A 131,018-nucleotide genomic window follows, 5' to 3' on the forward strand; every position below is an offset into this window, starting at 1 on the left:
CTACTACAATATATTTTGTTTAGAACAATTGTTTTAAAAAAAAAAGATAAATTACTTATAAGTAATGGAATATTTTTAGGAATAAGAAGTTTTAGAGCTTTTTATGAACCTTGATTTGTTTTAAGACTTCATCCACCACATTTTTTACCTACTCTGAGAACTGAATACGTTAGAAATTTAGAGAGTTAACATAAATTTAGTTTAAAATTTCAGTTATTGGATCTACTGACAACTCATTAGTTAGCTGAAGAGTGGGGTTTTTAGCTAAGTTTCACTCTAATAACATCTAGAGTAGTATGGTGGACATTTGCATTGTACACTCAACTAACATACTAGAAGCAATTTCAATTGTTGATGAAAAAAGTTAATCGAAAATAATTACTTGGATGCCAAAAGTTAACCTAACACTTTACATACAGTAGTGGGTTTAGAGCATGTGTAGCAACTTTTTAGACTAAATAATTGCTTTATACATACTATATAAGTTGCATTTATATATATTGTAAAACTTTTGAACAATCAATCGATTAACACATTCCAATTTATCTTTATCTTTATCTTTACTTTTTATTTATTTTCTCACATTTTAATTTCAATTACTGTCATTTCTTTTACAATTTCAGCTTACTTTTATTTACAGCCTTCTTTACCTTTATTTATAATTTTTAATCTTTACACTCTTTAGTTAAAACAATATTTGCTTTCAATTGCATTTAATCAAAAGTTTTTTTTAAAATATCTTAGAAACCCACCGTCAAAGTATATATTTTCTTATTTGACATAATTGTCTAATATCTTTGAAAAGAATCATTTATATTTAGACCTTAATTAATCTATATTAGCTAACACATCAAAATATAACTCTTTTTTACAAACTTATTTTAGTAGTTAACAATTTTTTGACCAAAAACAACTTGTAATATTTTATAACAAATAAAAGTAAAATATTTTTTTATTATTTTAGTCTCTTTCTGAAATACATTTTTTATTTTTATAATTATTTTTTCATATAAAGACTAAAATAAATTATATTATATATAAGGATTAAAATAATATATATATATATATGATAATGATTTTATATAAAAAATTAATGCCAGGAATTAGATAAAATAGTATAAATACTAAAATAGTATTTAAATTTTTTTACAATAATTGTATTATAAATTTTAAAATAAAAGAACAATGCTATAAATAAATTTTTAATTATGAATATAATAAATATTTTTCAAATGTGTGGTAACTAAAGAATTAGCTTAAATTATGAGTTAAACGAGTTTTGCCTCAGGACTTATCTGTATAGTGTAGAGAGAGTCCAATTATAAGGGCAATGTGAGTGGGTAAACAACTCTGAATTTTTGTTTTTTCTCTTACACTCACTCGCTATTCCTCAACGGCTACTTCTTCTATTACAACTGTAGAGGAGTAAGAAAAAAACACGACTCAGCATTTTATCCCTACCATACTATTTCTTTCCGTTTCCGACCGTTACCACTTTCTTACATCCAACGGTAAGATAGATTTTTTATGACCACGTGTACGTTCCAGATTTGAAGACAGCTGTGCAGCCGCGTGACAATCACTTGACCCTTTCAACATCAACGGCTAAGAAACCACTCGGCCCAGGCCCATTCCCTAACCACGTCTTCACGCGGTTACTCCTCTCCTCTAATCTTCTATAAATACCCTCTCACCCTCTCTCTTCTTCTCACAAGGCAGTAACAGAACAACATACTCTCTTTTCTGATCCTTGCTCACTCGCTTCGCTCTCTCTTTTCAAGAATGGCTCGCTCTACCATGGTTTTCATGCTAGTCGCTGCATTGCTATTCAGCTCCACCATGGCTCAGTCCCCGGCTTCATCACCCACTAAGTCGCCGGTTGCACCTTCACCGAGGAAGGCGTTGTCTCCATCATCCGAGTCACCGGCGGCTTCACCTCCATCTCCACCGTCGTCTCCTTCTGAGTCACCAGCTGCTACTCCAAACATCTCTCCCTCGTCCATCTCTGCTCCACCATCTGAAGCACCTGGACCAGCTGCAAACGCTGCCGTTTCGAACACAGTCACTGTCGCTGGATCTGCTGTGGTCATGCTTGTCGCCGCCGCTTTGCTCGTGTAGACACAAATTCTATGGAGTTTCTTTTATTTTTATGAATTGCTTGAGTCTGGAACTCTAGTACTTCAACGTTTTCCCTTTTAGTTACTATTTTGGTTGCTCTGGTGTTGAGGATTCGTTATTGATTGGATTATTTTGTATATTCTATTTATTTATTGCTATTCTTATGAATAATATGATACAGCTTTTATTCTTTTCTATATGATATTGAGTCGATTATTGATTCTTTGTTTATTTAAGTTAAATTGCTGAAAAACTTTGGACGATTCTGATAATTAGTTTTTCTGGAAATCTTTTCTATAAAATTAGTTTTTGGCTTTTTATCTAAATTTTTTTAAATTCTCAATTTTTACTAGAAGCTTAGCAAGCAAGTCAAATTGGATCGTCTCATACTTAAAAATAATAATTAAAATAATAAAACCCACCTAGAATTTCAAAAAATATCAAAATTTATCAATCTTTAATAACCTTAATTTTTATAATTTTACATTTTTTGCTAAATTTCTTTACTTTTATTATTCATAAATTATTTTATGTTCTAATTCTATTATGCCTCTAAAACTTTTCATAATTAGCAATACTGAGAATTTTAATTAATTAAAAAATTAGAAAACTAAAAGTAACTTAAATTAAGAGATGAAAAGATGCAATGTAGAATTTACATTAACTTTTCCTTTGTTTTCTTTTTCTCGTCTTTGGGACCCTCATTTAAACGAGACAAAATATGCTTCGGACAGGTTTTTTACTTTTTTCTGTGTGCGTAAATTTCGTTACACGGCAAAACATGGACAATGGTTCTTGACCCAAAAAAAGAAAAACATGCACAATGTTTGGTCGTGTCCGACTTCACAACATGTCTAAAAGTGAAAGGAAATCGCTATCTGTACAATAAATTTATATATTTTTTCAAAAAAATTAGAGAGAGAAAAAAAGTATCAAATAAGTTATGTAATATTAAAAAAAATATATCATTGTAAAATTCTGTTGTTTACATATTAAAACGCAAGTTTAACGAGCAGAGCAGGCACAAAAAAGTAGAACCATTTCCCGGTCAAAAGATTCCAACGTAACAACGGAGTGTCTTCTGCACTTCTGCTTCGCTGCTTGTCCATGGCTTTTGCGTACAGCTACTTAAGAATTAAGAAAACATATTATTCCAATATTAAAGAAAAATAAATTCAACTGACGTGAAAAATAAATTAGACATGGACTACTTTAAAAAAACTTCAGAGCTTTTTTCTACGATCAAATTGAATAATAAATGGTTATTGACTAAGAAAATATTTATTCTACACCATTAATAATATTGTTATAAAAATAAATAATTTTTTTTAGTTTGTAAAAAAACATTTAATGATAATATCTTTAACGTATTAATTAATTAAAATGTTGTAAAAAAGTAAAGTATTTAATACAAGGAAGCAAATTAAATGTACCATATAGATTTTTAGTATTGTGAAATTAATGCTTTATATAAATGTTTAGTAATTCATCCTGAATATTATATACGCAAGATATTAGGATCTTGAAATCTAAAAATAAATTTAAACATTTTTAAAAATAAAACAATTCATGCTGATGCTCCTCATATTTTAAAAAATTATTCATATATAATATATTCGGATAAATAATAACTATTCATGTAAAGTTTAGATATTATATGCACAAGTACAATAGTATTTAAATCTATATTTATTCTCATTAAATTTTATAAATATAAACTGGTGTACAAATTTAAACTTAATAAATGAATATTTATTTTATTTATTATAATTTAAAAAAAATACTCATTATATGTTGGATTTATTGTGACTCATAATGGAAAATATATAAATATGATTTCAGTATTATAATAAAATAGCATAGAATGAAGTAGAAAACAAAAGTGTAAAAGTGAAATTTGAGGCGAGATGGAGAAGATATATTGATGAAAATGAAAAATGAATAAAATAATTCTCAATCTTGGCATTGGTATCTTCCTTTTTGGGGATTTTCCAAAATCATGGTTATAAGAAACCAAAACAAGAATGGTAAAAAAGAGAAAGTTGCCCGTTGCGGCTTTGACACTCGGTTTGCTTCCTTAATTAAAAACACGGCTCAACATTCACACACCCCGTTACTATTAGCTGTACCGTAATTCACGCGTCAATCAACAATCCCTTTCTACCTACTCAAAAAGAAAGAAAATAAAATCATTTTTTATAATAACATAAATACTAATTACTATTTTATGACACTAAAAGCCCACAAATTTAAAACCAAATGATAAAAAGATATCATTTTCTTCCATTAATTATTATTATTATAATATAATTTGCAAATTTTTTGTTAATTTCTGGAGACGGAAAATTCATTCTGGTTCACTTTCCAGACGGTCATAGATGCCCGCGAATTTCACACTTTCCTATTTCTTGACCGTTACAATTTCATCAACGGTAGTCAACAGAGTCTTCCTAAAATCGTAGCTCCACGTGTCCGGCGTTGATTCAACCGAAAGCGCGTTTTCCTGGCCTCGTTCATCATTACTCCCACGCCATCGTTACAAATAATCAGAGCAATCTCCACCCTCTGATCCTCATCTCACGCACTCCCTCTTCCTCTCTCTCTCTCTCTCTATAAATTCTCTCTCTGTTTCGTCTTTCCTCTCACTCCCACACACACACTTTCACAATTTCAGTTTCACTGACTCTCACTATAGCTCATATCTCTCAACCTCTGAGAATGGCTCATTCTTCCACACTCGTTTTGATCTTCGTCGCCATGCTTGTCTTCTCCGCCGCCGCACAATCTCCGGCGTCGTCTCCTAAGCCCGCTGCTGCTGCGCCTAAATCAGCCACTCCCAACGCTTCGTCTCCTCCTTCGTCGAAAACTCCACCTGCCGCTGCTCCGTCCCCGGCCTCCGTCGTGAGCTCCCCGCCGTCTCCTACTCCAACGTCACCGTCTTCTCCGTCGCCTGCCGTCCCTCCATCCTCCATCTCTTCCCCTCCGGCCGAGGCTCCTGGACCATCCGAGAACGGCGCCGTCTCCAATGGATTTGCCATCGCCGGATCTTTCGTCGCCGGCCTCGTCGCCGCCGCTCTGACCGTCTGAAGCGCCGCATTTGGATTGTAGGTCTCTCTCTACATTTGGCGGACTATATATACATATATATCGTAAATTTAGAAAATTATTGTGTCCTCACTTTCGTTTGTCTTATTTAATTTTTTTGTTTGAATGTATGGAGCATTTTGAGTTTGTATAAGACGCTCGCTTCACATTGCTAGTAATTGTCACCCTGTATTTGTACTCGCAAATCGATATTTGCCGTTTGTTCGTTCAAAACTATTTCTCCTAATCTTTCGTTGTGTTGGGAGATTGCTCGTTTCTGGTCTTTGACTGAAGATTCCTTAGCTGTTGCTGAGCAAAATGAAAGTAAGGAAAAATAGAGAACGAAAATCTGAAATTTGAAATAGAAGAGGAAAATATTTCTGTGGAAACGAAAGAGACCAGAAAATCTTACTCCAAAATGGTAAAATGAATTAAACTTAGGTTAAGCTTGAGTAAACTTAATAAGGAAAAAAAGTATAAAAAATAATAAAATTTGTATTATAAATTGAAAATATTTTATTTTCTCATATAATGTTTAAAAAAAACCAAGCTGTTATGTTGTTGGTTAAAACTTTGAGCCCTTACTTTATTCTCGATTTTGTTGAGAAGTCCGGAACATGTATTAGGTATGACTTACAATTAACTTAACTGTATTTTTATTTTTATTTTTATTAATTAAATTATCTTAAAGTCTTTTATTTCAAATTTATAACTTAAATAATTAATAAGTTTTACTAAGAAATTAAAAAAACAGCCTCTTCAAATTTGATTTTATGTGTTATGCTTTCTAATTTTTTATTTGTAAATTTTTAAGTTATTTTATATCTCTTGAAAACTCGTTAAAGTTATTGATAATTTTATATCTTAAATTTCCAGAAAAAGGTATGCTTAAAATTTTCGATAAAACATTTGTTCATTTATCAATTTTTTTATTTTAAAAGTAAAAGAATGCTTTTTTTATAAAAGAAAGCAAAAAAAACAAATAAAAGATAGTAGAAGAATTTAAATAAAATATATTAAGCGAAAATAAACACCATTTAAATTAAAAAATTATATTTTAATTATTTAAATAAAGTTATAATGTCACTTAATTATAATTAAAATATATTCACTTAATTTAAGACTTTCACTAGTCTTTCTTTTGAGTCATAAGCATAATTTCAAATCCCATAAAACATATTAAGCGAAAATAAAACACCATTTAAATTAAAAAAATTATATTTTAATTATTTAAATAAAGTTATAATGTCACTTAATTATAATTAAAATATATTCACTTAATTTAAGACTTTCACTGGTCTTTCTTTTGAGCCATAAGCATAATTTCAAATTCTTTAAAGAAATGTAATAATAATAATAATAATATATTTCAAGAGTGATATAATGATTTTTGTTTAGGAGTTGTATTAATAAATTTTATTTTATTAATTTTTATAAAAAAAAATTAGTTTTTTTTTAAACTTAAATGTGTGATTGGTCTCTATAAATATAACATATTTTGTAATAAATTTTTAAAATATTTTTAAGATTTAATCAGAAGTTAAGATTTAGTCATCTTTATTAACTCCTAACTCAACATGACACGCTACATCATTTAATTTTTTAATATTTTATTTTTTTAAAATTAACATTTACAAATAAGCATCTCAATACATTTTAAATATTTAGAGAAAAATTCTTAGTCAATCTTTTCTTCTCTTTCATTATAAACATTCTTTCTCCTTTGTTATTTATAAATAGCTTCTTAAATTTTTAGGCATATTTTTTTTAGTAATCCAATACCTTTTATTAAATTAAGTTCTTCATTATTTAGTAAATTTAAATTCTTCATATTTCTTCGTTTCCGGTAATCCATAGCTTATAACTTAGAATTCTCTAATAATTTAATTTAAAACTTAAAAATACCAAAAGAAAAAGCAATCAATAAAAAGGTGTAAGGGTGAGAGAGAGTGTGGGATTGAGGTTAGAAGCTTGGAGAGTGAAAAATGTGTTACGATAGGGGTACATGTGTTGGGTGAGGTAACGGAAAAGGGAGGCATAAGGGTTACGGTGGGAGTAGGGAAAAGAGTAGGGTTGGGATAGCATGAAGGGGAAGGGGAGGAGAATGGGTTAGGGGTTAGGATTAAGGTAGTGAGAGAAGGAAAAAGGAAGGAGAAGAAATTTTTTTACAAATATTTAAAATATATTTAAAGACTTATTTATAAATATTAATTTTAAATAATAAAATATTAAATAATTAAATAATGTGACATGTCACATGAGAGTGCTGAGCGTCAATCAGCTTAATGTTTAACACACTAGAGTTGATGATAGAAATTAAATTTTAACTTCTTAATATTTCAGGAATTAAATTCTAACAAAAATTTATAAGAACTTGTCACAAAATGTACTACATTGATAGAGATTAATCACTTTAAGCCCCTTTCTTTTAATTATAATTGTTATTTTATATTTTGAATTAACTAAGTTTTTCTTAAATTTAATTCTAAGAAGTCTTGAAATTGTAATCTGGTTATAATAAGTTAAATCATAGATAAAAATTATTGAAATAAGTAAAAAATACATGGATTTTGAATCTAAATTTTAAATTTTAAATTTAGTATTAGGGCTTCTCATACTTAAAATCTTCAACATTAAACAACACAAAATTATATTGGGGTCAAATCATATCTTTTTTAGAAGTTAAATCATATCATTTTAAAGGTTAAATAATATTTTTTTAGACATTAAATCATACTTTTTTAAAACACCTAATCCTATCTTTTTAAATTTTCTACTTTATAAAAATGATCTTATGCTACTTGTACTTGAGATACGCTTAAAACTTGATCTTTCTATTTACACACTTAAATCTTAAGTCTTAATCTAAAAATATCTTTACCATTCATATCTAAGTAATCTTCTTTTTCTCTTTTTCCATTATAGAGTTTTGTTTTCGTTATAGTAAATTAATCATGAGGTTTTTCTTTCTTTATCATTTGTGATTATAGATGTCTTATGTTTAGTTACATTTGTTTTTATTTTATGAGTATGTATAACTAAAGTGAATTATTGCGTAACCCCTTCTAAACCTCAATTTAATTTTATGATATTGATGTTATTTGTTAATTATAAATTTTCTTTTGATGTTATTATTCTTAAATTAGTCATTCAATGGTAAACTTTAGTTAATCAATTGATAAATAATCATACCATTAATTAATTAATAGAACTAAGAGGTAATTTGAGTTTACGAGTTAAGAAGATTAATATATTGTTTATACTTCCAATCAATGAATTGAAACCAAGAGATTTCTGAAAAAGAATTTTGAAATGAAAGATCTTGGCAAAACCTCTTTGATATTAGATATTAAAATATTAAGAGATAATTCTCATGGTATTTTAAGGTTATCACAAGAAAACTATATCAATAAAGTTTTAGATAGATTTAACATAAAAGATAGTAAGTGAAGAAATGCCTCTATAAGACTATAACTAAAGGAGACAAATTAAGTCTCAAACAATGTTTGAAAAATTATCTTGAAAGAAATAAGATGCAAAAGATTTCCTATGCATTAATTGTGGAAAGTCTGATTTATGCTCAAGTTTGTACTTGTCCAGATATAACATTTATGGTGGATGTCTTTGATAGATACTTAAGTAATCCTTGGATGCAACATTGAAAGACAATAAAGCGTGTGATGCGCTATTTGAAGAGAACAAAAAAGTATATGTTCATCTATCAACACTCTATTAGTTTTGAGATCATTGTAATAATTATTCTGAATTTGTGTTTCTATTTTGAATTTATTTTATGTAATAATTATTTTGCAATTTTGAATTTATCTTTATAAAGATTAAGGTTTGGAATAGTTAGAAATAAGCATGATTAAGATCACATTATATGTCATTTCTATATCACTTATCTATATTTGATCTATGTCATTGAAGTTCATGTGACTGTACTGATCATTGTAATTTAATTACACTAAGATGTGATGAAAGTTGTAATGATTTCCTATTCTTGTATGAGATGGACTAGATTGTTCAAGAGAAGTCTAAAAGTAAAAAACATAGATCAAAAGGCTCTCTTTTACAACTCAAATATTTATGTTTGGCTTTTTTATTTATTTGAATTTTACACTAATTTACATGATAATTATGCACTTTAGTATAAAAAGGCCAAAAGTGAATTTTGAGCCTGAATTGATGGAAGATTAGTGCTTTGCAGCAATCAGCATGCCTAGATCAAGCCCATGTATAGTCTTGTCTTTGCCCTTGCATGACCGTTCTCATCTACTGCAAGCCCAATTAATAAAAAGCTTTTAGAGTTTTTAAACCCTATAAAAGAAAGACCTCAGATACTGGAATATCTAGTTTTGACATCTTGTCTTTTAATCTTTGATACACCTTTCATTTCGTCTCTCTTGGATATGATCTTTGGCATATTCTTGGTGAGACTTAGAGTTTTGAGCGACTGTACTTAAAGACCGAAAACTTATCTTATTCTAGTTTGCTTTTCTCTATAGCTTTGTTTATTATTGTTTTAGTTATTTGTTTTAGCATGAATAATTAAGTCCATAGCTAAGGCTATAGAAATTATTATTCATGAATTTATGAAATTTTGAAGTTTAAATCTATGTTTGATTTTCGTATGTGATTAGTATTTATCATATTGCGCATAATTGTATAATCTTAATTAATTATATTATCAGGTAACCGTACTTCAATTAGTTAATGGATTTATAGGATAAAACGAGATAAAGGATTAGGTAGACCAAACCAATCTTTCCCTTCCAATCAGTATTACATCAATAAGTTCATAGATGTTTTATACTTTCTTTAATTGATGTCTTATATGATTATTGGAGATGTTAATTTAGAAAAAAAATATTAATATTACATGATAAAAAAAAATTGGAAATAAGACGATTTGGTTAAGGAAGATCTATATAGAAAATATTCAAATTCTATTATGTTTATTTCATTAAGCTATTTGGATCCAGGTATTACCTAAACCTTTTTCTTCTTTTAATAATCTGACGTAATATAAATTTATTTATACAAAATTCTATAAGGATTAAAATAAATTCGTACAAATTCTTGCATAACCCATTTGAAACTTTAATTTGATTTCACCTGATATTTGTCCATTATAGTTATCATTTTGATGTTATTATTCTTAAATTGGTCACTCAAAGATAAGTCTTAATTAATTACTTAATGAATAATGATATTATTAATAAGTTAATGAAATTAAGAGATAATTTGAGTTTAGGAGTTAAGGTGTTATCTATACTTTCAATCAGATGAATGAGTTTAATAAATATGATGTTTCTTAATACTTTTTTTTTCTATGATAATTAGGATAACATATAAATGATTGAACACAATGAAATATAATTCAATTAGAAAATATATAAGTAATCACAAGAAGAAATTAAAGTTCCAAATTTTTATCCCTATCAATTCTAATTTTATTTTAATCCAAACATTTGTAACCTTTGAATTTTCTCAACATATAAAAAATAATAATAACAAGTGCTTACAATATAGTAAGAGTTTCAAACAATATTAAGAGAGTCTCAAATGCCACCTTTTACTACAATTGAAAGAGGTTCTGTAAGAGTAGTAAAAGGGAGAACCTACTACTATTATTAATTGAATGTTAAGCAAATTCAAAGATTGAGAATGTTTTGATTAAAAATAATAAAAAAATTTTAAAAATAAGAAATAGAGAATCACAAAACTATTTGATATAGATAAAAGTTTATAATTTTAGTTTTTTTATACGATTACTTATATGTTTCTTAATTTACTTCTATTCTATCATGTTAAAATAATTACTAATAATCAATAACTACTATAACTCAATATTCATCTAATAATGTCCGTCTTTTTATTAAAAAAATTAGACTTGTTAAACTTTTTTAAATAATTAAAAGTGTAGATGATAGATGGATTCTCGTAACTTGTAAACTTAAATTATCTCTTATTTCTATTAACATATTTGTACTATCATTAAGTAGTCCATCAACTAATTAATTAAAATTTATCCTTAAATGACTAGTTCAAAAATAATAATAATAATAATATAAAAGGTAATATAATGAACAAATAAATCAATATTTAAAATCAAATTAAAATTTAAAAAGAATTACATAACAAAAATTTATTCAACTCTCAAGTGACATTTAATTACACATGATAATAAAGATGAAAAAAATAATTAAATACAAAAAATTCATACTCATAAGTAATTAAAAAAAAATCGTGACTAATTTATTCTTACAAAAGCACTCTATGATAAAAAGTAAGAGAGAATGAGACGCAGAAAGAATGAACTAAAGTGAGAGAAAGCTTGTTTCTTGAGGTATGAAAACTTATTAGTTTTTTTATCCGTCAATTGATCAGAGCAAATTCGAATGCATCTCTTCGCTTGTAATTAATTTTGGTTGGCTAAGACTGGAGTGATGATGATGTGCAAATGTGTAGAAAACAAAGATATTGATCATTGGAGGAGTGGAAGTGAAACCACATAAGCCTTTTGGTAGCACTGAAAGAGCCATCCATCGACCCACGAAGGTGAAGGACAATATCTTAATGAGTCATTCTGTGATGTACATGTTAGCTAATTAACCTTTACCCCTTCATTCATTCAAAAGAACTCTTTTCAAAACACATACAATTACAAGATAAAAAAAGCCACAAATTTCACTAAGGCTAATAAAAAAAAGACTTTCATCGTTATTACCAAATTCTTTTATAGTGTAATATATTTTTTCCCATTTAAAATTTTATGTTAGACTTGTGAAATTATGTAAATATATATCATTAAATGTAAGTTCAAAACTTCTTTTACTGTTTGTATTAAAATTAAAATAGAAACAAAAGCCATAAGAGTTAATATTAGTTGATTGAACGGTCAAAAGATCAAAATGTAAATGTAAGGTTATTATAATATTATTCTTAAGTGACTCGTGTAATCAAATAGTATTTAACAAATATTATCTAACTGATTAACAAATATTCTCATATAAAAGGAAGAGTATCCAATTGATTTTAATAGAATCTAAAACATGTATAATTATAAAAATATATTTATAATTAATTAACTCTAAACAAATTATTTGGTTGGTAAATCAAATCATATAAATTCATAATTTTCTTAACACTTTTTATTAATAAAAACCTGTTGATTTTTTAAAATTTATGTAATACAGCTCAGTACATTAGACGGATTTCCACATTAGTTTATTATATCTGAATGCATTAGAATTAGAAATAGCTAGATCCACGCTTAAAACTATAAAAACCTAGCAGGTCGGAGTTAACTCAAGATCTGTTTTGATTATAATTCATTTGAAATAGGAATTCAAAATTGACCTTTGAACCACTCGTTCGAAATAATCCGATGAAGAAATAATAAGACTAAATTAACCTGGCAAACGAATGAGAGAAATAGTAGTTCTCCACACAGAAAATTTACATGCACAGAGAATAAAACGAAGGGAAATACTTGAACAAACAAAAAAAAGGAAATAAAAACAGTGAAAAATATAATTTTTATTTGGTATCACTTCCTTTCAGATTCTTTCTTCACAATTTTGTCAACTATGGGTGCGATGAAGGACTCCAAATCATCAAGGTCATTCTTGAATTCGTCAACCTGTGTTTCATTACCCTCGTCATTTTAAACAGAAGCAAAAATAAGATGTACGGTTTTAACAGTGGAAAATGATTTTTATACATTTAGAGTGTGAGACATCTTTTAGTATTTTTTAATTTTGAAAAATATGTTCAAGAAGTGTGAATATAAAAATGGATAATAAGTAAGAGAGAGAGAGAGAGAGAGAGATTTAATTATCTTATCATGTTTGATATTAATTTTTAAATATTTAAATAAAAGAACTTATGGCAATACTTTAATATGACAAAGAACTTAAAATGGACAAACTATTAAAAAATTTAAAGTATTAATAATTTTAAAATATTTATAATAATTTTAATGGTTGGACCAAGAAATAGACCCAAAAAATAATAGAAAGAAGGAAATTGAGAAAAATTTGACTTCACTGATACAGTACCTTGTGTATGAACTCTATTGTCAATTCAGCATCATGAGCAGCCTGTTTTGATAAACGTTCTACAACCAAAGCTGCTTTTTTTAGCTTACCATCCTCTGGAAGTTTCTCTGCTACCTCTTCTGATACCTTCTCTGCTATCATTGCCACCTTTTCTATTGCATTTGCCACTTTTTCAACCTCTTCAACCACCAATTCTGCTTCTGAATTTATTATACAACATCTCCCCCAGTCAACAATTTGTGTTATCAATTCTTAAGAGTAAAGGTGGAAAAGTTAAGCATTTCTTTAACATTCCATGTGTATATACCTTCTATTCTATGTTGCTTTTTGCAATCTTGTTTCAAGGAAGGTAAAAAGAGAGTAAGTGTAGAGCCCAAAACCCATCTTAGCCTGCACATTCATAAGGAAAATTTAACTTCTGCATGGTTGTAATTTCATTCATTAATTAGTATTCTCAGTTCCATTCTACTTTGGTTGAATATGGTTATTAAATCAATGGATCGACGAGTGATTGGAATTCAAACTCTTAACATAGCAGTTGTACGGGATAGTAAATAATACCAGTAAGGGAAGTCGAATCTTGGAGAAGCAAGAGCTGGTGGTAGAAACTTGACATTCTTTACACTACAAGTAGGAAGTTCAAAATTAAAATCGGTACGCGTTCGTAAACTTAAACATTGAAAATTGAAAATTTGAAGATTGAAAACAAAACAAGGTTGTGGGCAATTAGTTACCGATTTGCATCAGTGCTTGTGTTGCTGTTGGTGCTGAACAATCGTAGGCCAGGATTCATCATGTAAAAAATTTTTATGAGCTTCGGCTTAGCTGCAGACATAATTGGGCTGTTTCTTGGTACTGTTCCATAGGTTGATTGAAATCTACTGGAATGAACCACAGCAAGAACACTTGTGAATTTCCTAGTACTTACCCATGAGCCTGTTCTGGACATGCTGAATAATTTAATGATTGATACTTTTGTTTGTAGTTTGAAGTCACCAATTCAGGTGTAAAGGTGAAGTCCCTTGTGTAAGTTGTATTTACGGGTGTGATTGCCATCGAGTAGAGAAGTTAGGCATTATTTTGGATGTGAATTTGGTTACTCCAACCAACGATTTGCCTTAAAAGGGGAAGCGTACGCTACTTGTACGTTAAAGTTTAGGGCTTTCAAAGCAACACTCATGCGTGTTTCAGGAGAAGAACTGGGCTTAAACATTGTGTTATGGAAGAAAACTTCTTGTTTGCAAACATGATGAAAATTATGTAAATATGAATCAAATGTAAAAATTATAATTAGTTATATTAAAATAAACGTAAAGTTTATGGTCATTTAAATGTAAATCAAGATATGTATTGAGAGTATATTTATTAAAATAAACGTAAAAAATTATAGTAATTTAAATGTAAATCCACACGTGTACTTAGTGTATATATACATGTACTTTTGTAAATTTGAGTTGACAGGAATTTAACTTTTTAGAATTGATTTTTTTTAAAAATATTTTAAATTGATATTATTATTTTTTTGAAAAAAAGGTAGATTTGTAAAAAAATTAAATAAAAATTTCTAACTCAATACAAAAAATATAATTAGTCACGTTTAGTCAAACATAAATTTAGAAATAAAACTAATTATATATTATACAATTGCTAACATTAGTATGAATAATATAATTATGAATTTCAATTCACATTTATATTTTCAAACTTGAATTTAAGAGCTAAATGTCTATCCAAATATGCACTTAGTTCCTGTTTGTAGAGAATAAAATTGGAATTTCTCTCTTTTAAAAAACACTTGCTTAATAATTTTTCTACTTGGTTTATAAAGATAGGGCTAGGCTTGTATCAGTAAATAAGTCAAGAACTTGAAGAGCCTTTCAGGCCCAATAAATTATCCTATTTAAATAATAATAATAATAATAATAATAATAATAATTATTATTATTATTATTATTATTATTATTACTTTTTTTTATTATTATTATTATTATTAATGTAATATACTAATATTTTGATATTATATATTTATTTTATTTAAATAATTTAGTTTGCTAATGTATATATAAATTTAGACCCATTAACTTATTTTTATATAATTTTTAACTTATTTAAAGTCGGCCAAAAAATTATTTAAAAAATCGGAAGCTACTTTTTACACTTTTTTTCACATCTCATAAAAAATTATAATTTTCTTAAAATATCATTCGCAGTGATAAAACAAGTTTTTTGATTAATAATAATAATAATAATAATAATAATAATAATTTTAGAGTAGAAATTTATTTATGAAAATAGTTAATAATTCAGGAAATTAATTTTTGAAAGTAGGAAAAACTAATTTTAGAAAATAATTTTTGAAAGTATAAAATATTAATTTTGAAAACTTATTTCCAAAATACTTAATAATCTTGGAAATTAATTTTTGGAAATGAAAATTTCTAGAAGCATAAAATCTTGATTTTAGAAACTTATTTCAAAAAATAGTTAGTAATTCTAAAAATTAATTTTTGAAAGTGTGAAAACATAAATTTAGAAATTAGTTTAATTTTAAAAATTTATTTTCAGAAATGCAGTATTGTATTTTCAGAAACTTATTTTTTAAAAAAATTAAAAATATTTTCTGAAAGTATGAATGCCTAATTTTAAAAATAATTTCAAGAGTGTAGAATTATAATTCAAAAACTTATTTTCAAAAAAGTATTGGGGATCGACAATTCAATAAAAGCCAATGAAGACGTCATTTTTAACCGTATTAAGTTTTCTATAATAAATTCAATAAAATTTATATAACTAAAAAGTAACTATGCTTGGAATACAATTGAAGAAGAGAAAAATAATGAAACTTAGAACAATAAAAAGAAAAAAACGCAACCTAGTAAAAATGACAAGTGAAAATAAAATAAAAAATTATTTCATAATTTACAAAAAAATAGAAAAATGCATAATTTGTTTTATTTTAACAAAATATTTGATATTTTTTAAAAATTATAACAAAATTATGGTAATGTAAAAATGGGCAAAAAGGTAAAAAAGTAACCTAATTAATTTTATTTTAAAGTAAACTTTTCATCATTTTGAAATAGTAAAGTTAAGTCTTAAATTATCTATATAAAAAAAATAAGTCAAAGCTCAAATTCATGAGTTAAGTCATACTTAAGGTTTACAAAATTTACTTAAGCTAATTTTCATTCATACTCACAAGTTACAGTCCTTTTCTAGTTCACCAAATTATGATTTTAAATGTTTAAAAGAAAATTGAAACTCAACATATATTTTTTTTGTCATCGCTCCAAAATTGGTTAAATTGATTATCAGCAAAAATTTTAGATTTCTCTAATGTATTATTAAACATTTTAAGCTATGGCAATTTCATTACACATAAAGCCTACAATTTAAGTCATTTCAAAGCAATAACTCATTTATTCAACTAAGGTAGGTCTAAATTCAAAAGTTGATAATAGTAAACACATGGGCCAACATTCTTAGGACTTACACGTACACAACATTCCTACTCCAAATGAGATATCTATTACTTTAATGCTTCTTTCAGCCCATAAATCAAAAATTATATATCTTTATTTTTTATTTTAGAAAAATTGCCTCTTATGGACAAAAAAAAAATTATCCTCTTTAGATATTATTTTGGATAGTATGCCCAATTCTCACGTAAAAATGAAATGGAGAGTAATCTAACCCAATATCCAAGTCAACTTAAGAAAAGACAAGTATGCATGGATTCACGAGCTTGAAAAAAGCAAGCCTTTGTAAACAATGCCAATACTAAGATGCTATAGAAAAAAGTGTCAGTTATCTCAAAGTAAAACGTTAAATATGTCTCAAACGCTCATGTTGAAAGGCTACTTGGAAGCATCAACTTGATGTAAGCGACCAATTTTTAAGCATTCAACTTATTTATCCTCATTAAAGAACCATGAGAGCAAGTAGTTTATTAAAAACAAAAAGAATGTTCGTGACTTTTCAGAATAACACATTTTGGTTAAAGAATTAGAAATTCTCACCCTGGTCTGCATAAAAGGACCTTATATTGAAGCCATGCAATTAAAATGTGTTTTGTCCATATTCACACAAACATCTATAAATCTGTTCATAATATATCAAAACCATCAAAATTACAAGAGTTTTCTTTAAATAATATTATTTTTCCTTTTCTACATCTAATAAGTCTGTATTTTGGCATACTTTTATAACCTATATATTTCTGTGTAACTATTATTTTACTTAAGTTTTATACTAATTTATATATTAATTATGTAGATTAATATGAGAAAGCCACAATTAAATTTTTAGTGCATTTTAGGTACAAATTAGATGAAAAATAGGGCTTCATTACAGTTAGCACGCCTAGGCTACAATAGTTAGCACAGGAGTACTTAAACTACACAACGACCATGCTTATGGTCTTGCACGACCGTACTCACCTGCAGAAAGCCCAAATCTTAAGCAATTTTAGGGTTTTTAAATCCTATAAAAGTGACCTTAAGGGGCAGCAACCTAGACATCCTGTTTTTATCTCATCCTTGACACAACTTTTACACATCACTTTCACATCATCAATCTTGGTATTAGTAAGTTGATGACGACTTGGGAGCTTTGGAAGCACATTGAATCAAAAGCTCTCCTCATCTCTTCTCCATTGGATTTGTTCAGTGTTGTTTTGATTTCCTTTTATATGATGTCTAATTAAATCATTGCTAGGGCTATAATGGATTCTTTGCATGGCGCTATGAAATTTTTATGATTTATGATAATTTCGTGTTTCTATTCTTGATTGGTGTTACTCTATTGTGCTATATTTATATGTTAGAATTGACAACTCTTGAATATACCATAGAAAAATTATATTTTAGACGATAATACCACATATAGTTAATGAATCTATAAGGTAAAACAAGATAAAGGATTAGGTAGACCAAACTTAATTCTTCTCTTTCAATCATTATTAAATTAACAACTCAGACATTTTATGCTTTCTCTTCCTTTTATCTTGCATGATCATTAGAAGTGATAATTTAGAGAAAAGATTGTTAACATTATATGACCATTGGGTATTAATAGATTTATTATGAGTAATTGATAATCATAAGAAAATTGAAATTAGAATTAATCTAAAAGAGAACATAGAGAAGTGTAAAGATGAAATCATGCACCCTAAGTTCTTTTCTATTAGTTTATTGTTAGAGGCTAGGTTATTTAAATTTCTTGTTAATTAATTTTATATTCATATCCTTTAAGTTTGAACAATTGAATTAAGAAATTCTTAATAATTAGAAGCAATCTTTGTGTGATGATATTTCATGAACAAGTTTTTAAGTTCTCAATAATATAATTATTGTTGCATGTTCTTAAGTAAATGTCTGTGCCCTTTTTTATGATAATTTGAAACTTTTTTCTTCAAGGAACCCATTTTTTCTAAATAAAAGAGCATGTTAAGTGATTATTCTTGGAATAAGATTTTCATTTAACAACTAACAATTAGTAAAGTTCTTTACTTTTCTGCTCTACATTAAACTTTAATCCATATATATGAGTTTTGAGTCTTAGAGAAAATTTTTATTCTAATTTAATTAATTATACCTCTTTCTTTTTTATTTTGTGTGATTATCTCTTTAAGAATTGTGTTTTAGAAATTGACTTGTAATCAGCTTGAGACTACTCTTTTTGATATGATTGAGGCATATAGAATTTTTATTCTTGGCCTTCAACATGTTTGAGATACGACTAGTTGCCCACTTTGAGTTTTATTGATTTTTCTTGGTCCCTTGCATTGAAATTATAAAATATTTTGTTGACCTTGAGTTTATAAATGAAGTAATTGAGTTGTTGAATTGTTTGATAAATTTTCCTCTACATCTCTTATGTGTAAAGAAAAAAAAAAAGAAAATATGTGCAAATATAAAAGGAAAAAAAAAGGGTTAGAAGGGAATGAAAGGAAGGAGGAGTAAAGATATTGATTGAATGCAAAATATAAAAATTACTTCAAGAGCTTCAATTGTAAACTTAGAGAATATTTGTAATTTCTATGATTTATTACCCCTTTGTATTTCTTTTCCCTTCATTTATCTCACATCAATTATTATAACTATTTGGTCACATTACAACATAAAAAAACCTCATAATTAGTTACATTCAATTTATTTAGTAGAGAGTCAGTTTATGGTCAAGCCTTTGAAAGTACATTTTTCTTTGGAAAAACTGAGTGATATCTCCTTTTGTCCTACACACTTAGAAAGAGAGGAAAGTAAAATATCCTAGTTTGGTGTTTGAGTGAAAAGTTAGTAAATATAAGATTCTAATTGAGAAACCTTTTTATTACTTATACTCAATAATATTGCTCTTCTTATTCATTTTATCTCATTTGTCTCATTATTGTGCTCACTTGCAGGAAGCCTAAACCTTAAGCAATTTTAGGGTTTTTTATACCCTATAAAAGAGACCTTAGGGAGAGCGACTTAGGCATCTTATTTTTATCTCATTCTTTCTACGCCTTTTATACATCTCTTTTATATCTTCAATCCTGGTGTTAGCAAGTCGTTGACAACTATTGGAGCTTCGAGAGCACATCTTGAGATTAAGAGCTTTTCTCGTCACTTCTCCATTAGAGACTTTTCTAATTTACATTTACTTTTTGACTTTTACGGATTTGTCTAGTACTATTTTGACTTTCTTTTTATATGATGTCTAGCTAAATCCATAGTTAGGGCTATAGTAGATTCTTTGTATGACTTTATGGGATCTTTATGATTAATAATAATATCATATTTCCTTTCTTGATTGGTGTTTACCTTAATTATATCATAGGCGATCGTACCATATATAATTAATAGATCTATAGGGTAAAATAAGACAAAGAATTAAGTGGATCAAGCTTAGTTCTTTCCTTTCAATCATTATTAAATTAACAACTCATAAGCTCTTTATGCTTTCTCTCTCTTTTACCTTGCATGATCATTGGGAGTAATAGCTTAGTACAAAGACTGTTAATATTATATAATCATTAGGTGTTAATAAATTTAGTATGAGTGATTGGTAGAAAAATGAAATTAAAATTATTTTAAAAGATAACATAAAGAATTGTAAAGATGAAACCATACGCCCTAGGTTCTTCTCGATTTGTTTATTGTCAGAGGTTGCGCTATTTAATTTCTTTTTACTTAATTTTATATTTAAATCCTTGTTTTATTTTATTTTTTATCCTTCAAGTTCTAACAATTGAATTAAGAATTTCTTAGTACTTGAAACAATTTTTGTGGGATGATAATTCAAAACTTTATTTTAAAACCTTTTATTACTTTTCGACAGGTACACTTACCCACGAACAACATTTCTTAAGTCTACAAACTTCAGTCATTTGACTTTTATTCCAAAATAATTGGTGATTCCATTGAGAAAGTATAGGGTTTACAAAGAAATAACAGGAGAATAGAATATCACACAGATGACTGTCTTTCAATCTTGAAGATTTTCTTGATGACCAAACTATCTATACGTAATCTAGACAAAACACCTTACCAATGAGCCTTGACGGTGGCAGAAGTGAGGTTGACCTTTTAGGTTAGCTTAAGACACCTTTGCCAACCCCCCCAATATTGGTCCCAACAATTGTCCTTGACTAAATATTAGTCAATCAACAAAGTCTAACACAATTAGTGACACATATGAGGGCAAACCTTGACTCTCACTATCAAGCCCTCCAATAAATCCCACGTAGCACCTTGGGTAGAGAATGCCCAATTGCAAATGATGTGATAGTAAAGCAAGGAGAATTATGACAGCTCCTACAAGGATATAAAGATAAATACAATGCCCTCAAAGACATGGAAGCACCATTAGTTTTAGAAGTAGCTCTTATATCTTAACCAACTTCCAGCGACCCATATTCTAAAAGTTTGATAGATTAAGAAATCACGTGAACATGTGATGACTTTCTTAGATGACTTAGGAATATATAAAAGTAATAAAGTGTTGTAACTAAAAGAGTTCTCAAAATTGCTCACAAGGTGAGCATTCACGTGGTACACCAAATTACATCCCTATTCTATTAAGAGTGTGGAGGAGATTATGGTTGAGTTCTGCAACAAATTTCAAGAAGAAGAAGGCCCCTTCACATCATGTTCACATCATGAACTTAGGGCAAGTAAAGTAGAAGAGCAAAGAAAGGTTAGATGCCTTCATCAAGAGGTAGTGGAATTGTACTTTACAGTGTAAGGAAATGCTCCTCGATGAGAATTTGGTATATGTTTACACAAAAAAACATGGAGGATGGATCATAGATCTTTTTATCTATGGGAGGAATAACAACCTTTACAGAACTATTAAAGAAAATAGTAGAGTGTCGAAAATAATAAAGTGACATAAGAAGAGAACAAAAGAGGTGGATCTTATAGAATACATGTATATGTTGGAAGGAAGAACAAAAAGAGGAGTTAGGAAAGCGATATTGAAAATATCATAAGTGGAAAAAAGAAAGAGTTGTTAACAATACCCATAACCAGACAACAAACACGTCATCTCAATGAAGGATGGTTAAAAGATGGCATACTCAACCAATGATATGAGCACCCTCCATTATCAAAAGAAAATTATGATAACACAACATTTTATGTCTTCTAAGAGCAACTAAAAGAGAGAAAGATACTCTTGTCAGAGAGAAATGAAGAGGGAAGCCTCAGTAAAGGCTCTCTTTTCAATCATGGGAAAACATAAGTATTATCGGAGGTCAAGAACACAAGGCAAAACTTGATGATCAAGTTGATGATTTAGCAAGAGTACTAGCAAAAATAATGACCTTTCAAATACTTTTCGGGCAAATGGAACTGGATGTTAGGGCCAGAGAGGAACCACCAAGATGTTTGCAATAATAATAATAATAATAATAATAATAATAATATGGGAGATGATTAATCTGTTGCAAATATGCCTTTGAATAGAATCGCAAGATATCATGCAACTGCACTAGTTTTTAGGGAAGCCATACAAGAAAAACATTTGATAGGCATAATCGCAAAATATTATTGGAAGGTTGCTTTTAGAAAGAAGGAACCCTTGATGAGTAGCGGAAAAAAAAACCAAACAAACAAAAGCAACCAAAGGCAATCTAAGAGCCAAACTTTAGAAGGAATAATTGCAAGAGCAACACCTTCTTTTGCATCTTCAATAACAATGGATGAGGAATGAGCGATAATGGGAGGTGGACAAACCTTGAGGCAATTTGAGGACTAATAAGGCAAAGTAACCAAAGGCATTCTTGAATGAGATGAAGAGTCACTAGCTCAGGCTTTAAGATAATTATAAGATGATGAAATAGCTTCTTCTAGATGTAGTGATAAACTAATAAAATGCCTTTTGCATTTTTTGGAAGGAGATGAAATGGTTGAAATATATGCAAAAGACCCATGATAAGGGTACATAAAAATAATAATAATAATAAGTAAATTAAAAGAAAAAGATAAAATTTAAATATACCTTGTTTCAAACATGCTTTGAAGGGATATGTCACAAAGTAAGGATCTATATAAACAATATAAGGAGCAAAAGGGGTGGTGAAGTTAGGGGAAAGACTCAAAATTGTTGATAGATTGTTTCATAGCAGCAATCACTAGTAACCTCACCTATACACAAATAAGATACGTATAGAAGGGTCAAGGAAAGAAAACAACACAACTCACATGGCACCATTAATAGCAGTTAAGGGAAAGTCGACTGATATAACAGGCTAGTCCCAACCAAACTATCAATAAAATCTATCAGAGCGATATACCTAGGGCCAAAAGGCACCCCTTAAACAACTCAAAATGCCAAATAACACAAATCCTAGGAGAATGTGTAGAAATTACATAAGCTTCAAAAGTCATAAACACCCTCCAAAGTACCAAATAAACTATTGTGAGTAGGAAATTCTTAATGAAAGTAAATGTGATTTAAATGCTCAACCTTTCATAAGAACAAGTATAAGGATGAAAAATAAGATTCATCATAAAAAATGGATAACAAATACTGATAAGGGCAATTGCTCGAGAATAAGGATGATATGGCATTTGATTGTTATCCACCACAGAAATATTACAGATTAAGGCATACAGGGGAAACTGTTAAAAAAGGAACATCTAAATTAAAAAAAAAAAAAAGCCAACAAATTTAATAAGGAATCGCCCATATGATAGAAACATCTACTCTTGAAACTTGATCGACACGAGCATTAAAGCTACCCAAATAAAAGGGAGTCAAAGGTAACCTCACACCTTTTGATAAGAGGTATGTAAAGATAAAGATTAAAGGGTTAACTAACTCCTAAGTTGCACATTTAAGGGTATGTTTGGAAGGATATTTTTGGAGAGGAAGGGAGGGGGACGTATTTTTTAATTTTAAATTAAAAATTATTTAATATTTGTTATCACAAATATATTATTAATATATTAAGTTTTTGTTAATATATTAATTTATATTTTTTATTTTTTTAAATTAATTTTAAATATATTTATTTAAAATATAAATTTTACCTTTCCTTTCTCTCCCCTCCAAAACCCTTTTTCCCAAACAATTCTTACAAGAAATAGGAACAAAAAGACCAAACTTAAACTCATTAGCAAAAATATAATAGTCAGAAATATAATAGTTGCTTCTGAATGGGGGAATGCAAAAGTCATTTAATGAGGTTGGATGAAAATAAAAATCAATCAAGTCAGCCACAAAAAACAAAATAGAAAGAGTAGAGTTCAAGAAAAGCAATTTTGTTTTCAAAGGCAATAAAGGAAAAACAAGATTAAATTTTGAGAAAGGATGATTGTTTAAATGGAAGACATAGAGCCAAGCGTCCAACCAATAAGTGTTTGTGCCCAAGAAAATCAGGAAATGTACCTAAATTGTTAAGAAAAGACAGATATGCATGAATTCATGAGTTTGAGAAAAATAAGTCTGAGCAAATGACGCTATTATTGAGAACTATAGGAAAAAAAAGTGTCAGTTATCACAAGGTAAAATAATAAATATATCTTAGACGTTTATTCTGTAAAGTTACTTTGAAACATTAACATGACATAAATGACCAGTTTTTAATCATTCAACATATTTATCCTTAATAAAGAACTACTAAAATATGTAGTTTATCAAAACAAAAGGAATGTCTGCTGCTTTTCATAATAACACATTTTGATTCAAGAATTGAAACAGGTAATCTTTATTTGCATAAAAAAAATATATTTTAAAGTTATGCAATTAAATTGTAGTTTATTCATATTCACATAAACAACTATAAATGTGTTCATAATATATTAAAACCATTAAGATTACAAAAGTTCTCTCTTAATAATATTCTTTCTTTGTCTCTTTAGCATTCCTTTGCCTTCTCTATACCTGATAAGTCTATAAATCTCAATTTATTTAATTTTTATTTTAAAGCTCATATTTTAGTTGCTCAACAATCTCCCATAGAGATTAGGAAGTAAAGGTATAGCTGCCCAAAAACATGAACAAGTAAATATAATGAAATTTTTTTAAACCTAATAAAAAAAACACTTAATATAATACAAGCACTTTCACTGATTGACAATAAATAATTTTTTTTGAATTTAAACCCGCAAGTTAAATGACAACACTTTCCTTCAACTCACGCACATGAAAAAAAAAGTTGGCTTTTACATCCAACTATAGGTCATCCATAATAAATTTAGAATTTTGTCAGCTGTAAATTGCAATGCAAAGGACATTTTAGTTAAGAACTCAATAAAATTATTTACATACTCTTTTATCCTATAAAAACTAAACTAAATTTTTTATAACTAAATTAGTATTTTTATCTTTTCATTTTAAGGAAAATTTTAATTTTATCTTCCAACGTTTTTTAGATTTATTTTAATCTTTTAATTTATAAAAATATTTATATGAATTATTTTCAGTTAAAAATATTAATTCTTTTAACTTTTAATAGAGTTAGATTTTTAATAAAAATATAACTTATTTAAAATACTTTTATAAATTAAAGAATTAAAATAGACCAAAAAAAAAGAGAGAGTAAAAGAATGAAATCAAACTTATTTTAGAATTAGAAGATAAAAAATATTAATTTTTAAACATATAATATATCTCTACCGTATTCGTTAACAAATTAGCAAACTTGTTATGCTGGCCCACGTAGGTCCTATGCCACTAGATTAGGGTGAATTGATGAAGATTCATCGTTGTATTCTCTAATTTGACAAAAAAAAAAAAGGAACAAAAATGTTGATTAAAGTCTTTTCGCTGCAATTATCATGTAATGTTTTTAATTTTTAAAGTCTGCAATTATTTTTCATTAATATTCTATTGACTTTATAATTATATTTTTTGTTTTGCAACTTTTTGATCTTTGAATTTTTTTAAAAATAAATAAATAGCAATACAGATTTATTTTCTACACCTGTAAATAATCAAATATATTTTCCTGCATATGTTCATAAATAATACACACACATAATCGTATAATATGAGTAATAATGACTTTAAATTTTTTATAACTTTTATTATCTTTTAATAATTTTCATAAAATTTTTAATGAAAAATCTTTCAATAAAATTTGTTTAATTTAATTCTCACATGCTCATTTAATTATATATTTTAATTTTATTTATAAATATAAAATTTAAGGCGTTAAATAAAAAGCTTACATTAGACATGATAAGTAATATTTTATTTAAATTTTAATTGTCAAAATTAATTGAATTATTTTATTTATGAAATAGAATTTTTTTCTTAAAGAAAACAAAAATTAGTTGAATATGATTCACCAAAAAAATATTTAACTCACCACAAAATTAATTAAATTTGAGCATTAAAATATAATTAAATTAATATTTAAAAATATTTAATTTAAATTAATTACTAACATTTAAAAGAAACCATTCATAAGATTTTATTTAATAAAGTAAAAAGTCAAAAAAGTTTGTGAATTCGTGTTATTTCGACTTTATTCAAATGAAAAACCATGGGTGTGTGCATGTATAGAAATGTATCATGTAAAAATATAAGAAAAAATAATTTTGACCATCTCAAATTATATTAATGATGGAAATTAAGTATTCAAAACAACTTGTATGTATATAAAGTCAAAAGGTGCATTTAAAAATCATTATAAATAAATTATTGTAACATTTTTATTTACTGAAATTTGTCTAATCAAATATTCTATTTAAAAATATTTTGATTATAGGTTTTAAGTTATTACTTGAGTATGCAAAAATATATAATTGTTATATAAAATTGCTATAATAAATATTGAATTAGAAAAATCGTACAATCAAACGACGTAACGTAAATTTTACTGAGATTTTATTTTAGAATAAATATTTTTGTATTTATGTATTGATATATGAACAAAATAATAAAGTTCTTCTTTTACTAAATTTTTCTTTTTAAAAAAAAATCATTTCACTTGTTTTACTTTTATAAGCTACATTAATATCTCCCTTGACTTTTCATTTTCCTGACCTTTCAAATCTGTATAATTATTTTAAAAAAGAATAAAATAATTTTTTTCTCTATTTAATGCAATGTAATATAAATATATCTTTTCTATTATTTAATAGTTAAGTTTAGACATAAAAAGTGTTAAGAATCATTTAGATAATTAAGATTAAATACAATTGTGAATATGAAAGTAAAGATTATAATTGTACATCTCACAAGTAAAGATGCTAATGTATATAATAGGTGGGGTTGTTTTCAAGTAGTAAGCATGCAACTAATTTGGTGGTTCTAATAAATTGGGTTGGATTGGAATAAAGTTAGCCACGACAACCGACACCAGTCGGCACCAAAATTAAATCCAACTGTCCATGGAAAACCAAACAATAACAAGCAATTTACGGAGAGACATCATATGAAAAAGCCATTGTCTTTGTTTTCGTGTTTTAAATTTATAGGTCTGCATTCAACTCATGCGATTTGAAATTTATTTTTTATGTATGCTTTAGTTGCTGAATGCAATAACATTTCTATTATCTTAATAATATATTAATACATCATTTAATAAATTTTGTTTTAACATTTATAATTCAACCTACACTTCGAAAGGTAAATTTTGACGTGACTCTAATGTTTAATCTAATCAAATTTATTAAATGAAGTATTGTTATAAAATCTAGCTCTAAGATTTAATATGAGAATTTAATTCAAATGTAATTTTTATAGCTTCATTCAATCATAGATTTTTATATAAAGAAGAATCATTGATTGTGGTGATAATTAATATAAAATTCGTACTTATTATATGTTTTAATTGATTGTTTGTGTAAAATTAAGTTCAATAATGTAATTTTCCTATGGTGATTGGTTCCCATGACAAGAAATTTAATATTTCTTAAATAACTTCAACTAGGTAGGAAACACATGGTGGAATTCTCATCTATCGCAGAAAGTCAAAGTTTAAGACCTCAAGTCATCGTCTACCTTCTTCATCCAAGGCACTTTGAAATCCAAATTTTGATGTTGATTTGAGACTCCCTTCCATTCCATTCCATTCCCTTCACTCCCAACCCCGTCTCTGATATGGGGCTGCATCACAGAAAGTTGATACCAGATATCTGTCAGTTAATTTGTCATGTGAAGGATTCCGAGCCTTGTTCATCAGATTGCACAGTTTGCCTCAAGATCTGTTTAACCAATCCACCCCAAATTACCTATGATTCTCCTCCATCACCACCACCACAAGTTCCTCCTCTCTACTTATATGGTGATGAAGAACAAGGAAACAACCACAACATCTCCACCTATTTGATCCTCACTCTTGCTCTTCTAATTGCTGCTTTCTTTATTGTTTGTTGCCGTGCTATTTACACCAGGTTTTCCTCGAGGAGGAGGGTATCTTCAAGGCAGCAAACACAACAGAACCATGATGATTTTCTTGATGAAGAACATGGTCCTGTTGTGGACCACCCCATCTGGTATATCCGCACTCCTGGTCTCCAACAATCAATTATCAATGCTATCACGGTTTGTAAGTACAAGAGAGGAGAGGGCTTGATTGAAGGGACTGAGTGTTCTGTTTGCTTGAGTGAGTTCCAAGAGGATGAGAATCTGAGACTTTTGCCAAAATGTCATCATGCTTTTCATTTACCTTGTATTGATACCTGGCTGAGATCCCATACCAATTGCCCCATGTGCCGGGCTCCCATTGTTAGCAATCCTGTAACAGCTAGTGTGGTGTCTAATGTTGTTGGTTCAAGTTCCTTGGAAAATACCCACATGGAAGTTTTGGAAAATAGTGGTGAAACCAGTGGGGGAATGGAAAGTAGTGCTCCTGATTCTGAATTGAGGAATAGGGAAGAGGAAGAAGGCCAATTGGAAGTTGAAGAAGGAATAGGGGTGTGTGAAACTGGAAGCCCAGTTGCAGAGGTGGCATGCATTCATCCTAGAAGATCTGTTTCTCTGGATTCTTCTTATGTTGCAAATATCAATCTTGCTCTAGCAACGGTTCTATCAGTGGAACCTAATGGTAATTCAAATAGAGTGCTGGGAGGTGTTGATGACCCTGGTGGTTCAAAGGGGGTTAGTGGAAACGATTTCCCAACTACTTCTAAAGGTAGCTCTTCTTTCAGGTTAACAAGATATCTGCAGGGTGTTCCTAGTTCAATGAACAGGTCACAATCCTACAACGGGAAATACCTTCTATCCTGGTATGGCCGCAGTCAGAAGAAGCCAAATGCTCCTCTGAGAAGCTTTTAATTGTCCTACTAGCTTAGGCTAACTTGCCAACTAAAATGTATATGTTAACTCTTTACTAGGTGAGAGCTTCAAAATTTTCTTTATGCATCAAGCAAATTATGTGATGCTCAAGTGTACAATAACAATACAATAAGTTGCAAATAAAACATTGCTTAATTTTGGTCAGATACTTCCATCTACGATGTGTTCACATGAAAATAGAGTCAATAATCAATCAAACCGGTCTCGCATTACGAAAAGATGACAGCATAGATGCAAATTAAGTAATTTGAATTTCTAACTCGGGTCCTTCCAACACAGAAAATTGAGAAGATTTAGCCGACGAATTCGACAATCCAAAAACCAAAAATGAACTCACTGATTTTAAATCGCAATAGATCCAATGCTGTCTTGGCCTAAAGTTTCAGGTCCTTATCTGGGCTCTGATTTGCAGATAATTGCAAGCGACAAATTCCTAAAGGATCCTTTTTGTAACAAAAGGACAGGTTTTACCAAATAACCCAAAATGTTGAACCATCCTGTCGAATTTGACTCCTTTAAAATTAGAAATCTGTAACGTGAAAAAGTAGCGATATATCTATCATTTAGATCAATTAAAGTATCTTGTAATCTAATTTAAATCGTTGGTGAATAAATCTTTACTTTCTTACTTTACAACTTGCAGTCGAAAACAGGGCACTCATACCCATTGAGCAGGCAAATACAAAGGGCCGGAGACATGTCAATGGAGCAATTGTGAGAGATCTAAGAGAGTTCAGAGAGATTATGCATACTACTGGTTTTGAAAAGCGTAATTGACTAATTGTGGAGGGGAAAAAAAAGCATCAGAAAAACTACCAAAATGTCGAAGAACAAGCAACACATTAAACAAAGTGAAATTATGAATGATCAAGAAAGAAATAGGCATTACATAACTAGTCCACTTAATTAAACAAACACAAAAATATGCCTTCATCTATTCCTCCTCAGCATCTTTGTTTTTCTTTTTCTTATGCTTCTTCTTTTCACTCTTATCAGCATTATCGTCATCCTTCCCATTACTAATATCAGCAGCATTATCTTCAGCTTCCTTGTCCTTCTTCTTCTTCTTTTTCTTTTCAGACTTGTCTACATTGGGCGAACCATCCTCAACCTTATCCTTGTTCTTCTTTTTCTTCTCTTTTCCACTTTTCTCCTCATCTGAAGATGCCACTTCACCATTATCCTTATCCTTCTTCTTTTTCTTCTTCTCTTTCTTCTCAACTTTGATCTCCACAGCATCTTCGCCAACCTTCTTCATCTTCACCTTTTCTAGCTTTTCAACCTCTTGCACTTCATCAACCTTCACCTTCTTAGCAGGAAGTGAGGTGGGGCTATCGGTGCTATCATGCTTCTTTCTCTTACGGCCTTCCCCATCCACAGTAGCAATCTCTTTCTTGGCAGCCTCAGGTTCAGGAGCAGCAGCCATTCCCGCAATCATGCTATCCCCACCAGCAGGCAAAACCAGATTCCTAAGCCACTCTTGGGGAGTTTTCTCATTTGGCTTCCCGTGCTTATCCAACTTGCCTTCAGCAACGAGTTTCTTCTTCATGGAGGCCCTGGGACCCAAACCCCATTTCCTGGGATAAGTGTCCCGATCCATGACGACCCTCTTGATCTTGGCGACAACACCATGATCACAAGTAGCCATGACAGCAGTAGTCATCTCAGCAATCCCAAGGGCAATAGCCTCACCCTTGGTGGTCATGAGCACAACCTCCTCCCCAACATCAATGTCATTCTCAAACCTAAGCAAACCGGGGATCATCAACTTGGCACCATAACAAATGGCATTAACAGCAGAATCCTTGACAACCAACCTCTTATAACTAGTCAACAGAACCTCCAAAGGCATAACAACCCTCCTCAAATAACTCTCATCCCTATAATTATCATAAACCCACTGAGCATCCATCACATCATGCATGGAAACCATGTTATCCTTCTCACCCATGATCCCGGAACGAACCCTCCTAAGCTCCTGCATGTGTCCCCCAACACCAAGAAGCAGCCCCAAATGAACACACATGGTCCTAACATAGGTCCCAGCCTCACATGAAATCCAGAAAACAACAAGATGCCTATCAGGGTCATACTCAAGAAGCTTACTTTCGTAGATAGTCCGAATCCGAAGCTGGCGCTTGACGGCGGAGATGAGCGGCGGGCGCTGGAAAACGGCGCCGGTGAGGGTCTCAAGGGCGCGAGCGACCTTGGAAACATCGGGAACAGAGGAATGCAAGCGAGCGACGCAGACGTACTCTTTTCCGGCACCCTGTTGGGACTTGACCAAGCGCGTGGCACGGTCAATGCAGACGATGAGGTTGCCGGTGACTTTGGGGTCGAGGGTACCGCTGTGACCGGTTTTCTCGACACGAAGGAGGCGTTTGATCCAAGCGACAACCTCGTGGGAAGAGGGGTTAGCGGGTTTGTCGAGGTTGAGAACACCGTACTTGAGGTATTCGGTGAGAGGGCGTTTGAGCGGAGAGTAACCGGAGGGGATGGGGGTGTAGTGTCCGGTTCGAACGTTGAGGCGGTCGTAGTTCTTGAGAAGGATTGGCCACTGGGAAGTGTCGATTGGGGGTGTGAAGCTTTGCGGTTTGATCATCAAATCCTCCTTGTCGTTGGTTTCGTCATCTTGTTTGGTGCTGCGGTGCTTCTTCTTCTTGGTGTCGGAGGGAGACATGGTCTTATGTTGTGTGTTAGTGAGTGAGTGAGTTAGGGTTTTAGAAATGGAGGCGATGAATGAAAACAAAGGAGTAAGGGTTTTGTTTTAAATTACTAGAAAAATACTCCAATTGCTTCTACCACTCGCGCCGTTTGGATTCGATTCTCCAAATAAACCCTAGTCCAACCCTAAACCCATTCTTACCCAATAAAGGCCCAAAATTGTTTTTAAAATATTATATTTTTAAAATTAGGATTAATTTAATCATTTATTCAAAATAATATTACTTTCAGCAGGAAGAACATAAATAGTTATTTAAAAATAAAATGTAAATATTATCAGCCCAAAATAAAGTCACGGCGTGTCCGTTTTAGATGCATTCATCCGATTGGTGTGAGTTTGAGAGTGAGTGTGGTTTGAAATCGAAAGCATTTTTAATTTATAAGGGATTCTGATTCTCGTAATTCTGATTCTCGTCTCTGTCTCTTGAGCATTGAGATAGTTATTCTTCTCACCTGCGTATCGTAGCTATCTGTTCTGTGCTGTAGGTTTTGCAGAATCAATTACGCCGTGATTCTGATTCAGAATTGGAATGTTGCGAAGATGGACCAAAGTCCTTACTCCAATCTCCAGGTTTGGATCGCAGAGTCATTTCAATTTCGTGAATGGCACGCGCCAAAGCTACGCCACTGTTGCACCCTCCCCAACGGTGGAGGACAAAGCCGAATCCCTGGTATGCAAACGCCACCTAATTTCACTCCTCAACCATAACTTCAACTACGCAACGCCAAAATAGAAGAAACTACTCTTGATTTGATGCTTCTAATAGAAAATCTCTACCTTTCACCTTGCACCTTGCTCTGCAGGTTAACCTTGACAAAATGTTTTGGTCTAAGCCTTGTTCGCTGGCACTGCCCCGTGATTCACCCCTCAGAGTTGAAGAACCTGATTATCAGGGGATCAAGCGTTTTGTGCTCAAACTCATGCTGTTTTATAGTAAGCAGAGCACGTCAATTCGAGGGGCTAATGTTGTATACCGCAGAATCGTTTCACAAATTGATAAACCTCCTATTTATGAAGGTCCATTCTCCTCATACCAGTATAAACTGTGGTTGTAACTTAGACGCATTGCTCATATGATTATCCACACACAGTCTTCTAGATTGGTTTCGGGATGCATAATTTGACAATCAAATGATTTTCTTGCAATACAAAACATCAGATATGTGTGTCTTTTGCGCCTCTGTAGTTTGAGACCTGTGAGTGTGACCATTTTCTCTGATGTTTAACTTGTTTGAAATCGGTGTTCTACGTAAATTCTTCTATTTGGTAGAAAATGAAGGTAAGGTTTTCTGGGTTTTTATGTGGAGTTTTAAAGATAAATTCATCTTCCACACTGTATTGTGAGGCAGAAATGTTCACTTTTCTTTCCTCTGTTCTTTGGCTTGCGTTTTTTTTTTTTTGGTTGATAGTGTTTCTTGTTCTTTTTATTTATAATATTTTGGTGGCTTTTACGGCATATATTTTCTGATTGAAATTTTGGATTTATTTAAAGCATGTAAATTCACGCTCGTCAAACTAGTGTTCGATGCAGTAGCATTCTAAACTTCTTCCTTCTACGTGCAGTGTTTAACTTGGAGAAAACATTCAAAACAACTTTCTCTTTACTTGTACTTCATATGTGGTTGTGTTTGCGTCGCTTGAAGCAAGAGGGAAAGGAGGGTGTTGAATTTGGTCAGTACCTTTATGAGATTTACAATCATGATGTAGAGCTAAGAGTGTCCAAAGCTGGTGTAAGTTGTTATTTATGAGTAGATTTATTTTCAATAATAATATATATTTTGAAAACTTTCCCTTATAGAAACAACTAAGTTGTTAACCTCTAAAGTAATTATTTATTTGTTGACATCATTATCCATTAATAGTTCTAAACTGGAAATATTTTACCATAAACTCCTTTTGTTGCAATTTTCTCAAAATAGTTTGCGGACTGGTATTAGTGAATTATGATCATTCAATTTGAAATGGCAGGTTAACCTGCTACTGTCCAAGTGGATGAAAGAGCTTGAGAAGATTTTTTATGGGAACATCGTTGCTTATGATACTGCCTTGCTTCCAGAAGCAAAACCGGGTGATTTCCCTAATGTTATTTGGAGGTAGGTTCTGATCTGAACTCTCTCTGCACATGTTGAAAGTAGGAAACTTTCAAATTTCAATCAATTCTTTCTCTGCTCTCTGTTTTGGATATTGAATTACACGTAATTCATTTATATCCGTAGATATCAATATCTGTTTTTATTTTTGTTTCAGGAATATATTCTCTGAAGATGGTTCTTCAACACCAGACAATGCTGCATTTCAATCAGTGCAGGTATGTCTTCCATGTGATGAAACATTTTTCATTGTATCGATAAAAAAGATATAGTGTGTGACTTTCCTATTGTAGGCTTTTGGGAATTGGACCATTCCCTCATAATTCAAGCTAAGCCAAGATGTTGGACCTGCCCAGAGGTAGTGGGTGAATCAAGTCGTACAATTTTATTAATATTAACCATTAACCAGTAAAGTTACTTCTTAACCTGTTATAAACCAGTTGCCTCCACCCTGGTTGACATTTTGGCTTGGCTTGACTTTTCAAGAATGAATTCTTTTATATCATTTTACCCACATATTACCGTTATATTGAAGTCTCTTTGCCAAACTCAGGAAGCATAATGATCACTTTTCATAAAGTGGATACAACTGAATGAGGGGCTTTTTCTGAGCTTCCTATTTTTGTGTTGATTGCCAATTTACCACTTTGTTTAGAATTGGTTCCAAAATAACTTTTTTCAGCTTGTTGAACTACTAGTCATCACCATCTGTTGTTTAGCTTGTTTTTCTTTAATTCTTCTTGTCTCCTTTACCTTTAATATTTTAATTAAATGCATGATGCTTTCAATTGTTTCCACAATTTTTCCTTATTTTCCTCATTTATCTTAAGTACACAGACATTCATACTGAATTTCAAGTTTTTATACAGGCAATGGCCAGGTATGCTCGCAGGGAAGTAAGTTGCATGACCTTAACAGGTAAATACTGTCTGTTTCATCCCTTGTCTATAAGAACTGTTTCTATTTGTACTATATAATCGATCATGAAGTAGCTGAAAAATAATGGGCTAATGCCTGCTGCTTTATACTTGGTTGGTGGTAAAGTGAGCTAAAGAATTGCCTGTCACAGCACAAGGGTCTCATTTGAAAACTTGCCCTGAAAAAGGGTTTCGAGACCATAGATAGTAAGGAAGTTTTTCAGCAAGGAACTCAGCATATACTACCTATCTCTTTGATTCTGAACTTTCTACCTATACTATCTCATGGACTACAATCCCTCTCCTAAGTCTTAACTAGACCATTTTCAACATGCACTGTTCTTTTCATGGTGACTGTAATTGTCTTGTTTGAAAACATAGAATTTTCACCGAGTAATTAAATATTTACATAGTGCTCTTTGCATTTTACTTTGGACTTCCCAAAGAAACATGAAGAATTATTTTGAACTTCAATATCCCCTGCATGTTAGTTGTTTTACTCGTAGAATACATGAAGCTTTGAAAGATATGTTGATGAAAGAATTCTATTATTTTCATTTTTCTTTCCTTCTCTTAATTTTGAGTTTTCTTAGTCGTGGAATCTGTATTGGCAGATAAAGAAGCACTATTTTCAGGGAATTTCATGTTTACTTCTGTGAAGCGTGAGAGCAGAAGCGAAAAGGGAAGTCAATGATGAAGCGATGGCATTGAAATTTGTGATTTGAGTAAATTAAAAACACGCGGTTCTTATTTTATTTATTTATTTGTTTTTACAAAAGAAATTGTGGAATAATTATGAAAGCCCGTGTCGCTTCCCTTCTCCGTTCAGGCTTTTGTACTAGATTAGCTTCGTGTCTAGAAACTAGAATTTGCATATTTTTGCCCTGTAAAACGAGAAAAAAAAAAAAAAAAAAGCGGGGGCAGAAATGATTGAAAAGCGTTGCTCTTTCTTTTGTGGTCTTCTCTTTTTCCTTCCAGGCCTTTGACTGTTCAACTGTCTGGCTCATTGACGTGAAACATTACAATACGATGCAATTTCATACTACTATTAGCAATTGCTTCTTCATGCTTGCCTTCAAAACACAGAATTTTAACGTCAATAAATTAATGACTTCTGCATCATTTGTTTCTGATAAGCCCAAATAATAATCGAAATCTTGGATACGACTGTTGTTGAGATTATCCATTACAAAAAGTCTCTTTTCGTTCAACAAAACAATTATGTTTATGTTTTGGTCATTAGGGGAAGGGGATTGGGGACAGAGAGGGTGAAATGTGAGAATTTTTCTAAACCCAAGATTTGAATTCTGGTCTTTTTAAATTGGTCATGAGGAGAGGGGAATGTGGAAATTTACTAATGACCTGGTCTTTTTTGGCATGGTGCTCTGTAACTTTCATCACTGAGTAGTTTAAGCAATCACTGCATGGGCAATAATGGCCTTTTTTTGGTTGTGCATATCGGTCCTTACAATGTGACATAAAAGCCCAAGTCATACTGGACTGGACTTGTCGAAGCACTAAGATGTGCTGGACTAGTAAAAATAGACACTTGCTTTTTGTTCCACTTTTTTTTTTTTTTTTTTTACTTACTGTAATTTAAATTTTACAAGTGATTAATGTTTTTTAAAATTTTATTTATGAAATATACAAAAAAGGGGTGTTGTGATTAGAAAAAATCACGGTTTAAAAAGTTAAAACCCTAAAACGAGTAGTATAATCATTCCAGGGAAAATAAATTTAGTTATGTGAGCATGTTTATTACACTTCGAAAACTTATTCTAGGTTGATTCTCATTTGTCGGAAAAGTTGGATTAACATACTTTGCTTAATTCTTATTCTCATAATGAAAGATGGGTATATTATATCATCATGAAAATGTAAAAAGTTTTTTTTCTAGCCAAACAATAATTTAGAAAAGGCAAAGGAATTTGTATCAACCAAATAATTTTATCGCAAAACATTCCTTTTTCTCACAATTAAATACAAATATACAATCTACAAAACCATGCTTACTAAATGATTAAATTAATAGGCAATAAATTTTTATTAAAAATTAAAATTTAATGTTGTCAATTTATAAAATTTAATAATAAAGTTATTATTTATAAATTTTTCATCATGTGCCTTTAAATACACATCAAGAAATCTTTCGATAAAAGATGGTGACTAGGTGAATTGTTATGCTTAAAGGTGTATGAAAAATGAAAGCTTAGAAGAAGGTGAAGGGAGCAAAGAGACAACCGCCGCCAATGGCGCATCGCTCATTGTTCCTCTCTCTCAGACGGTAAGTGAACGAGATTGAAATTGTTGGATATGGTATAAATAATTGATCTCACAAAATGGCACTTGCAGAAATAGTAGCGCTTTACCCTCTCTCCTCAACACAGCGAGATTCGTCTCTTCTGGAGCTGTGAGTAGTGATTTTGAGGAAGACACTCGTAACTCTGTCTCTGTGGACGCTGATGACCTAAGGAGCAGAATCTTTAGGCTAAGGCTCCCCAAGCGAAGCGCCACTAACGTTCTTCACAATTGGGTCCTCCAAGGAAATCCTATTACCCTCTCTCAGCTTCGGGATATTTCCAAAGATCTTCGAAGATCTCACCGTTACAAACACGCTTTGGAGGTTTCACCCCTTCCTTTCTCATACTATTAATACTTTTGTAAAGTTAGTTCATTTTAACCATCCAAAATTATCAAATTTTTTTCACAAAAGAGCGCATTAATAGAGTTTTATAGTTTAGTAAATATCATTTTTTTAATAAATTTTATGTTTAAATTTAGTCTTATCGAATGACTGACTTAACATTTTTCTGACTAATATTATTTGGTTGCTTATTACTAATTCCTGACTGTTTTTCCAATTCTGTGGAGTTTCATGTATTAGTTTTTAGCTCCAACAGACTACAAATCTCAATCGATTTCAATTACTTCCAATGGTTCCTGAGTTATCACATTTTTTTTTCCTTTGCTAGTGATAGGATTGCATCTGACTAGGAACACTTTATCATGATTAGAGCTCTCTTTTTCAGTTGAATCTATTGCTTTGCAATTTGTGACTGCTGATGATTGCAGATATCAGAATGGATGGTTAGCCATGAAGAATACGAGTTATCAGACTCCGATTATGCAGTCCGCATAGATTTAATGACCAAAGTTTTCGGCATTGATGCTGCGGAGCGCTACTTTGACGGCCTACCTCCCGCTACCAAGACAGCTGAAACTTACACAGCCCTACTCCATTCTTATGCAGGAGCAAAATTGACAGAAAAGGCTGAGGAACTTTATCAGAGGATAAAGGATTCAAATCTCTCATTTGATGCTCTTACTTACAATGAAATGATGACCCTTTACATGTCAGTGGGGCAGTTTGAAAAGGTCCCATCAGTTGTTGAAGAACTGAAACAACAAAAGGTTTCCCCTGATCTTTTTACTTACAATTTATGGATAAGTTCCTGTGCTGCTACTCTTAATATTGATCAAGTTAGAAGGATTCTTGATGAAATGAGTTATGCTTCTGGTTCTAATGAAAGTTGGATAAGATATTTGAACCTGGCCAATATATATGTTACTGTTGGTCATCTTGATAATGCAAACTCCAACTCAGTTGTTGAGACTGATAAAAGGATCACCCAAAGTCAATGGATAACTTATGACTTCTTAATCATTCTTTATGGTGGGTTGGGAAGTAAGGATAAACTTGATCAGATATGGAATTCTTTGAGAATGACTAAACAGAAAATGATTAGCAGGAATTATATCTGCATTATTTCTTCCTATCTGATGCTTGGTCATGCAAAAGAAATAGGTGAAGTTATTGATCAGTGGAAGCAATCAACTACCACAGATTTAGATATGCTTGCGTTTAAAAAGATTATGGCTGCTTTTACAGACATTGGTTTAGTTGAAATAGCCAACAGATTGAATATGATTCTTATTGAGAAGAACCTCAGTCAGGAAAATAATTAACTAGGAGTTCTTTGAGCGTGAATCTGATACAGAGTATACAGATTTGAGATCAACTTTGCGATCTTCAGAAGGGAATTGTGTATATTCCATTTGCCTTTTGCTAATAGATCCCAAATGAATAAATCTGCTGTGTCAATAACAGTTTTGTACTGCTTTTGTGGATGTGTAAGATTCCATTGCTACGTTGCCATTGGCTAGTATCTTTGATACTGTATAAGCCTTCAATTTTTCGCCCTTTTCTGATATGGTAGCTGTAATGCTTGTGTGACTTTCAATTGTTGGTTCGAATTTGGAGCTATGTCGCATATTCATTCTTCAAAAACTAGTTAAATTGAATATTTTCTAACTTTTCCTGTTATCTTTTCATTTTTATTTTTATTTTTTTGAAAATATGATATCAGAGTTCCTGCGGAGAAAATATGTCAATTTTTAGTCAGGATGGTATAATTACAGAAGAATCAAAATTCACCTTCAGTATTGAAAACAAATCTAAATCCAAATCTACCTTCGTCATAGTAATAATGGGTCATCAAGTCCATTTTACATCTTACTGGCCAAATAACAGTTGAAAGATCCGGCCCGTATGTGCTATTCCTAAAGCTGCTTCAAAAATATAAACCGGTTGACCGAAATACAAAATTTTAACCCTAACATTATCATAGAACATGGAAGGTACTCTTGCTACTTCCTCGAAGATACAGTCGAACAATCATCACCATCTTTTCCACATTTGCAAGGAACCAAGAGTCTTTGATGAAAGCCATTTCTCGTGTCATTAAAAACCTCTTTCTCTCCAAGATTCAGAACAGATGCCATGAAATCACAACTAAGTGCATCTAATCCATAGTTGTAGATTTATTACTGAATGTCTGGAACGACCACAATTCTCCATAACATGTTCTCGCAAGTTCACGTCTGCTGAAACTCTTAAAAGAAAATATTCAATTGACATGGTAAAAAATACTCCAAACAGAAAATTTGTTTGAAAGAAAATATTATTTGAATAATTTATTTATTTATTTAAAAAATAAGCTGAGTAACGTGATGAAACATAATTAGTGATATCAATTATCAAATGCCAAGCAGTTAAAATTCAAAATGTGAAAGTTTGTGATTCTAATACTTGCCAATAGCTTAGTGTTTATTGTGAATCTTGAAGATAGTAAATAAATAAATTTAAGAGCAATCTAAAATTGAAATTTAGATCTTCTTTAAGTTCTTTTAAGTATGTTGTATAGTAAAATTATAGTCGTGCAAGCAAAGGAATAGGAAAGAACGAAAGAAAAATGATAGAACAATGCTAATATTAAGAGTAAAAATTACATAAATGAACATGAATTAAATTGTAGAAATGTAGATTCACGACTTCGGCTAAAACAACGAGAATTGTAATATCTTGTGCAGAACTTTTTATAGACAAATGGACCTTAACTACTATCCTTCTTTAGCAGGCATCTCTTGATAACTTCTTTTTACGTATGCTTTTCTATCAATACTACAACCCATGGCTTTTCTATAACGGTTATCGTCCATGGTCATGTTTTTTTTGTAATCGTTTTTGTCCATATGAGTTTCATGTGTCTTTGATCTTTTGACTGGAGATAAATGTTGGTAACTACTGATCTGCAATTGCTGGTAATCGTTTTGGAGCTTGCTGTTTTATTGACATGTTTCAAATGTTAAGTGTTTTCTTCCTTAATTGATGGCCAAGGAAGCCCCTAAGAATATAGTAAAAAAAGAAGGAATTTTTTTTTTGAATTCAAGCTTACTCATTCATTCATCTTGAATAGGCTATATAGCCAAATACAAGGAAGTACAAATCAAGTTAGTTACAATCAGAGGGTGCTACTTGATTGAAGGGGAATAAAATCTAACAGAATGACAACTCATCAAATATAGCATAATATCTAGTAACTAATTTATTCTTGCATAGATAGATAATGTGACTCAGCAGTTTATTGCAACGTTGGGATTCTCTAGGTAGTGTAATCCTTGAGATGGGCTGGAGTGGAGGTGATCCTTTTAGGCCTTGAATTAGCCAAGGGAGGAGTGGTCTGATTGCTAACAACACCCGAGTCTGGAAAAAGCACCTTGTCCTCAAGGTGATAAGTGGAGCTGAGTTGGTCTCATTCTTCCCAACTAGTGTCATCGGAAGAGAGCCCATACCATTGAACCAGAACTAGTTTGGTTGGAGGGCTTGTGGAAGTATCCATGCGAGTTGCCAAAATTGCCAGGGGTCGAATGATGGGCTGGTGATGGAATGCCTCTGTAGGTAAAGGAGTGATGCTAGGATCTGTGCCATATTGTCATTTTAGCAAGGAGCAATGGAAAACATGGTGTATTTTGGACTTAGCTGGTAAATCCAATTGGTAAGCAACAGGACCAATGCGAGCTAGGATTTTGTAGGGCCCATAGAACCTCTTGGAAAGCTTGTTATAAGTGGAACAAGAGAGAGATCGCTGTCGATATGGGCGGAGATGGACAAACACCAAATCACCTACTTCATAAGTTACATCGCGGCGTTTGGCATAAGCATAAAGCTTCATAGTGGCCTGAGCTTTGAGTAATTTCTTCCGCAACAGTGCTAACAGCGAATGGCGCGATGCTAACAAGGTATCTACAGCTTCCACAGAAGAAGAACCAAGTAAATAATTTCGCAATGATGGGGCTGGCTTGCCATAAATAATATGGAAAGGTGAGTACCCGATGGAGGAATGAATAGAAGCATTATAAGACCATTTAGCCAGGGCCAAATACTTGGGTCACTGCGACGGATTGGAATGAACAAAAGAGCGGAGGTATTGCTCTAAAACTCTGTTAAACACCTCAGTTTGCCCACCAATTTTTGGGTGATATGATGTACTAATTCGAAGTTTGGTACCACAAAGGCAAAATAATTTGCGCCAGAACTTACTGATGAATATGGGGTCACGATCAGATACAAGACTGCGAGGGATGCTGTGATATTTACAAATAATATCCAAAAATAATTGAGCCACCTTAGAAGTAGAATATTGTGTTGGCAATGGTTCCAAATGAACACCCTTAGAAAATCTGTCTACAATAACCAATATAACAGTGAATCCCTGAGAAGGAAGTAATCCGATAATAAAATCAAAGGATAAATCTTCCCAAACAGTCGTGGGCACGAGTAGGGGTTGCAAAAAACCGACTGGTTTGAGGGTATTCAGTTTCACTTATTGACAAATAGTGCACTGTTGGATAAAAAGTTTAACATCTTTGCGTAGACCTTCTCAGTAAAAGTTAGCCAATAATCTGGACACTATTTTTGTGATGCCCATATGATCACCTAATGGGGTACTGTGATATTCTTCCACAAGCTTAAGGCGGAAACTATTACAAGGATCAAGCCACAGACGATTTTTGAATAAAATTAAACCATTGTGTAACTTGTAATCCAGAAGAGTAGCAGGTTCATTTTGAATGCAAAGAAGTAAAGTATTATAGGCACAACTAACAGCCACAGATTGTCTCAATTGATCCATAAAAAGAAAGTTAGGCATGGAAAGGGCGAAACACATACCAGTGGAAGTGTCCGAAAATCGAGAAAGTGCATCAGCAACAACATTGTGGGGGCCTGGTTTGTAATGAACCTTGTATTCATACCCCAATAATTTGGAAAGATAATGTTGTTGTTCTAGAGTTTGAATCACTTGAGACAAGATCTCTTTCAGGCTTTTATGATCTGTATTGATGACAAAGGGGTGTCCCAGAAGGTATTGGCGCCATTTCTTTACGGCGGATGTGATGGCATGTAATTCGCGTACATAAGTTGACGAATTGAGAAGCTTTGGGCAGAATGGCTTGCTGAAAAATGCAACTGGATAATTGTTTTGCATGAGAATTGCGCCCATAACTATACCAGAAGCGTCTGTATCGATAGTGAAAGGAACGGAGAAATATGGTAAAGCAAGCACTGGAGCTAGAGTCATGGCTTGCTTGAGGGCATCAAATGCACGTTGAGCTTCTGGTGTCCAAATAAAAGCATCCTTGCAAAGTAAGGCAGTAAGGGAAAAGGCGATGGTGGCATACTCTTTGACAAACTTTCGATAAAAACCGGTAAGGCCTAAGAAGCCACGCAGAGCTTTGACATTGCAAGGGGGAGGCCAATCCAGCATTGCCTGAATCTTTGATGGATCAGGTTGAACTCCGGCTCCAGAGATGATGTGTCCTAAATACTCCAATTGCCTTTCTGCCAGCAAACATTTAGAAGGTTTGAGATAAAATTGACCTTCCAATAAACATTGGAAGACCTGTTCCAAATGTGAGATATGTTGTGGGAAGGAAGGGCTGTACACAAGAATATCGTCAAAAAATACTGCAACAAAACGACGGAGAAATGGCCTGAAAAGGTCATTCATAGCTGCTTGGAAAGTTAAAGGAGCGTTACAGAGGCCGAATGGCATCACTCTGTACTCGTAATGTCCCTGGTGGGTGCGAAAAGCAGTTTTGGCAATATCATCTGGATGCATTAAGATCTGGTGAAAGCCTTGTCGGAGGTCAAGCTTAGAAAACTAGGTTGCACCACCAAGCTTGTCCAAAAGCTCATCAATGGTGGGCATAGGAAATCGGTCACGAATAGTAATGGCATTAAGAGCCTTGTAATCAACACAACAACGCCAACTACCGTCCTTTTTGCGCACCAATAATACAGGCGAAGAAAACAGACTTCGGCTTGGTTGAATCATGGATTTATCAAGCATCTCTTAGATCTGTTTTTCCAATTCACATTTTTGTGAGTAAGGGTATCGATACGGTTTGACGTTGACCGGTGTGGAATTGGGGAGAAGGTGAATACGATGATCAGTGGGGCGAGAGGGAGGCAGTGATTGTGGAGGCTGGAATAATTTGTCGAAACGGTGGAGAAGCTGTGTGATTTCTTGGGGTGGTGGTGATGTATTGGAGGATGGAAGAGTTAGGGTAGAATCGAGTATAGATATTAGTTGTATGGTAATAGTTCAGAGGCCCCATTAGTCTGGAGACAACGCTTAAGTTGTGTGCTAGATATTGGGTCGAGTTGGTGGTGTTGGATCCCCTGTAAGGTAATGGGGTGGCCTTGTTGGGTAAATGAAATGGTGAGTTGGTTATAATCCATGAGAACAGGCCCAATGGACTTGAGCTAGGGAGCACCCAAGACAATATCTGCACCCCTCAAAGGAAGGATATAGAAGTTAACATGGAGGGTATGGTCTTGAATATGAATTTTCACATCAGGGCAAAGTCGGTCGCATCGCATAAGGTTTCCACTACCAACCATGACGGTGAGTGGGTGGTAAGGGATTGAAGAAAACTCCAAGAACTTTGCTACACGATCCTGAACGAAGTTGTGATCACTGCCACCATCAATGAGAATGGAAACGGAGTGGTTGTTGATCCGACCTTGTAGTTGAATAGTTGAAGAACCTATGCCGCCGGTGAAGGCATAGAGGCTGACTTGCGAATGAGGTTCATTAGGATCTGAATCTGTTGGCGGTGGGGGAAGGACCAATTGAGGGTCTGGAGTGAAATCGTCAGAGATGGCATCTTCAGTGGTTAAGAGGAAAAATTTTGCCTTACAACAATGTGACGGAGTGACGAGGTGAACACTTCATCACAGTTATAACATAGGCCCTTTTCTCGGTGAGAGGCCATTTCCTCAGGATTGAGACGTCAAAAATTGACACGGGGTTGTGGTGTCGGGAGTAGTGGGACGAAAGGTGGGATAGAGGTGGTCATTGCAAACAAAATAGGAGTGGAAGCATGATTCCTATGTCAGAAAGAGTGGCGACGTTCTTCTATTTTATCCTCTTGCAATTTTGCGAGTTGAGCGTGATCAAGAGATGCAAGACGCAGAGCTTGGACCTCGTGACGGATTTCTGGTGATAGACCATAAATGAAACAGTTCAGGGCAAAAGTAGCTGATAAGCCAACGATGCGATTAGCGAGTTGTTCAAACTCCGTAAGGTATTGCTGAACTGCACCCTTTTGTGTAAGTTTGAATAATGCACCAGAAGGTTCGTCGTAAAGTGACGGAGCAAAGCGAGTTTCCAAGGCATGGAGGAACCCTAACCAGATTTGGATCTAACCATTTCGGTACATCCACTGGTACCAGCTAAGAGCTGGTCCCTCCATATAAAAGGATGCGACCTGAAGGCGTTCCTTTTCTAGCGTGTTGTGGTAATCGAAAAATTGAGAAATTTTGAAGATCCAGCCAAGAGCTTCGGTTCCATCAAACCGGGGAACTTCGAGCTTCATATGTGGGCAACGGAACCCGTCGTGAATGGGTGTGGAAGGGGAAGGATTCTGTGGAGAAGTGGTGGGTCTGACGGCCAAGAGGGAAAGTTGTTCCAGAATGGAATCAACCTTGAAGGTTAAATCGTCCAAATGCTCGGCATTGGTGGGACGATTGGCCATGGAAGGAGAGTCAAAATGAAAGCACCAATTGTTAAGTGTTTTCTTCCTTAATTGATGGCTAAGGGAGCCCTAAGAATATAGTAAAAGAAGAAGGAATTTTTTTTTGAATTCAAGCTTACTCATTCATTCATCTGGAATAGGCTATATAGCCAAATACAAGGAAGTGCAAATCAAGTTTGTTACAATCAGAGGGTGCTACTTGATTGAAGGAGAATAAAATCTAACAGAATGACAACTCATCAAATATAGCATAATATCTAGTAACTAATTTATTCTTTCATAGATAGATAATGTGACTCAGCAATTTGTTGCAATGTTGGGATTCTCTAGGTAGTGTAATCCTTGAGATGGGCTAGAGTGGAGGTGATCCTTTTAGGCCTTGAATTAGCCAAGGGAGGAGTGGTCTGATTGCTAACAAGCTTGCTATTTTATCGACATGTTTCTACGCTTTTTGAACCTTTCCTTGTTATTTGGACCTGAGAGATCTTTCTTATTCATCTCTTGTTTTGACAATTTTATGACGAGATTTGTCAAGATTCTTTCTTTTTGATTGCTTTTGAATGTTTTTGGTCTCAGGTTCTAACCTTCAAAATTTCTAAAATTGTGATTCTCTTTTTGACATAAAAATGAGACTCATCTAGCCGTCTACATAAAAACAAGTCAAAGGGTGGTTACTTTGACAAAATTTTAAGACTTTAGTATCTTTTCACAGTCTCCTTGATTTTAGTAAAAAAAAATGTGTTCATACCACCAATCTTCGAGATGCACTTCTCTTTGAAAAGGTAAAGTCTGTTTTTCTTCCACAAAGTCTTGATAATACACAACTCTGACTTAGTAAAAAAAAATTTCTCCAAACACTTGAGGTATGTTTGGGAGAAGAATTTTGGAGGAGGAAAGGAAAGACATATTTTTTAATTATAAATTAAAAAATTATACATTATTTATGATAACACATATATCATTAATATATTAAATTTTTGTTAATATATTAATTTATATATTTTAATTTTTAAAATAAATTAATTTTAAATGTATTTATTTAAAATACAAATTTTACCCTCCCTCTCTTCCCATCCGAAACTCCCCTTCCCAAAACAATAGCTTAGTCATTCAAATTCTGCCCAATATTTTCATGATGCATACTTTGGCTTTGGTGGAACAAGTCAATTGACAGATTGTAAAAACAAGTCAAAATATACTCCTTGCTAACATATTACATTAAAATTTCTCCCTCGAATGAATCCTTTTGTTTTTAAAGTAATCTCTACGAAATAGGAAGATATCTTGAATAAAGGAAAGTAGCTAATTTTATATTTGATTTTCTTAATGATTCTAATATATTAACGAATTTGTGTTAAACTAATAAGAATTATCTCAAATTTTTTTAAATTTTAAGATAAATTTGTCTACATTATAGATAAAAAAAAATCAAAATATGTTTGTCAATATAGATAGACTTTTTTTTTTGTATTATTGACAAATATATAGACAATAAATCAATTTATAATTTTATAGACTAATTTTACAGACTCATTTTTTTGTACATATTACAAACGGATTTATAAACTAATCTTTCTGTTTGTAATTTTAAACTAAGGCGAGAAATATTAGGCACAAATTATAGATAGTAAAATCCATCTATAATTGCATAAATGAAAAATAGTATTTCAGGGATAGAGTTATAGGCATATTTTTCTATCTATAAGTCAATTAATAAAATGTTACGTTTAATTAATGCACTTATAAACAATATAGACTTATTCCTTTTCTTCTTCATTTCTTTATTTTCTTGTTTCTTTGATCTCTCTCTACCATTTTCCCTTCTTTGCGCATTGCTAATGGTTTAAGCCTCCATTTTGCAAACAAATTGTGTCATTATATTTTTGTTATTATACTCTAAATTATAATCAGTTTTATTTTTCTATTTTTGGTGTACGATATATACTTATTTGTTATAAATTATTTATTACATATGAATCACACGAGAGAAAGTGCTAATTTTGAACGTCCTGCGAGATCATTTTTACCCAGATGCATTGATATTTCCCTTTTTTCATTATAGTTATTGGCGGGGGAAAGGGTGAAGAAAATTAATTAAATATTTGTAATTAATTCTCTCTTCTTTATTTCTTTTCTTATTGTTTAGAATGAAAATATTTTCAATTAGAAAAGATAAAGAATAAAAATGGATTCAGCCTCAATAAAACTTGAAATTGGTCTAAGCTTCAATGGAATTGAATTAAGAATTCAATTCCATTTCTGATAATAATAAATAGAGTGAGATCAAAAATAAAAATGGAATGGATAGGAAGGGGGCAAAATATCATACAAGATACTTAAATGAAAATTAAAATATTGTACTATGATTTGAAAAGAATTATAGTTTCAAATCATGATATTACTTAATGATTAGTACTACATTAATTGAAATGAAATCTTTCATAATTTTATTTCAAATTATTATTTTTTAATATTTTTCATTCCTTTTGTCTTCTTCGCTTTGACTTCAAAAATAGAGGAGTTAAGTGAATTAAAAACCAAAGGAGAGGTTCATGGCCAAGAGTAAAGATATCTGAGTAACTTTTATTTTGAAATATACTAGTTGTGATCAAAAGAGTGTTAATAAGGAATCAATGGGTACTTTCAATTATATTACTCAAAAGAATCGACACAATGCGCCTAGTCGGTTATTGAATACATCTTGTGATTCAGGAGGAGGTTGAATCTGCAACAATGAAAGAGGGAGAGTCACCATGAATCATGTATCAAGTTAAAGAAAAGTAGAGTTGTGGAGGGACAATGATGTTAAAGTAGAAGGAAAAAAAATATTGGAGTGTTTGAGAATAAAAAGTGTTGTTTTGGATAAATGACGAGTGAGATAAGTGGTAGAAGATGTTTTTAATGGGGTGATATAAGAACTATGAACAAAATAATTGTTATAAATTAATTTATCACAGAAAAAAAAATTTGTCTATAGGTTTACTAATAATTTTTTTTATATGTAAATCTATCTATAAATTATAGATAAATTTTATTAGTTTATAACACTTAAATTTATCTATAATCATTATAACGTAAAATTATGGTAGTGAATCTATTCTTTACTATTGCCTTAGTACCTAGTTACAGCTGTTTACGTGAATCTTTTTTTTTTCTTAAAACGAAGCTTATTCAAACATGCACGTAACTTTAAATTTCTCCTATTCTTCTTCCCTCGTCCAATAAAAACGAAGAACATGGAAGGTACTTTTGCTGCTTCCTCCAAGATACAGTGGAACAATCATCACCATCTTTTCCACATTTGCAAAGTTTGTGATTCCAATAGTTGCCAATACCTTAGTCACTCAAATTCCACCCAATTTTCATGATACACGCTTTGGTGTAACAGGTCAATTGACATATTGCAAGAACACCTCACTTATTACATTAAATAGGAAGATATCTTGAATAAAGGAAAGTACCTAATTTTATATCTTATTTTCCTAATTATTCTAATTATTCTAATATATTAACGAATTTATGTTAAACTAATAAGAATTATCTTAACATTTTATATTATTTATTTATCAAAATGATGAACTTTTTTATTTTATGTCTTGCGTGTTTGGATTGGGAGTGAGTGGCCGTGTAACGCGCCATCTACCAATAATAAATGCTTTTCTATTTTGTGTTGCGCCCAATATTCCTTTCAATATAATTAAATTTAATTCTTGCTTAATATGATTTTACAATCTCTTGCACGTGGATCATTAATTTTAGACAAATAGACAATGCAATTAATAGTTTAATTAAAAAAACGTTAATATCATTTTATTTTTTTAAGATAGTAGAATAATTACATATTAAAAAATATAGAATATACTCTCAAATTTACAGATACCACGCAACAAGTACTTTCATATAATTAATTTTATTTTTAACAATTAATAATAAAAAATATAATTTATTGATTCTTTTAAAACAAATATATTTAACTAATAAATTATTTAACTATAATAGATTATATCAATAAATATATTTATTTTATTAAAATATTTTTAAATAGTTATTTATTGTATATTTTAATTGATTGATAGTATTAAAAAAAATAATGATACAACAAAATTACATATAAATTATTTAACATTTCTAAAAAATTATCAAAATAAATTTAAAATGTTTAAAGGATAGTCTTTTCTTTTATCTAAAGAAACCTAAATAAAAATTATTTCATACTTTATTTTTATTATGACATAATATAACATATTTTTAATCTTATTTTTTTTAAAAAAATATTGGTGGCATTATCACTTATGAATTATTACAAACTCATCTTTAAGTTGAATAGTCTATTTATTATAATAGAAAATTTTCACTCAATCTTGTCTTTTTTTCTTAAATTATTCTTATAAAATAAAAAAACCTTGAAATTTTATAAATAACAAAAGACTAATATAAAGTATAATGAAATAATTTTTTTAGAATGAATAATTTAAAATAATACAGAATACTAAGAGATATTTTTTTATAAACATTTTTGTCGCAATAAATATTTATTTTATCATAAATTATAGTACTTTAAATATTATATATATATATATATATATATATATATATTCCTGTTATTTTGATTACACATTTAAAATATGTATAGTAGTTAAAGAGAGAAAAACATGAAAATGAGGATAACGTTGTAATCAAAATTATGAATTAATTTTATAATTTTAATATATTCTAAAATGCATATATCATATGATTGGTTGTAAAAAAATTATAAAAATATAAACTATAATTTTTGTATACACTATGATTTAATAATTATGATAAATTAAAATATAATGAAATACAGTCTTGATTACTGGTTTAATGAAATAATTTTTATATTATAGTAAAAGAAATTAATTATTACAACATGAGTAAAAATTTTGTGATATTATTTTATCATTTTAATTTTAATATTATATTTATAATAATTATTATATTTAAATGTATGATAATTGAATAATATATATTATAATCAAAGAGAATAAAATATGGTAATTAAAATTAAAGTCTTAATCTTACAGTTGTAAAATAGAGATAGAATCTTGGATAATATGATAAATAATAATAATAATAATAATAATAATAATAATAATAATAATAATTCTTAAGATATTTTAAAAATTCTTAATCTTTGTTGAGAAAACATAGAATTAAAAATTTAAGTATTTTATCAAAATTATATATAATATTGTTTTAATTACAAATTTAATAGAATATTTTTATTACACTATATAAAAAATAATAATCTATTTTATAATTTCAAATTAATGAAAAAAAGTATATTAATATACATGTATCTTATTAAGAAAAAATATATTTATTCGGTATAATTAATAATTAATTTATATTAAATGTTACGAATTCATACCTATATAGGGTAATAAAATAATTATTGGTTGATTCTAAATAGAAATACAAGTTATAATTTTTATCCTCTATAATATAATAGTGATAATAAATTAATATATAGAATAAAATAGTATGTTGATGAATGATTTAATGGTTTTTTAAATTGTAGCAAAAAAAACTTTAATTATTATACGAATAAATATTTATATTTTATTTTTAATATAATAATTACTATGTAGTATCATAATAATACTTATATTTGTATGGATAATATATATTATAATTGAAAAGAGAAAAGTGTGTGTGAGGAGAGGTGTGGATAAAATATATTTGTTTATTTATCAAAATGAGAAATATTTTATTATGTTGACAGCAGGGAATTGCCAAAGTCTATTCTGCGTTGGACTGAACCTTCGTTTGAATAGAATAAACTCCAACATGTGCGACGCATGGTGCATGCATATGGTTAAGCTTAGAAATAAGATGAAACTTCAGTTACGTGAGTAATAGTCTTTCTTCTTTCTTCCTTTTTTGAAGATATCAAACTCAATTGAACAGTGAAACTAAACTTATACTGCACGTTCATGAAATTTATATTGGGAATAACAATTCTTGTTTTATCAGCGTGACTGATAAAGTCCCTATAAATATTCTTCTTAAGTTGCAGAGCATAGTATCACAATAACTAGTTGCTGAGTTGAGCGTAACAGGGATACATATATGGAGACATGCAAGCCTTTGTTGCGTGTAAAAGAGAGAACCCTTGGCCACCATGTTGCACGGCGACTAGTTGAAATAGGCCTAAACGATGTGTTTGCAGTTCCCGGAGACTTCAACCTTACCCTGCTTGATTATTTGGTAGCAGAAAGTGAGCTTAACCTCATTGGGTGCTGCAATGAGCTGAATGCTGGGTATGCTGCTGATGGGTATGCCAGATGCAAAGGAGTTGCTGCATGCGTTGTCACCTTCAACGTTGGTGGCCTTAGCATTCTCAACGCCATTGCCGGTGCTTACAGTGAGGATCTTCCAATCATTTGCATTGTTGGGGCTCCAAATTCTAATGACTGTGCCTCCAACAGGATTCTTCACCACTCCATTGGGCTACCAGATTTTACCCAAGAACTACGTTGCTTTCAGCCTATAACTTGCCATCAGGTACCCTACATATATATATATAATCAAGTTGGCATATATATATATATTTAATATTGTCATTATATATATAAGGGTTATTAATTTGATACACATGAACGCGGAATCAAACACTTTTAAATGGATCTAAAATTTTATAAATATATATATTTTTCAATCTAATGGTTATGTTAATATAAGTTGATTTAATCTCATATTAATATTTGTACAGGTATATACGATCAAATTATATTAATATAAATTACATACAAAATTATATTATTTAACAATTTTTTATTACAAAAATTCTAAAATCAATCGTTAAATTTAATTGTATAAATTATATTAAGTAAAAGTAATTATTTAATATCTCATTTTTATACATTAAAATTAACGCAATATATACTTTTAAAATATATAAAAATAAAGTCTCATTAATTATACACTTTGATAACATTTGAAATAATAATCAAAGTAATATATTATTATATTTTAATGATTGATCTACAGAAAATCACATTTTATATAAAATTATTTACGGTGTAACTTTTGGTATAGGTTATATTGGTTTAATTTCATCTCTTTCATATATGTGTTTGTACACGTTAGGACTACACCTTTTTTAACACTTGTCTTTATTGGTTATAATTTATCAAAAATTATTAAATTAAGAGTAAATTTTATATAATTACTTTAATAAATTTCAATTGATAAGTAAAAGTATATCATGAGTATTTCATCATGTCATTATATATATATATATATATATATATATATATATATATATATATATATATAAAAGAAAGTTAAGATCCATTGACACCGTATATCAAATTTAAATACTTAGACAACTTAATAACTTTTTACAAAATATAATATTAATCAATCTAAATATTGGTTTGAAGGTTTTTTTATTAAGTAGATTGATTTTATATAAAAATATAAATAAATATTAAATTTTAAATAATATATTTATAAATATTTAAATTACGTAAAATTTAACGTACATGAAGATAAAGATAATATAAAATTATTTAATGGTTAAATTATTCAATCTAACCTTTTTATATATAAAAAGAAAATATTAAGCGAATGAACATTTGAGATATAATTTCACGAGAACAGTTGTTAGTTTAAAATAAAAAATGTGGTGTGAATTTAGAAATGAATTGCCATTTAGATTCTTATATTGGTTACGTATATTACTGTAATTTCAGGCAGTAGTAAACAGCTTAGATGATGCGCATGAACGGATTGACACTGCCATTGCAACTGCATTGAGGGAAAGCAAGCCTGTCTATATTAGCATCGCCTGCAACTTGTCTGCCATCCCTCACCATTCCTTCATCGATCAGCCTATCCCATTTTATTTGACTCCCAAGTAATTAAACTATGTGAATGTCATTTTCTTATCAAGTTAACTCCTGTATACATGCCAATCTTTATCTTTCTCGTTCAATATTTTCATATTATTATTATCGTGGAGGAAAATGGATTTTATTATTTGTAATTTGGAGTCATGGTTTGTTCCTTAGGTTGACTGATCAAAGGTGTTTGGAAATTGCGGTGGAATTGACATCAGAGTTCCTAAACAAAGCCGTGAAACCAGTGATGGTGGGTGGGCCAAAGCTAAGAATGGCAAAGGCTTGTGATGCTTTCATGGAAATGGTAAATGCTTCGGGTTATGCCGCGGCAATGTTGCCTTCAGCAAAAGGGATGGTGGCAGAACAACACCCCAACTTCATTGGCACTTATTGGGGAGCAGCTAGCACTGCCTTTTGTGCAGAAGTTGTGGATTCTGCTGATGCATACCTTTTTGCTGGTCCAATATTCAACGACATTAATTCTTTGGGTTTCTCACTGCCGCTTAAAAAAGAGAAAGCAATTGTAGTGCTGCCTAATAGTGTAGTTATTGCAAATGGACCTACTATTGGCTGTGTTTCAATGAAGGACTTCTTTAAAGCACTTGCAAAATGCCTCAAACCCAACACTACTGCTTATGAGAACTATAAGAGAATACACATCCCAGATGGCCTTCCCCTTCACAATAATCCAAAGGAAGTATTAAGGGTCAATATTTTATTTGGTCATATACAGAAAATGTTGTCCTGTGACACCACTGTGATTGCTGAAACTGGAGACACTTGGTTTACTTGCCAGAAGTTGAAGTTGCCACAAGGCTGCGGGTATTATAAGCGATTTACATATATATACCAGTTGAATAATATAATATATATATATATATATATATATATATATATATATATATATATACACTAATACTAATATAGGGTACTTTACAGGTATGAGTGTCAGATGCAGTATGGATCAATAGGTTGGTCAGTTGGTGCAACTCTTGGCTATGCACAGGCTGCTCCACAAAAGCGAGTGGTTGCTTGTATTGGTGATGGTAGCTTCCAGGTGAATCAATTTGACTGAATGCTTGCTTTGATCAAATTTAAGCTAAAAGTGGCATTAACTAATTTTTATCTTCAAGAATGAAGACCTTAGAAATTGATGTCATATGTCTAACTCTTTTTTACTTTTAATTTGGAGTTTGAAGACTGATTAATAACAAATTGATTCAACGTCATTAGTGTCAATTGATAAGTACTTAATTAACAAATTAGATTTCATGCACCGTAGATGACGGCACAGGAAGTTTCAACAATGTTAAGGTGTGGACAGAATGGCATCATCTTTCTAATTAACAATGGTGGATACACAACAGAGGTGGAAATCCATGATGGGCCTTACAATGTCATAAAGAACTGGAACTATGCTGGAATGGTCGAAACAATAGATAATGGAGAAGGCAAATGTTGGACTGCCAAGGTGAGACATTCTTAATTGAACACTTGGACTTTGGAAACAATAAACAAGCAAAATGTAAATAAGACTTCAATCAACTATCTAAGTACAAAACTAAGGGTGGCCACATTTATAATATATGATTCTAATATCACCAAGTTATTGATGTACATGAAGGTGCACTGTGAAGAGGAGCTAATAGAAGCAATAGAGACAGCAACAGTAAGCAAAAAGAATTGTCTATGCTTCATTGAAGTGATTGTACACAGGGATGACACAAGCAAGGAGTTGCTTCTACTTGGATGCAGACTTGCAGCTCTCAATGGCCGTCCACCTAATTAAGGATCACTTAGATTGCAATATCTGTATGGTTTTTCTAGCTTAAAAACACAATAACAATTTTTATATAATAATTGTTTTTATAAAACATAATCATATATTACAAAATTTAATACATTTAAATGTTATAATATTTAATAAAGAATATTACCCGAAAGACACGTTAAAAATATCGATATATATATATATATATATTTGTATTCATATATAATATCGTGATATTGTTGCAGTTGAACAAGTGGGTGTGGATGTTGTAAAACGTAGAAAATTGGTGGTCGCTGTCTCAGACTCGATAGAGACAGAAGAAAAACAATGAGATTAAAAGATGTCCTACGAGAATCAGTATTCAATAGCACTTACTAAGAGCAAGATTAACAGCATTTCATAGTCGTATATTGCCTCAGATTTCTGAAAAAATAAAATTATGTGTAATATTAAACGGATGTTTTTTTTTTTTATTCATATGGCTGTAATTTAATTATAATTAAATTAATAAACCATGAACAATTTTTAAAAGTTATCCAACCCTTTTTGCAATGCTTCTATGTATTGTAAGTCTAAATTTATTGAAGTGTGGGTCTTAGACAGAAAAAATAGACCCAAATAATCCATGGACATAGAATTGATTGATTGCAGAATATGGTACAAATCTTACCAATTTGATTCTTCTTATATTATTGAGTAATATAATATTATTAAATTTTAAAATATAATTTTTTTCAAATTTATTTAATAGGTTCTATAATTAATTATAATGATTTTTATTTAATAGAAAAAGTATATATTAATTTCTCTAACTTAACGTATTAAGTTACTTAACTTGAGGAGATTCAAATTTCAAATCTTATTACAACTTTATAAAAATAAATGGTAACTAGTACACTTAAGAAATAAAAAATTTTATTAAAAATAATTTTAACGTATCTCATATTTTTTAATATAATTTAACATGATTTTTAATTAAAAAATTAATTTTAGCTGTTTTAGCCAAGATTTTAAAGATAGTAGTCAATTAAAATCCTTTCATAATTGCTCAATATAAAGAATTTATAATTGCTAGAGGATACCTATAATGTACGAACATGACACTTATCATAACATAAACTTGAAATCCATTAAATTTGAATATTATAAAGTATAATTATAATATAACATATAATATAAATTTGAATGACATCCAGTATATATAAGTAAAAATTATTCAAATAAAATCATACAAAATTAGAATACCAAAAATAATTAAAAATACTAATAATAATTATAATAAATTTTTATATTTATTTGTTAAAAATATAACCTTTATATGAAAATAGTTGTACTTATTTTTTAATTATGTAAAAAGTGATACATTAAATTTTTATGTAAATCACACTTTCAAGTTACAATTTTTGATGGAGCAAAATGTAAATAACTCATGGGTTAGGTTACATAATTGTTAATGATTATTAAGAGAATCTAACCAATTATATAAAATATTAATTTTAGTTTCTTTCTAAAACAGTTCCACAATATTTTACATAGATCTGTATTAAGTGTTCAAAGCCTATTAATAATTGATCACATAATTAATAAGCTTAAATATCTCTAAATAAATCATAATATTAGTTTACTTTTTTTAAAAAAATTACAATTAATCATGTTTACAGTAATTTTTATGAAAAAAATTTTAAGATTCTTCCACTTTGATAAAATTGACTGTGTAGTCTATAATTTTTAAAAATTAAAAAAGAAAGATTCTTAAATTAATAACATGTTGTGATGATAATAGAGAACAATTAATTAAAAGTCTATCTAATAAAATCAAATAATATCGAATGATGAGTTACAAATATAATTTGTGGACTAGTTATAGATACGAAGTTAAAGGTTAAATCGAGGATGCTGTGTGAAAAGGCAACAGCCAATGGCAAAAGCATGTGGGGGAAGGAGTCGCAGGCTACGCGGCCCAACTCTCACCATGCAATTCACAAACACACTCTCTTTCACAAACTTATAAATCATTCATTCATCAACACAAAAATAAATTATCCACAATTCACCCAAACCATATCTCATTAATTAAGTACCCAAATCTTCAATATCGTTGGCCCCAACAAAAACTTCAAGAATCACCCTTTTATCTCCATTCCTTGATTTTTCAAGATTCCACACTTTTGTGAACCAAAATAAATAACAACAAAGAGAATAAATCACTACATTGTAATTCCTTAAATTATGAGCTGTTCATCTGTTCATACATTTATATATGTTGTCCATAAGTTAAAATATCTTTAAATTCTATTCATTTTAGTCGAGTAATTCAATAAGCTTTTCCGCTTTGCAAATTACTCAACCAAACATGCTGGACAGTCAATTACTCAGAAAGAGGAAAACTTAAAACTTACTTAGGATTTTTAAGGGTCCTCTAATAATTATAACACCTAATTGATGAATAAATTTTAGTTCTGCTAGTGTCGTACGTAGAAGACTCTTGTAGTAGTTGAGTTTTAATATTTGATTGATCGTTGAGATTGCTTGATTTATTTAGTGCATGGCCAAACTAAAACCATCCATTTCTTGCGGGACACTATTTCGTGGTGACAACCACCAAATTGGAGTACAACTTAAAAGAGACAAACTGACACTACTCCCTGCAGGTCTTGCAATTCCATAAATTAAATACACAACATGCCAAAAGATTACATTGATACTACAAAACATAAACAATGCACAATTTTTATTTTTCAACAATTATATTTAATATTCCGCTGTATTTTTTTTATATATATCCTTTTATTATTTTATAAAGTATAATATTAAACTTTATTTTTGTCATTATCATAAGTTTTACATTCTTTCTCCTCCTCATGCACCCAAAAATAGGTTACATGCTAATATTATTCACTGATTTAAAACAAGTTTCGGATTTTTGTTTTTGCTGATGTGTCATATGTAGTTATTTTCTGTAATTCCATTTAGTAAATTCCTCAGTGCAGCTTTTGCTTTTTCTCAGACACGTAGAAAAATGTACAACAAGTAACAACCATTGGAAGTGAAGATAGGGAGAAATTTATCACATAAAAGTAAATATAGAAAAGGAGTATGTAACTTCTTGAAACAGTTTGTGAAACCCACATGGATGCTTATTTTCTTACAATAGTACATCTTATCTTACACCAATCATTCATTTGCAATTCCCAAATATACCAAACAGTTATTAGTTATTGCAAAGCTCAAAGGTTGTGAAAACGCCAATGGTCCATGATGGTATCAGTAGGACGAAACATATAGACACAAATCATAGTCATTTTGCCTCCCATTCACTGCCACTTGTTTTTCCTTTTACTTTTTTTTTTTCTCTATAATTTATTGTCGTTTATAGGAAAAGAGATATGTTTATGCTAAGAGAGGTTTTCTCTTTTTACCTTGGCTCTGATTAGGCCTTAGAAAAGCCAAATTGTGTGTTCATTGGTAATCAAATGGACATTTCGTAAACCCCAAATCCTGTTATTGAAGTGGAATTTTCATGGTCAAAGGAATGTTTTTGGGATGTAACAAACTCAGTAACCCAAAATAATAAGAAAACGAGCTGAAAAGGAAAAGACATGTAAGGTGAGTGGTCACTACTGAGGCATAAATTAAGAAACTGAAACTGGCTGTCTTTATACATTGACTCAGAGAATTAGAGGGTACCATACCAATTACCAAACATCCAAAGCTTGAAGAACCAGAAACAAAGATGATCAAATCATTCACAAATCACAAATAAAACTGATTGTGCCCATTTCGGCACAGCCTGTAAGAGGTCCTCCAATTTTTCTTAAAGAAACCGACAATTTTAACATAACTAATAATTCCAACCATCCCATGTGGCTCACTCCTCTCACTCAACTCTGTGTCAAGTCACTCTACTCTTTCTCTTCCCCCCAAGTTAAAGGCACTTTCCTAAGAAAAATCTAAAGCAGTGCATTCTGTGAATCTGGTTTCCAGCATGTGGGAATCGGAGAGCGAGTCAAGAGCAGGATTCCCATATGGGGATGGACTTCTTTCTTCAAGCAAACATGGTGTCAAAACAGAAGGATTTGTGCAAAGAGGCCACTCTTCGTAAGTTAAATGCAGAATTAGTGGTACCCTTTGAACCATGTTACAACCACTAATCTCCTGTACTTGTTCTAGTGAATCAAAACAAAATTTTAGGACACACTGCAGAAAATAATTTTTTAGACTATTGATTTATCCATTTCATACCGTGAACAAGCTTGATTAAAAGAGCTTTTAAGGTGAGTTGCTAAAAGTCTATTCTTTTTTTATGCAGGTATGTTGCAACTGATATTCCTAGTGACTTTCTAGTTCAAATTGGAGAAGCTAACTTCCACTTGCATAAGGTAGCTTTCTGTTTTTATTAACTGAAGTCGGAATTTCATAAATTATGTTGTTGTACATTAAGAGATCGGATAGTACTCATTTTTGTACTGTTGAATTTTGCGTCTTTTTCTTTCCCTTTGGTGTGAAAGTACCCCTTGGTGTCTCGAAGTGGAAAGCTGAGTAGATTCATATATGAATCACACGACCTAGATTTGAATAAGATAGTTATGGATGATATCCCTGGTGGGCCAGAGGCTTTTGAGCTTGCAGCCAAGTTCTGCTATGGAATTGCTGTTGATTTAACAGCAGGCAATATCTCAGGCCTAAGATGTGCTGCTGAGTACCTTGAAATGACAGAGGACTTAGAGGAAGGGAATCTTATATTCAAGACAGAAGCATTCCTTAGCTATGTTGTTTTGTCTTCATGGAGAGACTCTATAGTAGTGTTGAAAAGCTGTGAGAAACTGTCACCATGGGCTGAGAACCTTCAAATTGTTCGCAGATGCAGTGAGTCCATAGCTTGGAAAGCTTGTGCTAATCCAAAAGGAATAAGGTGGTCCTACACTGGAAGAACAGCAAAAATTTCCAGCCCAAAATGGAATGATATCAAAGACTCAAGCCCAAGTAGGAACCAGCAGGTTCCTCCTGATTGGTGGTTTGAAGATGCCTCAATTCTTAGGATTGATCACTTTGTTAGAGTCATCACTGCCATCAAGGTAAAGGGCATGAGATTTGAACTGATTGGTGCTGCAATAATGCATTATGCAACTAAGTGGCTACCAGGATTGATCAGTGAAACAGCAATCCAAGGTGATGAAGGAAGCAATTGCAGTATCAGCAACAGTAGTAGTAGTGGTGGCAGTAGTTGGAAAGGTGGACTTCATATGATAGTGACTGGCACTGGAGATGACAGTTCAAGCCTTCAAGCTAGAGATCAAAGGATGATAATTGAGAGCCTTGTGAGCATTATTCCACCACAGAAGGACAGTGTTTCATGCAGCTTCCTTCTTAGGCTCTTGAGAATGGCAATCGTGTTGAAGGTTGCTCCAGCACTTATTACTGAATTAGAGAAAAGGGTGGGAATGCAATTTGAACAAGCTACACTGGCTGATCTTCTAATTCCTTCTTACAATAAAGGAGAGACTGTGTATGATGTGGATCTTGTTCAGAGGCTGCTGGAGCATTTTCTTGTTCAGGAACAGACTGAAAGTTCCAGTCCAAACAGACATTCCTTCTCTGATAAACATGTTGCATGTAACCTAAATGCCAAAGCAAGAGTGGCAAGGCTTGTTGACAGTTATCTTACAGAGGTGTCCAGAGATAGAAACCTTTCCCTCACAAAGTTTCAGGTACTTGCAGAAGCTTTGCCTGAGTCAGCTAGGACCTGCGACGATGGACTTTATAGAGCAATTGATTCCTATCTTAAGGTAAACAATTACTGCTTCTAAGGAAAAATAGAACAAAAATGTTATTTAGACTCGATTTTATTTTAATGATTTTAGCATGCTTCTTGTTCTCGTCATAATAAAGGGAAAATTTGATTGGTGGTCCTGTTTTTGCAGTGGCAATACATTTTATCTATAAAATACTGTTTACTGATTCTCCCATAAACAAGACTTAGGATATGAGGTGCCATATACAGAAGGCTAGCTTTATATTTTGAACGTCACAATTTTTTTAATGATTTGAATTACTTAAGAGTTACTCCTCATTATACTTGAAATTTTGGATGCACTCTGAAATTTGAAATAAAAACTGGATTTCATGCTACCGTAGCTTGTCTCTTGTTCTCATCACAACAGAAACGTTGATTGGCGGATTTTTCTTTTGGTAATACATTTGATTGATAGAACATTATTCCTTAAACAAGATTTCGGGTATGTGGTGATATTTACTATACAGCAGATATATCACCCACAAACACAAGTTAATTTTATATCCATTAGTTTGGCAAAGAAGAAGAAAAAAAGAACTGAGAAACTACAGTGATGTGTCCTTCATTCCTTGAAGATGGATGAGTAGGAATGTGTAGTAGCTCAACTTCACTTTTTCCAATAGATTTCTATTTGTGGACTCCTTATCTGTGAAACAAATTAACAGGCACACCCAACACTCTCTGAGCATGAAAGGAAGAGACTTTGCCGTGTGATGGATTGTCAGAAACTCTCCATTGATGCATGCATGCATGCTGCCCAAAACGAAAGGCTTCCATTAAGGGTGGTTGTGCAAGTTCTGTTTGCTGAACAGGTCAAGATAAGCAATGCACTAGCAAGTAGTTCTTTGAAAGATGTTGAATCTCACTATCATCCAACGGTTACAAACCGAAAAGCACTTCTTGAAGAGACACCACAATCATTCCAAGAAGGATGGAGTGCTGCTAAAAAAGACATCAACACACTAAAGTTTGAGCTTGAGAGTGTGAAAGCCAAGTACTTGGAGCTTCAAAATGATATGGCAAGTTTGCAGAAACAATTTGATAAGATGCTAAAGCAGAAGCAAACTTCTGCATGGATCAGTGGGTGGAAGAAACTTGGCAAACTTACAAAGACTACTAATGTAGAAAATCATGATAATTCGCCTAAGATTCCTGCTTCTGAAGAACAGAATAGAAAGACTACTAGAAGATGGAGAAACTCAATATCCTGATTCCTGAAAGATGAGAAACCCTCAATTTCTTTGAAAAGCAATTCTTCTTTTGAACGTTAAATGAGAAACTCTTAATCTCTTCACATTTTATAGCAATATCTAGCTAAATTGTAATTTGTCACTAAAGCTAATCATATTTTTCAAGGGTGAATTTTACTGCACACAAACTCAATGCCTCTTTTTTATGCTGTTTTTTCATGGGAAAAACTCATTGTGTGCATATTTAAAAATCTGTAGTTAATTTATTTTGGATAACACGGACACTTGGATTTACAGTTACCAATGTTTCCTTTTGTTTATGATGCACTAACTCAATTATTGCATACAGAGCGAAGACTAACTGAAATATTATATTAAAACAATCAACAGATATAAAAATGAGGTTGACGCTGGAATGCATGAAAAATTAAACTGTTTATTTATTTAATATTGAAATATTTTTACAACTTAAGTGTTAATTTAGTTTTTCAGACACCAAGATATAATTTTACTCATAATATAAGAGTTAATAAATTATGAGTAACTTGGAAATTTTCAATAATTATATCTGGTGTCTTTGATAAATAAATTAAGCCTAAATTTAATTAAAACATCAAACAAATTAAACAATAAAACTAAAATTAATTTAAACATAAAATTTAATATTTAAAACCTACATTTTAATGGAACCAATCCAACCAATCTATTTTATCTCCTCAAATTTGCATAGCCTCAAATAACTAATAAATCCTCTCTCACCATTAACTTCATCCAACCTTCCTTTCAGTTTCAAATTGTACTTATTACCCTGGCATAGAAAAGAAAAGCTGGTTTCATATTTGGCTCATTATTATCAAAGTTTCAAATGAACAACATTATAAAATAGCAAATATTCTAAAATCTTACTTTAAACAAATTAGTGTAAACACTTTTTTTCTCTTCTTTATTCAAACGACCTCTGTTTATTTTATAAAAATTATATTATTTAAATTAAATAATAACATCTTAGATAATTATTCCTATTTCTTATTTATTATATATCTTTTTACTAAGCATGAATCTTAAAAATATACCTCAAAATAAATGGAATAACTCTTTGTTGTCAATTTTATTATGCAGAAAATATTTTTAAAATTTTAACGAACAAACTGAACCAATGAAAAAGAGAGAATAATATTAAAATGTTTATAGATACATTTTTTTTAAAAAAAAAAGTCCTAAACAAGTGAACTAAAAAGAAATTAAGAAAGAAACATGATTAGATATCCCAACATAAATAATGTCATCCTGCATAAAAATAATGATACAGATGTCATGTGACAAGACAAAAGGTTTCCAAGGGTCCAAGATATGCAATAAGTAAATATATGGATGAAATTAGATTACTGTGAAGGATTTCTTTGATGCTATCATCATCAGCTACAGTTTACCACACATGACAAAGGATCAAGTGAATATAATGGCTGCTGCTTGAAGAGAAAATTCAATCAACGGCTTAGAAATCATCATGGTACCTACCAAGAAAGGGGAAAAATTAATCTGTTAATGATTATTTTTCAGAGCTAATTCTTCTTTTTTAAATCTATTTGATTTTGATGTCCTTCTCTTTGTTCATTTGGCAGCAATTTATTTGGCATGAGAAAAACAATGCTAATATCACCACTGATCTTCCAAACCAACTTATAATGATTCGTTGGCCTTCAATTGATTACATATTAGTCATGAGACTCCAGAAGTTGGCATTGCAGCACATAATGGCCAATCTTAATGTCAAATGCTTCATAATTGCATGTTTTGCTAGCAAATAAGAAGACAAGGATTTTATGTGACAAAGGATTGGTTAATCTGATTCAAGTTAGGATTAATTATATTTTAGTACATGTAAAATTAACATCTTTTGATATAAATTTAAAAAAAAAATTGTTAGAATTTAGAGTATGTTCGTTTATAGTTTTAAAAAGAGTTTTCTCTTTTTAAAATAAAAAAAATACTTTTTTTAGTTAAAAAGAAAAAAATATTTTTTAAAATACTAACAAACATATTTTAGTCTCTAAAATTTTTAAAATATAAATATTTAATCTTTGTCCTCAATTGTGTAATGATGAACTGGATAACAGTTTAATTCATGTTACCACATTATTGTTACTTTATAATTATTTTAAATATTTTATTATTAAAATATTAATAGTTACAAAAATAAAGTCCCTAAATACATTTTCTTCTTCTATTACTATCTTCTTCAACTTCCTCCCTATCTTCTTTAGGATTGTTGAAAACTAAAATTAAGCCAAAAAGCTACATATTTGTCCTTCAGAACAAAAATTTCAAATACCCACAACAAATCGACCTAAAGATTAAGACATATGCAATGATTGAGTATAACTAAACTTATTAGAAAGCAATTCCCTTTTTTTTTCCTTCTCTGTAAGTTCATCAGCTTTTTAAATTTTTCCACTCCTACATGCAAAGTTAATCAGAGCATTGTACGTTGTAAAATCTAGCTCACAACCCATCTCATCCATCTTCTCATAGTCTTAATTGTGTTTGTTATCAAACCATGCTTGAATTCAATATCTATAATATTATTGAAAACTTGTATGTTCATAATGAATCTCTTTGCCGTCATTTCTGTTAGAAGATGATCAACTGTTGCAAATTTTGGCCTTGCAAAATCCATGTTTGGCAAAATTTCTCTTAATTTTAATTCCTTAAGAAATTTAGTTGCACTTTTGAAATTACACTTCTGGCAAGAGATACCTTTTAATGGGAAATTTTATGTATAAAAAAAGGGAATTAGGAAAGGATCCGACAAAAATAATAATAATATTTTGTTTAAAAGCTTAAATCTTTAATGTTTGAACTAAATATTAAGAAAAATTTTTGAGGTGTTACTTCTGTAAAAATAAAAAACATAATTAAGCCTTCAGTTTATCTTGAAAAATCCAAGACAATGGTTAAAGATTTGGTAGAACATGCAGTATAATGCTTCAATTAATAATCCATTCAATCAACTCCATGTTGGAATATTCTTTATGCTAGTTGATTCTGCATGAACCATCAAATTACCCCAGCATTTATCAGTTTCATATGATATATATGCTTGAACCTGGTCATACGAAGCCATTCTGCTTTACACATGAGTTCAGCTGAAGTTGTATTAGCCAAAAAGCATGTATTCTTCAACAAACAAAATAACAACTTTAAGGTTTTCAAGCCCCAGAGCCCCATCATTTTCTACTGATGAATAGTAAATATGCAAAAATTTCTAAGATCTATTTTCCTTCTGTGGTACCTCCCAAGGAACATCGAGCAGATAGGACAGCTTGAGGGGAAAATTCAGATGAACAAATTTTTAGAAATTTTTACTAGGTGAAACTTCAACGACTTAAGTAAAAATTACTTTTTTGGCTAAGCAAATTTAAATTTACTTAAGTTAAAAAAAAATAGAAGTTTAGCTGAGAGAATCTGGATTAAAAAAACATTTATTTTGTTAAAATTAATTATCGAATAAAAATATATTGAATTGTAAATTAACTCAATCACATGGTATATTATTAAATAATTAAATCTTATTTAAAAATCATTAATGTGTCAAGAAAACTTAAATAAATTAGTTTTATCATCTATTGAAAATAAAATATTGAATGAAATTAATTACAATACTTTAATAAATAATTTTGTATCCTAAAAAATGTAAAATAAATTTATAATAATCTTGATAAAATATTGTTATAACTTTAAAACATCTTTTAGAATATACTTTAAAATCTTAAATATTCAACTGGCATTAATTAATTTCACACATATAAAATCTTTTAAAAATTGTTTAATGTTAATATAACAAAAGAATGTAGTTTAACAAGTTCGAAGATTATTTTTACTTTGTACACTTTAAATTAAATTATAAAGTAAGATCAATTGATAATAGTTATCAAATCTGCACTCTTACATAAAAATTATTAATCCAACCGTAAGTTCTTATTAAAAAAATCAATTTGTAAAATTTTATAAAAAAAATTATTAAACACTTTATCATGTTACTTTATTTCAATAGATATATAAAATATAAGTAAACATCAAATTTTGAGTAACATTCCTATAAAAATGTCTAAATTACATAAAATTTAATATACATAATTATAAAGATAATATAAGATAATTCAACAGTTAAATTAATCAATTTTTTATAAATTTTGTTAACATTAGTCCTTAAAACTGAATTTAAACATTCACAAATAGAAATTTTTATAAAAAAATATACATACTTATTGTGTTAAAGTTATAAAAATAAAATAAATATTTTTTCTAATAAAATTTTATTATTATTAGCTGCTTATCTTCAGTTCTAATAGATTAAGAGTAACAAAACATATTTTTTATTTTATAAAAAAATATTAAAAATACAAATATTTAAATTTCACACTTAATATCTTAAATTATGTGTTAAAATTGGAAGCAGTGGCGTGACTGAACGAATAGCGTTCATACAACTGCTTTATGTCAACCAAGGAGGAACAAGAAAGATAGAGCTAGAAAGCCAAATTGCCTAGACCGGAGTTGTTCATGACAATTAAGTGTGATGGCCAACTTACAATTTTCATAGAAATACATTTCACTTTTGAAATGATGGAGACCAATATAAGCTACAAGTGTTGCCCAACACAGCTTTTCTTCAAAAATAAAATTGACAGGCACCATAAATTAAAGTGTGCATGATTAGGAGCATGAACAACACTTTACATGTTTGTTTGAATTATTTGGAACAAAAAAATGTTCGTAAGTTGAGCTTTTGCCAATACTGATGTGTCTCATTAGACGTGGAAATTTCACTCCTTTTCCATCTCACAGGTGAAAAGAAAAAATTATCAGATTTTTACTTATTTATTTATTTCTTCATGCACGTTGTTCCCACGGAATTACATGCAAGATATAAGAAAATGGAGGAAATGAGGAATCATGGATTCATAGTAAAATGATATTCAATTCCTCAACATGGAACAAATATCAAACACATAAGACAATCAACATAGAAAATATGAAAACCAGCCATCAAACCAGTATACATTTCACACTCCAATTATTCATACAATCACACAACCGACAGAGCATCATGAAAAAGAAACCTAGAATACTCAACACACCTCTCAATTACAACGTAGAAAATAGAATTGCCTATCATTCCACCCCTCAACACGTAAAACAAAGTAACCTTTACCACAAATGCTATATATCCAACAAAGGGCCCCAACAATTCATGATGAAACACCACGTTCCTCATCGAAGCACTCCCCAACATCCGAAACTTTATTGGTACTTTAGAGTCTATGCCAGTATGATATGTGTGCAGGCTTGGAAGAGAGAACAAAAGCATAAAATCAGGAATGAAAAGGAGGGTGGAGAGTGGGACCCAAGTTACCTAACGCGCATGCATTCAATCTACAAGAGAATTCAACACTTAGGCAGAAAAAAGTGTCCTCATTTACAGCACAGCCATCCACTACCATCTCTTGTCCATTCAATCAGTGACCTTCAATCCACCAAAAGCTAAAAGATAAAAACTTTGGTCATCAAATTGAAATTCCAACCCCATAATTGTTCAGCAGCAGAGGCAAAGTGCAGTACTCTTTCTATTGCTGCACTCCACTTTATTGCTAAACTATAAATACTCCTCGAGAAAGAGGCTAAAAGAAGCAAAAATGCTAAGTTGAAACTTATAATGCAACAAATCAACAAATACAACCCTTTTCACCATTCATGTGTCCTTCAACCATGTTATAACCATTATGACCACTAGGTGATATTTCACAGTGTACCGGTTTGGGAAATCCAAGATTTCAAGTACTCAATAGTCCCATCAATGACTGACAGGGGATGCTTTCCTTTTGCTCCAGGAATTAAGTTCTCAAGAACTCTCAAAGATTCACGGATTTTATCCTTTTTCAATTGAATATCAGCCGCTGTTAAATTATTTCGTTTAGTTTGGCTGCCACAAGAATACTTTGATTCAGCATCACTGATATACTCACACATTTCATTTAGCCTGACGGAACCAGCACTGTCCACAAGTGATGGTAATCTATTGTATCCACCATCAATTAACTTCCGCCTTTTGTTTGACCAGTCAGAGCTAACAACCTCTCCCTCTTTATCCTCAAACTGTTCTTGCATTACATAAGTTCTTTTAGTAACCAATGGAGAATGGCCTGTACTTGTTACCTCATCATCATCATTATCAGAACCAGAATCAGAATCATCAGAATAAAGCAACGCATTGATTTCTTCTGTGTCTTCATGCATTTCACTTTCTTCATTAACGATATGATCCTTATCAGACTCCTCTGGTGAAGTGTACATGGGTAATTGCTTTTGGCCCTTATTAGTTTCCCGTGCTTCCTCATTTACATTATAAGCTTGAGCAAATTGTGCAGCAGTTACAATTGGACTCTGAACAAGAGGAAAGACAGGACTATAAAGCAACCTTGTCTTATTACCAGAGTGGTCAAAAATAAGTAAATTCTTCTGCAAAGATGCATGATTTGCATTTTGCATAGCCCCTCCAGTATGTGTTCCTTTCAAACATGGTTCTGAATTGGGATACTGAAGGAATCCTTGCACTTCATTGGTCTGCTCAGTCTTCAAGATTGGGATAGCAGGAGCTGTGAATCCTTGAAATACACTGACAGCAGGAAGGATGCATGTGCTAGGGTTCAGATGTGCTGAATGACCACATGAACCAGGCTCCACCAATGGGCAGGAGCAACTTAAATAAGGTGATGGCCAAGCCACGTGCTGTGGGTAAGCCCAAGACCTATGAGCCTTAACCATCCAACCAAAAAAATGACCTAAAGAACAATAGATTTGATCAATCAATGCTGAAGATTAAAAGCTAGACCCTTTCTGATGTAAAGATGGAAAAAGTGCATTTGAAAAAGCATACCAGTAGATGTTATGGTGCTTTGATATGGGAGCTTCAATGACTTGCTGCTTTTCTTAGGAACAAATGACAGAAAACAAAAACTACAAACTCCAGCTGAAAGAAAACTAAATGCAAAGCAATCTACGTGACAGGCTTAAGCAAATGACGGAAGTACTCAGCCTGCAAAGAGTTATAAGATATCACTCATCACTCATGGGCTCCTAAAATTATCCAATAACTGATACCAGAAGGTTTAGCGATGATTGATCATGATACGTATGTTCTATGCACAAAATACATTATAAATGAAAATTTTAATTAAACAACTAGCTTCACAGTCATGCCTTCAGTTATATAAAAGAACTGCAATTAGAAAACACAAGAATCAGCAAAACCTTACTAACCTGACAATTGTCCAAAGGTTGAAAGCATGCTATCACTCTAACTATAATTGTTGGTTCGCCTTCAGTTCCATTCTCATGTTTTAATGCCCGAAATCTTGTTTGGCTTGCTGCTTGGCACACCATAACTTCTTTTGATCCTCACCACACTACTCAATCAATCCGAATGCAAGTACACACCACAAAATACCCCAATATAATGTGATAATGAAGGCACCAAACTAACTATAAAATCAAAATCAGCTAGAACTAGAAAACTATATGAGAGAGCAGCACTGAAACACAAAATACCAGGCTCTTCCTTCACTTACTATCTTTCAGCCAATCCTATACTTATCTGAAGAAATGATCAAACAGTGTTTGGCTTCCATGGTGGTAATTAAGAATAAGGGACCAAAAGTAACAAAGTAGAGGATTAAGAGGAATGGTGACCTATAGAATAACTCTACAATACAAGTTCAAGCTTACAACTTGGCGGAACACATCAACCAAAACACCCAACCAACGCATGCTTATTTCTTCCCGTGTGACCTATGATTGTAGAATTTCCTAGAGCTCAGGCAGATATTATGCCCTCAACACCAATTATCCTGAAACAAGATTAAAATAACCTCATTTTGGCAACATCAACAATAATGAACAAGAGAGTTTTGAAGAAAAAAAAAACTCAAAAATTATCTAAAAATGTTTTAAATGAGAAATATCAATATGTGATTTTCTTATCCAAATGGGAGAGGCTCCTTTGGGCATAACAAGAACCATTATAAGATTATAGAGAAAGTAATCACAAAGCTGCTAACTTTTTGGAAACTAAGAAAGAAAGTCATCACGCCCACTTAGCCCACCAGGATTACTTAATTTAATTCCTTGAAACATCTAGTTTTACGAGGGAAATATATCACAATTAAACTATTCTACAACCCTCAAATTTGTCAGCAACCAAAGTTTAGTTGAATTAACGGCAAGATGATCCAAGAGGATCCTAAAATAAAAAAGATTGAATTCCAAACTCAAGTTCCATCACGGAGATCCTAGCCCCAATTCCATCTCAGCCTTCCCCCTTAACATGTTTTTGTGTTGAAAGAAAAAAGAAACAGAGGATCAGTTTCTGAAAGACTTACAGATAGATGCGGGATGGTGGGATTGGTTTTCAAAATTTGAGGGAGTGAAAGACAAAGCAAAGGAGAGAGCGAACAGTGACGAAGAAAATGTGCCAAAGAGGTAGTGGAGTTTGTGCTTGCCCATCACTATATAGACACATAAATCTTGCTTTGGCCCCCTTTTTTCGTTTCAATGTTGTATTTCCATAATTCTCCGAAATTAGTGGGTATCTTAATTTCAAAAGATAGTTGAAGAAATAAAAATATGTAAGTTTTATAAAAACATATTTTAATCATATTTTTAATAAAAGTAAGATATTTTAATATTTGATGGAGTTTGCAGTTCTATTATAATTGGAATTTTAAAACTAAGGGCAAGTGAGGGAAAAAGAATGGACTGAAGTTTGTATTTTTTTTATTTTTTTTTAATTAGAGCTTGCAATTTTAATAATTTTTTTATTTTTAATGTCATGTATTTAAATTTTTTCACTTAACTCTTTTTTCATATCTAAGATTTAATGTTATATTAAAATTTTAAAATATGAGTTTGATCTAAGAGTAAAGAAAAGTAAATAAACTTAGTTTGAGTGGTCAGCTTGATTAAAATGTTATAGGTAAGTTTAAACTTAAAGACTTTTTATTTATATAGAATTTAGTTTGTTGCTAACCTTTAACGTTAAACTTTATATTTTAGCGGCTAACAATATAATATCCTTTTAGTACAATTTTTTATACAAATATTTTTACATCGTTGAAAATTAACCAATTACAATTAACATTTTTATAAGATAAAATAGGTTTTAATATTATACACTCTCAAAAGTTAATTTAAAAAAAAATATTACTCAAACATTATAAACAATATAACACATTTTTAACTAATATGAGATATTTTAGTAATTTTTAAAATTTTCAAGCTACCTATAAGACACACAACATTCATATTTGAGATCCAAACACAACACAAACTTTTACAATATAGATTAGCGTAGGCAATGTTTTTAAAATAGGATCAATAATTAAATTGAAGAAGACACTAATTTCAAGACTCACAATTTAACTCAAAAATATATAAACCCTTGTACATTAAGTTTAAATACTAACCTTTGAATGAGAAGATTTGCCTAAATTTTGCCAATCAGAATTTAAATTATTCTTATTAATAATATCAAAGACATTTCTTGTACTACTCAATGGGCAGGTCAATTAAGACGGGATTATTCTTACTTAATTAATGATAGTTTTACGGTATAAAATGATCATACATCTCATATTGCATTTTCTTTTTTTTTTCTTTATAATATAAAAATTATTCCTAGTTGTTATATAATGGTCGAAGATCTTGCCATAATTTTTTTTTCTTTTGGGTAAGATGTAACCTGGACCGAAGTCCTCTGTCCTTCCCATTCTCATAATCAAATGGGTAATAGAAATTGTGGCATTTGCTTAAGAAAATGAATTGATGGTGATGGCCCGAATTAAATAGCGATTATGAAAAGCATTGGCACACTTATCATACGGTTGAATAGTTATAATTAGATTAATTATGATGACAATAACAATGGCGAAACAAGACACAGTTCACCAGAGAATAGACATAAACATGTGGCACTCACTCATGAATAATCTAATATACTCATTAGCAACCTAATTGTTGTTAGTTAGCCTTCGAAATGCAACCAATATCGAGGGCCCATTCACCCCACCAAAGTGAGCACATTGGCAAAGGTATATGAAATGAATCATACAATAGCATGACAATAAAAATAAGAGAATTATGCGAATGGTATATCCATCAAGTGCAACACCCATTTTTAGCCCACTAACTAGAACAATCTAATCTAATATATTACGCCCGTGCATTTGATGAAAACCAAAAGAAGAAGAAAAAAGACCCAAAATTTATGAAAGGCCAATATCATTCAATAATTTATGTATAATATATGCATGTTGCTACACCATTTTGCTTGGAGTGGAGGGCACAAGCACCAAATACCAAAATCTATGATGAGGTCTTCCCTTTCGGTTACAGCTACACCAGAGTGCGGTTGGATTTCAGAGACTGAATGCTAGAATTCAGGGATTCATTTAACCTTTATCACTAAAGAACATCCATCTAATTGATTGCTTTCTGATTTTAGCTCTTTTTAAAGGCAAAGGCAAAGGCAAAATGCAAACCTTTAGGTTCCGCAACATTTTTCCCTGCAAATGTTTCTCAGTGAGCTTTATCAGAAGCACTAACATTAGTTGGCACAGATTTTATGAGCAAAATTAGCAAATTATGATACTAAGACGTGCTTACGATATCTTTGTTCTGAAATGCACTTCGTGAACGCAACTTTAGCGGAATTGGCATTTGGAATATTGAAAGTGGGTGATACACGAGGAAGCAACGAGCCTTTACAATGCAAAATTAGATAGTTCGATTTCAAATTTTCTCCCTTTTTTTGAAAATATAAAAATAAAAACATACATTGTTCTTGATTTGTAACAATGAAGAATAAATAGAATTAATAAAGTGTCGAAAGCATTGAAAGAAATGGTGATCATCATGAACAATAGTTATCCTTTATCATCATTGTATTGATAGAGATTTAGCATCCTTTCACTATTACAATTTGAAAGGTTTGGCAATAGGAATGAAGCATTCGCTGAGCATAATAATAGTTAATAATTCCAAAATCCAGAAATAACCTACTTCCTTATTTAAAGCATGTAAATTTCAATTTATTTTTTCTTTTAGTTGTTCACTTTGAATTTTTATCGTGTTTCTAAGATTAGTCTTCTTTCTGTATATAATATATGCAAAGTTTTATTAAATAGTTGTTGAATTGAAAGTATACTACATTCGGGTAAATGTTATATATGATGTCAAGGACTCAAATTTAGAGTTATCCTTTTTCTTTTTCTTTTTCTTTTTGTCAACATCAAGTTATCACTTTGCATAGAGCTTTACCTAATTACCGTTCTTGATCGAAAACTAATCTCAAAGTTACACTCACATTGGTTTTGTTAATGACCAGATGGGTGTGTTTTCTGTTTTCTTACTCCCCCTTTAATGAATCTTAAATATCGGAATTGGGCTTCTTTTTGTATATACAAGGGCTTTGGCTATTTGCTTTCTTCCCTTCGTTCCTCTTCGTTACACACAGTCAACAATTTCCTTCCCTCCATTTTGCTTCAATGGACCTTTATCCTCCATCTCAATCAAATTGCATTTGCTGGAATTAGTTGTTTGTTGCTCCGTTTCGCCGCTAAAAAACCTTCCACGGTATATCTAACTGGACGGTTGGCTGCTGTGAGAATGTTTGCACCAGAGCAAAATTCCTCGTGTGCATCAATTAAGGGGTCTAGGCCGCGGTTATAAAACCGATTAGTAGGGTCAAGATTTGGCTAAACGAATGAATAATTATATAACTAATGAAGGTTGATTAAATAGTATCGACAAAAATAATCAATTTTTGCTGGTCGTGCTTCATTTATAGACCATTATAAATGCTCCTATAAATTCGTAACTACTTTCACTTTTTCAACAACAATAATAAAACAAAACTGGACCAAGACACAGAAGAGGGAGGAGGTAAAATGCAAGCACCGGTACCACTAGTGGCACGATTTATGAAAACAATGTCACCATAAGTTACTTTAGGGATTCAAGTCATAAATAAAACACAGAGAGCCATAGCTACTTGTTAGGATTATAAAATAATACCATTAAACGACCATTGTTCATAAGGGAGTTCGATATCCGTAACTCGAAATAAGAGAATCTGTGGTCTATCAACTGGGCTGAGAAATTGATGCCGTTTGAAACACAAGGGAAGTAACTCAAGTAAAACGTAACCTCAGCAGAAAAAGAAAGAGCAGGGTTTAAGGCTGTCGGTGAGCTTACAGGCGACACAAGACAATGACAACCGCACCGATATGCTAATAACTAATAAGATAAGCATCACATCCAAGTCGAAATGTTCTAGTCTACCCTTTCACGGCAGCAGCAGCATTAAGATACTTCGGCGTTGCGATTGACACAAATGGCACAAGGTCAAAATAGCACACCCAAATATGGTGCGCTATTGCCTTGAAACTGGAACAAAGCCTGGTTTGTAGCACCGGCTCTATTAACAAACGCAAAATGCGGTAGCAATAACGCTATAATTAACAAGAGCAAAGTCTGGTACCAATCTATTAAGAAATATGGAGGTCAAATTATAAACCTAGAAGGCTAGAATGAATGATCAAGGACTAGATTCATTCTATAGGATATACAAAAACCATCTAAAGCCTTTCACTTGGAAGCAGAAACTAAGATCATGCATTGCTACATAATATTTATCTGCTAAAGAAATCAGGAAAAAAATAAAGGGCACAATATTAGAGTTCGCGATGATTCTAAATTTTTCTTATTTAGCATTTCAGTTAAGCAACTCAACCACAGTAGATATCACTGGCAATGCGGGGATAATACCATAATACATGTCCATGGAAATTATTGGTTATTCTTTGGACAGAGACAGACGAACAAGGTTTTTATTGCACGTTCAAGACTTCGATTTCAAATTCCAAGACAGAGTTGGGCTGTATTCCCCAAGCAGGAAAGCCACCAGCACCATAAGCATAATCAGGAGAGCACTGCAAGATCATCAACCACGTGAATAACAGGGTTTATTCAAATTGAAAACTCTCAGAAATAATGTTAAAAAAAAGGTAACAGCCTTAAATCAATTCCTTTTCACAGGTAAGTTCACCACATGGTTTTTAAGTATGGCACAAAAACACTCAATTGGATGTAATGTCAAAAAAAGTAATTTACGTATGCACATCGTCCACTGGAAACGTGGACGATGATTATTACAGCTACAGGCATTGATCGGAAATAATTGTATATAATAGTTTTCAAGTGGGAACAAGTACAAGTAACGGCAAAGAACGGTGAATGGTAAATCGATATATTACCCTGAGACGAGCAACTTCACCGACTTGCATGCCAATCACACCTTCGTCCCATCCTACAACACATTGAAAAAATCGAAGTTTACATTTGTGGTTTAGAAGAGAAAATGGTATTATTATTGATATGGATAAAGCATACCTTTGATAACAGAACCTTGGCCGATTTTGAATGTGAAAGGGTTCTGGCCAGGATCCTTGGTGCTGTAACAGAGGGATGATAAATATGTGAGTTTATAAGCGATGAAATGAAGAGAAGTATAGAGATTGAAATGGAAAAGGGAAAACCTCCAAAACTTCTGAGAAAGGTCACCGTTCTTTCCTGGTCACAGTAATTAGCATAGGAAATGGGGTTAGTGACTAACAATTAGGGTTTTAAAAAGGGAAATTGAGAGAGAGAGAGAGAGAGAGAGACTAACCAAAACCAGTGCAGTGAACAGTGACATTCTGACCGGGAAGAGGCTTTGCACCGGTGCCAGGCCTTATCAATTGCTTCTGCACTCCCATCTCTTCTTTCTTCTTCTCTTACTATGCTTAATTCCTATTCCTTCTCCTTCTTCCTCTGGTTCTTTCCCTTTATATCACTCCTTCACGCAATCACCCCTTTTTTTTTTCATTCTTTTTGTCCCTATTTTTTATTACATTATTATTTTTTCTTTATCTCTCTTTTTAATTTATTTCACACATCAAAATAGGATAAAATAGTTTTTTCTTTAATTAAATTTAAATATACTTCTTCACGATTGAAGAATGAAATATTATCTACGATTAATATTTTTTTATTTTGAAGGAATGAATAATGATTATATATAATAGTTTCTTTAAAACATATAAGATTTTATTCATTAGTATTCTGAAAATGCTAGTTAAATAAATGGAAATATTTATTAAAAATCATACTAAAGGAATGTTGGAAATTATAATAACTTTATCAATAATATTTTTTAATAAAAATTTAAATGTTTAATTGGAGTTTAAAAATCCCAATTAGCATTCATAAATGATAAATTTTTATTAAAAATATATTAAAATTTAAAGTGTAATAAATATTTTTTAACAATTTTTTATTTTTACATGCTTAAAGTTAATTTTAAGAATTAAAGTTAATAAAACTATTCAAAAAATAGTTTCACCATCTTTGAATAATAGACTTTTTATATTAATTATATTTTAAAAAAATATCTTAAAGTTATTTTTGGGCTACCAGAGAAGCAGCTCGGTATTACTTAAGTAAGATCTCAAATTTGACTCCTTATATATGTAAAAAATCTCCAATAGTATATTTATTGTCACGACCCCTTTTTATAAAGAACTAAGAATATTATTTCTACACTACTTACTTATTTAAGATAAATAAATAATAGAGAATATAAGTATAAAATTCACTTTTCATTCAAAATAAACAAAGTTTCTTACAACAATATCCAACAGAACAACATAATATTACATTTAGTTTGTAATACTCAAAATACACAAAAATTATATTACATAACTTCTTCTATATGAGGTCTCAAAATATAAGTAAAATGACTTTATTACAAAATTATTCGACTCTAGTCTTCTAACACTTTTCCACTGGCCCTTTAGCCTGTGAAGTAGATGCAACACCTGCTACATCTATTTGCATATCACCATATGATCATTGCAATACACACTCACACAACAACATAGAAAGAAATGCAAGGGTGAGCTTACAAAAAAAAAATCATATATATAAAGCAAAATATTACTCACAACAATAGCATCATGCATTCTCAGCTCATCTAATGCACAACATGAAAATAATTTCTAATTGGTTTCAAAGCCTAAGTATTTCAAAAGAAATCGAGTTGATTCAAGAGCGACCTATTTCGGTATCTGAATTCAGACAGCACAACACAACACAGACAAAATCATCTTAGAACATGTTACACGTCTACCCACCTAAATGTGTAACTCGACTCTATAATGAAGCAAGTCATATATCTTAGTATGATGCAGTACAGACAAAATCATATTCTTAACAACTCAGCTCAGCTAAAATAATTCCTAATATTTCAGTCAAATCTCAACATTTTAAATTAATTAACAGCAGTTACAGCATAGAAAATAGCTTTTATTTAAGAGATCTGACAAAATCATCTCAAAACTTCTTGTAATAGTATATTAAATTGTTCCAAATATCGTTTAATAGTTAAAATAAGTTCCTCTTACCTTAAAACAACGATTCACACCAAATCTACCAAATATTACTTGTTTTATGACAAGATCCACCGAAGATTTAGCTCTACAACAAAGTTTCTCCTAAGATATCATCAACTATCTATAAGAAAGAGAAGAAGAAGAGAAACGAAAGGTAAATCTAACTTTAAACTTATAGAAACGTACTTCAAATCCTTCAGAACAAACGTGAAATCTCAAATATGGTAAGAAATTTAAGTTTCAGAAGGTTTACTATAAGCGAAAATAGTGGTATATATAGCCTTGGGTTTCTCTAGAACCTTTGAAAAGTGTAAAGAAATGAAAATTTTGTATAAGGCCTCCTATTTATAGGCAAAATTTAAAAAAAAATGAAATACTATTCACATCAACTTTACTGTTCACGTCAGATTTACTGTTTACATTGGATTTACTGTTCACACTAACTTACTGTTCATCTTTTTTTTTTAATAATTTCAAACTTTATCTAAATCTATTCCAATATCAAATAATCTTTCAATTAATATTTAACAAGTACAAATTATTACAGATTACTCAATAATAAATTACAAGTCTGACACTCACCCACTACATTCGAATTAAACTGAATGAAAAAAAAAAGTTGTTCTTAAACTTTTATTTGTATTGAATTATAGTTGATCTCATCACTTTGTCTATTATTATTTTTCACTTTTCCTAACTTTTTTTTTCCTAATTCATAAAAAAATTATACAAATTTACTATCCAATTAGAATTTCTAGACAAATTAACTTGACTAGAGCGTAAGAAAAGTTGAAATAAGTGCAACCCATGCTTTTCTCTTTTAAAAGGTTACTATTAGCAAATTAGAAACTAGTTAAAGTATCAGTTTCTTTTTATTTTAAGGAATTTATAAAGAGGTCTCAATTTTAAATCTCTCAACATTAATAGTTGGATTATGTTGATTAATTACTAAATTTTTTTAAAATATTAATACTTTATTAAAGATAAAATTAGAATATAAAAATATTTTAATCTATTACCTTTCTAACTAAAGAGAATTAATAATATATGTTAAAGAATTGTTAAAGTTCGTTATATCATAAAAAAATGTTAAATTCAAAAGAAAGAGTAAATAATCTATTTAATTAATAAGGTTCTTTTGTACAAGTTATCTATTTAAAGAAAAGGAAAAGTAATGTGGTATTTGATAAAATAGAAAACTTGGCCGATATCATTATACCAACAAAAAGCATAACAGTGCCTTGTATTATAGGTAAAACCCGCTAACCATTTACCATCATTTGCTAGGTGTGTTAATTTAAACAAGAATGATATAATCATCATTGTTAAAAAATATTCACACCTTTTTTATTTGTTACTTGTAAAGTGAATTTATATAATGACTAAACCCTTTCTTTAATCTTTGAGAGAATTTGAGTATATTATTTTAGTCTCTGAGACATTTAAAATATCATGTTAGTCTCTAACTTCCTTCTCCGTTATTTATTTTAGTCCATGATGTTAGACCCTCCTATTAAGAAACTGTGACAGAAGGCTGAGTTGTCACGTTAAGTGTTATGTCAGAATCTCACATGACAGAAACAACGTCATTTTTGGAAGTTGTTTGACACCTCTAATAATGAAATGGTGTCGTTGTGATCATAGGACCCAACTCAATGACCTCACCTAAAACATGAATCCCATCTTCCTGACCAATTGTTGTCTTCCCTTCTAGTATTGTGGCAAGATTTGCTAAAACAGTCACTGTCTTATCAACCATTCCAGCTGCAAGGTCCATTAACTCTACAAGATGTTTCACAGCACCAGCTTGCACGATCCGATCCTTATTTTCATGAAATATTGACAAATTAAACAAAGCAGTGACAACATCTTTCTTCCCTCTAGGGATTTCATTCCCTAATAAATCAACCAGTAGTCTAATTGCCCCAGACCTCCTTATCCTGATTTTGTTTTCCTCAATAACTGATAAGCTAAAAAGTGTGGCAACTGAGTTCTCCTTGGTTTATGGACTCCCTGTCTTAAGGACATGAATTAAAGGTTCAATGGCCCAAGCATTTGCAATTACAATTTTGTTGTTATCATTGATTGGTAAGTTAAAGAGTGTTGTAACATAATTTTCCTGAATTGTAGTATCAGTTGATTGAAGTAAATCAACTAACAAGCTAATGACACCAAAATTTGAAATCACTATTCTGTTATCCATATTGTGCTTAGCAAGAAGGTAGAGTTCTACTGTTGCATCTCTCTTAGTATCAAGAGAATTGCTCTTTAATTGTTCCACTAATTTCTTACCTGGGTTTCAGTAGCGGATAGATGGTTTGTCATCCCAAAACAAAAAAATAACTCAATAAATTAAGAAAAATTATTTTTACCGAATTCTCTATCTGTTGACCCTTCTTCCACTACAACAAACTTTAATCTATAAATATTTTACCTTCAAACATAACGACGAACAAGAATTTAGGCGAGATTCTGTGTGTACTTAAGGTGGTTATTCTTCAACTCAAATGAGGAATTATTTCATTAAGTCAGGACAAAAAGGACTTGAATAACAACGACACCGTTTCACTATCAGAGGTGTCACGACATCTTTAAAAAATGATGTCATTTCTGCTAAGTGAGATTCTGACATAGCACTTAATGTGACAACTTAGTCTTCTGTCACAGTTTCTTAACAGAGTCTGATGTCAAAAAGTAAAATGAATGATAAAAAAAATATTAGAAATTAACATGATATTTTAAATGTCTTAAAGACTAAAATGCTGGATTCAATCTGAGAGCCTAAAGTGAAAGTTTAGTTTTATATAATATTTTTCTTTCTAGATTAATTCCATTTTTCCTCGAAGAAACAGAGCGCAAGTACAGACACATCTTATCCTCAAATTCAATGACACGGCCCACATTGCATATATCAATTCGAAGAATAATTGAATGACACGAACAACATAAAAACTAACTAAAACTATCCAACGCCTAATTACATCTTGGACCACATTGCATGGTTCCGAAAGTTGAAACTTGAAAGAAACAAAGGCTAAAATCGAAACTTAAACAACCCAACCCAAAATTTTCATCATTGATCATCCTGCTGCGTTTTTAAGCGCGATCCAATCCCACGAATCCTAAAAGTAACCCAAAGCACTTGAAGTTGAAACGTAACACTGCTCTCACACGACATCAAAGTGCTAAAAACTAAACATAGCAACCTCGGAAACGACAACAACGGACAACTCATGTTGGCCTAACACACCGTGCTCCCTCTATAAAAGAACCATATCTCTTACGCTCTCTGCATTTCATTGCCAAGAGCCACACTAGTTTTACAAAGTGCCATCTCTCATCTCCTCTTCCTCGTTCTAGCAGTGCCCTTCAGTTTCAGATGGGAACAACTGGGTGAACGTTCCCGATCTGATTCGAGTTGGGCTACAAAAACCGTACAATGGAGGCGGAGAGGATGAGGCAATTGATGTTACTATGGTGTAGAATGCGAAGCAACCGTATGGCTCTTGTGGGTGCAAACCATACCGCTGCCAGGTTTTGCAGTCGCTAAAAGTTCCCTCCCTTCCAGATCGCTGGCTTTGTTTTACCTTCCTAATCTTAATTTCTTCGCTTTTGTGCATCTGGGTCATCTTGTTTTTCGCCAATTGAGCCAATCTCGATCTCGGTTCGCGCGCTCGTTCTTGGTGTTTCTGAAAAGGTTCTCGCTCGGTTCCAAGAATCAATGGAATTAGATCGTGGGTGTGAAGCCAACAAGGGGAGCAAAATGAAGAATAATAATTTGCATGATGGGACAATTGCTCTGAATCACGAAACTGTTCTTGTTATCAGGCTTCCCGGTGCTCAAGTTTTGCGCATTTTGTCTCGGTCCCTATTTTTGGCCATCGTTCTTGCCGCGTTGCCTTTCTTGGGAACCTTTCTTAAAGAATTCTCATCAAGTTCCCATTCATTTGTTCCTGCTGCATCTAGTTGTGTCAGTGTGGAGATGTTGAATTCAATTCTCCATGATTTGGCTGATCAAGGCCTCTTCAAAAAGGATGATAAGGTTCTCTTAGTGAACCCTCCCAATGGCTTTATTACGGGTCCCAATACTCCTCCGTTCAATAACAACGAGATTGATATGGTTATTGACTCTGATTTGAGGAGAAAGATCTTGTTCCCTGACGGCTATTATGATTTTGTGTTCATGTCTAGCTCTATTGATGCTGAGTTTGTTGATCGCATTTTGAAAATTAATGGCATTGTAGTTCTCCCGTTGGGCGTTAAATCATCAAATTCTGCTTTCAGAAAGCAATCTAATTATAGAGTTGTTTACATTAGGCGATATGATTCTATTATTGTTGCATTGAAGAAAACTGGCCCTGCCGTTAGGTTGGTGGATAATTCTTCTCCAAGGAGGAAGCTTTGCCAATTGATGATGGACACCAAGAAAGTGGCGTTGAAGGGTCTTGAAGATGTGCTCTTGGAGCCACCTACAAAGGATTTTGTAAAATCAAAGTACTTGAAGAAGATCAAGTATCTACCCGACTTGTTAGGTGATTCTCTTCAAGGTTACAATAGAAGACTCTTCATAGGTGTAGGCTTGGCTGAGGAAAACAAGGGTGTGGTACAATGGTTCCAGAAGAACTACCCAAAGAAGAACACAAAATTTGAAATTCACAACCTCGTGGTTCCACCAGAAGACAGTGTTATGCCCCATACAGATGTTTCTGCTTGGTTATCTAAGCATGTGAAGGAAGAAGAGTATGTTGTAATGAAAGCAGAAGCAGAGGTAGTGGAGAAGATGATAAAGGAAAGGACAATCTATTTGGTGGATGAACTTTTCCTAGAGTGTAAATATGAATGGTGGGAGATGGGGAAGAGAAAGAAAAATGGTAGAGCATATTGGGAGTGCTTAGCTTTGTATGGATTGGTTAAGGATAAGGGAGTTGCAGTACATCAATGGTGGGGTTGATTGGAGCTTTCAATTAGGTATAACCTGCTTTGGTTGTGTGTTACATGGGCTTCTTTCTATTGTTTCGGTGATTGGTTTGTATCCATGTTTGAATTTGCACCTTAAAAGATCTTCGTGTGCCATGAGTGGTGCATGCTTGTATTCATTTTCCATGGTACTAGTTAGTGCTACGAATAAAAAGGCTTTTTTTTTTCCTTTGTTCTTTGTCTCTTTTATGGTGACGTACGTTGGTTAGTAAAACCAGTATTTAATTGCATTGGTTAAGTAATAATGTTAAGAAAATTACCAGCTTAACTAGCCGACAAAGGAGATTGAAGAAAAGTTAAATAAACACACTATGATATTGCTATTTGGTGAATGGTGTGTAATTTAATATTTGGGATGTGAAATATGTAATCATGTGAGGAGATGTTGCAGAAGCTTCGGGAGATTAATAAAAGAAACTGAAATCCTATCAACTAAAAATAAATACAGCCTATGAGGGCTCGTCGGCGGCAGAAACACATCGTTCACATGGTCACGCAATTGAAGGCAGAGATTATAAAATTACTAAAGATTTTAATTTTTCCTTAATTAAGTCTTTGTTACCACAGTTTAGATTTTATTTTCAAAAAAAAATTTAGTTAGTGTATAGTACTATTTTTTTAGCTCCTGAAGTGTTAGATACCGATAAGTAGAAAATAAAACAATAATTTATGAAAAAATAGAAATTAAATCTTAGTTAAATATTTTATAAATATTAAGTTTAAATTTATAATTTTTACAGAGAATAAAAACTTAATTAAAGTTAATTATTTAATATCAGAATCAAGTTAAATGTGTCCCTCTTTGCAATGGAGAAAAGAAATATTGAGTTAACCAGAATATAAATTATCATAAAGAGAACCTATCCCATTTAAGAATATAAAATAATGATAATCTTCAAGAAGTGGCTGTAGTTTAGTGGTAAGAATTCCACGTTGTGGCCGTGGAGACCTGGGCTCGAATCCCAGCAGCCACAGTTCAATCGACTTTTTGTTCCTTCAGAACTACAAATAGAAACGACGGCGTTTCCGAGGTTGCCTTAACTCCAGGTCAACTCGAATTTGCCTTTTCAATATTTGTGCTTCGCTTAACACAGTTAACGCTCCCCCAGTGTTTTTGTCTTTCCGATCCCACCCACAATTGGCTTCCAGTTACGCAAAAGGTCAATTTCTTATTTCTCAATCATACCTTTTTATTTAATTTTAATTTCATTATTTGCATCTGTTCGTTTCGGCGGTGAATTATCGGCATTTAACACCGCTAGATTTATTGCATTTTGGGTCCATTCTGAGATGGACGGTCAATGTTTTAATTTGCTTTTGTTTTTCTTCAGTCCCGTTTCAACCGTTTTTCATTTGAAAGGCTATGATTGCACGATCACGATCCATGTTAGTTTCTTGTAATATGATGGGAAATTCGTTTACAATGATTATAATTTAAAGCAATTAATTTTCATTTGATGCGTTGGTTGCTTAATTTTAATTTTTCTTGCATCATCCAGAAAGTGAGAGATGGTTGATGATCAAGCCTTGGGATTCATTGCCAACTATCTGGGCATCTTCATTTTTGCTTTGGTTATAGCATATCACATGGTCACAACTCACCCCAAATATGAAGCCAGCTAGAAGATACTTCCAATTTTTCTTATGTATTCCAGACACAATTTTGATGGATTCAATTTTGTTGATTGATTTGTAGGTCATTTTGTGTGTGTGACTTAATATTGATGAAACCAGAATTTGAGGCTTATGCCAGCTAAATAGTTTCAACATTTAGAGGCTTGTGTTAACCATTTTGATTTTTGTTCTTTCTGTATTTGATATATTAGATTGGTGTTTAGATTAACTGGGATTGGAGAGCTGAAACACTAAAGAAAAGGGGAAAGAAAATTTAGAAGGGAAAGAAATATGCCTTCATGCAACAACATACGTTCTGCACTAAAGAAAAAGGGAAACATAAAATGCTCCATTACAAAGTGCTACGTGGTATATTCACCCAATCAAAGGATAGGAAACAAAAGAAGTTAACAGATACGATGGGAACGCTTATGCGTGAACATTTATTTTACTGCTTATACATGCAATGCAACATGGATTATGCTGAATGCATCTTCTGTGGAGCATACTTGGACCCAATTATCCTCAAGGATTGGTAGTTGTGGCAGATGGTGAGAAGGGTGGTGGAAGTGTGCTAATTAAGGGTTGAGGCAACCTGAACTCTGGCCACGCAGGGACCGCAGGGAATGGCGGAAAATTCAGGCGAGGACCATTTCCCAACTCGGGCAATGCCGGTGCCAGAAGTTTTCTACTGGCTTGGACATGGTCGATACTCAAAAGTGACAAAGCAATGAAGAAAGATAAGAGAAGCACACGGAAGGAGGCCATTTGAGTATATGGTTGAAATCAGTTAGTAGGAGAAAAAGTGGATAGAAGGCAAGGAAAGAACTAAAAATGGTAAGAGGAATCGTGGTGATGAGACAAGGGTTCTGCCCTTGAGTTTTTATAGTGCAACTTAGAAGAGGTTGGCCGTTAGAGCTTGGAAAGAGTTTAACAATTCGCCTAAAGGACAATGGTTCATGAGTAGAGTTACACCTCATCGTCGTCGGTTTTAAATGGCGGGAAATGTTGGAGTGCATTTCTTTGAGTAATATATCAGATGTAGATGCAAAGTTGACCCACTTCATGCATTTTAATGGAGTTCTATCTTTCTAGTTGGCCATCTTTTTCTTGACGTTAATTTGTATGACGATGATATTTCCAAGAAGCATTATTTTCAAAAAAGATGCATTGGTTCAGAGTAGATTACTCTTACTCAACTCTGCTTGATGTTAATACATTTGGCACGAGGATGATTAGAATGTTTTCTCATTAGAGCAGAGCTTTTCTTGTTACTGGATCAACGATACGGATTAATGCACTATTTTTCCTTGTCACATTAAAGTGAATATCTACGTTAAAATTTCTTTTTTACGAGTTCCATTTATCTTCGTTGCCTATTTTAAATAGCATAGAAGAGGGAAATTGATCTAACGTTTCCCACCAAATTTCACTCATTGCTGATAGATTGGCAGCTTGGAATGATAGATAACTTTACTCGCACGGTGTGTTTGGGAATTACACGTGAAAGGGAAAGAAAGAGGAATTTACAAGAAAAATGAATTTCAATATAATATGAATTTATGACCACCCTTCTTTGGGGAAAAAAAACTAACATAAATTAAGTTTTTCCAAAAATTTTCCAATTTAAGAGAACTCAAAAGAGCAGTTAAGGATATCAACAAAATATACCCTTATAGTTTACGGGTATAGCTAATTAGGGTATTTAGAACCATAGTTAAGAAATTAATAAATAATAAATTTTTATTAAAAATCATGTTAAGATACATTAAATAAACACAGAAATGAATGAATTTTTATATATTTTTTAAAAAATTATTTATATTTAAATTTTTTAATATATGCTCTAAAAATACTTTTTAGCATTTTTCGTAGTTTATTTACCTCTTGCCTTCTTGATTGGCCGGGGTTTTAATTCACCCCTCAAGAGGCCATCATTACTCACTTGGACCCGGATCTGTTAGGTAAGAAGCAATGAGTATATTAAAATAGACTATCTAAATGATATGGCCTCAATAATGAATTTGTATTATTAGTGCCCTCAAAATGCATTTCAAGGAAGAGACTGTGGTTGATGTGCCTTCCCTGCTTCTAATCCATTAACTGTTGCTGTACTTATAGACTATACGCCCTTCTCTTTTAGCTGAAAAATTAGATTTATGCTTCAGTTATTGTTCATTTGACTTTTCTTAATTCCCATAACCGTCAATCTTTGAACTGGACAATTGAATCGCTGCTGAACTTCTCAAGTTGCCCAAAAGATTATTACTCTGAACTACATTACTTATGATGAGGACATCCATAATAATTAACTACCTCATTCTTTTCCCGAGCTTACATGTTCTATATTTTACCTTCCCTTTTCTGATGCCTACTTCAAAACTGTGTTATACATACAACCTTTTTTAAAAGAACAGTTCTTTAGGTATTTTTATGCTATTTAACAATTAAAATAAGATTTTTATTTCAATAAAAAGTCCACATTTAAAGTTATCCCGAGTTAGAGAAGTAAAATTCTAACTTTGGTTAGTACTAATTTGTCCTTTTTAAAAACCTTTCTTCATAGTGTTGTATGGTGTGTGTTTCCTGGTAACATGGAATTTGAGCAAATTGCTGCAATATGGACTACACGCATGCTTCCTATGACAATAGAATTTTTTTCATACACTTCAATTTCGTTGCAAGTGCATAGTTTACTGGTAATAAGTGATCGATAGCCTCTCCTTTAGAAATATTTACTTGATAAGTAATACATACACACACGTGAAAGAGAATAGAACTTGACTATACAAATAAAATAGATGGCTAATATTAGAATCAAATAAAACCATGTTGACTATTCATATATGGTCGAATGATTAAAATTAACTCTTCTTACCTCTATAATATATACAATGCGGCTGCAATGGCGGTTTAATAAGGGAAACCCCTTGCAGCAAATGGCTTTTCATACTGAAATAAACCGTAGATACTATATATGACAATTATTCTTAGTAAGCGTATTAGGATGTTACTTGGATTCTGCTACTCATCTGTTGATCCACTGTTTATGTGAGAAAAAATTACGTAACTATGTTATTAACTTATGACAGTACAAATGGATTTTGCTCCCTGTGGCTATACATAATATATTTTGCCTTCAACATTTTTCTGCTTCATGACAAATTATTATCAAAGTTATTGCTTGATGTATAGTTCAAGACTTTCTGATTATACCGATTATTTGGATATGTTATTACAACTAGTATGAAACTATTTCTTATTGATGAGAGTTTGGAAACCAAAAAGAATGACACAAATTCATTGGAAGTTATGCGAAGTATATTGCTTGATCTGAATCTCGATGATGTTAATACCCAAGTCTAATAGGCAATAGGTAGCAATATTTTGGTGGATAACTTCTTTTATGTTCATTGTTTAGAAAAGTTATGTTATTAACATCATAAAGTCATTAACGCAATCATAATTTCAAACAAATGTAACATAAGTTATTATCTAATAAAGGGAGGTTCAAGTAGTGGTATTATCGTTATTGTTGTTACAACCCACTTTTATCCGATGAAACACCAAATTTCATGATTAGCAGTTCATAATTCCTCGTTTTGTTATATTTACTTCTTTCTTTACTGATTAAGAAAACAAAAAAATAAACATATTCGCAAATTGTTCTTAGGGAACCCAAGGGCTCATGTGATATACTCAGTGATGTAAATATAATTAACTATAGGGATAGTTAGGATGTTAGAAGAACTTAAAAGGAGAAGACGTCGTAATTGTATAACTGTGTAATCAATCACAATCTATAATATAAGAAAAAGTACAAGCAATAGCAAGAAACTCATAAATAGAAAAGAAAATACACAGTTTTTCACACCAAACAACAAAAGATACAACGATAACCTCATACAAAGCTCTCACATATACGAAAGGAATCAAACCATATCTATTGCATGGATTCTACTAACCATATTGTGCGACTTGGCAGAGATATATACCAAAGTCATAGGCCAGCTAGCCTTGGATGAACAAATGAAAGTGTTTAGGGGGTGGAGGTTGAAGGTGGTGGGGAGAGGAATGGGATAGAGGGTATAGTGGTTGGAATTGTGGGGAATAAGGGCATGTTGGGCAATGGAGGAAGGTTGTTCTGTGGAAGTGTTGGAATTGAAATGGTAGGGATGCTTGGAAGTGGAGGCAAAGATGAGATAGTAGGCAATGTTGGCAGTGGGAAAGTGGGAAAATTGCCCTGAGGCAATGTTGGCATTGAAGGCAAAGGTGGCATTGTTGGTTTAGGCAAAGAGGGAACGCTTGGCAAATTTGGTGCAGTTGGTGTAGTTGTTGTTTGCATGAGATGGCGAGCTGCTAGGCTCAAGTTCATGCTTGAGCAGATCACAGCAAGAAGGAAAATTGTGATGAATGATTTGCCTGAGGCCATAGCTGAATGGACTGCAAGAATGAAAAGGAATTGCAAAATTTGCAAATGGGGAATTTGCTTTGAGATTGTATGAGAACTTAAGGATAGTACTTGATCTTATATAGAGCTAGAGAGGTGGGAGATACACTAGGCCAACTCGTATGGTTTTAGTTCAACTTTGGAGAACCAAATGGAACCTTAGCAATCTTTTTTGTTAGTTCACCTTCCTGTATTTGAATAAATCATGTTCTTATGCTGAACTGATAAAGGTGGTTGGCTATTACTAAGTTATAGTCCAAAAATTCAACTGTAGGATGACCAACTCATATTTTGTATGCAACAAATAGAGAGAGGGTACAACGATTAAGTGCATATTCATTTATAATATTTTTACTGTTGAGTTGGTTCATCTAATTTAGTTCACCTTTGCTGCCACATGTCACCCTTTACAGCCATTGGCAAACAAGATTACTACCATTTGAGGCTTTGACCACCAAATACAAATCAACCAGAAAGTGTCCCTTTGACTACCATATTGTTGGAGATTTATTTTTGTACATTTTTTAATCATCTTTTGCAATGTGTTTCATTTTTTTACTGATCATTGATACTGAATTTAAATGCATTTTACATCATCTTAAGGGCAGTATATAACTACATATCGGTGACATACAAGATTTAAAATGATGTAAATTCTATATGTTATAATATCTCAAAATTGAGAGCCTGAGCATTAGAAATCTAGATGTATCTAAAATTATATGGTTCTCATAACTTATTTATCTGCCCATTTATCCATTTGTTTAATTATATTTTTGTCACTTTAATATTAGTTACGTGTAAATTTGCTTAATTTTCTTTTTGAGTTAATAAATTTAACATTTTTAAAATTCAACAAATTTTTGCCCTTCTATTAATTTTGTTTTATTTAAAATTATTAAATTATTAATTTTTTATTCAAATATTTGAGGAGGATATTTGATAGATTTATGATATAAAATATTTATAAATGTTTAGAAATAAAAAATAAATAAATATTGATGATATTAAAATAATTAATAAGATGAGATATTGCTTTTGAAAAAGAGGATTTTTTTAATATTTTGATTTAAGATTTAATATTCTGATTCACGAGTTTCGACTAAATGAAGGTTTTAAGAGATTTAATATATTAAATTTGTAAGAAATTTAAGTAGAGAATAAGAATTTGATAATTTTAAATAGAAGAAATTGATAAAGAAGTAAATTTACTTATTCTATAAGCAGAAATATAACAAATTAAAAAAACTAAAATTTCACATAATGTAAACTAAAAAGGACTAAAAAATGCAATTAAACTTTGTGATTCACTAGTTTTGACTAAATGAAGATTTAACATAATTCAATATATTGAATTTGTAAAAATTTTAAGTAGAGAATAAGAATTTGATAATTTTAACTAGAAGAAATTGATTAAGGGGTAAATTTACTTATTTTTAAAAGCAGAAAGACTTAGTTGGCTAAAAAAAATTAAAGGAGCTAAAGTTGCACATAATTAGATACATATATTAAAATTAACTTAAGTTTAATCAATGACGTAATTTTTAATTCATCAATATTAATGTTTTTTTTTTAAATTAGATACAATAAATATGTTAAATAAATACATATTAATATTTGAAAAAAAAATTTAGAATCTTGTTACTTTATTTAAAAACTCTTATAACTATTTTTTTATAAAAAAAAATAAAGTTATACTTGTGTAAGTAACGCATTGGTGTCGCATGGGATATGAACGTCATCTTTCCATGTCGCCACCATATAATAGACTATAAATTTAGGATGTGTTTTGTTTTAAAAAAATATTTTAAATTTTATAAATAATCATAAAAGTATCTCATTAACTTTTTAAAATTTTTATAAAGAACTTATAAAACCAGTCTTTTCTTGTTTTATGAACCCAAAATTTCACTCTACGAGGCAAAATAGTATATAAAAACTTTAATTTAAAATGCATATTTTTATATGACATACTATTAAAAAAAATGAAGAAATTAAATTCGTTTTCTTTGTTGTTTTATATTCCTAAAATAAAATGAATTTCACAAACAAAATTTATTGGGAGCAATTTCAAAAAATCAATTCAAGAAAAATATGTTACACATATTATTGATATTGTAAAATAGTTTTATATCCCATCTGGTTTTTGTTTTGGGCCCTACACTATTGCTGTTCTGAGTTTGGGCTTTTGTACCCGTTACCCCCAAAACAAAAAGTGCGACAAAAATAACATTCTGGTGTTACTATTGTGGTGTGAGAAAATTTCTAAAGAAACTAATTTCTAACTTAAAAACTAAGGGTGTTTCACTAAATTATAAAAATAATTTTATAGTGATTATAATGTATTCCAACCTTTGAGCTATTTATTTAACATTTTATACCTTTTTAATTTTGTTTTGAAAAAAGTTTACTTCTATTACTTATATAACTTCTTATATTTTGTGAAAATATCTCATGTTAGTTAGAAATAGAAATAGAATATTCTTAATAAGTATTAGGAAAATCTTTCTCTTATAAATTAGCTTTTGAAAGTGAGTTAGATCTAAATTTTTTAATACGATATTATAGTTTATCTAGTTTTTGAAAATAAATGTTCAGTGTCGTATAAATATTAATGGAATTTTAAAGCGAAAAAATTTAAATTTTTTTACACTACTAAGTTAGTTTCATAATTAAACTAATGAATAAATTTCATTTGATAAGAATTGTTAAATAAATATATTTAGTTATAGAATCCGATTAAGCCTTATGCTACTGTTTATCAAATTAAGTCACACTTCAAACGCATAAAACTCGATTGGAGCTTTGCGACTTAGGAAAGCAAGTGCATGTATTTATAGAAGGTAACAAGAATTATTTATAACAAAGTGTATTCTATAACAATATGTTTCCAAGTACACGCAGTAAAGAGGGGGAGGAAACAACAATCCCATGCATACAACAACGAAATAAAAAGGAAAATGAAAGATAAAAACAAATGTTCCCCAGCAATAAATGAACAAAGTATAATATGATCATCATATTTCTACTATATCGATATGCAAACAACAGGAGAAGAGCAGAGCCAAGGTCCAAAGATTTAGTGTATAATCTTCATTCAAGGAGTGGTGGTTGAAGGTGGTGGGGACATGAAGGGGATTGAGGGCATGTTTGGCAGTGAAGGGAGAGTAGGAAGTGGTGGAAGAGCTTGTGGAATGGTTGGAATGGTAGGCATTGTTGGCATTGTTGGCATTGTAGGCAAAGGTGGAACATTTCCCTGAGGCAATGTTGGCATTGGTGGCAAAGGTGGAACAATGCCCTGAGGCAATGTTGGGATTGTAGGAAAAGGTGACAATGTTGGAATTGTAGGAATAGTTGGCAATGTTGGTTTCGGCAAAGGTATAGATGGTGTTGTCTGAAGAAGATTGCGAGCTGCTAGACCAATGTCCATGCTTGAGAAGGAAATAGCAATGAAAAAAGCCAAGATGAAGCAACTCTTGGAGGCCATGTTAGAAGACTTTCCTTTGTTATAAATGATAGAGGACTTTTGCTTTTGAGTTTTTATGTGCATATTCCAAATACTAGTGGCTACCCTTTTATAGCCCAAGTCCGTTTTCAGGTTTCTTCATGTTTGCTAACCTTCCTTAGATAACTCAAATACTTTGTTGAACTACCTTGGTGGTGGTGGTTGGCTAGTATACCATTGGGGATTCAAAAGTAGGACATCCAACTTTTTTTTCTTTTGAATACTTTATAAGAGGGAAAGTTAGATTTTCACTTTTGTGGGTTTGCAATGTGTTTTGTAGTTTAACATTCAGATCCTTTTCAGGAAGAATAAATGAATATTAATTAGAATTTGTCCATTGGTTTGGTATGAGTTGATATTGTTATTTTCTAAACAAATGTTAGTTTTTCTAGTAAACATTCATAATAAATGTCAAATATTTTTTAATAACTAATAAAAGTATAATGAAAGTGTGATACATTAATATATACAGTAACAATGAGAAAAATATAAAATGTTCAAATAAAATTAAAAAAGAGGAGATGAGTTTTCTGCTACTAATCTGTACAAATTCATGTCATTACATAGCTAGAGACTGTATGTAATGAAGTCTAAAATATGAAAACTAAAATTGTACCCAATTATAAGAAACAATTACCAATATTTTTTGTCCTAAATATTAGAAACAAAGACCTTTATCAAATGCACTAATTATTAAGTTCTTTTAATACTCATATTTATTGTAAAATTTGTGTTAACAAAATATCCATCCTTTATTTATAATAGTAAATATATTCATTCATTTTATATAACACACTAATTTAACCATATAAGATTATGACTATTTCTAAAATAAAGGATAAATTAATTATCTATAACTACTTTTATTAGTTCGATTTAAACACTACTGTTTGGATTACAAATCTAACACACTAATTTCTGTATACCAAATTTATCGTTCCTCCTCATCACTCTTAGTGCAAGTTTAAGCAGATTATCCAATTAAGGTGCATAAATATTAATTTTAGACATAAGCAGCACTAAAACAATTAGCCTTCAGTGGTCCTAAAAGGGCTTTTACAGCATAAAATAAAATGCAGGACATAGGTTGGTTTAAGAAAAGTAGAACTTTACGGAACTAGTCACTAGTCTAACAAATTTAAAAATTTATTATTATTAGATCATCAAATTTCTTCTTAAAATTTTGAAACAAATAATTATATATTGTAAATTATAAGTTTAAATATAAATATTTTGAATTATTTAATCTGAATTAATCAAATAAATCATTAAAATTATTATTTTATATTACAATTATGTTTATTTGTTTGGACAAGAAACAAAGAGGCACATGACCAAACAAACAGAGTTAGGCAAACCCAAGTCCAAACAAAAAGCATTATAACATGGGCCCAACAAAAAATATTAACAAAGGAGATCAATTACAATCCAGAAAATCAATTCAAAAATTGTTTGAATGTGGATCCGAAAAAAAATTAAATATAAAAAGAAGAAGGGTTATTTGAATTTTTTTATTTAATTTATATTTAAAAATTAGTAAAATAATAAATTATAATATGGTAGATATAAATCAAATAAAAAGATGAGATCAAATATAAAAAATTTTAAATTTAAAAAAAATCATTTCTCATGTGAAAATTAATTTTGCATGTTAACCCAAATAATTCATCACCAGCAGAAGAACATGTTTCCCAACCACTAAGAGGATAGATACCTACACCAGCCATTGGGGCCCAGTTTAATACATAATTAAGGAAACTGTAGATCGATAGTTTAAATAGATTGATGAACTTCTTTTACAAACTTAGATTCTCTTAATGGCAAAATTTAAATAAAGTATAAAAGGTACTTTCATTTTTTTTCTTTTATTAATTGAGAGGATAAAACGTGTGGCCATATTGGAGGCTCAAAATCCACACAGCTATGCTGGAATGCAACAAACCACAAGAATAAGGCTAAGGTAAAGTTGTCACTTTATGGACAACAACAAAAGTCTCTGGTTTTTACTGCAGCTTAATCATGACATATATTTTAGGAGCCACATGTCTCTGTCTCTTAGGTTCTTACACAAACTAATATTGGTCAACCAGACATTAGTTATTGCTTGTGAATTTAACAAAAGATCAGTTAAATTCTATGGAATTTCATATATACAAAACAAAAATTCATTTTGCTGAAAAGTGAGGGATTTATTTTTTAATTTTATCGTGTTTAGTATTTACAGGACTATTAAAATGTGTTTAGTAATGAATATGTATGCTTAATTTTTTATTATGAATTTATTATGCATTGTTCTAATTCTCTTGATATTTAGTATCATTTGATTGTAAGTGTGTTAGGCTTTTTTAATCTATAAACATTTAATAAAAAAATTCTAAAAATTGTGTTTTCACTTAAATGATGGGTGGTTTTGTATAATTTGCAAAACTAATTATCAAAATGCAATATCAATTGATATGACTTAAATATATATTTTTTAATCTCTATTTATTTTTTCACTTTTAATCCATAAAAATTATGAAATAATTATGTGTTTTTTAGTCTCTTTTAAGAGATGGTTGAGGAAGTACATTATTTTTATTGAATATGAAGAATTGAAGACTAAAACTAAAAGTATTTAAATAATAACAAATAAAAAATATACATTTTTAAAAATCAAAATTATTTAACCATTTATATAAACACTTTTCTTGTGGATTATACTATAGCAGTTTACCTCATCTACTATCCTATATTATCTTATTTGATACAAACATTATTGTTTTAAATTCCTTTACAAATGTTTAAATATCTCAAGTTCAAATGAAATCTTCTCAATATCCTATGCATTAGCAGAAATAAACATGTATCCTGATGAAAAGCCTTGCCTCTTGAACCCACGAATAAGGGATAAGTAAACATTGTATTTTTAATTGGAAAAACGATGAAACTAGAAAGAACTTGTCCCATGCATGTATCACGGATTCTTAAAATTGAAGGATTAAAACTATTCATTTTTCTCGTTTTACAAAGATGTGACCTATACTTGAGAGGCTGACATTGTGGAAAAGTTTTAAATAAGGCATAGCTAATAAATACTGTGGCTTAATTATATTATTTTCGTTATAAAAGTAGTATTTTTTGAGATAACATTTTTTCTAAAAAAATTTTACAATATAGTTTTATTTTTTTTAAATATAAAAATTTAATCACTATCACCAACTATATTTTGTTATGCAATGAATTATTCAACGAAAATTCAATTCATACAAGTTATAATTATTTTTAATATTTTATTGTTTAAAAATTAATATTTACAAATAAATTTTTAAAGATATTATGTTATTTCAAAAAAAGTCTTTAATGTATTAACAAAATGCAAACTATCTATCTCTTCTTTCTAGTGTGTGTGCCTATGTGTGTGTAAACAATGTAATAATATAGTTGTATCATGGATCACGAGTGTGTGAACGACTATAATGCTATGATTGTATCATGAATCACGAGAATGTTCAATCAACAAATCGCTTGGTGAACTTTTTGGTAACACTTGGTAAGTAGACTAAGCTTCGATGTAATAATTTGATATCGTCCTTGAGGATTTGGTGATAATAATAATTTTCTTTCTTGTTGTATATAAAAATATAAAGAATGTGATGAAATATTGATTTGTTCTAAAATATATAAAAGTAACAAATTGAAATTTAGCAGAAAATCTTATACGAGAAGAGATCAGATTCAAATATATTTTCTAACTCTTTTATCTTCATTGAATAAATATGATTTCAATTCTTTTACTTCCACGTTCATTACATAACTTAATCAGATCTCTCAAAATTAAGTCCTAAGGTAATTATTCCTACAACATGATTCATCTATGTTTTAAGATTAATACCTTGCATTAAGAACAAAAGTTGAACATGTGGCTAACAACCCCAAGTCTATTCCTAGTACAAGTGATTATTAGGTGTGTGATTCAGTTCGGGTTTTCAAAAGCATTTTCCAACAGAATTCAAAAGTCAAAGATCATAAACCAGGTGATCAAGCCAAATTAAGCATTAAGAATAGAATCACACTCAAGTAAATAAACTGAAAAATCATATAAAATCACGAATTAATTGAGTTAAGAGTTATATTGAATCCAATCCAAAAGAAATTAGTCATTCATAGTGAGGGCCATAGCAAGATGCAGACTGAAATTACAATAAGAAAAAGTGAAGATGCGATCCTCGTTCTGAAGTGATCCTCCCCACGTCTTCCGTTGCTTCATTCTTCCTTTTTTCTTTCTCCAAAAAATCTCTTTTTTTCTCTGATCTATTATGCTTTTATTGTCCTTTTTTACTTCCTAGACGTTTTTCTTTTATAGGTCTTCAAAATAAGGAGAATTCGAACAGATTTTAACTCCATGGTTATAGCTATGGATTCACTGTTGTAGCTATAGATTTGACTTGCACTAATTCTCTCACGGCTGTAAATGCAGATTCACAGCTTTGACTGTAACTCTATGGAATCCTCCTTTTGTGTCACACTTTCATAGCTATAGCTGTGGCTTTGGAGCTGTAGTCCTAAATTTCAAACTTCACCAAATTTTGCACAAAAGAGAGATACTTTAAAAGAAAATACTACCACTTTTGTGACTTCTTCAATTAGATTAATTCATCCAATTGGGAGTTAAATATACCCAAAATTATTTATATTTCAATTGAAAAAAATGTGTCAAATTAATGATAGAATATGAATTTCTAGCACTTAACATAGCTCAAAGCACTATGTATATTAACAACACTTAAGAATTCTAGGAAAATCAGATAGATCGCTTTAAAAAGTAGATTACTTTAAAATGTTTGATCTTCTGCAAGATATTCATTCGATAAAGCAAGGAGAAATGAATGTTTCTTCTTATTTCATCAATCATAAAATACAATGGGAAAAATTAGAATTTTTACAATCCACTATTTCATGTACTTTACAATGTTCTTGCAAATCAGCCAATACAATGAAAGATTATAAAAAAAAAACTGAACATGCCATATGCTTTCTTAAGGGACTAAATGAACAGTTCAGCTTATGGAGCCTTTTCCTTCCATAAATAAAATATTCTCGTTGTTATTACAACGAGAAAGAAAGTTAGGAAATGCAATCCTAGAAGAGTTAAAGATTTTATTCAATAATGTTGAACAAAATTTGCTTTAACAAAGGAAAGAATGGTACAACCATGTTGCAAAATATTGGTTTTGACTCAAACCATTTAGTAAACCAAGTAATTTTGCTCATGATATTACACTCTTCGTATCTTAGCATAATAATAATAATAATAATAATAATAATAATAATAATAATAATAATAATACAGGTAAAAATCTTAATTTTCATACTTGAATTTTAGACAGTGTTACACACATAATCAGTGGTATCAAATTACATGCCATATTTTAAATTTAATATATATTTCTAAATTGACTAATATGCTCAGCTGTAAATTGATTTTTAATCAGGAATCTTGTATCATAAGAGAGATCCATTCACTTATGATAATTAGATGTGCTAAAATTCAAAATAGTATATACATATTGATTGAACCTATAAGTGTCATCAAACTACACTCAAATATTGTAAACTCAATTTCAAATGACCACCGTAATGATTTGAATTCTGATTTTGATCTTTGGTGGTGCATATTTGGCCATTCTTTATCTTCTATTTTATACACTATTTATAAAAAAAATTTATATGAAATATAATTCAAAGCTCATTTGTGACAATTATCATTTAGTTAAACGAGTAAAATTATCTTTTTCTAACAGTACCGCTAGAAAAATGATATTTTTAAATTGACTCATATGAATATGTGGAGACCAATAAGCATATCATCAATACAAAGGTATAGATTCTTTATGACCATGATGGATGATTTTAGTAAACACACTTAGTTGTTTTTAATTAAATCTAAATCTGAAATAAAAGTTTGGTTCAAAATTTTATTAATCTAGTTAGGACACAATTTCACAGACATATTAAAATTGTCAGAATTAATAATGAAATTGAGTTTCATATGTTCAATTTTAGTAGGTTTTGGTTAGAAAGCCAGTCAACTAGCTATTATATCAAATTCTTTGTTTCTAATACTGTCATTATAGTTAGTATTTTATTAAGATCATTAGTTAATTCTGTTATATATATATATATAATTCCTTTCTGTATCTGCATGAGATAATACCAAATTCTGATTACATTCAAACATACAGGCTTCTTTCAAATTTCTTTTTGATAAAAAATCAACAAGTTTCAATCACTATCACTATTCACAAGTTTCTATGCCATCTTCGAAATTTCGCTTTCAGTTAGTGTGCATTTCCAGCAACAAGCATTGTCAAGTCCCATGTTAGCTCCCAAAATGTTAGCCTCTTGAACTTCACTATTTGCACCACAAGGAAACCCAACCCGTCCCACAGTTCATGCCGAACCAAGGTAACAGCTTTCTTGTCAGTGCCCATTTCTTCTAATTCAATTCTTGTTGATTTGTTCACCTTGGCTCTGGTTAGGACTTATACCATGTTTTAAACCCTTTAAATGAAGAAACATTTTATGGGTTGATTGTTCATCTTTCAAGTTAGTTCAATTTTCACCCTTCTTGTGCGGTAAGGTAAGAGCAAGCATTTGGTGGAGAGTGTTGGGAGATTAAGAGGGAGAGAGTGGGGTTGAAGATGCTGTGCTCGTTATTACTTTTAAAATAATGAGATTGAAGATGATGGACTCATTACTAATTTAAATATATATATATATATATATCAAATTTTTTATAAATATAAATTTTAAATAATAAAATATTAAAATAACGATGAGTGACACTGAATTTTTGTTATCCATTTTATCAGATATATTTTAAAAATATTAAAGACTAAGTTATAATAAAAATTAAGACAAATGTTACTTTCGATTCTCTCAAGATTAAAGTAACATCATCTCAGTCTTCCATTTTCCATTATGCTAAATTATTCCTTTGAAAATAGAAATGTCATGAAACTAATTAGTCCTTGAAAGGCAAAATTGATTGCATTAATTATCACTGAAGGACCAATTTGAAAGTATTTGATTTGATATCCTTAGATGGGTCATATTGAAAGATATTTCTACCTCCTTAATGACAGGGTTCAGAAATTCAAGATTTGAACCAAATAAAAAGAAATTAAAGATAAGAAGTCTGATACATTAAAGTCACAAGGAATAATATGCTGTAGTAAAACTGACTCAAACAACCTAAAAGCTGAACATAACATGTAACATATCAATACATACATAAAATAAAAATTAGAAACCCCAACAGAACCACCACAAATTATAAATAATACATTCAAGAATTAACAGTACAAGTTACTACTAGAATTCATTTCAAGAACTTTAGGTGCTCATGGGTTTATCACAACGTCTGGAATTGCTACTTTAGGCAACTTTGGCAGTTCAGAAGCTCCAGGGATTGGAATATTTGGCAATGGAGGCAACTCTGGCTTTGGAAGTGGTGGCAGTAGTGGCAATGGCATTGACAAATCAGGTACAGAAGGTAACTGTGGCTTTGGCAGTGGTGGCAGACCAGATATTGGAGGTAAGTCTACATTGGGAACTTTTGGCAATGGTAACGTTGATTGTAGCAGGTTACGTGCTCCTGCAACCCTTGTGTCACTCATCATAGATGCAAAAGTAAGAAGCACGAGAGGTAAAATGAATGAGAAATTGCTAGAACCCATTGTTGGAGCTATGCAAAATGATTTTCTTATGCTCGAGATAATGCTTTTTGAGATGTTACATGTGCCCTTTTATAGACAATTCAGGATAACTTATGGTTCGTCCAAATTCTTACATATTCATCGTGTCAACATAAATGTAATGTAATAATAATTATAATAAAGGTACCTGTCAAATGTCAATAATACCAATCATTAGAAGCTTTTAAACTTGAACCTTTTTTTTTGTTTTATATTTTTAATTTGCTTACTTTTATTACAATGATAAACTCGATTTTGACTCTTCTGAAGTGCAGAGTGCAATCTGTTCTTGGTGAAACCAACTTCAGCTAGTGCATCTCCTTGTTAATTCAAATTGGACTCTATTTGAGAAATTTATTTTTAATGAAACTGCCTAGGATTAAATAGTCTGAAATAGATGTTAAGGAATGTTTTTCTTCTGATGAATCCACTTTCATATTTAAAAATCAGAATTCTTCTGACGAATCCACAATTCTAACATAGAAAATTCAATGGAAAAGCAATTTTCGGGTCTAACATTCACCGCAAGAAACTAATTGATGCAATAATTATAAAAATGGCTTTATTAATAAAATTATATGTAAAATTTCATAAATTAAAGCAATTTTTTTTAACAAAATAGTTTTTTTAAAATTTATTTAGGACACATTTTGGCTGAGTTTGAATAAATATCCTAATTAAACACTTATTCAATAACTCTTCTTTACATGACAACTTATGACAAATTAGAATAAACTAAAAAATTATATTGATAAATTATACTGAAAAATATTTAAATAAATATAAAAAAGTATATAAAAATTATAAAATATTTTTATAAGTTATTTATATCTTCTTCCAAACTCTATCTGTTAAACAACGGAGCTAAATGGAGTTTTATAGATGGATGTGAAAATTGACATATTTCTCCTTTTTTATAGCTTAATTATATTTGTTGCTTTTTAAATTAGGATTACATCTAATTTTTATCCTCCTAATATATTTTGAGCTAATTATGTTCTTAATTTTAAATTTTAAGTAACTTTAATTTTCAATTGTTTTTATTTTACTTAAATTATTATTGTTGATATATTGATAACTCATCAAAGGCATGACCCATTTCATATTTTGGATTCCACTCACGTGACTGAAGCACGTGGTGCAACTAGTTGAATAGGGAAGTGACAATGCAGAGAATGAACCTCTCCCAGACAAAACAAAATTAATTCATAAAATTTGGGCACGTAGCCATTGAGATAAGAACTTATTGGCTCTAGTCTTTTTTTACCAGATGATAAGATGAAACATTTTGTCCCATTGGAGGCTCAAATCCAAAGCATGAAGCTGGCATGGCACGTGACAAGTTGTCCCTTTAGGTATGTGGCTTTTGTACAAGTTATCATGATAACATCTTAAACTCGGACACAACCACATGTACATCAACCTATCAGGTTCTTCTCTACCATAGAGCTAGAGTCGTTAACCACATATTTTTACTTTCAATTACTTGTTATATCATATATCATTGTACAATTCATTAGAAGTATTAAATTTATATTTTTAAAAGCCTTGTCTCTTGTACGTAGGATGGAATATTAACTTCGTACTTGTGAAAAAACTTATGCTTTTTGTAAGGGACGATGAAATCAGAAGCAACTTGTTCTTTGTGTGGCAGGTTCTTAAATTCTGTGATGGAAATTACTCCATCTTGATTCTTGTAGTACAGATAGGTGACCTCTACTTGGGGGGCTGCACTACCTTAACGTTTTAATTGAAATACTTAGTCTTACATCTGGAACTTCAACTGATCATAAGTTCGAAATTTTGTAGAGAAATGCAATACAAACTATGATGAAAATGTATGCCTAGATGATTCCTTATGTGTATAGATAATGAATGAATCCCACAAATCTTACCTACCTGAAGATAAAACAGATGGAGTTAAGGAACACATATGTTACTCATAGCTTAATTTGGCTATATCGGAAGGAATTTCTGCACTCATAAAATATGAATAAAACCTGGATAGAGCCACTCTCTAATTGCAACAACAAAATATAAATGAGAAGCCGATTCAATAGTAGTACTAGTTAGTAGAGCAAAATACTAGTTTAAGGTGGTATTGTCACAGCATGAAACTCTGGATTAGGAACACCATGTCGCAGCAATTGTCTTGGCAATGCATTGTCATCGATTTGTTTCATGGGATCAAGAACCCGACACAAAACTCCTGTGGTTAACAGGTCCTCTCATGCCATGAAATAGCATAATTTTTTCATCTGCCATACATTGTGGCACATATGCATATCCATCACATAAAGTGAACAAAATAACAAAATGAAAACGTAGGCTAATCAATTCGTTGTGCATTCACAATCTGAAAAGTGACAAATGTGAATAAGGTGTTAATAAATATACTATTATGCCTTACATGCATGTTAAACTAACGGTAACTAACTACCAAAATACAATTTTAATTAATTATTTCATATGCTAATAATACCAGACATGCTTATCTGCAAACGAACGTGTGTAAGATTAAAGCTACAATGAAAACAGAATTATTGATGAACTGCATAACAGTCTATAGGATAGAATAGCTGTATCCAAGAAATTCATTTATTCGGTCAACAAAATGAAATTTCTAGACATTTCAAAAGCGGGGAAGCACAAAATTATAAAACTTAAACTCCTCAGAATAAAGACAAAGCTAATCTGACACAAATGGAACGAATTAACTTCTTCAATTTTGAAACATAAGAAAGAATTTATGCTGTCACAATGGCATTGCATGTACTGAGAGCTTTTTTCTGCCATACTGAAGAAGGTAACTCCTAGCCATCATCAATTCGCCACATCTTTGGTAAAAAATTCTTAAGGCATGCACCATCCAGTACCAATATGAGAGTTCGAGGTCTTCGTGTGTTATAATATTTTTGAGTAACCTAACAATCAATTTTATGAAACCAAGTCCTCACTAACTTCATCAAAGGCTTCCCCAGTTAAAAAAAAAAAAAAAACTCAGCACCATACATACATCATAATGAAAAATTGGTGTGATTATCAATATCAGCGTTCAACCCATCAAATGTAGAACTAGGCAACCCGTGCTATGCTACTATCTACATGGTTTGCACAAGCAATGAACAATAATTGGTAGGTAAATTTGTATAGCTTCAACCCCAAGATTTTCATTGTATCTGTGCATATAACCCAAATAAAAAAAGAGCGTAATGTACCAAAGGTTAAAAAGAGCATGCATCGCGATTGTTTATTTAAATATTTGTAAGATGAAAAGCGAAACCACGTGAAGTCTTCAAGGTTTATGTTTTCACAACTGGATTTCTGTCTCTAGTTTTCACTTGTGTTTGGCAATGAACATTGCAGAGGCTTGGTGGCCGAACCTACACTTGCAGACAGGAAGGTTTCAGGTATTTCTCTGTGGTTTGAAACCAAAGTGGTTAAACTAGAGAGTTTAACATAAATTTGTAGGGTCTATAAACTTAACTCGTAAACTCGTAAGATTCACTTCATGTAAAAATAACGTTTAAAAAACCATGATAATAAAATAAAGCTCAATAGTAAATGTAAAATCATACTTAAATAGCTAAATCATATAATATTAATGTGATTTTCATGCTCTAACTGTAAATGTCGTGTTTCACAACTTGCATAAAGGGAAGAAAAGTAGTGCACTAATTCCAAATGGTTTTATTTTGATTAAAAAAAAGTGATATTTTCTTTGTTTTATTAAACTCAAAGTCAGGTGTAAACTCCTGAATTTATCCTATTTCAACCAAGTTACCCAAAAACAAGTTTATATGCAATTTGATACGATCTCCTTATTTAAGATCGTAAGCCCGTATACGAGTTTAACAACCTTGTAACTATGTCATTTCTTCACAAGAGAGATGGTGGGAAATGAGATTGCGAAGGACTAGGAGCTTGATTTAAACGACATTTACAAATATCATAATGACTTATGAGGTAAAAGAACATAGACAATACTTGAGAGAGAATCATGTAACAGCTAGATAGCTACATTTCCGAAAAAAGGGAAGGGAAGTGGGGAACACTAGCATCAGCAGAATATGTATTAAAAAAATTTCATCAAGCCCACAGTACATTATGACCTCTTAACATTTTCAAAAAGCAATACAACAGACAAGTGAAATGGTAGGGGGTATGTTCAAATCAATCGAATTACAATCATTTAAAATTGGACCAAAATACTCAGCCTATGCTTTTATAGTCCTACCCAAACTCAATTTTAGAAAAGCAACACAATACATTACACAGGAAAATAGAAACAAAAACTCAGCACCAAAATATTTTGTTTTTTGCAGAAATTCTGCCATTTTCCTCCAGTGTGGTTCCCCGGTAATCCAATGTCCATTTCTCGAATGAACAGTCAGTGAAGTCGTAGTAACCACCATGAATAGAGAGTTCTTCATTTGCGACCTTTTCTTCTATCCAGGGGTAAGTAAGTAGGTTCAATAAGGAATCGTTAACTGATTCCTGTACAAAAAAGCACTTAAAAGCATAAGGAAGTTTTCAACATAATCAGTTTTTTTAAGGATTAATATTTGCATGACTCCTGCTAGTTAGACTTGGATCCATATCAATTAATAAGAAGCAGAAAATGATAGCGAGACATTCAATGAAAACCTCAAGAACACAGAATTCAGAAAGAAGTGTTCATTTTCTTTTGAGGGATGTAGATCCTACTTTCATAAAGGGGCAAAATATGACAGGTTATGCACCCAGGCTAAACAGTCAGTACTAATCTTGCCCAATTTTATTTCTTTGAAGCACTGGAAAACCCAATATGGGCATCAACATATGTCTACAATAAATTATTGTTGGCTATAGTAATCCAAAACTGAGGAGAAGGATGAATAAAATGAAAAATCAAATGAATACATAAAATGTTTAAATTCACCAAAAGCACATTCAGAGAAACTGCGGACTAGGCTTCAAGATTAGTTGTCTAAACCCAAAAGAATAAAAAACTGGGGGCGGTCAAATACCAGAAACCATCTTGCACTAATTGGGAACATTTCATAAACTCATCGAAATTTCAGCAGCCAAATTACACATTCAAATCTAAGAACAAAAAATATCACCTTCTCACAATGCTTGCATTGCTCATCAAAGCTTAGGTTGGATGCAGCAGCCTTGGCTTTTATTCTCGCATTCTTCCCGATGACAACCCAACTTTTTATAAAGCTATTAGGAAAAAAATATATATTCAAGTGAGAAGTTTACACCACACTTTTACTAAAGAAAGTGAAAAGGACAACCAACATCTAGAATTAAGCACCTTTTTTCGTTGGCATCATCTTGCATACTCATAAGGGCACGTATACCACCACAGCAGCTATGGCCAATGACTAAGAGGTTCTCAACCTGCAATGAAAATAATAGTCTCCCTTCAAAAATAAGTACAAATCTTGCAATTTTCTGACCAGCCATTTAAAAAGCTTTTCGAATCTTATATACTCAAACATTCAACAAATATTTCTTGCAAACTCTAACTATTAGAAGCTATGTCATATAATGATATGTTATTGGTTGACTTCACTTGTCCCATGCTTAATAAGTAATTTGCAATGAACATAATAATGCTGCAAAAAGAAAAGGCATATCCCCCCTCCTTCATTTCCCATTCTATTCAAACTCAACCTTTTCCTTAGAAGATGTAATTATTATATCAGTCATTATTTTAACCAAAATAATTTTGTACTTTAAATTAATAAATAATCACCCAAAAGGAAATGTGAAGAAGTAAATATAAGCATAAGAAGTTTCCTAAGATAAATCCTACCTTGCACTTCATAGGTGGTACAGAAAAAGCTTACCTGAAGGGTATTTACAGCAAATTCTAGTGCAGCATTTGTTTCTGAGGGTCCACTCTGCATCAGAGAAAAGGAATTAGAAGCAAGTAGGATAATTCTTTCATTCACACTTTAGCAATGATAATAATTTGGTAAACGTAGACAATCAAATCAATAGCAGTGAGACTTGTACCTCAAAGGGAGGAACCAAATTAGCAATATTGCGAATCATGAATGCTTCTCCCGGTTGAAATCCCAAAATATTGGAGGGGCAAACCCTAGAATCTGCACAAGCAATAACCATAAACTGTTCCAGAGATTGTTAGTAAAGAATATTTATTTGCTGATGCTTCAGAAGGCAAATTGAAGAAATGAGCTGAAAGAAATAACTAGCAAACCATAAATCAATACAATAAATAACTAAAGGCTTGACCATATGGATGAGTAACAGAAAGGAAGAAAGAGAACAAATTACCTTTGGTGCTTGAGCCTTTGCAAGATTTTCAAACTGTTCAATATTTTTCCTGCCATAAAGCAAAGTCAGCATTAAATAAGCCTCTCCCTTAGTTTAGGCATAAAAAATTAACATTTTTTGCCAGGGTGTTTCCGTAGCTTACATGTATTTATTCTTTTTGAAACTTAAAAACCTATCCTTCAAATCATTAAATATAACACACCCCTCTTCAGCTTCAGCTAAAGTCTCTAGCTTGTTATCAAGTTTCTCTGTAAATCCTGGTGGCCCCATTGAAGCCTTCAACGCGAAACCTTGACTTCTCCTACAAACATCAGAGCAAGGTGTAGAAGTCTCGAAAAAAAAGGGTTCCCATGGATTTCAAATTTCAACACAATTAGAACAATTCAATTCAGAGTTCAATTTTTTAATGATAATTAACTGTTCTTACTTCTAAGGATAACTGCAAAAACCGAAATTCAGTGAGGCAAATATCAGAATCAGGACCCATACATACAGATTACAAAGAATGAAAACCACAGCAGTGGACTCTGTTTACACAAAGCATCAGCCTCATTTATAGAATAGGGATTAAAAGATTTGGAGTTATCAAACAAGAGAAGATTGCAGTATCAATATGCAATTAATCATAAGGAATCTGCAAGTCCAGAACCCGAATTAGCAAGAGATCAGAATACTTAGTTTCCTCTATGAAATATTATCAACGTACAAGCTCTCCAATGAGATTAATTGCATATTAATAAATATGCCATTTACACAATGTTCAGAAGAGATTCAAGGTTTGTAATCATTCTCATTTATTTTTGGCAGATCAAGAATTTACGAATGAATTATGACATTTACATACAAATATTAAACGAGTCGTCTTCGATAAATATTTTCTTTTCAGAGATAGATTATCTCTCTGCTCTAAAACAATGGGAGGTTCAGAAAATTACACTAGCAAGTAATGAACACCCCAGACATGAAAATTTAATTCACACAAAAACAAGCCAAGTAAGCGAATCCAACACTATTGCATCAAGCACTCACCTTAAAGCCGTGAACAATCTGAAATGGGTTTGCTCAATTTGCCCCTTTTTCAGCGTACGGCCAAAGATCTACGACAGCAGTGTCACTATATAATTAGCTAATTCACAGATACAAGAACAAAATGGGCACGTGGAAGATCAAGCATATAATGTGTGAAATGTGAAAACATAACAAGAAATACCGTTAATGATGGAGGCTCAATGCAAGAAGTGGAGGAGGATAAAGGAAGAAGCTTGGAAGAAGCAAAGGGATCAGCTGAAACAGAGATTGGTGGAGGAACTGCCATTAAGAGAGCTCAAACTGAAATGAAAGTTGGGAACTGAATAGAACAGTCATGGTTGGGAATTGAAAAAGAGTGGTGGTGGGTGCGAAGTTGGTTACATGAGTAAACAAACACAGCATGTTTTTGTATTAGGTTGTCTCCAAGAAAGACGGAGAAACCAATGTGCTTATGTAAAAATAAAGCGAAAAAAAAAAAAAAAAAAAGGTTATTCTTTTGCACCAGCACCACCAGTTGCCCATGATTCCGTCAATCCATGCTTTTGACTTTCTGACTTCTGAGAGCAGAACCAAGTAAATATAATTAGCGGAAAGTTCTGGAATACAGATGCAACTATGTATGGTGAAAATGGAAAGTCCACAGAAGAAAAGAATGTCAACATAGTGACAGATAGCAAAAGCCTGAACACAACAAGGGTATGAATAAATTATCACAGATCAGATCAGATCCGATCCACATACTGCCAATTATTATTATTATTATTATTGAAAACTATAATTAAGATCAATTTTAATATATATCTAAATTACATTTAACATTTTAAAATTATTTTTATTTATATTCATTAGTTAAAAAATACTTATCGATATTTCACTCAATAACTACGGCATCTTCCTATTTTTTCTTAAATACTTGAAAACTAATTCATAGACACTTCTTGGATGGAGAGAGAGAGAAAAGAGGAAATAAAAAGTGAAAAATATTATAGATGATATGTGTTAGATAAAAAATCAAGAATATAAATGAGCATTAATATTTATAAATAAAAAATATAAATACTTATATCTTTAGTTATTGATTATTTCATTCTGTTATCATGGTGGGGAAGTTCTAAAGTTTAGAAACTTTAAGTTTGTTTGTTTTTTATTTCTAAAATTTTTTTTAATAAAATTAATTGTTAATATAAGTTTTATTTTATTTTTTCTTAAAAATAATATTTTAAAATATAATTTTTAAAAATTAAAAACTATAACAGAAACAAGCAAACCGCACCCAAGTTAGCAAGGGTGAAATGATGAGACTCAAAAGGGCTATGCATAATAGGAGCAAAGATTGTGGCACAGATATAAAGGGAGGAAGTAGAAAATAGGAACAACCAGGTTTGTAGCTTTGTACATGTTAAAACTTAGTTTTTGTTTTGTTTAACATTTGAAAATGATATTTGTACGGCAGATTCTTGTACACCATTTATATTTCCAATTACTGGATTCATTCTAAAATAGCTATTATTGCTTTTTACTGCAAGGACAAGATTTCATAAATTCAGTACAACTCAATTTTCTTTTTGCCTTCAGTGTAATTTTAAGTTCTAGCTATAGTTAATATGTGATTTAGTTTTTCTAAATAATTTTTAGTCAAATTTAATCCTTATGTTTTGAATTGTTACAGTTGAATTCCTTTACTTTTTTTACTTAAAACTTTTAAAATTTTATTTTCTATTTAAGATATCCACAAACTAAATTTATTAAACTTTTCAATGAAAATTCGCCAATTAAAATACCAAATTTGACCTGAAATAAAAAATCTCAAATTACCATAGAGTTTATCGAATGTCCCCTAAGATTTGTACTTGAAAATTTTGAAATTATTCTATATCCCAAATGCATTATAAATATCTAACTATTTAAATAAAAAAATAAGATTTTGAAAATTTTGAATATAAATTAATGAAAAAACTATTTATTTAATTTTAATAATTAATAGTCATTTTATCCCTCAACTTGAATACACGAGGTAGTTTAACTCCTAACGTAAATTAACTAATAGTTACCAAGTTCAAGAATCAAGTTAATGATTATTGACAAATTCAAAGCCTAAATTAACTAATTTCATAATGTAATGAGACCAAATTATCTAATAATATCAATATCAAATTGAATTATAATTGTCAAAATAAGGAACTAAACTTATCAAGATGAAAATTATTCTTTTTTCAACGATGAAAATTGATCATTAAGGCTAATTTCATGTTTCGCTGAATCAGCAACAAAATTGATGTTTTCACTGGATTTACAGAAAAGTAAAACCCGTTCAGTTGGGCAAATAGTTGATCCAATAAAAGCGTGGGCAATTGTCAAAAACAAAAAGGTGTAGGTCTACAAAAAGTGTGGCACCAAACCCTTTGATACCAAAGGAGGAAGAGCCAAAAAAAAAAAAGGTCGACCCAAAAAAAGAAAAGAAAAGAAAACCAACGTGACAATTCGATTAGTAGAATTCATTATAATTTATACTAACAGCGCATAATGAATTAAGGCACCTGCTATGATCCCTGTCGATGAATTGTTTCGATACCATTATGGACTTCTTCTTCTCATGACCCAAATGCTAAAAGAAAGTATAATTTGTTCTGATCGGATCAAGTGAAGGACTAAAATCAGAATGCTCAAAGCTATAGGAAGAAGCTACATCTGAACCAATCGTAAGCTTTTACAATCATTGCCCACCACTAAAACTTATAAAAGGAGGAGATATTATTAGCCTATATCTCAAAGGGCTTAAAAAATATAAGCATAGAACCATACGGATAAGCAGCATCAGGAATAAACTCCACAATTCATAAATATTTAAGAAATGAGAAAGGCTAACAATGTATAATTCACCGTTGGTTGAATTTTACTGGAGCCAAAATTATGAATGGAATTGGTTAAATTGGAGGTAGGACCCATATCATTTCATGATTTCTTAAAAATTTCAACTAGTAATAAATAGTGTGTTGAAAAGAATATGCTATTTCTAGTGTGTTGCTAGCACCATCTCTTGAAAAGCAATATTCCAAACGGATACCCCATTGGACTCAGGCAAATATCAGCTAGTTGACAATTTAAAAATCTTAGGCAAGTACAAAGTCCATATGCTATCTCTAATCTCTAATGAACATGAATGTATCCTTAAACTACATGAGCAGTTAAAAATGCCGAAGACCTAAAGTTATTACCACCACACCCAGGCATTGCTTTTAATAAAAAAACTTTATAAGTCTGTATGAAATGGAGAGAAAAGACTCGAAATAGGCAAAACAACAAGATCCTAAGTGAGAGCACAGCTAATGTACAAAGCCAAAAGCTTCTGGAGAATTTAAACTTCTTTCAACTTTTACCATACACAGCATTTAAACGCCGCATTGAACAAAGGGAAACCAGCAACAACTTTTCTTTTCAGAAAATCTTTACCTCACAAAAGAAGAGAGCAGGGCCCCCAAAATACCAAAGAAGAACACAACAGAACAAACACCACTACAACCCAAAAAAAAAACAGTGAGAAAACCTCGTGATATCATCAGGAAGAACTTAGGATCATCTACATGAATCAACAAGACATGAACACAAAACAGAACGCCTGTATGCATGAGGGAAGTGTTTCACATACAGGGTATTGCTAACAAGATCGCTAGTGTTCCAACAAATAACACCTACATATAAATAAGATGAGTAGATGACTGTCACACATACAGTTAAGAGTTAAGGATTGAACTACAACTTGAATGAGTAGTATAGTCTTTCCTCGACAGAACATGAGATAAAGTAATTCTCCTTGGATAATTCAAAGCAGAGTGAGGAAGTAATGCCGCAATTTATTGAAGACTAACAACGATAAGAATTCACAAAGGCTCGTCAGCATCATTTGGTGCGACAAGTTGCAACATACAATTAACATCTATCACAACAAAAAGCAGGGGCCTACCTACAAAGACTAATGACCCTTAACCTTATCATCTGCAACAACATTAAGAATAGGCAAGCTACTGAGAAATTCATCAAGCCCCTCAAAAAACCCAATCCCTTCAATATTATCCTCGGCATTTCCAGTCCCATTCTCTCCACTCAAACCAGGAACAGGCTCTTCCACCTCATTGCTAAACTCAACATTCAAATCCAACTTCCCCAAGTTCCTCTCACCCCTCCTCCTGGAAACCCCCAACACAGCTTTCTTGCTAGATTCCTGCTTCGGCCCAATGGGCACCGAAGAGGCTCCATCCACAGCCTCGCCATTACCCACTGTGCCATTGCCAGCACTATTATGAATCCCCCTTCTAGGTCTCTCAAATAGTGCACTTCTAACATCACTCCCACCGTCACCGGCCTTAGCAGCAGCAGAACTTTTCCTCTTCCTCCGCCTCCGCTTCTTCTTCCCCTTCTTATTTTCATTCACGTACCGCCAATCCTCATCATCGGAATCATCCTCCGTCGCGTCGGAAAGCTCCACAAAAGCAGCCGTGGCGTCGTCATCATAAAAAACCCAAGGCCCCTTCCGATACCTCCTATTGGAACCACCCGTCGCAGGACAAGGAAACAAAGGAGAAAAAGGGTTCCATTCGGAAGCAGAGCCACTAATATCCTTAAAATTTCCAGAAAACCCTAAAGGAAAAAACCCCCAACTGCAATATGAATGGTCTTTCGAAGTCAACCCCGGCGGTGACCGCACCACCACCGCATGAAACCCTCTCCGGCAACTCTGGCACCGTAGAGTACACTCCTCATAAACCTTGGGATACTCATACATAACATAACAGTAGGGACACGCGGTCCAGAAACTCGCCCCCTCGGTCTCACTCGGGCGAGGGAACTCGCTCACATTGTCATCGCGACTCGTCTTCTCTTCCTCCGTCACTGCACTAGGGCTTATCCTCTGAGGCTGTTGGTTGAGGTTCGGAGTGAGGTTAGCGTTCAGCGGCGGAATCGGAAAAAAAGCAGTCGGAGCCGGAGGAGCAGGCGGAGGCGGAGGCGGCGGAGGAGGAGGAGGGGGAGGAGGTGGTGGTGGTTGAGTTAGCAACCTAAGTTCGTTGTCGTATATGGCTTTCTTGGTGGGGTTGGAAAGAACAGACCAAGCGTCGTGAACGAGGGTGAAGGCATGAGAGGCGAAGGCGAAGGGGTTGTGGTGAGGGTCGAGGAGGATGGTGAGGCGGCGGTACTGAGCGGCGATGAACTCGATGTTGGGAGTGTAACGGAGGATTTGAAGGATGGCGTAATAGTCGAGGTGGCCGTTGATCGGAGGCTCGCCGGCGATGAGTGTGTCGATGACGGTGAGGAGTAGATCGGTCGGGTCGAATGTGGGGTCGGACTCTCGGGCCCGGATCGCGAATGAGCGAGCCCCGTGCAAGTCACGCGCGCTGAGTAGTTTGTTGGCGGTGTAAAGCCATCGCTCAGCTTCGGCTCTGTTGCCCCCTCCGTTACCGTCCATTTCAAATTTAATAAATAAAAAATGAATGGCTTACTGAGTTGTTTTGAGAGTGAGAGAAGTGGGGTGACTTTGAATGGACGAGAAAGGACTGGGTCGGTGGGGTGGCTTAGTTGTGGAGTGAGGGGTGTTTCGGTCATTTCGATGGGTGCTCTGTTTCCAAACGAGTATCACGTGGCGGTGGTGTTGGAATTAGATGGGTGATCGACATTGACCTTTTACAACGACAAAGGTAGGCCCCTTCTTCCCACATTTGACTTCCCTCGCCCTTTTCCACTTCTTTCTTCCTTTTTCATTTCAATTATAAATGTTTTAGGGAATAATTACTCCAACCATAACACCCTATCTACCTACCAAAACACGTATGGATTTACTTCCTAACTTTTTTAATACTTAGTTTAATTTTGTTTATTTAAATAATACATTTAATTTATTTTTAAAAAATTTTACTTAAATAAATAAACTAGATTTAAACTTCAAATCTATTAAATTTAATAAAATATTATATTTAAAATTTATAATATTATATTAAATAAATTATATTTTAAAATAAATAAAATATTAAATTAAAATTTTAATCCTTTGTTGAAATTACAGAGTGTCTTTATTTATGTTCTTATAGTTGTTTAAGTTTTTTTTTATCATAGTTACTTTTTTGTCTTATACATTTATTTGTAATTTTATTTTTTATATGTTTAAAAATTTATTTATTTAAATTAAATATATAAGTTGAAAGTAATAAATAAAAATATATAATTTTATTAAAAATATTTAAAATATAAAATTATTTTTTATAATTTATTTAAATATAAATTTTATAGTCTATACAAAAATATTTATTTATATAATTTGATAGTTTATTTATAAATAAATTTAATAATTTATTAAAAATTTTAATACAAAATAAGTTATTAAAAAAATTAAATATGTTAGAAAATAATTACTTTAACAATAATAACGTAAAAATAGTCAGAAATTTACCTCTTAACTTTTATAATTCTTAGTTTAATTTATTATTTAAATAATAGATTTAATATTAATTTTTTTAAAAAAATTAATTAATTAAATAAATTATATTTAAACGTAAAAAAATTATTAAAATAATAGAATAACATATTTAAAATTTATAAAAATATATTAAATAATTTTATATGTAATTTATAATATTATATTATATTAAATAATTTATATTTTAAAATGAATAAAATATTGAATTAAAAAAATTTAATCTTTTTGTTAAATTTATAGTGTCTTTATTTATATCCTTGGAAAGAGAGTGTGCTGTTTGTTTAAGTTTTTTATAATATTGTTACTTATCTGTCTTATATATATATATATATATATATATTTTTAAATATTACTTTATTAAAGATAATTTTAGAGTATAAGGAGTACTTTAATCCATTACAAAGAAAATTAACCATATATGTTAAAGAATCATTAAAATATAATTTATAATTGATCTTTCTAAAAGTCTTGCAGTAAGCAACTTCCAAAGTATATATTCTAAGTATTTGGTCAAAGTTGATTTTTTTTTTCCCCTCATCTTGTCAAGTTTATTTGCACTTTTATTTGTTGTATGTTTAATAATTCATTTATTTAAATTAAATATATGACTTGAAAGTAATAAATAGAAATATATAATTTTATTAAAAACATTGAAGGTGTTTTTATAGCTTATTTAAATATAAATTTTACTGTCTATACGGAAAAATTTATTTATATAGTTTGATAATCTATTTATAAATAAATTTAATAGTTTATTAAAAATTTAATACAAAACCAATAGAGGTTAATTCGAGTATCAAACAAATTAGTATCACTTAAGTAAGGTCACGAGTTTGAATTTTTGTATATACAAAAAATCTTCAGAGATAGATTTATTCACCATATTTAATTGTGCGATTTAGGTTATATCCGGATTAAAAGGAATGAAAAAAAAAATTAATACAAAATAAGTTATTAAAGAAATTTAATGTGTTAAGAAATAATTATACTAACAATGATAACATATCTCCAAATGAAAATACTCCAGAATCTACTTTCTAACTTTTTTTAATATTTAGTTCAATTTAATTTATTTAAATAATAGATTTAATTTAAATTTTTTCAAAAATTTTAATAATTAAATAGATTAGATTTAAATTTTAAAAAACTATTGAATATATATATATATATATATATATATATATAACACTTATTTATATTTTTACTTGTTTAATGTTTGCTGATATATTTATTTAAATCAAATATGTGACTAAATAAAAATATATAATTTTATTATAAATATTTAAGATGTTAAACTATTTTTTATAATTTATATAAAATTTATAAAATATAAATTTTATGATTTAAACTCTAAATCATAAATTTTAATACAGATTAAGTTATTAAAAAAATTAAATCAAACTTTTAAAAAAATTAAGTTAAATTAAATGATAAATCTATAACATATAATAAATTAAATTAAAATTTTAAAATTATTAAACAAGTTAGATTTATTTATAAGTTTACTTAACTTATTTTTATTTCTTAATGAAAAAAAAATCATTTTTTAAATCTCAAATATTATTCTTGTCTTTTTTTTATGTTAGTCTATTTTTATTTATGTTTATTGAGTCAACTTTTATTTTTTTATTTGAGTAATAGGAAATAAAAATACAATATCTTCTTTAATAATTTAAATTTTATTAACCACTTGAGTTGTCTCTACATATATTTATAATTGAAAAATGATAGCGTGGTCAAAATTAATTCCCAGTTTATATTTACCGTGAATATTAAGGTAGAGGTTGCGTTATAATTGGTCAACTATAACCAAAATATGTTCTCAATTTATGATTTTTATTAAACTCAACATTGACTCAAATTATCTCTGTTGCGTTAACCTCTAAATTATTGATATTTTTTAAAAATGTAAACCAACTATACTGGATAGGGGAACTGATGGACCTTACATGTAGAAAAAAGGAAACTAAATACCTACTCGGCTAGTCTGAATCAGTATCTCTAAAATTTAAAGATAAATAATAATTAGAATGTTATTCAAATCATGAATAGGGCCAAAAGTCAAGGTTGACTTAGGCCCATTAGCCTATTACAGTGCCTATAAAAGAAAGGTAGAAAGAGCAGGTAGGGGATTGACTTTTCATTATTGAATACCATTTATTACTCTGAACCAAATCCTGACTTCAACATCGGAGTGCCTTTTGCAGGTACCCTCCCACGTCAGCAATTATCCGAAGGACGCCAGATCAGAGGTTTGAAGAGAGCTGTTTCTCCAGAAGGAACATTTTAGCGCCCACCGTGGGGCCCGATTAACTTCATTTTTCAAGATTAAGCATGGTAATGACGAGAAGCCAGCAGGAAGGAACCTCTCGGCAACAAATGGAGGGCGTCACACCAGAGGAACCAGCACCTGAAGTGGTGATATAGGGAGGAACAGAGGAAAGCATTCTAGCTGTACTGAGGCAGCTTAATGCAGAAATGATGGAGATGAAGAAGGAGCGCGAAAGAGATGCACTGGAACTCTCGGCCCTAAGAAGAGAAAATGCCGGCTTAAGGGAAGAGATAAGGACACATGTCCCCTCCCAAACTACACCTGTCATCCAAGATCAAGGGGAATCCTCAGCGCTGCAAGAGAAATCAAGGCAAATCTATCAATCGGCAACCAAAAATGACCGGGACGATCTTGTGAACGGAGCCCATTCGTTCACCACATTCTAGAGGCTAAGATGCCCGATAATTGGAGAGGGTTGGCAATAGACAAATACGATGGCACATCTGACCCTGGAGAACACGTGGATGTCTTTACAACACAAGTCGGTCTGTATACAGAAACGACGCCTTATGGTGTAGAATTTTTCCTACTTCACTCCGAGGACCTGCACTCAGTTGGTTCACCCGACTCCCCCCTTTATCCATCGACTCTTTTGTGACTCTCACAAGACGTTTCAACTTGCAGTTTGCCACAAGCCGGCCTCATCCCTTAACATCCTTGGCCCTAGTCAATATTCGCCAAGAGAAAGGAGAATCACTTAGAGCGTTCATGGAACGCTTTGGCAAAGTGACTCTTTCAATTCATAACTTAGAACCAGCAGTGGCTATGCACCACCTCACAACAGCGTTAAAGCCAGGACCCTTCGTTAATAGCCTCTGCGAAAAAACCCTCGATTGACCTAGACGAGTTAAGGAGTCGGGCTGCGAAGTATATGCAGATGGAAGAATTATCCGAATACCGGAACCAGGTACGGATGGACCAAGGATCCAACTCAAAAAATGCAAAAAAGAGGGAAGCTTTTAAAGCAAGGCAGGGAAATATTAAGAATGCCTAGACGCGCCAACACTCCTCCTCGGACAGATAAAAGTAAGTCTTGCCGATACCATCAGAACAGGGGTCACACTACCGAGGAGTGTACAACACTTAGAGACAAAATTGAAGAATTAATTAAGGACGAATACTTAAAAGATTTTGTACAGACGAATCCCGCAAGACAACCTAACAAAGGAAGAGACCGTCACCCTGAATCACCAAGGAGATCTGACGGCAAAAAATTTGAACAACATAGGAGCAGGTCCGGAGAACCTCCAGCTAGAAGATATGAGCAAGAGAAGTATCCGAAAAGGGTCATTAACACCATAGCCGGAGGGTTTGCTGGTGGAGGACCTACCCATTCGGCTAGGAAGAGGCATCTCAGGCATGTCCATTCGGTTAATAATGTTTCATTGCGCAGCAGAATCTGGATCCCGCCTATTACATTCACTGACGACGACTTTCAAGGAGTCGATCCGGTGCAGGATGATCCCATGGTAATTAGTGTAGACATTCTTAACTGCATTGTTCAAAAAACACTAATCGACCAGGAGAGCTCGACCGACATCCTGTATTGGAATACATTTAAGCAATTAGGCATCTCGGAAGAAGAGCTCAAAGAATATCACGGACCGTTGGTCAGTTTTTCTGGAGAACGAGTAGAGACTAAGGGGTGTATTGACTTGTATACCTCGTTTGGATCAGAGCACGAGGAAAAACGCATAAGAGTTACTTATCTTGTAGTACATGCGAACACATCTTATAATATACTACTCGGCAGACCATCCCTGAATAAACTGAAGGCCATAGTGTCCACTCCGCACTTAGGCATGAAATTTTCATCTGAAAGAGGCCGAATTGTTACCGTCCATGCTGATCAAAAAATAGCCAGGGAATGTTATTTTGCAAGCTTACGCCTTAGACCATTTCATGGGAATAACCGAGATGTCAATATTGTATCTCCTCGGTTGGAAGAAGAGTTGGATGTTGAACTCGATCCCAGAATGGATGAGGAATATCAGGTTGAGCCTAATGAAAACAAGCAACCCTTCCAACTAGGAGCAAAACCAGAACAAGTTGCTTATTTAGGGGTCGGTTTGAATGCACAAGAAAAGCAAATCCTCCAAGGGATGTTATTAGATAACGCTGATTTGTTTGCTTGGATAGCCTCGGATATGCCTGGCATTGATCCAGCATTTCTTTGTCACCACTTATCGGTCTACAAAGGGGCCAAGCCGGTAGCTCAAAAGAAGAGAAAAATTGGTGGTGATAGAGCAAAAGCAGTAAAAGAAGAAACCAGCAAACTAATACAGGCTGGCTTTATTCGAGAAGTCAGGTATTCAACATGGTTAGCCAACATCGTCATGGTTAAAAAAGCCAACGGCAAATGGCGAATGTGCACGGACTTCATGGACCTCAATAAACCATGCCTAAAAGACGCATACCCCCTACCAAACATCGATACCTTGGTCGATGGTGCAGCCGGTCACAAAGTACTGAGTTTTTTGGATGCTTATTCTGGGTATAATCAAATACGAATGTATCCCCCGGATGAGGAAAAAATAACATTCATTACAAATTCTGCAAATTTTTGTTATCGAGTGATGCCGTTCGGTTTGAAGAATGCAGGAGCAACATACCAACGACTCATGAACAAAATTTTTGAAAAACAAGTGGGTAAATGCTTGGAGGTGTATGTGGACGACATGGTAATTAAATCCTTCGCATTGAAGCAACATCTTGACCACTTAGAGGAGGTATTCGGAGAAGTCAGAAATCATGGTATGAGGTTCAATCCTGAAAAATGTACATTCGGTGTAGCTGGCGATAAATTCTTGGGTTTCATGTTGTCTGAAAGGGGGATTGAGGCAAACCCCGACAAATGTAGAGCCATCATCGACATGGCCAGCCCTCGAAATTTCAAGGACGTTCAACGATTGGCCGGGCAGATCGCAGCCCTTGCTAGATTCTTGCTAATAATGGCAAAAAGGTCTCGGCCTTTCATTGAATTATTGAAGAAATCCCAAAAATTCGCTTGGTCCAATGAATGTGAGGACGCCTTTGTACAATACAAACATGTGCTAGCGGCGCCACCTGTGTTAATTAAACCAAAACCAAATCAGGAGATGATTGTTTATTTGGCCGTGTCCGATCACGCCATCAGTTCGGTTTTACTTCAAGAAACACCTGAACCGAATCCCGTATATTTCGTTAGCAGGACACTCCAAGGTCCCGAATCCCGGTATCAATTAATGGAGAAAGTAGTACTTGCCCTAGTCCACACAGCTCGTCGGTTAAGACACTACTTTTGAGAGCCATCGGATGGTGGTACGTACAGATTGTCCGATGGCCAAAATTTTGAGGAAACCAGAGTTGGCTGGCCGGTTGGTGGCCTGGACAATTGAATTGTCTCAATTTGATATCCATTTCAAGAACCGACGCCCCCTTAAAGCCCAGGTGTTAGCCGACTTCATCAATGAGTTCATTACACAAAATAATACCACTTCAGACATGTGGAATTTGCATGTTGATGGATCATCCAATCAATTAGGCAGTGGGGTTGGGGTCATTCTTGAAGGACCGAATGCATTCGCCATTGAACAGCTTATCCGGTTTGGATTTAAGGCATCCAATAATCAAGCCGAATATGAAGCTTTACTCGCCGGTCTCAGGCTAGCAAAGGAGATGAGAGTTAAACGCATTACTGCTTGGAGTGATTCAAAAATTGTAACCGAACAAGTTAACGATACATATTAGATTAGGGACTCAGTCATGCTTAAATATTACCAGGAATTCAAGAAAATAAAAGCCGAGTTTGAGGAGGTATGTATTCGGTACACACCAAGAAACATGAACACACAAGCCGACAGGCTAGCTAAGCTGGCTAGCCAACGGAAACCAGGGCAGTGGCAGAGCGTGGTTTACCAACAAATCATCCAACCTAGTGTCGCCAAACAAGAATGCATGGACATAGAAAATTCATCCCATAATTGGATGACCCCACTCATCCGGTACCTCACTGATGGCAGCTTACCAGAGGATACAGTTTCATCTAAGAAAATAAAAGCACATGCAGCCAAATACCTTCTTCTCGGCAAATAATTGTATCGAAGAGGAATTTCAACACCCATACTTAAATGCCTAGACGACGATCAAGCTCACTACGTCATGAGAGAAATCAATGAAGGTATTTGTGGTACCCATTCGGGTGGACGAACTATGGCAGCGAAAGTACTCAGAGCCGGATACTACTGGCCAACAATAACTCAAGATTGTCATTTGTTTGTAAAAAAATGCATTCCCTATCAACAGCACGGTCCTCACCTACACCAACACGTCGATACTCTTCGCCACATTAGCTCTCCCTGGCCCTTTGCTATTTGGGGAATGGACCTCCTCGGTCCTTTCCCTTTAGCAAAAGGGCAATGTAAATTTCTCCTTGTCGCCGTGGATTATTTCACCAAATGGATTGAGGCCGAACCCCTAGCCACCATCACGGCCAACAATGTACAGAAATTCACTTGGAAAAACATCATTACACGGTTTGGCCTTCCCTATGCACTAATTACAGATAATGGGCTTCAATTTACAGATCGTAGGTTCAATAAGTTTCTGGAAGGTCTGCATGTCAAACACAGAGTTACATCTGTTGAACATCCTCAGACTAATGGCTAAGCCGAGGCCGCAAACAAAGTGATCTTACATGAATTAAAAAGGAGGTTAGGTTCGGCAAAGGGAGAGTGGGCAGAGAAATTGCCTGAGATATTATGGGCTTATCGGTGCACGCCGCAAACCATAACAAAGGAAACTCCCTTTCGGCTTACCTATGGTACTGATGCCATGGTGCCAGTGGAAATTGGGGAACCCTCATTCCGGAGGGAGAATTTCGAGGAATCGGTTAATGAAAAGGCTCTAGCCGTTAACCTGGACTTAATAGATGAAATACGTGACCACGCTGCCATTATGACTGAGGCTAGTAGAAGAATGATGGCTAGAAAATTCAACTCCAAAATCAGTCCACGACAATTTTATAAAAACGACTTAGTATAGCGAGTAACCGGAGACGCACGCAAAGATCGGTGCGAAGGAAAGCTGACAGCTAACTGGGAAGGCCCTTTTTGGGTAACAGCAAGATTAAATAACAGAGCATACAAGTTGGAGACATTGGAAGGAAAACTAATACCGAGGACCTGGAATGTCACACATTTGAAGCATTATTATAGTTAAAGCCTTGTAATGCATACACAGGTGTACTCTTTTCCTATCCCAGGTTTTATCCTCTTAAAAGAAAGTGAAAAGGGGTTTTCCTGGGAAGGTTTTTAATAAGGCACCTTATCAATAAAATTTTTCTTTTTTCACCTATACGGTTTTTTATGCACTGGATATCTTTCAAGCACCATTGAACTATTTCCCTCCCGAGTACCCCCACTCGGTTAAGGATGAATCAATTATATTTCCCTCCCGAGTACCCCCACTCGGTTAAGGATGAATCAATTATATTTCCCTCCCGAGTATCCCTACTCGGTTAAGGATGAATCAATTATATTTCCCTCCCAAGTATCACTTGGCTAAGGTTGAATTATTTCCCTCCTGAGTACCCCCACTCGGTTAAGGATGAATCAATTATATTTCCCTCCAAGTAACACTTGTTTAAGGTTGAATTTTCCTCAACCGACTAACCTTACTCGGATAAGAATGAAGCGTTACTGATATTTTAAGTGGCACTTAGTCGGTTAAATTTATTTAAGTACCCCTGCTCAGCTTAACGAAGAAGCTATTAGAACGAATACCGTTATATATCTCTATATGTAGCAGGAAAAGTGGTTAGATAACTTCTTTAGCAAAAATTGAGAATGACACCAGTTAGAATTTCTATTTCTTTGTCAAAAAGATTACAAAAATTTGGGCACTATCGGCCCATGAATAGAACAGAAAAATTAAACTAAATTCCCTTCATCCCTATCATCTGGGCATGAGGTATCAGGACCGACCGCCTCTACATCAGGGGCTGCAGCATCGTCATTTATATTTTTTCTTGGAGGGGTTTCGGCGTCAGGCTCTAAATCTTCATCTACGTCATTGTATGGCAAAAACCGACCGCAAAAAAAAATCTCTAGTAAGATCGAAGCGGAAGTCAGGAGGCACTTGGCAAAAACCATAGCACTGGCGAACGGCATGATTAAAACCCGACTCATGTTCAATAGTCACATGAGCTGAACACTTGTCGGCAAAAGCTTTTATTTCACCATCAGCCCTGTGCCTTTCAGCAGCTACTGCCTCCTCCATGTCAACAGATTTGCCCCTCAAAGACTTCTCCAATCCTACAGACTTTACCCTCCAAGCTTCCATTTCCTCTTCCCTCGCCTTCAGCGCTTGTTCAGTAGCTTGGAGCCGGTTTTCCACTATATGATAATGTTCTTTATATTGAATAACCTCGGCTTCCAAAGCATTATTTGTTTCGGCCAGATTTTGCTGAATCTCCTCATTTTCTGCAAGGGCTTGTTGAGCGATAGCATACTCGTTTTGAACCTTCCTCATCTCTCGTGTGGGCTCCAGAGCCAATCGTCGGAGCATCATCATAGCTCAGATTTGAAACTCCGAGAAGTATTTCCACACAGACTCAATTTCAAGGTTGCTAACTGCTTCCTTTCCTGCGTTCGACAGCAGGTCAGGAGCAACTGCTCGGCCAGCATGAACACCTTGGTTGAGGAAGATGTCGGTCAGAAAGAAAGGAGGGAAGACACTATTCGAGGAACTCCCAGCGCCGGAGGTTAGCTCACCCCGGCCTTGATGAAGGCTTCCATCCGAGCCACTCGGCCTTCCTGAATGAGAGTGCTTCCTTCTCTTCTCTTTGTCCGCCTCTTTGCTCTTCTCCTTGCCCTTGTCTTTCCATTTTTTCGGTTGGTTTTCGGCAATAACAAGGTCTCGGGGAGGAGGTTGCGGCTCGGTCGCAACAGGAATATGGTCCAGTTGAGGATGTCGTTGCTCCTCGGTGGGCGTGTTCTCAGGTGCCCTGGACTTCAAAGTTTTCCGGTATGTCGGCACGTGAACACCACGCTGAGCCATTAAACCTACAATAAAAGCAGCCAGTCAAATCAATATCATTTAACCCAAAAATAAAACCACAATCATGTAACATACCATCCATGTCCAGGCGAGGATGAGGAGATTTTAATACTAAAGGTATATGTCGGGCAGGAAGGTCTCGGGGAAGAGACTTTAAATATTCCAATGCCGATAATTCCCTAGCCGACAATATATCCTCGGGAATCCAGTCGTACCGGCGAGGCACCCAGGTCCAGTGAAAAGGAAAAAGAGGATTATTTTACTATCAAAGAAAAAATTTCTACCTACAGGGTGGACGGTTACTTTGAAGAAACCAGTTTTAAAACCCTTAAAAGACGAAGCATAAGGCTTAAACAAAGGCAAGTCTGGTTGCCTTATTAAGGATACCCATCTGGCCAGGTCTGATGGACGAGTACAAAAAAAATGAAGAAACAATCCTACGCTAGGTTCAATATAATGAAATTTACAAAGTACTCTAAAAGCCTGAATAGCCGCCCACCCATTCGGATGAAGTTGTGTCGGCGCTATATTTAAAACTCACAACACCCCCAGTTGAAAGTCATTAAAGGGAAATTTTATACCTAACTCCCTAAACATATACTCATACACGAAGAAGGTGTCGGCCATCCCGGCACCCCCTCGAAAAACAAACTCAGGGTCTTCGGTTTCGTCCCCGCGACAAGGAGTAATGAATATGGGGTAGGGATCGGACGGCTCTCATAATGAAATGTCCACATGATCAACAAAAGATTGAAGATCCTTATTTCTTCTATACCGAGAGAAGTAGGCAGCTACCTCACCGTGTACCCACTCGTATCTAGGAATAGTACAAGGGGGAAGTACTGGTCTCTCCCTAGGGGGGCTCATGCTCGGTAAAGGTTTAGAGGAATCAGAATTGGTGGACTCTGACGATTCGGCTTCGTCATTGCACTCCCTAATGCAAATCTCTACGCCTTCATCCCCACTAGGTCCTGAACCAAATGCTACCCCCCTCCGATTTTCTCAGCATGTGACTATCGACACTAGTCGGCATGGACGACTCGGACAACGAGTCTTCCCATTCTAAGGATCCGGCCATGATAAAAATAGGGAAAGAACGAAGCATACCTCATAGCAGTCGATTTGAAAAAGAAAGTTTGAATACCCTTCGGTTTGGAGCGATAGTATATACTTCTCGGTATAGAGACAAAGTGCAGAACGAAGCACCTGGACCACCACATATTTATAAAGGGCCCTCGGACATATGAAAGGTCACATCCCTCTCTAACTGATAGATTTGTCCTAGATCGAGCGGTGAAGATCGAGTACCTTTTCGTTTCGCCCACACACATCGAGGAAACCGTAAAAAGTACTTGACATTCTAGAAGAATCCATTTCCATTTTTTATTATTTATTTTTATAAATTTTTATAAATTTTTATTATTATTAATTTACTAAATTCTTACTGATTACATTCACTTTATTGAAAATCGAAAATCCTCCTCGGTATTCCTTACCACTCATCAAACCGAATACCTCCTCGGTATTCCTTACCACTGATCAAACCGAATACCCCCTCGGTATTCCTTATCACTGATCAAACTGAATACCCCCTCGGTATTCCTTATCACTGATCAAACCGAACACCCCCTCGGTATTCTTGTTCACTGATCAAACCGAATACCCCCCTCGGTATTCTTTTCCACCACCAAAATACCCCCTCGTACGACTGTTCCCCTACTAATTTAAAGCCCTCAAATCGTACCTCTTCGGGCTTGGGGAACTAGTGTACTGGATAGGGGAACTGATGGACCCTACATGTAGAAAAAAGGAAACTAAATACCTACTCGGTTAGTCTGAATCAGTATCTCTAAAATTTAAAGATAAATAATAATTAGAATGTTATTCAAATCATGAATAGGGCCAAAAGTCAAGGTTGACTCAGGCCCATTAGCCCATTACAGTGCCTATAAAAGAAAGGTAGAAAGAGCAAGTGGGGGATTAACTTTTCATTATTGAATACCATTTATTACTCTGAACCGAATCATAACTTCAACTTCGAAGTGTCTTTTGTAGGTACCCTCCCACGTCAGCAATTATCCGAAGGACGCCAGATCAGAGGTTTGAAGAGAGTTGTTTCTCCAGAAAGAACACCAACAAAAAAATTTAAAAATTAGCCCAATAAAATATTTAAGTTTGTATCTAAGCCTTTAAAATTCAAGGGTCAAATAGAAAATTACAGCAACTTTAAGTTATTTGACCTTATAACTTACTTCTAGATTGCTTTATATTAAGATTTTTTGTAAATTTTATTTATTTAATGATAATTGTTAAATTAAGTAGACAATAATAACTTATTTACTGTCACGTGAACTTATTAAAATATTATTTAATTAATAGAACTTTCTCGTCTATTATATATATATATATATATATATATATTAATAATTAAAGAATAAATTTTTTTATATTTTTATATAATTATATATACGTATGTATAATAAAAATTTAATAATAATTTTGTTTAAAATATTAACTTAATTTATAACTACAAAATAATATATATATATATATATTAAAATAATAAAGATTTAATAAAATTAAATAATTGTTATGTATTAATAATTATAAATTTAAATAATAATTTTAAAATAAATAAATTCAAAAAACTAAAAGAAAAAACCATGTACTTAAATAAAATAAACATATATGTAATTTTGTTTGTATCTTTAAAATAGTTTCTAGAAAAACTAAAAAAATATATATTATTAATTTATTAATGTATAATACTTGTCTAAAAAATAATCACATAAGAAAAATAACATTAATAGATTAAGTGAAAATTTGAAACAATGTAAAAATTGATAATTTTGTATAATTACAAAATTAATAAAATATAACACATAAATAAATATAAAATAAATTATTATATATATTTGGCCAAAAGTATAATTTATATGAAAACTATTATGTTAAAAAAATATAAATCTGAAAAAATAAATTATATATATTATAATCGATGCAAAAGCTTAAATTAAATGTTAAATTTTTTTTATTATAATTAAATAAACAATTTGTGCAATTTAAATGATTGATTTTATAATTTTTAGTAGAAAAAATATTTTCTTTATGCACATTTAAATGTGAATAATTGTTAAAAAAAATTATTATATGAATAAAAGGTTGTTCGAGAGACAAGCAGTTTATTTAAATAAGATATCAAATTTGAATCTTATGCAAAAAAGTTTAAAAATTTATAGAAAATAATAATAATATTTTTATAAATGAAACAAAATAAGTATTGACAAGAAATTTTAAAAAATTATATGAGATAATAAAAAAATTAGATAATAACTTTATTTTTAAATTAAAACAAAAGATAAGAAAAAAGGTAAATTAAGTGAAAAAAATGATAATGTATTTCACACGTAATTTTAAAAATTATATGCAACTAACTATAAAAATATTAAATCTACTAAATATTTCACTTTCTAAATAAAATACTATTATTTATAATATTAAAGTTGATAATTAAATTGATAAAATTTAATATTTTTTTTTATATACAAAGTAAATTTAATAGAAATTACTTTTAAGAAAATGTTTCCTCCCCCACATATAAGGGTATTAAGATAAAATGATACTAAAATTTTAAAATTGATAAATAATATTTTTTATTAAAAATATATTGTATTATATAAATTGTTTAATTTAAAAAATTTATAAAAATGTTAAATTTATATAATTTTACAGCGTACTTCATATTTTATTATATTTTTAATAAATAATATATTATTTAAATATACATAAAGTTGTACAAAGATGTGTTTTTATAATAATATAACAGTTAGACCGAAAAATATTATTTTTTAAAAATTTTACTAAATTATAATATATTATTATTTAATCCTAATTTATATTACGTCAGCAATAACAATATTAATTAAAGAATATTCAATATGATATATTAAATATTTTAGTATATTAAATAAATTAATTTACTTGGCACTTTTTTTCAATATTTGTTTTTACCTTCTAGATCATTATTCAACAGTAATTTTTTTTATCTTTAATTTTAAATATTTTTATTTGTAGTTTATTTTTATTTTCTTTATCAACAAAAATTTAATTTATAAGAATTATTTTTTACTTTTATCATCTTAATAACTTAAAAACGTTTATTGTTCTTTTTGCGTATTAATCTTAATTATTATTATGAAAAATAACAATTAATGTGTATTAATTTCAAATAGTTTATACAATATACACTTCTATATATACATAAGCCTTACAAGATTACACAATAATAAAGTATTCTTAAAATATTAATATTTTAATTATTAATAATTCTACAATTTTTGTTTATCTTCGTATTTTTGTTTGAAAAATTTAAATGCATATTTAATTCACTCAAAAATTTGTTTTATCAGTAAATTTTTTTTATTTTATTTATCTAATAATATTAACATAAAGTGTATTAAAGTTTAAATTAATATTGATTTTTCAATAAAAAATAAAAGTCTTAATTATAATTTTAGTTCCTATAAATATAATAAATTTTGTAATAGATATTTATGGTATTTTTTTTTAAGATTTCAGTACTTCCATGTGACATTGCAAGTCATTGAATTTATAAAATTTTATTATTTAAAATTAATATTATAATAAGTTTTTAAATACATTTTATATATTTACAATTTATTCATAACTTTTTTTTTTTCTTTTTCAGCTACTCTATTATTAGAGATGGAAATATGTCATACCAGATTAGATTTTATTTTAAATAAGTCTGGTCTGTAACATAATTATTAGGCCTAAACCTAATCTGTTATTTTTTAAAGGCTTTATTTTCAACATGGTCTGACCTATTTAGGTGAAGCCTGTTAACAAAGTCGACTACAAAATAAATATCTTAATATTAATAAAAGTATAAATATTTTATTATCAAATTAGTTTACATATTTTTTATTTTTTATTTGTGTTATTAATAATTATTAAATAATTATAATAATTTTTATATAATTTTATAAATAATTTTTAAAATATTATTTGAGTATTATAGTTTACAAATTTATTTGTTTAAAGGCATCTTATTTTTTATAAATAAAATTATAGTAAACACATACATTTCACACAAAAAATAATATTTACACAATTTATTAAATTAGCTAAAATAAAATTATTATATTTTAAAAAATAAATAAATTTAAATTTAATATAATATATATATATATAATGATAATAATAATAACTATTAAATTAAAAAAATAATTATAAAATATTTAATTTTATTTATTTCATTAATTTTTTATTTTAAATTAACAAATACACGTAAAATTAACTACAGTATAACATTAATATAATATAGAAAAATATTACTGATACAATAAATTAAAATATATACTTATATACAAAATGTAAATTGATAAATTATCTAATAATTTAATTTTTTATTTATGTAAATATTTACAAATTATTGAACTTCAAAATGTATGTTAATAACTATAATTAAAGTATTAAAGATTTTATATATTTTTTATGATAATTATATTTTGTTTGTGTAAAGATATATTATATCTAATAAATAAAATTACAGTAAACACATTAAATTGATAACAAAAAATAACACTCATAAAATTTGTTTAATCACCTAAAAGAAAATTATTATATTTTAAAAAGTAAATAAATAGTCATTACAAAAATTATAGATAAAAAATATTTATATTATAAAATTTAAGGATGCAGAAAAATAACATATGAGTATGATAAAAATTAATAAATTTTATATTTAAATTAAAATAACTTATATTTCTAAACTTTTATCTTAATCAAAAAATATGTAATAAAATTTAATATAAAAATTTAAACTCAATGTAATATATATATATATAAGAATATCAACTTCTCCCCCTCCATTTTATCTCACCTTTCACTCTCACCCCTTTACTCTATCTCATTCTTGCTCCCCTTTTACTCTACTTTTTCTCTCTCGTCTTTTCTTTTATTTCACTCCTTTCTAGGGATAGAAACAGGTCAGGTCATGCTAGACTTTACTCTAAACAGGCCTGACCTGTAACATAATTATTAGGTCTGAGTCTGGTCTGGCCTGAAGCTTGTTAAAAAAAATAATATTAATAAAAATATAAATATTTTATTATTAAATTAGTTTATACATTTTTCTAATTTCTATCTATGTTCTTAATAATTATTAAATAATTATAATAATATTTATATAATTTTATAAATAATTTTTAAAATATTATTTAAGTATTAATTATAAATATTTTATATTAATAAAATTTATATTTATTTTTTTTATTTTTTTTAAATTATATAAATAGTAAATATTTTAGTTTTATTTTAGAAACATATTTTGTTTATTTAAAGACATCTTATATTCAACAAATAAAGTTATAGTAAATACATTAAATTGATAAAAAAAAATAACATTCACACAGTTTGTTGAATCAATTAAAAGAAAATTATATGTTTTAAAAAAAATAAATTTAAACTTACTGCAATATATATATATATATATACAATAATAATAACTATTAAATTAAAAAATAATTACAAAAAATAACACTTATAAAATTTATCGAATCAGCTAAAAAAATTATTATATTTTAAAAAGTAAATAAATATCGTCATTATAAAAATTGTAGATGATAAATTCTTATATTATAAAATTCATAGATACAGAAAAATAACATATAAGCATAGGAAGAATTATTAAAATTTATATTTAAATTAAAATAACTTATATTTCTAAATTTTTATCTTAATTAAAAAATATGTGATAAAACTTAATATAAAAATTTAAACTTAATGTACTATATATATATAAAATGAAAACAATAATAACTATTAAATTAAAAAATAATTAAAAAATATTTAATTTTATTTGTCTCATTAATTTATTATTTTAAATTAACAAATAAATGTAAAATTAACTACACTATAATATTAATGTAATATAGAAATTATTACTGATACAATAAATTAAAACACATACTTATAAATTACATATAAATTGATAAATTGACTAATAATTTAATTAAAACATGTGCGAGTTATAAAAATATATATTATTATATAATTTATTTATAATTATATTATTTGTTACATGGTCTGATTATATATATATAATAATAATAATAATAAGTTTTTAATTTTATTTTGTTATCATTTTTTTTTATAAATTTTTACTTTCAAATAAAATATAATTCAGATTTAAGTAATCTCTATTTATTATAAATAAAAAGAATTATAATATAATATATTAATATAATAATTAAATAATTAAATTAATAATAATAAAATTAAGAATATAAAAAATATGTTAATATAATTTTATTATTTTATTTTTAAATTTTATTTCGGTTAGTTTTGATTACGTTTTATTCTTGTTCAAAGACTTAACTATTTTTTAAATTGTTTAAATATAATAATTTATTATTAAATAAATTTATTATTTAAAAGGTGTAATCATGTATAAATATTTTTAATTTTTAATATAATATAATTTCTTTTTATTATAATTATAAATAAATAAAATTATAACATAATATATTAATTTAATAATAAGAGAATTAAAAATATAAAAATATATTATTAAATAAATTTATTATTTAAATATATTTTAATAGCTCTATTTTTAAATTTTATAATATATATATATATATATATATATATATATATATATATATATATATATATAGGCCGGTCTGTCAGGCTTAACAGGCTTTATAAACAGCTCATGCCTTACTTGTTTACTTAAACAGGCCTTAAAAAAGGCTTGAACTTGGTTTATTTATTAAAAAAGTCAGGCTAAGCTAGGCCTAAACCAGGCAGGCCACAGGTCCCTGTCAGGCGGCCTGGCCTGTTTCCATCCCTACTTTTTTCTCAACCTCTCCTATAATCTCGTGCAAGTATTTTAATATTTAAGAAGTAACATTTTCTTTCTTTACCTTATCTATAACATCATTTTTTTATTTAAATAATTTTTAATTTAAATATATGAATATCAATACAATTTGATTAAAATAAATAAAAAGTATAAATAATTTAGAATATATTTTTGTATATATAAAATATGAACCAATAAAAATAAGCAAATCTTAAAAGTTTCTTATACATAAATCTCATTCATAATAAAATTAAAAATGTATTTTCAATATTTTAAATTTACAATTAAAATAAAGCTAAAATTTCATATTAATAATTAATTAATAAATACTGTATATATATTTTAAATCATCATTTACAATGAGAATTTAAAAAATTTTAAAGTTATTATTTATTTTTCACATATATTT

The 131,018-nt window shown here is 31.3% G+C and overlaps 18 protein-coding genes and 1 non-coding gene across 22 annotated transcripts; 9 read left to right on the forward strand and 10 right to left on the reverse strand.

Annotated features, from left to right (window-relative positions):
* The first annotated feature begins 1,722 nt into the window (after positions 1 to 1,722).
* On the forward strand, positions 1,723 to 2,191 carry LOC113853091 (classical arabinogalactan protein 1-like). Its single transcript, XM_027483543.1, has one exon. The coding sequence runs from the start codon at positions 1,783 to 1,785 to the stop codon at positions 2,116 to 2,118; it is 336 nt and encodes a 111-aa protein (XP_027339344.1). The 5' UTR covers positions 1,723 to 1,782; the 3' UTR covers positions 2,119 to 2,191.
* A 2,577-nt stretch (positions 2,192 to 4,768) lies between these two features.
* LOC113853152 (circumsporozoite protein-like) lies at positions 4,769 to 5,659 on the reverse strand. The gene has a single exon (XM_027483630.1). It carries the CDS (start codon positions 5,154 to 5,156, stop codon positions 4,842 to 4,844), a length of 315 nt encoding a protein of 104 aa, XP_027339431.1. The 5' UTR covers positions 5,157 to 5,659; the 3' UTR covers positions 4,769 to 4,841.
* Positions 5,660 to 12,757: 7,098 nt separating this feature from the next.
* Positions 12,758 to 14,324, reverse strand: LOC113852035. The gene is made up of 3 exons (XM_027482294.1): positions 14,197 to 14,324; positions 13,269 to 13,488; positions 12,758 to 12,850 (listed from the first exon to the last, which is right to left on the reverse strand). The coding sequence occupies exons 1-3, from the start codon at positions 14,322 to 14,324 to the stop codon at positions 12,758 to 12,760; spliced, it is 441 nt and encodes a 146-aa protein (XP_027338095.1).
* Positions 14,325 to 27,660: 13,336 nt separating this feature from the next.
* LOC113850171 (RING-H2 finger protein ATL54-like) lies at positions 27,661 to 29,103 on the forward strand. The gene has a single exon (XM_027480582.1). It carries the CDS (start codon positions 27,807 to 27,809, stop codon positions 28,980 to 28,982), a length of 1,176 nt encoding a protein of 391 aa, XP_027336383.1. The 5' UTR covers positions 27,661 to 27,806; the 3' UTR covers positions 28,983 to 29,103.
* A 670-nt stretch (positions 29,104 to 29,773) lies between these two features.
* Positions 29,774 to 31,864, reverse strand: LOC113872086 (H/ACA ribonucleoprotein complex subunit 4). Of its 2 annotated transcripts, XM_027509353.1 has the most exons (2): positions 30,253 to 31,719; positions 29,906 to 30,207 (listed from the first exon to the last, which is right to left on the reverse strand). In XM_027509353.1, exons 1-2 carry the CDS (start codon positions 31,681 to 31,683, stop codon positions 29,938 to 29,940), a joined length of 1,701 nt encoding a protein of 566 aa, XP_027365154.1. In that variant the 5' UTR covers positions 31,684 to 31,719; the 3' UTR covers positions 29,906 to 29,937. The 2 variants fall into 2 exon arrangements, with proteins under 2 accessions (XP_027365143.1, XP_027365154.1); XM_027509342.1 differs by having other exon boundaries at positions 29,774 to 31,864.
* On the forward strand, positions 30,892 to 35,683 carry LOC113872095 (ubiquinol-cytochrome-c reductase complex assembly factor 1). Of its 2 annotated transcripts, XM_027509374.1 has the most exons (8): positions 32,054 to 32,105; positions 32,213 to 32,398; positions 32,532 to 32,745; positions 33,292 to 33,458; positions 33,697 to 33,821; positions 33,976 to 34,036; positions 34,688 to 34,736; positions 35,350 to 35,683. In XM_027509374.1, exons 2-8 carry the CDS (start codon positions 32,258 to 32,260, stop codon positions 35,427 to 35,429), a joined length of 837 nt encoding a protein of 278 aa, XP_027365175.1. In that variant the 5' UTR covers positions 32,054 to 32,105; positions 32,213 to 32,257; the 3' UTR covers positions 35,430 to 35,683. The 2 variants fall into 2 exon arrangements, with proteins under 2 accessions (XP_027365166.1, XP_027365175.1); XM_027509365.1 differs by having other exon boundaries at positions 30,892 to 32,398.
* Positions 35,684 to 36,893: 1,210 nt separating this feature from the next.
* Positions 36,894 to 39,054, forward strand: LOC113852539 (pentatricopeptide repeat-containing protein At5g09450, mitochondrial). The gene is made up of 3 exons (XM_027482844.1): positions 36,894 to 37,019; positions 37,088 to 37,358; positions 37,808 to 39,054. Exons 1-3 carry the CDS (start codon positions 36,985 to 36,987, stop codon positions 38,699 to 38,701), a joined length of 1,200 nt encoding a protein of 399 aa, XP_027338645.1. The 5' UTR covers positions 36,894 to 36,984; the 3' UTR covers positions 38,702 to 39,054.
* A 12,154-nt stretch (positions 39,055 to 51,208) lies between these two features.
* On the forward strand, positions 51,209 to 54,772 carry LOC113852036 (pyruvate decarboxylase 2-like). Its single transcript, XM_027482295.1, has 6 exons — positions 51,209 to 51,643; positions 52,837 to 53,000; positions 53,155 to 53,805; positions 53,923 to 54,040; positions 54,266 to 54,454; positions 54,608 to 54,772. The coding sequence occupies exons 1-6, from the start codon at positions 51,209 to 51,211 to the stop codon at positions 54,770 to 54,772; spliced, it is 1,722 nt and encodes a 573-aa protein (XP_027338096.1).
* A 3,175-nt stretch (positions 54,773 to 57,947) lies between these two features.
* Positions 57,948 to 62,026, forward strand: LOC113866162 (root phototropism protein 3-like). The gene is made up of 4 exons (XM_027501050.1): positions 57,948 to 58,852; positions 59,064 to 59,133; positions 59,263 to 60,540; positions 61,214 to 62,026. Exons 1-4 carry the CDS (start codon positions 58,740 to 58,742, stop codon positions 61,757 to 61,759), a joined length of 2,007 nt encoding a protein of 668 aa, XP_027356851.1. The 5' UTR covers positions 57,948 to 58,739; the 3' UTR covers positions 61,760 to 62,026.
* Positions 62,027 to 66,271: 4,245 nt separating this feature from the next.
* On the reverse strand, positions 66,272 to 70,308 carry LOC113871601 (transcription factor bHLH143-like). Its single transcript, XM_027508699.1, has 4 exons — positions 70,177 to 70,308; positions 69,059 to 69,645; positions 68,676 to 68,834; positions 66,272 to 68,580 (listed from the first exon to the last, which is right to left on the reverse strand). The coding sequence occupies exon 4, from the start codon at positions 68,561 to 68,563 to the stop codon at positions 67,541 to 67,543; it is 1,023 nt and encodes a 340-aa protein (XP_027364500.1). The 5' UTR covers positions 68,564 to 68,580; positions 68,676 to 68,834; positions 69,059 to 69,645; positions 70,177 to 70,308; the 3' UTR covers positions 66,272 to 67,540.
* Positions 70,309 to 72,922: 2,614 nt separating this feature from the next.
* On the reverse strand, positions 72,923 to 75,692 carry LOC113852701 (peptidyl-prolyl cis-trans isomerase FKBP12). Its single transcript, XM_027483045.1, has 5 exons — positions 75,522 to 75,692; positions 75,391 to 75,424; positions 75,245 to 75,306; positions 75,109 to 75,161; positions 72,923 to 74,784 (listed from the first exon to the last, which is right to left on the reverse strand). Exons 1-5 carry the CDS (start codon positions 75,607 to 75,609, stop codon positions 74,683 to 74,685), a joined length of 339 nt encoding a protein of 112 aa, XP_027338846.1. The 5' UTR covers positions 75,610 to 75,692; the 3' UTR covers positions 72,923 to 74,682.
* A 4,765-nt stretch (positions 75,693 to 80,457) lies between these two features.
* LOC113852430 lies at positions 80,458 to 82,422 on the forward strand. Its single transcript, XM_027482695.1, has one exon. The coding sequence runs from the start codon at positions 81,005 to 81,007 to the stop codon at positions 82,232 to 82,234; it is 1,230 nt and encodes a 409-aa protein (XP_027338496.1). The 5' UTR covers positions 80,458 to 81,004; the 3' UTR covers positions 82,235 to 82,422.
* Positions 82,423 to 83,162: 740 nt separating this feature from the next.
* On the forward strand, positions 83,163 to 83,234 carry TRNAH-GUG. The gene has a single exon. It is a non-coding gene; the product is annotated as a tRNA-His (tRNA).
* A 66-nt stretch (positions 83,235 to 83,300) lies between these two features.
* On the forward strand, positions 83,301 to 83,986 carry LOC113848878 (dolichyl-diphosphooligosaccharide--protein glycosyltransferase subunit 4A-like). The gene is made up of 2 exons (XM_027478262.1): positions 83,301 to 83,420; positions 83,760 to 83,986. Exon 2 carries the CDS (start codon positions 83,770 to 83,772, stop codon positions 83,881 to 83,883), a length of 114 nt encoding a protein of 37 aa, XP_027334063.1. The 5' UTR covers positions 83,301 to 83,420; positions 83,760 to 83,769; the 3' UTR covers positions 83,884 to 83,986.
* Positions 83,987 to 87,766: 3,780 nt separating this feature from the next.
* Positions 87,767 to 88,359, reverse strand: LOC113848864 (protein PELPK1-like). Its single transcript, XM_027478239.1, has one exon. It carries the CDS (start codon positions 88,304 to 88,306, stop codon positions 87,914 to 87,916), a length of 393 nt encoding a protein of 130 aa, XP_027334040.1. The 5' UTR covers positions 88,307 to 88,359; the 3' UTR covers positions 87,767 to 87,913.
* A 2,833-nt stretch (positions 88,360 to 91,192) lies between these two features.
* Positions 91,193 to 91,866, reverse strand: LOC113848872 (protein PELPK1-like). The gene has a single exon (XM_027478248.1). The coding sequence runs from the start codon at positions 91,809 to 91,811 to the stop codon at positions 91,422 to 91,424; it is 390 nt and encodes a 129-aa protein (XP_027334049.1). The 5' UTR covers positions 91,812 to 91,866; the 3' UTR covers positions 91,193 to 91,421.
* A 7,128-nt stretch (positions 91,867 to 98,994) lies between these two features.
* LOC113853068 (protein PELPK1-like) lies at positions 98,995 to 99,577 on the reverse strand. The gene has a single exon (XM_027483516.1). It carries the CDS (start codon positions 99,548 to 99,550, stop codon positions 99,215 to 99,217), a length of 336 nt encoding a protein of 111 aa, XP_027339317.1. The 5' UTR covers positions 99,551 to 99,577; the 3' UTR covers positions 98,995 to 99,214.
* A 4,054-nt stretch (positions 99,578 to 103,631) lies between these two features.
* LOC113866506 (beta carbonic anhydrase 5, chloroplastic-like) lies at positions 103,632 to 107,562 on the reverse strand. 2 transcript variants are annotated; one of them, XM_027501332.1, is made up of 10 exons: positions 107,391 to 107,562; positions 107,070 to 107,167; positions 106,889 to 106,956; positions 106,002 to 106,160; positions 105,860 to 105,908; positions 105,578 to 105,691; positions 105,409 to 105,462; positions 104,871 to 104,956; positions 104,674 to 104,776; positions 103,667 to 104,065 (listed from the first exon to the last, which is right to left on the reverse strand). In XM_027501332.1, the coding sequence occupies exons 1-10, from the start codon at positions 107,548 to 107,550 to the stop codon at positions 103,865 to 103,867; spliced, it is 1,092 nt and encodes a 363-aa protein (XP_027357133.1). In that variant the 5' UTR covers positions 107,551 to 107,562; the 3' UTR covers positions 103,667 to 103,864. The 2 variants fall into 2 exon arrangements, with proteins under 2 accessions (XP_027357137.1, XP_027357133.1); XM_027501336.1 differs by lacking the exon at positions 107,391 to 107,562 and having other exon boundaries at positions 103,632 to 104,065; positions 106,062 to 106,160; positions 107,070 to 107,375.
* Positions 107,563 to 107,615: 53 nt separating this feature from the next.
* On the reverse strand, positions 107,616 to 112,346 carry LOC113852037. Its single transcript, XM_027482296.1, has 3 exons — positions 110,810 to 112,346; positions 110,400 to 110,401; positions 107,616 to 107,628 (listed from the first exon to the last, which is right to left on the reverse strand). The coding sequence occupies exon 1, from the start codon at positions 112,344 to 112,346 to the stop codon at positions 110,859 to 110,861; it is 1,488 nt and encodes a 495-aa protein (XP_027338097.1). The 3' UTR covers positions 107,616 to 107,628; positions 110,400 to 110,401; positions 110,810 to 110,858.
* Between the last annotated feature and the right edge of the window lie 18,672 nt (positions 112,347 to 131,018).

Source organism: Abrus precatorius, unplaced genomic scaffold (assembly GCF_003935025.1).
Source record: "Abrus precatorius isolate BTA unplaced genomic scaffold, Abrus_2018 Scaffold10, whole genome shotgun sequence".
In the NCBI taxonomy this organism is placed as follows: Eukaryota; Viridiplantae; Streptophyta; class Magnoliopsida; order Fabales; family Fabaceae; genus Abrus; species Abrus precatorius.

What these genes read in the sequence shown, in the direction of transcription:
- LOC113853091 (XM_027483543.1), top strand. Translation starts at nt 1,783, where the DNA reads ATGGCTCGCTCTACCATGGTTTTCATGCTAGTCGCTGCATTGCTATTC.
- LOC113853152 (XM_027483630.1), bottom strand. Translation starts at nt 5,156, where the DNA reads ATGGCAAATCCATTGGAGACGGCGCCGTTCTCGGATGGTCCAGGAGCC.
- LOC113852035 (XM_027482294.1), bottom strand. Translation starts at nt 14,324, where the DNA reads ATGGCAATCACACCCGTAAATACAACTTACACAAGGGACTTCACCTTT. An exon ending in TGTCCAGAACAGGCTCATGG is followed by an intron (nt 13,489 to 14,196) that starts GTAAGTACTAGG and finishes TGACTGGGGGAG; the next exon opens with ATGTTGTATAATAAATTCAG. An exon ending in CAATAGAGTTCATACACAAG is followed by an intron (nt 12,851 to 13,268) that starts GTACTGTATCAG and finishes AATGAAACACAG; the next exon opens with GTTGACGAATTCAAGAATGA.
- LOC113850171 (XM_027480582.1), top strand. Translation starts at nt 27,807, where the DNA reads ATGGGGCTGCATCACAGAAAGTTGATACCAGATATCTGTCAGTTAATT.
- LOC113872086 (XM_027509342.1), bottom strand. Translation starts at nt 31,683, where the DNA reads ATGTCTCCCTCCGACACCAAGAAGAAGAAGCACCGCAGCACCAAACAA.
- LOC113872095 (XM_027509365.1), top strand. Translation starts at nt 32,258, where the DNA reads ATGTTGCGAAGATGGACCAAAGTCCTTACTCCAATCTCCAGGTTTGGA. An exon ending in AGGACAAAGCCGAATCCCTG is followed by an intron (nt 32,399 to 32,531) that starts GTATGCAAACGC and finishes CTTGCTCTGCAG; the next exon opens with GTTAACCTTGACAAAATGTT. An exon ending in AAGTTGCATGACCTTAACAG is followed by an intron (nt 34,737 to 35,349) that starts GTAAATACTGTC and finishes CTGTATTGGCAG; the next exon opens with ATAAAGAAGCACTATTTTCA.
- LOC113852539 (XM_027482844.1), top strand. Translation starts at nt 36,985, where the DNA reads ATGGCGCATCGCTCATTGTTCCTCTCTCTCAGACG. An exon ending in TTGTTCCTCTCTCTCAGACG is followed by an intron (nt 37,020 to 37,087) that starts GTAAGTGAACGA and finishes TGGCACTTGCAG; the next exon opens with AAATAGTAGCGCTTTACCCT. An exon ending in GTTACAAACACGCTTTGGAG is followed by an intron (nt 37,359 to 37,807) that starts GTTTCACCCCTT and finishes TGATGATTGCAG; the next exon opens with ATATCAGAATGGATGGTTAG.
- LOC113852036 (XM_027482295.1), top strand. Translation starts at nt 51,209, where the DNA reads ATGGAGACATGCAAGCCTTTGTTGCGTGTAAAAGAGAGAACCCTTGGC. An exon ending in TTGGTGATGGTAGCTTCCAG is followed by an intron (nt 54,041 to 54,265) that starts GTGAATCAATTT and finishes CATGCACCGTAG; the next exon opens with ATGACGGCACAGGAAGTTTC. An exon ending in GCAAATGTTGGACTGCCAAG is followed by an intron (nt 54,455 to 54,607) that starts GTGAGACATTCT and finishes ATGTACATGAAG; the next exon opens with GTGCACTGTGAAGAGGAGCT.
- LOC113866162 (XM_027501050.1), top strand. Translation starts at nt 58,740, where the DNA reads ATGTGGGAATCGGAGAGCGAGTCAAGAGCAGGATTCCCATATGGGGAT. An exon ending in GTGCAAAGAGGCCACTCTTC is followed by an intron (nt 58,853 to 59,063) that starts GTAAGTTAAATG and finishes TTTTTTATGCAG; the next exon opens with GTATGTTGCAACTGATATTC. An exon ending in CTAACTTCCACTTGCATAAG is followed by an intron (nt 59,134 to 59,262) that starts GTAGCTTTCTGT and finishes TTGGTGTGAAAG; the next exon opens with TACCCCTTGGTGTCTCGAAG.
- LOC113871601 (XM_027508699.1), bottom strand. Translation starts at nt 68,563, where the DNA reads ATGGTTAAGGCTCATAGGTCTTGGGCTTACCCACAGCACGTGGCTTGG.
- LOC113852701 (XM_027483045.1), bottom strand. Translation starts at nt 75,609, where the DNA reads ATGGGAGTGCAGAAGCAATTGATAAGGCCTGGCACCGGTGCAAAGCCT. An exon ending in TGTTCACTGCACTGGTTTTG is followed by an intron (nt 75,425 to 75,521) that starts GTTAGTCTCTCT and finishes TACTGTGACCAG; the next exon opens with GAAAGAACGGTGACCTTTCT. An exon ending in CCAAGGTTCTGTTATCAAAG is followed by an intron (nt 75,162 to 75,244) that starts GTATGCTTTATC and finishes AATGTGTTGTAG; the next exon opens with GATGGGACGAAGGTGTGATT.
- LOC113852430 (XM_027482695.1), top strand. Translation starts at nt 81,005, where the DNA reads ATGGAATTAGATCGTGGGTGTGAAGCCAACAAGGGGAGCAAAATGAAG.
- LOC113848878 (XM_027478262.1), top strand. Translation starts at nt 83,770, where the DNA reads ATGGTTGATGATCAAGCCTTGGGATTCATTGCCAACTATCTGGGCATC.
- LOC113848864 (XM_027478239.1), bottom strand. Translation starts at nt 88,306, where the DNA reads ATGGCCTCAGGCAAATCATTCATCACAATTTTCCTTCTTGCTGTGATC.
- LOC113848872 (XM_027478248.1), bottom strand. Translation starts at nt 91,811, where the DNA reads ATGGCCTCCAAGAGTTGCTTCATCTTGGCTTTTTTCATTGCTATTTCC.
- LOC113853068 (XM_027483516.1), bottom strand. Translation starts at nt 99,550, where the DNA reads ATGGGTTCTAGCAATTTCTCATTCATTTTACCTCTCGTGCTTCTTACT.
- LOC113866506 (XM_027501332.1), bottom strand. Translation starts at nt 107,550, where the DNA reads ATGTTGACATTCTTTTCTTCTGTGGACTTTCCATTTTCACCATACATA. An exon ending in TTGAGCCTCCATCATTAACG is followed by an intron (nt 106,957 to 107,069) that starts GTATTTCTTGTT and finishes CTGCTGTCGTAG; the next exon opens with ATCTTTGGCCGTACGCTGAA. An exon ending in TTCAAAAAGAATAAATACAT is followed by an intron (nt 105,909 to 106,001) that starts GTAAGCTACGGA and finishes GCTTTATGGCAG; the next exon opens with GAAAAATATTGAACAGTTTG.
- LOC113852037 (XM_027482296.1), bottom strand. Translation starts at nt 112,346, where the DNA reads ATGGACGGTAACGGAGGGGGCAACAGAGCCGAAGCTGAGCGATGGCTT.